We start from the raw sequence: 124,469 nt of genomic DNA, 5'->3' as shown, positions 1-124,469 counted from the left end.
GTTCTGGTTAATTAAAATAAAGGACAATAACCTGTTATGTTATGTTTTTCTGCTTGAGCTGCTGCTAATTCTACACATGTACAATGTTATGAAGCTGTTCTGTCATTTATGATTCATTATTACATTTATTATCATATTACCCTGGTCAGTTAACCACATGTATGGGAAATGAGTGCCTAAGTTAGGAATGGGTGCTTTAACAGGGTCACATTTGGCTGTGAGTTATGTTTAATTCTGTTTTTCATTTGAGGTCTGCCATTCCTTCTTTATCAACACTTTCCTTTCTTTCTTGTCCTATTTTCAGTTCATCACAAAAAGAGTTTTTTGATCGTCTAAGGTTTTTTGTTAAACTTTCTGTCTTTAATGAACAAACGCATGGATTTGTCCTTTGACTTTATTTGTAACTATGCTGAAAAGGCTTTTTCTACTTGCACTTTCTGTGTGTTTACCAAATGTCTACCAACATTTCTTTGATTACACACAATAAATGTGGTTCCAAGTTTTGTGTGCCATAATAAAATCTAATATGTTTTGTATTTTTTTTTTATTGTCTTTTGTGTGATTTGTATTTGCGCAAAATCCTTTTTTTTTTTGTTTAACGTGACTTTTTTCTATATATGTATATGTATATATATATGTATGTATATGTATATATATATGTATGTATATGTATATATATATGTATGTATATGTATATATGTATGTATGTATATATATATATGTATGTGTGTATATATATATGTATATATATATATATACATATATGTATGTGTGTATATATATATATATATATTTAGAAGCCGCATATTCAATAAAAAGTAGATTGCCTCACCCTAACCCCAGATACCCCCGTACCCTACTCCTCCCCAAACCCCTCCTGCACATCCCGGTATAAGCATTTTATTTTTTATATCCATATTTTAAATATTCTCTACAGATTCTCTCCTCTGTTATTGAGTCCTGGACCTGTTTTAGGTTTAGGTTTGTTTTTTTTCTTAACTTTGTTCCTTTAATTCCTGTTTTTTTAATTTTCTCTTTTATTTTGATTGTACTATTTTAAATGTTATTGGGAGGGGGAAGAAGTTCCTGTAGCCCATGCCTTTAAACATGTCTCTATGTAACTCTAACCCTACTAGATCCCTCCACCTAACCCCAAAAATGCCAACATAGCTCCAAAGATGTCATATTATTGAACGACACCTAATGACATGACATCTTATTCATGCTAATGACAGATAATGGCAGCTTAATGTCAGCTTTATGTATAAAACTTTTTTTAATTTTTGTCTTAATATTGACATATACAATGAATTGTTGGGTAGAGCTCTTGTTTGCTCTGACGATCTATACTGAAACCCAAGTTGCTGCACACTCATGCTTTGTGTGACCACCATCCTAGTGTTAGGTCTTTAACATAATGCACAAGTTATAAGGCAATGCCACCGTTTTCTGGTGCTTCACACTAAGAGTTTCCAATGGAAAATCTACAACTAGCTTATCTTGTATTTTTCTGTTTCCAGAAAAAAGTACATGGATAAAAATGAATTTAGACTGCAGCTTTATTGTATTCACTTTGATCTTTTTTATTTTTTTTAAATAGCACTAAAAAAAATCACCATAATCAAGCCAGCTGCTCACCAAGTACTATTTCATAATACGATATCCAGTATGTTTTGACTCACACGTTACGTAATCGTTACACTTTCAAAGTTACAGCTAAGTAATAATTTCTTGGTTCTCGACTAATGAACTTTTCCTTCCTTGTGAGAGTGCAGCCGCTAACTGGGTAAAGGTCATTACACTGAGGGATTCTGTTAGTTATGGATGTGTTGAGGAAACTGCAAGGTTTCCATCTCACTTCCTCCCTCGGAGTCAAACTTCATAAACATTGGTCCGTTACAAACCAAGATATGAATTTAAGAAACGTTACTAATGATGAATGATAGGGATTTTTATCATTTTGATCATCTGGGTCATTTCCAAAACCTAATCTTCCATTGTCAAAGGTCTATCTGTGGTTGAAATTCTGTCAAAATCAGTTAAGAACTAAAAGCACATAATACTGCTACCAGAAAAATAAACAAATGAAAATATGAGCGTCTTGTGGAGGTATTGACACAATAATTACTCCTTAAGAGAAGTTTTCTTTTAGCTTTTCTATAGATTTGTGTTGTTAATCATCTTGTGTACTTTTGGATTTTGTGTGTTTTTACTGTCCTTTTGTGTATTTTTGTTGACGATTTGCATATTTCTTAAATAGTTTTATGCATTTTTTGTCATTTTGTGTGTTTTTGTTGTCATTTGGTGTATTTTTAAAGTCATTTTATGTATTTTGTCATTTTGTATATTTTTGGATTCCTTTTTGTGTCAATGCTGTATAAAATCACTTTAGAAATACACCAAATGACAACAAAAACACACAAAATGACAAAAAAATACATAAAACTACTTAAGAAATATGCAAATTGTCAACAAAAATACATTTTGTGTCAATGCTGTCCTTTTGTGTATTTTTGTTGTCGATTCTCATAGTTCTAAATTATGTAATTTTATAGATTTGTTTTTGTCATTTTGTGTATTTTTGTGGTCCTTTTGCGTGTTTTTTTTTTTTGTGTGTGTGTGTTTTTGGAGTAATTTTATGTATTTTTGGAGTTATTCTTTTTTTGTAATTTTTTGGTGTCAATTTGGATTCCTTTTGTGTGTTAATTCTTGTGTATTTTTGTTGGCAATTTGCATATTTTTCATCATTTCATGGATTTGTTGTCTTTTTGAGTATTTTTGTTGTCTTTTTGTGTGTTTTGGTTGTTTTTTTTGTATGTTTTTATGTGTGTAATAGTGCATGTTTTTTGGAGTCATGTTGTGTATTTCTGGGTTCCTTTGGTGTGTTTTAGTTTTCGAATTTTGTATTTTTTGGCTCTTTTTTTTGTCATTTTCTGCGTTAACTTTGGGGATTGCACAAAATTAGACTATTAGCTATTTTGGTGCTCTTTGTCCTTTAGAGAAAATAGGCCTCGAAAAAGTTGACCTGAATGTAATTTACTGTGGGTAAATAGTAAATAGGAAATGAATATTTAGAATACACTGTAAAATTATATAGTACGTTAAAAAAATAAAGCATGAATAATAGTTCACATCAACACTATATTAAGAGCTATTTTGATTTAGTGCTGTAATCTCTGTGGGTTTTAGGTCAGGATGGGGGAATGTAGTACAACAAGTGGAGCTATGTTTCCTGCAGACCACCCCCCAAACCCCCCCTGGATCCCTCAGATCTTTTATTTAGCTGCTTAACAATAGAGCAGATTCTCTTTTTTTTTCTGTCTATCCCACACACACACACACACACACACACACACACACACACACACACACACACACACACACACCACGCACACACACACACACACACACACACAGTCTTCCACCTACAGCTTTCACTTTGTCTAACAAAGAGCTTTAATGTGAATCTGCCCCTGGAGTTTTACAGAGAGGGGGGGTTTGATGATGATGATGATGATGATGATGGTGATGGAGGAGGTTGAGGAGTAAAACAAGGAGGCGGGGCTTTCATTCAGGACATTCATGTGTGGTGCTCCACATCCACAGAGAGTGAGGACCAGCAGAGAGGTGCAGACGTAGGATGAGCAGCAGTGTGTCGTTGGGACTGGAACTGTTGTTGTTGTTGTTGCCATGGGTGGATCTCTCAGCCAGAACAGGAGAGGATCCTGCAGCCATCCTGGGAAGAAGAGCAGCATGTAAGAATATATCATCATCTGTGTGAGATGGTTTAAACACATATGAAAAGGACAGGAATGCTTTCTTAGTTTTCTCTCATGTGATACCATTAATGCCATTAATGATGCAGCTGTGACCCTGATGTGATGATGTGTGAGTAATTAATACAAACAAAGATCCCTCAGTGTTTAGACTTTAAAGTGAGCTTCTGCTTTCTGCTGTTTTTACAATTTTGGCCAAAAATCTTTGAAATATAGCTATTAGAAGATCTATGCCTAACAAAACACATTATTTAGCATCATATTCCTTTTATTAACTTTTAAAGATGGGACTACTTTACAGTTTTAAAGCCTGTGTTCCACCATCTTGAAATCATGTCACTGATGATGTCACAAGCCCCATTTGCCTTTGTCAGTGCCCAATCCTTTCATGGGCTTAATAGTTTTGGATCCTTTCAATCCATGCACGAAACACGTCTACATCCGGTCGGCCTATTTTACGGTAGTTTGTGCACTATTTAAAATGTTAAATCCCTGCTATGTAAAAATAATTAGAAATTTATGTTTTGAGTGAATCCCGATTTATTTAGTTTTTTAAATTTTATTTTCTGTTTTTGATTGTCAATTATGTATTGTGTTTTTTTCCGTTTTTTTTTTTTTTTTTTTTTTTTAATCAACAATTAAAAACACCACAAAACAGTCACATATTTACATGTGTACTATTAAAATATTTAACAAACGTTGTCTGGTCTGTTTACATTCAAATATCCCATCCTAGCAGCTCTGCTATAAGGACTGTGAGTGAAGGAAGTGATTTGAAAAGATCAAGCCTGCGAAAGAATTGACAGCATGTAAACACTGATCTCCCTTAGGAGAGCTCTTCTCCTCTGCTTTCTTTGTCTACTACGAAACCGCAGAGTTGGAACTGTCGCTTTTCGTTGGGTCACAACTGTTTTTATCCTCTTTTGGTAAACAAAAGTGGTAAACATCAACATATTTCACTTTTCCTGATTATTTAGAGCAACCAAAAGCAGCACAAGTTGTCATTTTCAGAGAAAAAGCTGCTAAATTATCTAAAAAACAGGCTGAATGTTTCATTCCAATAGAAAACAATGGGATGTTTACAGATAGTGGGGCCGTGTGACATCATCAATCACGTGATTTGAAGATGGCGGAGCACAGGCTCTAAAACTGTAAAGTAGTCTAATCTTAAAAGGCAATAATATGAATATGGTTCAAAATAATGTGTTTAGTTAGGCATAAATCTAATAATAATATTTTTGATGCATTTTCATGTGGTTCTGTTGGTTTTTTTCTGAAGATTTTTATATTTTGATAGCACTTTGAGATGACTCTTGTTGTAATTTGCGCTAGACATATAAAGTTGAATTGAATTGATTTGAATTAACAAGTACATTTCAAAGATTTTAAGCCACATTTGTAAAAACAGTGAAGGAACCCTTTAAAGTCATTCAGGACAATCTCTAATCCTTTACAACACTTTGTCCCCCCCAGCCGTGCTTTTCTTCTGCGTTTTGAAAAGCTTTCCTCAGCTCTCTGTTGCATGTGCTCACAGTGTTCTACTTGTTTCTTAAACTGACTGTCGTCATAAATCACAGAAGTCATTGAAGTGTGTGATTTTAGGGGGAGTTACTGAAGAATAAATCTATGTAGAGTAGCCATTTTTCCTTTGGTTGAAAAAGTCATGCTCTGGTTTTTGACATCCATTGGGTTTACAGATGGATGTAGAAGGTGGGGGTTGGACTGGAGTTGTTCCCGTGGGAGAACAGACAAACCAATCAGTGTCTGAGGACTGCTGCTTCCTTCTTCTGAAGTCTAATTTTAGTTTAGCCTAATGATCTGTGTAAGAACCCAGTCTGAGATGCACAATGAACTCTCCTGTTTGTACAGCCTGTGGTCGTCTCTGTCTGTACGGAAGCGGATCGGGGCTAATTTAGATGGAGAAAATTTTTTTTGGCAAATCAAGAATACAGTCAAAATGTCAAGAACAAAGTCAAAATGATGAGATTAAAGTTGAAATTTTTAGAATAAAATTGAAATATAATGTTGAGATTAAAGTCAACATTATTTAAAAGTTGAAGGTTTACCATTAAAGTCAAATTTACAGAAGCAGACGAGGGCCAATTCACCATATACGCAACAGTCTCCATCAAAACTGGCCCTAACCTGTTTCCGTACAGCACACTGGTTTTTTTCTTCTGAACAGATTCAGTTTTTAGCAATATCTCTTAAAGAGATTACAACGCTGTGTTTATAAGATAAAAGAGAGAATCTCTGTTATTTACCACAACTTCTAAGTATAGTTTCAGCATTTTGTAGACGGCCATGATCTGCTGTTTGTTGTCATATGGAGAATTGGCCCTCGTCAGCTTCTGTAGATTTGACTTTATTTGCAAACCTTCAACTTTTATCACAATATTGTATCTTGAGTTCATTTTAAAATTTCAACGATAATCCCAACATTTGATAACAACTTTATTATTATCAACATTTCAACTTTATTTTTGATTTGCTCAAAATGATTAAAATCCATTAAAATTGGCCCTGATCTGTCTCCACAATTTTGAAGCTGTTTTAAAACTCGAGGAGACCAATCGTTCAAAGCTACCGCGCCCCAACTTTGGAACGAACTTCCTTTAGAATGCGTTCTCTGGACTCAGTGGATGCTTTCAAAAAGCACCTAAAAACTAAGGATGCACCGATCAATCGGCTGGCCAATCGGTGCCAATTTCCCTTTTTTGGGGGGATTGGCGATCGTTGCATATGAAACCGATCTTTTCCGCCAATCTTTTTTTACCTCTGCAAACATCTTAAGGTGGGTCACAAAGTCAGCCACTGTCCTGTTCTGCTGTGTGATGACTGACTGGCCCGCCTACCAGGTCATGTGTGCATGTGCTTGCTGCGCATGCCTCTGCTACACAGGATAACAACAACATCAGTCACAGAGGCACGGTTAGTGGCAGTTCGGCAGTAGTACCCTAAAAAAAAAGAAACAGAGCAAAGGATCGCAATTTGTAATTCCTGTAACGCGGAAATAAGTCCTGGTAGAGCTGCGAACAAAACGCTACCTCATTCACTATAAGAAACCTCAGTGTGGAGCATTTGAAGCTACAAATCAAGCTAATGCTAAAGCTAAAGCTAACGGAGCAAACAGCCAGTGGTCTGCTGCGGCTATAAGGAAAATGGAGCTCGTGGCTTTGTACATGAATAAAAACCTTCCACTAATGTATAAATGACTGTAATTGTGAGAACAAATAACCTGTGTCATATTAATTCTGTCATTACACGTTGACTTATGAAATAGTTACACATGATGCACTTTATTATTATTTAGAATGTTTGACTTTTAGGAGCTTTTATCTTGTAAACTGTTGCAAATTATTTTTCGAATAATATTTTTAAATTTAAAAATCCACAAAGCTGCTACATTTGGACATTTTTTTAATTTCTGCACTACAAGGAAACCTAAAAGTCAGGACACTTTACTGGTGGTTTAAAATGTTTTGATAGTTTGTCCTGTAGATTATTATTTTATCATCGACCCCAAGCCCTGTGATTTTCTTTATTTGTAAAACTTATTTCTGCTGTGCACTTTATTTTAGGGCAAAGAGCTGAAAACAGGTCTGCAGTGGAACCTGATGGACAAGTTTAGTTTGTTTTTAAAATGTGAAAAATGAAAGATTAAAAAAACATGATGTAATTTAGTATTTTGGCCAGCAATGTTCTAAACTTTTAATATATATTTCAGTTAACTACCTCATGTGCAGTTTAAACAACACGTTTGTATTGTTTCGTGGATATTGTTCAATGTTTTACAATAAAATAAGATTTATGGTTAAAAAAAAAAAAAAAAAAAAAAAATCGTGATCTTCAAAAATTGGAATAGGCAGGTCAGGCTTTTTAAAAAATCGGCGATCGCTAAACAGTCAGAAAATTGCAATCAGTGCACCCCTACTAAAAACATATTTGTTTTGGCAAGTATTCTAGTCCATTCTGACCTAGCGCTGTGTTTGATTGTACTTCATAGTACTTATTTGATAGCATGATCTTTTATTTATTTTTACTGCTGTGAAGCACTTTGTGACGACCGTCTGTGAAAAACGCTATACAAATAAAGTTGACTTACGTATGTCAGACATTTCTATTGGATCGACAAAGAATCAGTGGAAACGAAAACCTATACCTCAGCTCTAAATTTGTATAAAAGTGAAATCAATGGCGACACCGACAGAGTAACACAGTAGTGGGTGTGTCACCTCCCTCCCACATGTGTGCAGAGTACATGCAGTATTGTCTGGGTATTGTGCACGTTTCTGTCCTCATCAGAGACACAAACAAAGCTCTGCTGGGGTTTAAAGATGACTCATGTGTGTGTGCTAAACACACCTCTCTTTCTTTCCTCTGTATCTTTTATCTGATGCCACTCCCAGATGTTTTGATGTACAGTGGCTCGTTCAGTCTTTTCACTGAAACAGTATAATATGAACATACAATACAATCAATTGGAATCTTATTATTACATTCTATTATAATATTGACAATATGAACTATGCTGTGAGTTTCAAAGACACTTTTTTGTTCATTCTAGTCAGCAGCGGACATTGTCTTAATAAAAAGCTCACAGTGCATGTGACACACTGTTAATTTTGTTCAGAGATTATGCAGCACTGATTTTGACCACCAGGTGGAGCCCCATTATTATGGAATGACTCAGCCTGGCTGTTCTGGTTTTTTCTATGGCCGTCATAGTTCAGGGTGAATATGGTCACTTGTATCTGATGATGAGCCGATCGTTATCAAGACTTCAACAGAATGTGATGTTTGAACTGATAAATGTCTAAGTCATACAGAACAGTGAGTCTCCAGCACCAGGGGGGTATTTTATCAAAGTGTTCTTAGTAGAGCTAGGCCTACAGTTTAAACCTGGTTTAGTCAAGCCGTCCGTGACCACGCTAGCTTTTCCTGTTCCATCAAACTCTTCTCAGCTTGGAGCTCCCCAGCTGAGCCAAGCCAGCTGACAGTGCTTAGCTTAAAAGTACGTCTTCATAAGATCCACAAGATCGATCACAGATTAAATGATTAGAGACATGAGGCTGAAGCTTTTACAATGAATAAGCAGCCAATAGAAACCAACAGGACATCATCTGTTACTGAGCAGTGGGAATAAAGGACGAACACATTTAAGAAGTTCCTGTGGTTTGAACATTTTAAAAGTAGTAAAGCCTTTAAGATGGTGTTATTTAGTCAATTTATCACAGAGAACAACTGAAGCATGTGATCACACACTGATCATGTGAGTTTGATAAGTTGTTTTTTTAACACCTGTCAGTGTTTAATTAAAAATGATCTGTAACTCACAATTAAATAATATGTAATTCATGAGACTTGTGAGTGTTTGTTGAACTCAGCACTAAACACACGCACATCCCAAAAAGCGATTGTGTATTTTTGTCATTGGGGAGCCTTCCCTTTGCCCTGTGACTGTCCCTGAACAGCCCCTCCCTCTCTGTATATTCACAGCTTTCTCATTATTAACCTCTGATCAATGATCAATGCCATTTGGTAAACGAAGGCGATGGATACACACATATAGACATATTATTACTGCTGGTTTGAATACATGTAAACATCTCATCACAAAGTACAGGACACATTATACACATCATAAGACAATTATTCTATCATCATTTGTATTGATTTAAAATCATGTTTAAACATTTAACCTGATATTGTGTTTAATTTCCTTTTAAAATACCGTATTAAAGCAGTATTTTAAAAAAAAGTATAACAACTCTTTTTGACTTCTTTTTCCTTTATTGAGTGTTTTAACGCATCACTAAATGACTTCTGTAATAATGATGGTTTCATGAGAGTGAGTCTGCAGTTTAAGCCAAGTCTGCTGTTTAAACCTGGTCAGGAGCAGGTTTGACCCACGGACTGTTACTATGGTAACCAAGGTGTTTTCTAGTAGATGAATGGAATATATGGATTCAGTGAGAATGGCATCGGTTTAAAGGTGAGCAGTGCTGGCTTGTTCATGTCGCCATTTTTCTTTCCAAGTTTGACAAAATAATTGACTGTGTTTGCTGTGATGGTTGTGTCTTAAAAATGGACGATCCTAAGCTTTCAAACAGTCTGTGACACTTGTGATATGCTGCTGTATTTGAGAAGCATTTAATCTATTAAGTGCGTAAATGATTGAGAACATGCATTTTAACCCGTATTCGGGACGGTGGACGTTACGACGCGTCAACGCAAATTTTTGTAGTCAACATTATCAATTATGTTACTAATTTTTTGATATTATTCTATAGAGGGTTTTCACTGCTCATCATCAACCGCGTCATCAACCCGGAAGTCGCCATTTTGGAGATAAGCAGCATGTTTACAGACAGCACACACACAAGTAAATCCCGAATTTTGAGAGGAATTGGTGAACTATTGCCGTGTTTTTGGTTGTACTAATCGGTCAGAATGTGAAAAATATGTGGAGTTTAATAGACTGTCAAAAGTTCTAACAGATCAGGGAAGAACAATGTCTGTATTTTATAGAGGGTTTTCACAGTGCTTCATCCACTCGGAAGTCGCCATTTTGGAGATAAGCAGCAGCATGTTAACAAACAGCAAGTTTTGAGAAGAAATGGTGAACGTACATCAGAAGAGCAGTGACGTGAGACTAGCTCATCGTTGTTGCACCAGTTGTTATTGATGTATATGCAAACACCACCGCCCTCATCTCCCGTCTTGCATTTAAATCCAGCTTCAGGAAGTCCAGTTTGTTCTCCAGGAAGCAGACATTAGAACGTAGGATGGAAGGAAATGGCGTCCTCTGCTTCCAATCACACCGCTTACGTTTCCTCCGCTGGCGGACACCGCTGGTACGAGGCTCAGCTACTTCCTAGGCCGCTGGATGTAGTCGGCGTAGCAATCCGAGGCTGGAGTTCCAGAGTAGTCACATCTATAACTATAACTGTTTTACCTAAATCTAAGATTACCTGGTGGTCGTAAACTATTTTAGAGTAACTACGCTGCAGGTTCACTGACTGAGTTATCTGCCAATATACAGTATATCCGTTGCTAACGCTAGCCTCTACAGCTATAAGATTTAAGGTCTTCCGTTGTGTAGGGCTTGGTGAAATCCAGGTATTGACGATATCAGGAAACATAATAGACGGAAGACTCTCCGGGTCGTCATTGACCCAAGACGAGGAAACTGACTCGTATGGATCTGCACCACCAATGAATCATATTTTTTCCAAATATGGTGCCCGTTACTGCAGACCAAGTCCTTCTCTGTATGTCTTTGCATCATTGCAGAGTGGGCCATATGAGATGTTTCAAAGGGTTGGATTTGGCCCCCGGGCCTTGAGTTTGACACATGTTTTTCACGATGTATAAACAAAGTAAATACACAGTAAGTTTGAGCTTTTAGCTGCTTCTGTTTATAACTGGTTGGTCCAGGCTGTGGTCACTTTATTCTGCAGGGAATGAAAGCAGAGATAAAGAACCAGAGATGGTTCACATGCCTCGCTAATTTTCTCCCAGTAAACATCTCTGTTGTCGACCTGTGACATATTTCATCATGGCTGATGTATTCTTAGCTCAGACGTGCACATGCTGCTATCAGTCAAGTGTTAATATGAAAGAATAATAATGAGCTGTGCAGTCTGTGTGTGGCTATTTGTGAGTTTTCAGGCGTTACATAAGAGCAGACTGTTTCCCTCTGAATTCTCCATCCTTTACCGTGTTTGTGGTGAGAATTCTGCTGTTTAACATGTCCAGTTTACAGCCTGAAGGTGTGGCAGGACAAACAGTGCAGCACTAGATGTCTGCTACAAACCTAATATAGTGACTTAGAATGGTTTGTTCTCGTTGGGGATTTCACCTTTGTCCTCTCAGCTGTTCACACAGTCAGATAAAGAAACAAAGCAAAGGACGGAGAATGTGAGACGAATGGTAAAAGAGACACAATCATCATTGTTTCTCTTTATTGGATCGACAGCCTTGCTTTTCCAACACTATTATTACAACTGGTTTCTATGTTTTTAATGTGCTGCTGTGTATATCTCTCCATGTTAATCAATGTGTCGCGTTATGTGAGTGTAGTGGTGCGTGTCATTGTGATAACACAGTAGAACCTTTGCCTTCTTTCCCATGAGGGTTATATAATCAAAGTTAACTGAAAGCAAAAAAAACAAACAAATGTATTCTTATCAATTAGCGCTACATCTCATACTGTATATGAGAGAAGGGAAAGTTTGATCACAGCGAGAGCAACAATAAGATGATTGTGTGATCTGAGCCACGTCAGCATCAGAATAAAACCAACAACAAAGGGTTTCTGTGGTTGTGTTGTATGTTTTTGTGTCATCTTTGTAATTTTTATTTTGAAAAGAGGTTTTTTGTCCTTTTGTGTGTTTTTGTTTTCATCTTGTGTATTTTTTTTAGTTATTTTATGTAATTTGTGCTTTTTATCATCTTGGATTCCTTTTGTGCATTTTTGTGCAATTTTATGGATTTTTTGCTTTCTTTTGCGTGTTTTTGGTGTCTTTATGTGTAATTTTTTTAGTAATTTAATGTATTTTTGGAATTATTTTGTGTTTTTTTATCATCTACTGTATTCTTGGATTCTTTTTGTGTATTTCTGTTGTCGATTTGCATATTTCCCATCCAATTTTTTAGAATTTTTGTCATTTTGTGCATTTTTGTCATGTGTTTTGTCATTTTTTGTGTGTTTCTGGAGTCATTGTTGGGACTTCTGTGGAATTGTGCTTGTTTTTTTGGAGTCATGTTATGTTCTTTCATCATTATGTATTTGTTTTTGTTGTCATCTTGTGTTTTTTTGGCTATTTTTCTCTCATTTTGTGCATTTACCTTGGGGGTTGCCCCCCTGTCTCCCTTAGATACAGAGGATGTTATTGGGTTAGTTATGGTTGAGGTTTTCTCAAAGAATTCTTCTCTGCTGGCCTAGATACGCTGACAGAGAGAGAGAGAGGGTGTGTGTGTGTGTGTGTGTGTGCGTGTGTGTGTGTGTGTGTGTGTGTGTGTGTGTGTGTGTGTGTGTGTGTGTGTGTGTGTGTGTGTGTGTGATGTGAAATGTGGATGCACGCACATGGTTACATAAGCTGTGCATGTGCAGCTTCACATGTGTGAGCTGCTCTGCCAGTGTGACAGGAGCTGCTTTTTTATTTGATCACGGCTGAATCTGGGAGAGTGTCTGTATTGATGTGTCTGACCTGGATGTGTTTGGTGAACAATAGGCCCTCAGTGTGCACGGTTTCACATTCACACCCTCGACTGTTGAAATCATGTTGTGTATTTGTGTGTGTGTGTGTGTGTGTTTATTCTGTCCTTTTGTGTATTTTTGTTGCTGATTTGCAGATTTCTGAAGTAATTGAATTGTTTTTGTTGTTGTTTTGTGTATTTTCATTGTCCTTTTGTGTATTTTTGAAGTTATTCTATGTAGTTTTTTTGTCCTTTTGTGTATTTTTGGAGTCATTTTTTTTGGTTCCTTTTATGTATTTTTGTGGTCAATTTGCATATTTCTGATGTAATTTTGTGCATTTTTTGTCATTTTTTATATTTTTGTTGTCCTTTTGTGTGTGTTTTGATGAAATGTGTCACTGTTTGTGTATATTTTGGAGTCATTTTGTGTATTTCTGGATTCCTTCTGTGTGTTCACGCTGTCCTTTTGTGTATTTTTGTCGTTGATTTGAATATTTCTGATCTAATTTCACGGATTTTTTTTGTCATTTTGTTTATTTTTGTTATCCTTTGTGTGTTTTTGTGGTCATTTTGTGTTTTTCTTCAGCAAATTGTATGTATTTTTGAAGTTATTCTATGTATTTTTTGTCTTTTTGTGTATTTTTGGGAGTCATTTTGTGTTTTTTTTATCATCTTGTGTATTTTTGGATTGGATTGGATTGACGTCTGAGTTCTATATAGTGTGCTCTCTGCCCCTGTTTGGAATCATTTCTCTCTTATATTGACTCTGAGTCTCATCGCCTCCTTAAAACAGGAAGTTCTTGCGTGGCTTCACCTCCCTCACAAATGTCAACAGATCAAAGACTCGAGGAGGGGAGAAACCAACGTCAAAGAAGCGCCTGCTGGGAGCAGCAAACGTCTGCAAACCAGCTGATGGTCCACTGTGACGAAGGAGGAGGAGGAGGAGGAGGAGGAGGAGGAGTGACTGTTGATGCTCCAGTAATCTGCTGTGTGTGAGTCAGTGTGTGTGCAGAACAGAACAGAGCAGCAGCAGAAGCAACTGCAACCACAGACACGTTTCTATTTTCTAAAGCGTCAACTCTGCTAAGCAGAGGAATGGGAAAGCCCTGCAGCTGAGTGAGACGAGGAAGTCACACAGCCATACAGGAAGTAAGAAGAAACAGAAAAGATCCTGAAAGGGAGCTCGACTGGTTGGACTGTAAGGAGACTGCTAGCCAAGTTTGAAAAACATCAGACACCAGCTGATCATCAATCCATCGCCCTGATGTCCTGGTTGTCTCCTGTCCAGTGGGCCAAATGGACGTGGTCAGCAGTGACTGGAGAAGGAGGAGAGGATGGACAGGCAGGAGCAAAGGATGACAGAGAGGACAAGTAAGATTAAAGCTTTCCTGATTAGATCAGCTTCAGAACGACCAAGGAACAAGAAATATATGCCATCAGGAGTGTGTGAGTGTGTGTGATGCTTCCCCTGAGTCATACTGACACACACACACACACACACACACACACACACACACACACACACACACACACACACACACACACACACACACACACACACACACACACTGACTGATGCAGTTCACTTTGATCTGTTTTTAGATCTGAACATGTGTGAAGGATTTCAGCTGCTATAGGAAACATAATGTGGAAGAAAGCAAAAGGCTACACTTTGCATATTTCTGATGTAATTTTATGGATTTTTCTCTTCATTTTGTTTATTTTTATAGTAATTTTATATATTTTTGTCATTTCGTGTGTTTATGTTCTGGATTTGCATATATCTAATGTTATTTTATGAATTTTTTTGTCATTTTGTGCATTTCTAGAGTAATTTTATGGATTTTTGTCATATTGTGTATTTTTGGAATCATTTTGTGTTTTTTACAATCTTGTGTTTTTTTTAAAAATTTTTTTATTGATTTTGAGTGTTTATGCTGTCCTTTGGTGTATTTTTGTTGTCGACTTGCATTTTTCTGATGTAATTTTATGGATTTATTCACCATTTCCTATATTCTTATTATCCTTTTTAGGTGTTTTTGTTGTCATTTTGTGTATTGTTTGAGTAATTTTATGGATTGTTTTTGTCACTTTGTATATTCTCATTGTCCTTTTGTGTGTTTATGCTGTCCTTCAGTGCATTTTTGTTGTCGATTTCTGATGTCATTTTGTGGATTTTTTGTCATTTGCTGTATTCTCATTGTCCTTTTGTGTGTTGTTTGAGTCACTTTTTTACGTCATTTGGTGTATTTTTGACAGAAGGATGACAGAGATGACAAGTAAGATTAAAGCTTTCCTGAATAGATCAGCTTGAGAATGTCTTTGTAACAAGAAACACCATCAGGAGTGTGGGAGTGTGTGTGATGGCTTCCCCTGAGTCATACTGACACACACACACACACACACACACACACACACACACACTGATGCAGTTCACTTAGATCTGTTTTTAGATCAGAACATGTTTGCGTGTGAAGGATTTCAGCTGCTATAGGAAACATTTTATGGAAGAAAGCAAAAAGCCACAGTTTCCAAAGTCTTTCATTCTTTCCTTTCTGTTCATCACGTCTCTAAGTTACCAGTGAAGACTGCGGCTGTTGGACCCACAACTGGGACGTGTGTGTGTGTGTGTGTGTGTGTGTGTGTGTGTGTGTGTGTGTGTGTGTGTGTGTGTGTGTGTGTGTGTGTGTGTGTGGTGGGGGGGGATTAGATCTGGATGCCAGTGCTGGTGCTGTTTAGAGGCCTCCGACTCAGAGTGTGTGTGTGTGTGTGTGGGTGTGTGTGTGTGTGTGTGTGTGCGTGTGCGTGTGCGTGTGCGTGTGCGTGTACATGTGCGTGTGCGTGTCAAAGGATGCAGGTGTGTGTCCTTGCGTAGCTGCACTTCCTCTTCTCTCCCATTCTTCAGTTTCCTTGAAAATAAAAGCAGCTCTGATTGTTTCGAACACTTCAAACTTCGAAACCGTTTCTTTTTGAGTCACTTCAGGAAAACAGAGTCCAGTCATTGTATAATTATTATTATTATTATTAGAATGTTTTTAACTGCAGGACACAGCAGTGAACACAGTGTGTGTGTGTGTGTGCGCGTGTCTGATCCATTACAGTAAACTACTGCTGTTTATCACGAGTTATTTCCCTCTCTTTACATTTCTAGCTCAGCTTCTCTCATTGGTAAAATACATGGTATTTTTTATAATCATGAATCCACTGCTTTGTGTCTTGCACAGCTCAGACTCTGAGGGGACCTTCGAGACTCCTGAGGCCGAGTCACCAAGCATTGGAAAGATGCTCGACCAGCTCCACAGCTCCAACGACACAGGTGCAGAAACACATAATATATGCAGCTCTTTATCACACAGTTTCACTTTCATATAGAAAACTCTGTCTGTCCACTGGTGTTTGGACCTTAAATATTATAACACATCTCAGTCCAGGGGGATTCTACTTCAAATGAGGATGTAGTGCATTCACATTAGATCAAATGTGTCAAACTCAAGCTTGGGGGCCAAATCCGGCCCTTTAAATCATCTAATTCGGCCCACAGAACACAGTGAAAATGATAGATAAAACATTTTTTATTGAGTAAATTACCACATAATTCAGTAGTAGACATCTCAAATTCACAAATTCAATGAAACTCCACAATATTTTTAGGAGCTTGAAGTTTTCCCATGCTTATATCACATGAATGCAGTCATTTTTTATCTCAAATTATAGGAAGAAATCAAAATTTTTCAGAAATCTGGCAATTTTTCAAAAAATCTTGCAATTTCTCGATAATCATTCCACAAATTCGCACAAAATTTGGTGACAAAATCAATAATTTTTAAAGTGAAAATCCTGCAGTGACTGAAAACCAGAGCACAATAATGTTAAAATTGGTCTTTCTTTGCTCGCCTAAAGTCTGCGTTTCCACTTAAGATCAAACTGGTCCATATTTAAAATGAGTTTGACACCCCTGCTATATATGAAAAGATTGAATATGTGAGAAATACCGGGATGTATACTATATGGGGACATATTTTAAGTATGCACGGTGTGCCCACTAGTCGTACTCAACAACCGCCCCATGATGCATTGCGAGCGAATCGTAAAATGGCCCTGGGACCAGCTTCAAGCTAAAAATCAAACATCTCATTTTCAAAACAAAAGCTTATTTTCTGTCCATTAGTTTTTCAACACTTTTGTAAATAACACTCTTGTTTTGAAGTTAACAGGAAGTTTTGTTAGTAGCACAATAGCAGGTCTCCGAAATGTCAGAATGAAACGTGTATACGTGAGTTTTCTGGATCAAATGACCACATGTTGATATTCTACTTCATATGTGTAAAACTCATGGTCGGGGGGCCAAAACCATCCCATTGAAGCATCCAATCCGGCCCCCAGGAGAAAGTAAAAATGACAGAGAAAACATGAATCATTGTGTAAATGAAACTCAACAATATTTGCCGGTGCTCACATTTTTCCCTGTGCTTATATTGCATGATTGCTGTCATTTTTACATCATTGCATAATATTTCCTTTAATTAAATAGAAATCGGTCACAAAATCTAGGAAATGTATAGTGAAGATCCTTTTGGGACTGATATCTGTCACTCATTGCTTGGACATGGTTGGTTTCTTCCATATTTAGTATTTTGTATAAGCGTAGAAGTGTAAACTATGGCCCAATAATGTTGAAATTACTCATTTTCCCATGGCACACTAGTTATACTCAATAATCGCCCCATGATGCATTGCGAGTGGAATGTGAAATGGTCCTGGGACCGCCTTCAAGCTGAAAATCAAACATCCCCTTTTCAAAATAAAAGTACATTTTTTTGTCTTCTATTAGTTTTTTTTTTACACTTTTGTAAATATGGCTCTTGTTTTGAAGTTAACTGGACGTTTTGTCAGTAGCACAATGGAGGGTCTCCCAAAATCGCTGAAATATTGGAATAAAATGTGTATACGTGAATTTTATGAATCAAATGAGCACATGTTGATATTCTACTTGGTCACTTTCTCACTTAAATGTTTTCAGAACTTTCAAAGGTGGAGAATCAACAGAGATATTTAGCCTTTCCAAATGTATCATGGGAAACTTGGAAGTATACTTCAATGGGAACGCTCATCATTCTAATCATACTGTAGAATACAGTAGACAGTATATACTCTTCGAGTTTGTAGTGTATAGTACAAAACAGCCATGGTGTCATAGATGAATTAATCAAAGATATTTCTTTAAAAAAAACAACAGGAACATTTACTCAAAAACAAATGAGGAAGGTTAAAATTGCTGCTCACAAGATTGTTTTTGATTCTATCACAAGAAACTGGTTTGTTGACAAATGGTCATGTGACTTACTTGAACTTCAGGAACATTTTGTGCATTTAATCCCATAGAAAACAGGTAGAAGTGGGAAAAATTCATTAAAAAAAGTGTTTTTACTTCATTGTCACCACGCCTTGCATTTACAGATGAACATAATGACGCGGTCTTCACAATGCAAAAAGATTAAGACTTAAGAGACACGCCCATAGATATTTTTCACTGAACAAAAGACTGTTAAACAAAGGAAGAACTAAAAAAAACTGTGACATTATGTAAAAAGGAAATTGCCAAATCATGTTGTCATTCACTGTTCCCTGCGCTCTATAGTTGCTGCTCTGAAAATATAAAAATCCATTTCTTTTTGCTTCATTTTGTTTTCCAGCATGTTGGATATGAATAGAGACGGGCAACTTTTATTGCAGTGTGGCCACAAAAATGTGAAAACATTCACGTTAGCATTTAGAATAATGTTGTAACTTTTGGTACTTTTCTGTCATTTCATGTATTGTCGGAAACTTTTTATTTATTTTAGTTTTCATATTGTGTGTTTTTGGTGTCCTTTTGTTTTTTTTTCCTTTTTTTGGACTCTTCTGTATTTCTTTTTTAATTTTTAATTTTTGTTTCTTTTGCATGATTTTGTAGTGATTAGCGTATTTTCTGCAAGCCTTTTGTGTTTGTGGAATTATTTTGTGTATTTTTATCCCCAATTTTTTTTTTTTTTTTGTGATTTTGTGTATTTGTGTTTTTGTTTGTTTTGTATTATTTTGCAGTGATTCTGTGTAATTTCTCTTTTTTTTTAATCATCTTTTTTGTGTTTGTGTGTTTTTAGAATCTTTGTGTATATTTTTATCCCCATTTTGTTGATTTTAGTGTTTTTTTGTAGCCTTTTTGTGCTTTTTCAAAGTTATTTTATGTTTTAGTGTATTTTTTGTTCCTTTGTGTGCTTTGGAAGTCATTTTGTGTATGTTGTAATTTTTTTGTTTATTTTTCTGTAAAATTGTGCATTTTGTTGTCCTTTTTGTGTGTTTTCATAAAATGATGTTGTGTGTTTTTGTTGTCCTTCAGTGTTTAGCATTGGGGCCCTCCTATATTTAGGCCGAGGGCCACATGTGGCAGGTTTATGTAAACACATTAGATCAAACACATTATAAATGACAAATGATTTTCTGCTGTATCATGGACTGCATTTTCTGTTGGAATTTATAGAATCTAACACTAAAGTAGCTGCAATTACACTAATGAGTCACAAATAAGGATGAAGTGAAACTTTGTTTATGCTGGATAACTCCAGACTGAAAACATTGGGCTGTTCACTCCGTATACAACCACCCCTTGATCAAATCCTGGATAATTTGTTTGTGGAGGATAATTACAAATGCAGATGAGTTTCTCTTCAGCTCTGCAAAGGCTAGTGAACACAAACCTGCCTTTCTGCGCTGCGCTGCTTTCACCCACAGAAACACAAGCACAGAACCATGGAAACGCATCCCTCTGCTCACATATTTGTGGAGGAACAAACTAAATAATCTATAGTTTCTGCCTTGTTTGGGGTAAACTTGCTGTTTAAGCTACAGGATACACAGGAACATTTTCCCATTGGACTACTTTCTCCTTTGTTCATGGTGAATTTGTCTCTCCATGAAGCTTATTGCTCACATTATACATGGATTTAATTATTTAAGTCATATGGGAAACTGCAAATACATGCAGTTCACATGTCAAATTTTCTGTGGCACCCAAAGTAAATGTACAAATTGACAGAAAAATACACAAAAAATAGTTAAAAATATGCAAAAATAAAATACTATAAAAAACACACAGGACTACTACAAAATAGACGAAATGACAACAAAGGTAAATAAAAATAGAACACAACAAAAAACATACAAGATTACAGAAAAATATGCAGGAAAATCTACAGAGATGACTCTAAAAACACAAACCAAACTACGAAAAAAACCACTCCCAAAAACATATATTATACATAAAAAATACACAAAAAAAAAGCAAAAATAATCAAAGGGAATCTAAAAAATACATACAATGTTACAGAAAAATACACAATAAGACAACAAACATAAGCAGAAAAGTTCAGAAAAAAAACAAAAAAACTACTGCAAAAGCAAAAAACTACTACAAAAAGAAACAAAACAATAACAGAAAGAGACAAAAATGACTCCAAAAACACAAAATGACAACAAAGATTCACAAAATGGCTCCATGACACACACATTATGCAGAAAAATACATAAAAGGACAGCAAAAATACAAGAAAACCACAAAATGACACTCCAAAGAGACAGAAAACTACTACACAAAACAATTAAAACATACCCAGAATGACAGAAAAACTTTCAATTTAGTCTTAAAACACACAAGCCATTTCTTTCTTGTTCTTCCCTGTATTGTTGCTCAGATTGGTCATGATTGTAAATGCTGACATGAATGTTGATGTTTTTGGCAGTTGTCCACCTCTGCATTAAGCCTCATCTGTGTGTAACCCATGTGAACTAGAAACCCACTTCCTGTCATAGTTTTATTGTGACGGGCCCGCTCTGCCTTTAAGATCCTTTGCCCCTCCCCCTCACTCTTGATTGCTCAGCTGCTGCTGCTGCTGCTGCTATGGCTGCTCTCACTGTGGTGTCGGCATTATTGGCTTTCTGATTAAAAATAATCTGTTAAACAAACCATCCATCAAAAATAACCGCATGGATATCTTCACCTATAACCCCAACACCTCCCCACTCATCGGTCAGGTTTTTAGTTAGTTCTAGATCACCTACCACTCTCAACCACAAGATGGCGAGCCACCACCCAACCACTGCTGCGTCGCGGTAGGAATATCTGATCTTTTTGTTTCCTCGGACACTCGGACCTAATACTTGGATTATACCCTGGGGATTTTTTTTTGTTTTCTATTTCTTTCCCCAATGCGAAAGAACTTTGTGGAACCCTTTGCATTCCAACTCTGCGACATAAAACAAACTGATCTGAGACACACCAAAGGAAATGCACTTTAAACTGAACTTTGACAACTGAGTTCTGAAATAAGAAAATAATGTCTTTGTGTTTTGTAATTGTATTTTGGTTTTTTGTTAATTGCCTATATCTCATTATTATTAGCAACTAAATAATATATACAGTATACAATATATACTGACTCCAAATATCTTTAATATAAATACTAAAACAAATTTCTTTTGTCTGTGTGTCTGTGCCGAACCTATCACTGTTTACCCTCTTTCGAATCAGTTCCTGAGCCCCTAGTGCATTACATGTGCAAAACAAGAAGATGTTTTCAGCTCTAGTTAACATATTGGGCCTGTACTAAGACGTTGGATAAGTATATCCTGATATCTCTCTGTTAGCTTCACCGAACCACACATTCACCGTAACAGAGCTAGCTGTACTACGAAGCAGGATATCAACACGTACGCTTATCTCAGGTGATTTCAGCCTGGCTAGGTGTGCGCTCACATAAAAGGGGTGGAGATTGCAGTGACAGACCAATCACAAACACAAAGAAACTTGGCAGAGGAACTTACGTCAAAATAAGGAATAATTCTTTGAAAGTGTCTATTTGTACGGTTGCCGTACGGACAACCCCCGATGCTATTGGTATGGTTACCGAAGTACAAGTACGTAGTGTCTTAGGGTTAGGATTAGGGTTAATTTATAACCCTACATCGCAACAGTTTTAAGGGTTAGGGTTAGGTTTACAGCAGTGTTGGGCGGTAACGCGTTACAGCCCCAACATCACTTTTGACAGTAACTAGTACTGTAACGCAATATTTTTCTCAAGAAATAACGCCGTTACCGTTACAATATGGTGCGTTTGTCTGTTACTTTGCTAGCTGCAGTGTACTTCCTGTTTACAGTGGCACTACATATTTTTGCGGGATGCCGTACCAAACACGGTAAAACAGTAGAAGAAGAAGCATTGTCAGCGCGTTTCTGTTTACATCACGTGCGGCAATCACGGCGAGTCAATGCGAGAACAGGACGAGCTTCTCAGAGTGGAAATACGCGCATTATTTTTGTCTCCAAAAGATGCATCAGTGAAGCTAAGCTAACGCTGCAGCTGGATTTTCACGGACTGTGACTGTTATCCAGGGCCAGATCAGCCAAACTATTGCACGGTATGTTGTTGTAAATATGAAGCCTGTCACTGCTGCTGAGTCACTGCTAACAGCAGCTCATTAGCCTGATATTTTTAGCATTGTGTAGCTGAGAAAAATGCTGTGAACTAGTTTTTCCACATTCATTTTCAACAGCAGAATGTGCACCTGGAATATGCACAGCTTACTTTACATTACTGTGTTAAGGCTGAAAAATTACAGTTTTAATTTTGGAGCAGCTGTTTTGTGCTTTATATGCACATCATTTATGGTTGTTTTATAGCAGTTGATCAACAGTGGATTATTATATTATTACAGCACTGATATGAAGCTGTATGGACACAAATGACCCAAAATACACAATACATTCTTTAATTCTAAGTAACTCAAAAGTGACTTTTTCCAGTAATGCATTACTTTTTGGTGTAAGTAATCAAAATAGTAACTGAGTTACTTTGTGAATGAAGTAACTAGTAACGGTAACTAGTTACTTTTTGTCAGTAACTAGCACAACACTGTTTTACAGTTAAGTTTAGTCTTAGTCACGTGACCTAAACTGGCCAAATAGGGGTGCTGCGTACAGATAGAATGTCGGTATATTGATATGGCAATTGTACAGATAGCCACTGCCTAATTGTTTAAAAATATGAAAAAATAAAATTCATAATTCAGACCAAAAGCAACACTGTTGCTGCAGAAAAGGCAGGAAGGAATGAATGCATGCAGGAATTAATGACTGTTAATACGTAATTATTGAGATTACAAAATATGAATTAATGGGAGAATAAACACTGATCAGTTTGACTTTATTGCACATCTGAACAGGAAGTCCCCGTTCTCCCAGAGTGACTGTAAGGATTCATGGTCTGATAACAACCATGATCACAAATGCTTCCAAAACCATTTTATAGATTAACATTGACTCGCACTGTTTGGTCTTTTTGTGAATTGTTTGATAATCAAGAGGAAAAAAACAACATCTGAACCGTGTGTCAAATACAAAGACGATAAGAGAAGCTTCATTATTTCACCCAGTTCGTTTTTCCTGTCAGCTCCGTGTGAGTCAGATACTGACGCTATAATTAGAAAGCAAACATTGAATGCTTGAGGGAAGCTGCTGCATGTTAACGTGCTGAAATCTAAAAGTACTATACAGTACGTCCTGATGAAGACTGACAATGATGAAACCTTAGATCTCATACCCTGCTCTTCATTTCCTCTTTTTTATTGAGTGGTGAAACTTAGCCTGCTGTTGTTTTTGTTACGAGGCCACGTGGTTACACAGAGTCTGCATGACTGGGTGTGGTTCCTTTACATCTGCTGCTGTGGTCTCTGAATGGCGACTGCGTCAGACATACTTTCATTGGTACAGGCCTCGAAAAACACAATTTGACTCCAAAAACACACAAAACATTAATGAAATACGAAAAAATAACAGAAACATATCTAGAATCGCAACAAAAATACTCAAAAATGATTTTAAAAAGGCAAAATCACAACAAAATTACAAAGATTTATTCCAAAAACCCACAAAACAACGATGAAACACTAACAAATAAATACAAAATCACAACAAAACTAGTCCTCCATGTCGGCACTAATGACTCCCGACGTCGTCAGTCTGAAGCAACCAAAGTGAACATTGAATCAGTTTGTGCTTATGCTAAAACAATGTCGGACTCCGTAATTTTCTCTGGTCCCTTACCAAATCTGACCAGTGATGACATGTATAGCCGCATGTCATCATTTAACCGCTGGCTATCGAGGTGGTGTCCAGAAAACGAGGTGGGCTTCATTGATAATTGGAGATCCTTCTGGGGAAAACCAAACCTGATAGGAAGAGATGGAATCCATCCTACTTTGGAGGGAGCATCTCTACTATCAGAAAACATGGCACAGTCACTGTTATGACATCTCATGAATGAGACCATGTTACAGAGGCGGAGTCCTCCACGCCCCTCTGCGCTTGCCTTAGGACAGTTTCCCTCCCATTGCTATCAGGATAGCTGTGTTCATCGCCATGACAACTGTTGTGATGGTGATGAATATTATTTTATGGAGACGGTGTCTGTCCCCCGACCCAAATTTCACAATGATTTTAACATAAAAGCAAATAAAAGAGCTATCATTTATAAAAATCTGAAAAAAATTAAAATCTCAAATCTAGAAACACCAAAACATAAAACCATTAGATGTGCTCTATTAAATATTAGATCACTGAGATCCAAATCTCTACTAGTAAATGACCTTATCTCAGAAAATAACTTTGATTTATTCTGTTTAACTGAAACATGGCTGTATCAAGATGAATATGTTAGTTTAAATGAAGCCACTCCTCCCAGTCATTTAAATACTCATATGCCACGAGACATAGGCCGTGGAGGTGGTGTAGCAGCTATTTATCATTCCTCTCTCCTAATCGATCCTAAACCAAAGGCCAGTTACACTTGCTTTGAAAGCCTGGTTCTAAATTTATCTCATACCGAATCAAAAACCTGCCAGCCAGTCTTATTTGCGATAATTTACCGTCCTCCAGGCCCTTATTCTGAATTTCTATCGAATTCTCTGAGTTTATATCAAACTTAGTCCTCAGTTCTGATAAAATACTGATAGTAGGAGATTTTAATATCCATGTGGACAAAGATAGTGATAGCCTGAGCTCAGCCTTTATGTCCCTAATAGACTCAGTTGGCTTTTTTCAAACTATTAATGAAGCTACTCATCGTTTAAATCATACTCTTGATCTTGTTCTAACATATGGCCTTGATATTAATGAACTAAAAGTCTACCCTGAAAATCCTCTGCTATCAGATCACTTTTTAATATCTTTTAACATTATCCTAGAGGATCTCGCACTGTGCAATAAAATATTTATGAGTAGAAATCTGTCCAATAGTGCTGTGGCTAAATTTAAAGAGGCCATTCCTGCTGCCTTAAACTCAGTGCACCATCCAATAAATAACTATGATATTAATTATAACCCCTCTCAACTGGATCTGCTTGTCGATAGCTCTGCTAGTCTACTAAAATCCACCTTGGACTCAATTGCCCCATTGAGGGAAAAAACTATTAAACGTCAGAGGAAAGCTCCGTGGTTTAGCTCTGAAACTCACACACTCAAACAGACAACCCGTAAATTAGAGAGAATGTGGCGCTCCAATAAAACAGAGGAGTCACGAATACTCTGGCAAGAAAGCCATAGTAAATACATGACAGCCTTACGACATAGTCGATCTACATACTACTCCTCACTAATTGAAGAAAATAAAAATAATCCGAGGTACCTTTTCAGCACTGTAGCCAGGCTAACACAAAGTCAGAGCTCTATTGAGCCCATGATTCCACTAGCCCTCAGCTGTGAGGACTTTATGACATTTTTTAACGATAAAATTCATAAGATTAGAGATAAAATTAGCCACTCCCTGCCTTCACCTGGGCCTGCTGTACCATTAAATGTAAATAGGCCTAACCTAAACTGTTTCACACATATAGGACTTCAGGAACTTAACTCTATTATTTCAACCTCCAAACCATCGACCTACCTTTCAGATCCGATCCCAACTAAGCTGTTTAAAGAAGTTGTTCCCCTGGTCTGCCCATCTTTGTTGGAGACAATAAATATATCCCTATCAATAGGCTACGTGCCACAGTCCTTTAAAGTAGCTGTAATCAAACCCCTTCTCAAAAAACCTACTCTTGATTCCAGCACTTTAGCAAACTACAGGCCTATATCTAATCTTCCTTTTATTTCAAAGATTCTTGAGAAAGTTGTGGCGGCTCAGCTCTGTGACTTCTTTCAAAACATTCAAAACAACAACCTGTTCGAGGACTTCCAGTCAGGTTTTAGAGCTCAACACAGCACAGAGACTGCTTTAGTTAAAGTAACTAATGATCTACTCTGGGCTTCAGATGAAGGACGACTCTCAGTGCTGGTTTTATTAGATCTTAGTGCAGCTTTTGACACTATAGATCACTATATTCTACTAGAGAGATTAGAGGAATTACTTGGAATCACAGGGACTGCCCTAAACTGGTTTAAGTCCTACCTATCTGATAGGTACCAGTTTGTACACGTGAATAATAGGTCTTCTGTGTACACTAAAGTAAGCTACGGGGTTCCTCAGGGCTCTGTGCTAGGTCCAATCCTCTTCTGTATCTGTATGATCCCCCTTGGTAATGTTATGAGAAAATACTCTGTTAACTTCCACTGCTATGCTGATGATACCCAACTGTATGTATCAATGAAGCCAGGTGAGACAAATCAGCTATCTAAACTTGAGGCCTGTCTAAAGGACATTAGGGCCTGGATGGACCAAAATTTTCTTCTTCTCAACTCAGACAAGACTGAGGTCATTGTACTGGGCCCACGACACCTTAGAGAAACCTATGCTAGCCTAACTGCCCTAGATGGCATTACTCTGGCACGAAGCACAACTGTTTGAAACCTTGGGGTTCTATTTGATCAGGATTTATCCTTCAACTCTCACATAAAACAAACTTCAAGAACTGCCTTCTTTCATCTCCGTAACATTGCTAAAATCAGATCTATCCTGTCTCAGGGCGACGCCGAAAAACTAGTCCATGCTTTTGTTACCTCTCGACTGGATTATTGTAATTCTCTTTTAGCAGGCTGCCCGAGCAAGTCGCTTAAGACACTTCAGCTGGTTCAAAATGCTGCAGCACGTGTACTGACTAAAACTAGGAGAAGAGATCACATTACTCCTGTATTAGCCTCTCTGCATTGGCTTCCCATAAAATATAGAATAGAATTCAAGATTCTTCTTCTCACTTATAAAGCCCTAAATGGACAGGCACCAGTCTATCTCAAGGAGCTTGTAGTGCCATACAATCCCCCCAGAACACTACGCTCTCAAAATGCTGGACTACTCGTTGTTCCATTTGTCTCTAGAAGTAGTATAGGAGGAAGAGCTTTCAGTTATCAGGCCCCACTTCTCTGGAACCATCTACCAACCACGGTTCGGGGGGCAGACACCCTCTCTACCTTTAAGGTTAGGCTCAAAACATTCCTCTTTGGTAAAGCTTTTAGTTAGGAACCAGCTCATAGCTCATAGTTAAGATGCAATAGGCATAGACTGCCGGTGGGGGGGTCTGGCATGCTCAGTTGGAGAGAGGTTGGAGAGGGCGTTAAGAGAGAGGTCATTTAGGTTAGAGAGAGACCGCAGAGGGTCCCATTCCTCTCTCAAACACTCCCTCTATGTCTGCTTACTCCCTTGTGTGTTTGCTCCTGTACTCCTTCTGGCTTTTGTCTTGCAGGTCCGTGGGATCCTCAGTGTGGAGTTACAGAGTCTCAACAACTCTGTCTCCACCCTCTCCTCTGCACACACCCAACACAGCATAACGTGGATGGCTGTTCATCATAGGAATGGGATCCACACAAGGTTCCTGCTGCTTAACAGAAGGTTTTCCTTGCCGCCATGATGAATTCATGTTGGGTGTGGGATACATATGTATGTGTATATATGTATATATGCATATGTGTGTATCCATAAAATGAAGAGTCCGTCCTTAAGACTGCTCTACTGTAAAGTGTCTTGCGATACCATTGGTTATGATTTGGCGCTATACAAATAAAGATTGATTGATTGATTGAAGATGTATTCCAAAAACACTTAAAACAAAAATGAAACACTAACAACAGAGAAAAGAAATGCAAAATCACAACAAAAAATACACAAAAAGACTCCAAAAACAACAGAAATACACTCAATAGCTGTGTGAGATGAGAGAGAACAACATAACAGAAATACACAAAATGACTCAACACAAACTCACTTGTGTACACCCTCTCCTAAATTTCACAATACACGCCTGTATTCACTAATGAAAGTCATTTTGATGAGGCATCATGGGAATTCATATTGTACAGCCCTAAACTGTTTTAAAATCCCATTTTTTATATTCAGATGTTGTTCTTGTGACAAACGTGAATGATTCATCACTTCTTCCTTTCAGAACACAAAGGCTAAACATTTTCACTTCATCTTCTCTCAGTTCTACAGGACGTTACAAACCAGTTCCTGGACAGAAACTCAAACCCAGGTGTCAGAACGGTTTCATCCCAGGACTTCAGTGTCGATCAGAATCTCAATTTAACACCGAGCAACCAGGTTTCCCATCATGCACCTGTCCGCCCTCCATCGCTGCCAGTCGTCTCCTCTGTAAACAAACCAGATCCTACGGAGGTGGATGATAAAGCTCCAAGCTCCACCCAGGTGCTCAGTCCAGACATTAAAGTCGATCCAGATCTATTGAATGGAAACGTGAGCGCTGAAGATGTGTTGTCAACCTCCAAATCATCCTGTGACATCATGTGAGTATAGACTTATGCACTGAAGTATAGACTTGTACACTGAAGTATAGACTTATGCACTGAAGTATAGACTTATACACTGAAGTATAGACTTATGCACTGAAGTATACACTTATGCACTGAAGTATAGACTTATACACTGAAGTATAGACTTATACACTGAAGTATAGACGTATGCACTGAAGTATATAATTATGCACTGAAGTATAGATTTATGCACTGAAATATAGACTTATACACTGAAGTCTATAATTATGCACTGAAGTACAGACTTATACACTGAAGTATAGACCCATGCACTGAACTATAAACTTATGCACTGATGTATAGACATACACTGAAGTATACACTTATACACTGAAGTATACACTGAAGTATAGACTTATGCACTGAAGTATAGACTTATGCACTGAAGTATAGACGTATATGCACTGAAGTATACACTTATACACTGAAGTATAGACTTATGCACTGAAGTATAGACATACACTGAAGTATACACTTATACACTGAAGTATAGACTTATGCACTGAAGTATAGACATACACTGAAGTATACACTTATACACTGAATTATAGACGTATATGCACTGAAGTATAGACTTATGCACTGAAGTATAGCCGTATATGCACTGAAGTATAGCCGTATATGCACTGAAGTATAGACGTATATGCACTGAAGTATGGACGTATATGCACTGAAATATAGACTTATGCACTGAAGTTTAGACTCATGCACTGAAGTATAGACTTATGCACTGTAGTATAGACTTATGCACTGAAGTATAGACTTATGCATTGAAGTATAGGCTTATACGTTTAAGTATAAACTTATACACTGAAGTATACTCCAAAATCACAACAAAAATGCATAATTTGACACCAAAAACACACAAAACAACACCATAAACACAAGAAAATCTACAAAAATCCACCAAATGACTCCTAGCTCCTAACATAAAATCACAAAAACACAGAACAACAACAAAAAGAGACAAAATGAGATTAAAAAAAAAAAAAAACCAAACCCTTTGTTGTTTTCTGTATTAATGCTGAAATTGGTAATTATTCTAAATGTGGCCCTCAGATTACATACAATCACATTTCCTGGCCCTCTCTGTGACAAATGTTTCCCATCTCTAAGTTAAATCTTAAACTGTTACACAGCGCCCTCTAACGGTTTTACTTCGTATTAAAAAGATTAAGCACCTTAATCCTAATATTACATAATTTTTACACACACGTGATTCAAAACAAAATATTGAAGTAATTTTTTCATATGGCATGTTGTTTGTCCTTTTGTGTGATTTTGCAGTCATTTTGAGTATTTGTGTTGTCCTTTCTTGTGTTTTCTGGAGTCATTTTGTGTGCTTTTTTGTTTTTTGTTTTTAATATTATGGGTTTTTTCTCTCTCTCTGTGAGTTTTTTGAGTAATTTCTGCTTTTTTGCTGTCCTCGTGCATGTTTTTGGAGTCATTTTCTGCTTTTTCTTGTTAATTGTTCTCATTTTATGCACCTATGTTGTTCCTTTGTGCATTTTTGGAGAGTTTTGTGTATTTTTGTTGTCCTTTTTTGTGTTTTTTCAGTTATTTTGTGTGTTTTTGTTGTCCTTTTTTGTGTTTTTTCAGTTATTTTGTGTGTTTTTGTTGTCCTTTTTTGTGTTTTTTTCAGTTATTTTGTGTGTTTTTGTTGTCCTTAGCACATTTGTTTTGGAGCAGCACAAAGTTAGACCAAGGTCACTAAACCATCCAACACATGTCTGGGTTCATTCAGTCCTAATGTTAATTTGTGATCTTCACTTCATCACACACACACACACACACACACACACACACACACACACACACACACACACACACACACACACACACACACATATGACTTTATTAATGCTATCACTGATGTTGTTTCAAACTTTCCTCCTCAGGAGCTCCTGTTTGGTGCAACAGGAGCGTTCACGTTCAGTGCAGAAGGAGCTCAGTGCAAAGGTGAGTAATGTAATTAATGTCAGTGTTGGGGATGGTTTGAGCTTTAGTGTTTAAGTGATAAACCTGTCCATCACTGTTGAAGGATGAGCATCATGAAGGCCATGCTACAGATGAGGAGAAGTTAGCCAGCAGTGTCACAGGCAAACCAGAAAAGGACAAAAGCTGTGAGTTCCCAAGCACATGCACATACATATATACTGTATATTATTATATAACACACAATGATACACAACATCAGGGATGGACAACTGTTAATTATCACAGCGGAGCCACAAAAGTGTAATCTGAAGGCCACATTATTAACATTGATGTCAGCATTAGAATAATGACTAATGTGAGCATTAACACATTTTTTGGTGTTCTTTTGTGTTGTCATTTTGTGTATTTTTTTCTGTTTTTGTTCATTTACTTAGTTTATTTTGTTGTTGGCGTCTCTTTGTTTTCATCGTGTGTATCTTTGTTCGCTGTTTGTGTTTTGAGGTTTTCTGTGTTTTTGGAGTCGTTTTGTGTGATTTTGTTGTTGTTTTCACTTTTTGTTGTAATTTAGTGGATTTTTGGAATTAATTTATATAATTTTTATGCAGATTTGTGTATTTTTTGAGTCATTTTGTTTATTTTTCCCTCTGTATGTATTTTTGCTTTATTTTTGAAATTATTTTGTTTAATTCTGTTGTTGTTTTGGCATCTCTTTGCTTTCATTTTGTTCACATTTTGTATAGTTTTTTTGTTTTGTGTAATTTTGTTTTTGTTTTCTCTCTTTGTTGTCATTTAGTGGGTTTTTGGAAATAATTTATGTAACTTTTATATAGATTTGTGTATTTTTTGTAGTCAATTTCTTCATTTTTCCTTCTTTATATATTTTTTTATTATATTTTATGCACATTATTATTTTGTGTGCCATTTTTATTGTGCCTTTGTTGGTATTTCATATTATTTTATTGTGTGTATTCATTGTGTACTTTTCTAGTCATTTTGTCAGTTTTTTAAAGTGTTTTTTATGTTGCATTGCAGTCGTTTTGTGCATTTTCTGTGTAACCTTTTTATTGCTGAAATCTTCTGTTGTGTGTTTTTCTGTCATATTTTGAGCCTTTTAGCCATTGACTTTTGTCAATGGCAACAGCTTTCCTATTCCTGCAACTTTGAAAAAACAAATCTTGGGAATCTTTGTTTTGGGGGCCGCACAAAATTGGACTGTGGGCTGCATGTGGCCCCCGTGCCACCAGTTGCCTATCACTACACTGTACGATGTTTTTACTACACAGCCTTGACACACTTAAACTCTCTGGGAATGACTAGAGTGTACATAGACCTGCTGTAAAGTAAGACAAACACTCAGCCAATCAATAAATGAACAAAGATAACACACACACACACACACACACACATTATTCATTAACCTGCACTGATCTGTCGAAACTTGTGTGAAAAAAAAGCAGTTGCGTTGTTTTAAAGAGACTAAAACTTTTCTTTTACACAATTTTCAGTTTACTTTAAATATTTTTGTTAAAAGTCATGTCTCATTGAAACCTTTTCAGATTATAATTTTAAATAAAATCCATGCAGCAAATGATTTCTATACAGTCAGTACTCTGGACCTTTATAACATATTTTATTTACAAAGTTATACATTTAAAACCTGTCACTTGTTTTAAATGCATAATGATGAATTGTAAATCAAATTAAAACAAAAATATTAAATATTTCACAGTCAATCAACAATCACCTACTGAAATGTTTTTCTGAACAATGTTGTTACTGTCTGTGACCATCAGACTTTAAAGGAAATGACTGTAACTGTGATTAACATTGAGTTTAAACCCCTTATTATAGTGGTTTCCAACCTTTTTTGGGTCATGACCCCAATTTGATATCATAAATTTCTTATTTTTTTTCATAAAATTACTTTTTTTTATTAATCGTTTTTGTTTTTTTTGTTTGTTTGTTTTTTTACTTGTCTGCTCATGCTGTCAAAGGTCATCACTACAAGAAGTGCAATCGTTATGAGACAGCAATGCATGTTTTGTTATTGCAATGAAATAAAAAAATTTATTTTATTGCTTAATTGTGACCATCACCAGCCCTCCCTAAGGAAGGGTAAGAAACATTTTATTATAGGGAGGATATAAAAAGGGAGAGCAGTGTTTCACCTAGGTGAGGGGGTGGTGGGGAGGGGGAGGGGAGCAGGAAGGAGAGACTCAAGGCAGGAAAATACGAAGGGTGGGTAAGAATTGATTATTTTAAAGTGAGAATGGGATGTGAAGTTGTTGTAGAACATATTGTGCTTATTATGTTGTGTAATCAAGCCAGTCTGGTGACAAGTGTGAAGCTTAGGTATAATGGTGGTGGCTGTGAACAGAAGGAGTGAGTGGTAATACCTAAAGTAGCTATCTGGGATAAAGTTAAGCCCAGTACGAGTTTTATCCCACATCCCAATGTGTGCCATTGCATCGTAGACCAGTGTAGGTTCAAAAACCGCTACTGCAAACCCAGGCACCCAGGCATATATAATAATTATTTATTTATTTATATATATGTATATATATATTATTATTATTATTATTTTTAATTACATTTATATTTGAGAAAGTGAAAGTATAGAATACAGTTGTTTGATATTGTTTTTTAAAAATATAATAATTTGAAAAAATTACAAAAATATCATTGTATTTTTTATTATTATTCCATCCATCCATTTTCAGATCCCTTTGTTCTATTTCAGTGTCGCTGGGTTTTTATTATTCAATCAATCATTATTTAATTTTTATACTGTATTTTCTTTAACTGGATTTATATTTGAGGAAGTGAAAGTATAGAATACAGTTGTTGGAGATGTGTGTAGTTTTAAGTAGAAAAAATATTATAATCTAGAAAATTAAAAAAAATCTATAATTTTAATCAGATAAAAAAAAGGAAAAACTAGACATTTCAAGCGACCCCATTTAACTTCCGGGCGATCCCATATGGGGTTACGACCCCAAGGTTGAAAAACCCTGCTTTATTAGCTCATCTGGAATTAGCAATGTGATAACAACTTGCTTGTGTGAAGCTACAATCAGACAAAAATAGCAAACTTTTTGTAATATATATATTTTTAATGATGATTGTATTTCTTATTTTTACCCAAGGTGAACAGGTGATTTCTAAGCTGCAGGAGGTGGACTGCTGCACAGCGGTGAGGACTTTAAATCCAACATTTCACTCCAACTTTTTCAACATTAATTATTACAAAAACTGATACAATCATCACAGGTATCTGAAAACTTTACTTTTGTATCATTTCCCTCCATTTATTCACCCTCTGAGTCTGATTTCACGTGTTGTTAGTTTGTGTTCCACTGACAGTCTGATCAATGACCACTAGGTGATGCACTACTGCCTTTTGTTGGTCAAAATCCCTATATGACAACAACCACAGGCTTATATCTATAAAAGACCATAGTCAATAATAACCAGTGTTGGGGTCATTTCTAAAAAATAAAAAAAAAATCAAAGTAATTCATTACTAAGTACTTGTTATAAAAAAATATGCAAACCTAGGGAATAATGTTACAGTTCTATAGCTTACACATACCGTACATTGTTAACAATTATTAAAATATGTTTCAGATCAACCTTTCCCATTGTTGGTTCTCTTGATAATCTTTTTACCATTTAAATGAAATAAAAATTAAAATCTAGAAGTATACTGAAACAAAAACAGCTCAGACGCCCACACCAAGATATTAAAACCAAGATTTTCATTGATTAGGAAGCCTAACAACAAAAACAAGAGATGAAAAACAAATTGGATCATAGATAATATTTTAGTGTAATTTACAGCTGATATAGAGGTCTAGTAACCCATCTCCATTTGTTCTTAGTACACCAACAACATAGTATGTGAGGTTTATTTTCTCAAACTCTGAAAAGTCACTTTCACAACGCTTTAAAAACAGGCTGTTTTGGGGGCTTCATGCATATTCCTGAGTGGGCGTGTCTATAGACGCAGACTTCATGCTTCGCTCTGCGAGGGAGATCAGTGATCACCAAAGCGATTTTCTTTTGTGATTCACACACTGTTGTTATTGTTTTTAGTCAAAAAACTGCACATTACAGTAAAACACATGGCTATTTAGGTGGCTATTGTGATTGTGAGTCAGTTTCAGCGCTGCTTCAGGCTGTGTTTATCACAGCAGCAGCAGCAGCAGCAGCAGAGTCAGTCATCTGTTTCAAACACTCACCAAAGTGTTAAGCTGCTAAGTCACTTTCTTCTCCTCCTCATCTCTATTAACTACAGGAATAGTGCCTTTAAAGTGATAACCATTTGTTTTGTCCAACCGCTGAGTCACATTGTTTCACAAACATGTCAGATCATGTCAAAGGTGATACAATTACAATTATTACATTTAATTTGATTGGTGATGTGATGCATATGATTGTTGTCTGGTCATTTCATTTTTTGTAGTTTCACAATGTCCGTTGATCATTTTAAAACAAAAACATTATAATTGACGGTTGGGTGTAGAAATGTAACAAATGACTTTACTTCTTTTAAAACCTACTTAAGTGCAAGTAAAATGGCTGATGTAGAAATATACTCAAAAAGCTACAAGTACCCATAAACCCATGAGTACTTGTAATCCATTACTTTCACCTCTGCCATTAATACCGCTCCGCTGTGAGAACGGACTACGTGGGAAAATAGGGTAATGCAGGAAAGAGTGTTCCTACTGTATCATAAAGTAGTTTTGTTACCAATATTTTAAGCGTAGTGCGTTACTTTTCTTTGTTACCAAAAAAGTGATATTATTACTGTAATGCAGTACGTTATAGCGCGTTACCCCAACACTTGTTAATAACATCAACTTTTTTGTTACTGTAAGAAAATAGCATTCTTCATAGCATTAATCTACTACTAAGAAACTAATCAGAATCATGTTAAATCACATTGTTGTGATTTTAAAATGTCCTTAAACTGATTGTCCTCTCTGCACTGCACTGTAGGAGAGCAGGAGGTGCTTGTTGTTCTTATCCATTCTAGTGACAGATGGATTTAGATTATCATTAATGAGATTACAGTATGACTGTGTTAATCCAGGGAAGGGCAAAGTGAGGGAGAATGTACAATGCAAGTGTCAAACTCAAGGCCCGGGGGCCAAATCTGGCCCTTTGAAGCAGTAGTTCTCAAACTTTTTGGATTCAGGACCTCCTTACAGGGAAAAAAAATATTCAAAGACCCCCTCATAATAATTACGTCAATTAAACACAATTTATTGCCATTTGTAGCCACGAATGCCGTAGAAATTATCTATATTTTAAAAGGTTTGGACATTGAAAACATGAATCAACCCCCTCAAACCCCCTTATGGATCAATATTAATAAGAAAACACATCAGGAAACTATAAACCAGTGATAAGTGAACCTTTGCCAGGTGACTTTTTATACTTCAAAACTGCAAAAAACACTACAATACGCTACAATAACCAACAAAATAATGCTAATGTGACCTTGTAATCTTTTTAACAAAATATGACATTTTTAGAATGTTTTGTGTGGATTTACTGTATTTACACACATTTGAACTGCAGTCACATAATAAGTTAGCAGGTTGTGTAATGAGAGTGAATATGAGTGACGTCTTCTGCCATCTGCAGTATGAGGACACGTGCACATTGAAGAAGCAGTCGGAGGGAAGTGAAATGCAGAAAACAGGAAGTCAGTTGCTGGACTCTATTTGCATCAGTGAGGCCGAAAAACAGGCTGTTCTGACTCTGATTAGAGAGGAGGTAAACATGCACGCAGCACAGGAAGTGGTGATCAATAACTGCAGTGGGTTTTAATCAACATTTCTCCTCAGGTCGTCACTAAAGAGGTGGAAGTAAAGGAGTGGAGGAAAAAATATGAAGAGTGCAGACAAGAAGTGATGGAGATGAGGTACGAAAACAGTCATCTCATCACCATGACAACCACCATCCACTCCACCCTGTTATAGACGTTTAGATTATTTACTGCTAACGTTGGCAATGGCGGCACAGGGGGCCACAAGCCCTTGGTTTATGTTTGTGTGGCAGCCAACACAAAGCAACAGCAAAAGAACAAAATTACTCCCAAAACACAGAAAACAACAGCACAGAAATAACAGAACAATATACAAAACGATAACCAAAAATTACTTCAAAAACATACAAAATGACAGAAAAAAACACAAGAGATTACCAAATAATTTGTAAATAACAAAAAAACTTACAAAACGATAACCAGAATATAGAAAAGCTACATACAAATACTTAATGTGACTACAAAAAGCATGCAAGATTACAGAAAAACACACAAAATGGTCACAAAATGACTACAAAAATTCACAAAATGACAGGAAAACACAAGTGATAACCAAATAAATAGTAGTAACAAAAAACATACATAGCCATAATATTACAAAGTACATAAAAATAATTAAAGTGACTCCAAAAAGCATACTAAATTACAGAAAAACATATAGCAAGTACAAAACACATGAAAATAATAGAACAATATACAGAATGATAACCAAAAATTACTTGCAAAACATACAAAAGAGAAATACTGCAGTCACTACAGTGACTGCAAAAAGCATACATTTGTTTAACCAAAAAAAACATACAAAACTGTGACCAAAATATACAAAATATTACTTAAAAAATATACAGACAAAAATATACAGACAAATACTCAAAATGATCTCAACAAATACACAAAACGACCACTATATCTGTATATTCCATGTTAGTTGTGCTAACTTTTTTTCTTTTTTCCCCCCTAATTCTTCCTAATTTTTCTTTTAACATGGGGTTGAATGATGAAGGTCTTTTCCATACGTTCTCTGTTACTATATATATATACTGTATATACTGTATACACACACACATACATATACAAAATTACAAAACGTCTGCCAATATGAAATGACAGAAAACTATATTAAATGAATGAATGTTAATAATGTGACCCTCGGATCAGTCAATCACACTTTTTTGGCCCCTGTTGTGACGGATGATGTTCATCTGTGATGCATTGTAATGGTGGCAGTTTTGATGTCGTGTCTGCTTACAGAAAGATTGTTGCAGAATATGAGAAGACCATTGCACAGATGATTGGTGAGTAGTTACATATCAGCCTGTTCAACTGGATATTTTCATCAATCTATGAGTCAGTTTTTTCCTCCTGCACATTACCTTCCTGGTGTAGTTTGAGCTAAGCATCCTGATCATAGAGGTGAATGATGAATGAATGAATGATGAATGAATCACTAACTTCCCACTGCTCTGCTGAAAACCTGATAATGAGCCACTCGTAATAATCTGGTAATTCACTCTGGAGATGTTCTTTAGGTGGTAGAAGCTGTTTTTTTGATAGATTTGATCTGACTGCTGAATGTAAGATCTGAGTCAATCAGAACACCAAGGTTTTTGACTTGGTCTTTAGCTTTTAAAGATTGAGACTCGTGATAATTGCTGACAGCAGTCCTCTTTTCCTTGTTACCAAAGACAATCACCTCCATCTTGTCATGGTTTAGTTGAAGGAAGTTTTCACTCATCCAGCAGTTTACTTTTTCTAAGCAGTCACAGAACACCTCAATGTGACCATAGTCATCTGGGTTCAGTGATAGATATAGTTGTGTGTCATCTGCGTAGCTCTAATAATCAACCTTACAGTTGTGTAAAATTTCTCCTAGAGGAAACACAAAGGCTAAACAGAAGAGGTCCAAGAACAGAGCCCTGAGGAACCCCACAGGACATTTGTAATCTGTCAGATTCAAAGTTTCCAATGCTTACAAAATAACTTGGCTCCTCCAAGTAGGACTTAAACCATTGCATTACTTTTACATTTAGTCCAACCCATGTTTGTAATCTGTGCAACAAAATGTTATGGTCTACAGGGTCAAATGCAGCACTTACATCCAATCGAATGAGAACAGATACTTTTGCTGGACCAGTGTTCAACCTTATGTCATTGATCACTTTGATAAGAGCAGAACAGCTAGTCATTTCTTGTTTTTCTTTTGTTTAAAATGCTGTTGACATTTGATCATTTCTCATTTTTTATTAGAGGACGAGCAGCGAAACACGATGAGCTCCCAGAAGGCTTTGCGTGCAGTAACTTCAGAGAAGGAGGCTGCCCTGGCAGACCTGAACTCCGTGGAGCGCTCGCTAGCTGACGTGTTTCGGCGTTATGAAAATCTGAAGAGCACCCTGGATGGCTTCAAGAAAGTAAGATCATGTTTTAGTGATGATGACATTTATTAGAGCACGGCTCCGCAGCGCTGCAGTAATCTACTGAATGTCTCATGAAGAAGTTTGGTTGGAGGAGGATTAAGGTCAGGAGGACGACTGGAAGGTGTTCAGTGATTAGGGACATTGTGGTCAGAACAGGAACATGACTTCATACATCTGCAGCCCTCACAACATGTGCATTCACAGGGAGAATGTGTACAACTTCATGTATCAAGACCAATGCACAGAACCTCCATTCAGACCTGTGGTTAAACTCAACTTATTCAGAAGACTAACAAGTTTAACAGCAGAAACACACTCAACATTTGTGGAAAAATAAGTTTAACAACATTAAAATGTACTGATTTTTTTGGAAAACAACCCAGGTAATAATGTTGTGACTCAAGACTAAGGGTGTAAGAAAAAAATTGATTCGGCAATAAAGTATATCGCAATATTTTACAGCGCGATTATCTTGTCAATCCAAAAAAATGTCCTCATCATATTTTTTAACAAAGCAACCACTTAATTGCACTAACATACTGGGCACTTTTCTAGATGTACTGTATGTGGTTACTGTGGTCAGTGAACCTCATCAGACCTTATTAAACTACCTCACTCCTCCTAGCTGGAAGCTGATTGCACTTTATTTTCAAAAAACATACTGGACACTTTTATAGATGCATGTGGTTACTTTAAAAAACACCAAAAAAAAGATAATTTAACAACTTAACAGAATCAGAATCTGTTGTAGAAGCAAAAGTTAAAATTTTTTGAAAATTGTATTATGACAGTGTGATAAACATACCACTTATTTTTGATATTGGTGCCTGAATCACAGTTAGTTACCATTTATTTGTTGTCGCAAATTTAAAAAAAATGAAATAAATTGTATTTCATACCATTTTGTACTTGTAGAGGGGAAATTTATAATATTGATATCATTATATATCGGGACCGGCGACCCCTACTGTACCCACTGACATGAACATTGAAGAACATTTATGTGGAAACAGGGCCATCTATATGGGGTCCATCCATAAAGTCAGAAACATGATGATCCATTGTTCTATGAATCTGTGATAACCACATTTATTTATTGATCTGAATAACATCAACTGTTATACAGGACGTTTATTATTATTTGCGCCCATAGTATATAGTCATTGTAAAGACATAAATCATTGTTTTAATCATAAATAAAATGTGTTAAAACTTAGTGTCCAAAAACCGACACAAAAAGTGGTAAAAAGGCTTCAAAGTGTCAATATTGGCTTAAAAGTGGCATAAAAGGGGGAAGGAGGTTTGGGGTCATGTAATTTAAAAAGTAGGAACAATTATTTTAAACTTGCAAATAATGGGCATGATAAATCACAAATGTGGTTAATGACAGAAAAAAAAATGCATGAAATATGGTGAAAAGAGGTCAAAAGTGACAATAATTGCTGAAAATGTCTTTAAAGCGTCAGAAATGGGAGTAATGTAGCAAAAAAATGCATTAAAAGGAGCAAAAATATGGCAAGAAAAAGTGATGAAAATAGGTTAAAATATGATGAGTTTGGGTAAAAAATAAGCAAAAATTGACTCAATTTGTTAAAAAAAAAAAAAAAAATTCTTAGTTTCTTGAAGGCATCTGGTGACCCCCTCTCAGTGTCTCCCAGGGTTGAGAACTCTTGGTCTAGAGTAGAACGCTACAGTGAATCAATCTTCTCTGATCCCTAATGCAGAACGAAGAGGCGCTGAAAAAGTGTGCCCATGAGTATCTGGCCAGAGTCAAGCAGGAGGAGCAGAGATACCAGACACTGAAGGTCCACGCGGAGGAGAAGCTCGACAAGTACGAAGACAGAAAACGTGCCTCCAATTATGTGGAGATGACTGGTTATTCTTCATGATTATATTTGTCCTCTCAGGGCCAATGAGGAGATCGCTCAGGTGCGTGCGAAAGCGAGCTCTGAGAGCACAGCGTTGACGGCCACTTTAAGGAAGGAGCAGATGAAGAACGACTCCCTGGAACAAGCTCTGCAGCAGAAGGTAACAGACATCCAGCTAAAGGCTGGGCTCAGTTACATTTTTCAATTACAATCAATTATCCATGTTCAATTACAACTCAATTATGATTAGCATTGTTTCCCAATTACAACTAAAATTAAAATTATTATTACATATCAATTACATTCTCAATTACCAAAGTTAAATTACTATTAATCACAATTACTGTGCCTTTAATAAATAAGCCCATAAAGCTTAACCTTCCTCATGTGTTAGCTTTCGGTTAGCATCTTTTATGATAGCGGTTCAGTTTTGACCCATGTCTTAAATCAGCTGTAAAATACACAAAAATACAATTTATCATCTAATGTGTTTCTAATCTCTTGGTTACATTGTTAGCGTTCCTTATCCATGAAAATATTGGTATCCATATATTTAGTCTGGGCTTCAGAGCCTTTTTACTGTCAATATTCCCATATATTTATATATTTTTTATAATGGTATACAATGATCCTCAAGAGAAGTGACAGGTATGTGTAAACTATAGAAGTGTAACATGGTTCCCCAGTTTTGCATTTAATTAAATTGTAAAATGACAGTTTTTATAGAATTTTAATGCTTATTACAATGACAATGTCAATTATCTGAACTCAATTACAATTCAATTATGATTACATCAACAGGTTTTTAAAGTTATGATTTTAATTATCATGTTGGCATAATTGTAATTAATGATCAATTACACCACACGTAGGCAACTGGCGGCCCAGGGGTCACATGTGGCCCTCGGCCTAATTTTGCGCGGCCGCCAAAACAAATCCCCAAAAGTTGTATTGCAAGAAGTTGGAAGCCCAACATAATACACAAAATAACTCTCAACACACACAAATTGACAGCAAAATGCACAAAGTACACAAAAACACACAACAAATTTCAAAAATACACAAAATGACTCATAAAACACAAAATGACTCATAAAACACAAAATGACTCATTAAACACAAAATGACTCATAAAACACTAAATGACACCAAAGAACAACACATAGCTCCAAAGACACACAAACTGTCAACAAAATTACGCAAAATGACAGGAAAATACAGAAATCAACAACAAAAATACAGAGAGTGACCCCAAAAATGCGCAAATCAACAACAAAAATGCAAAAAATGAAAATAAAATACCAAAAACACACATACTGACAAAACCACAGACAAAAACCTGTATTATGCTCATATCTGTCATTATTGTAATCTAAATGCTGATAAAAATGTTGATGATGTGGCTCTCCGATCAGATACAACCACATTTTTGTGGCCCCCGTTGAATTACACTATTACAATTATAATTGACCCCCAACCATGACTCAGCGCATTCCTTTGTCATGTTACAGAACCAGGAGATTGAGGAACTCACAAAGATTTGTGATGAGCTGATCGCCAAAATGGGACGAATCGACTGAGAGTCACTTGATGGAATCATCTCTTCTGCATGTCGACGCCCCCCCCCCCCCCCCCCCCCCCTCCCCCCCCCCCCCCCCAGCATTGACCTGAGGGGGAGCTGACCACTGTGCACTGTCTGCATTCAGGGCCCAATAAGTGGCCACCTGATGCCTATTTCAGCTTTTTTCATTGCACCAGTGAGCAAAGACCTGCTTGTGACTCAATTTAAGATCCCAGCATAAGTTCAACGACTCAAATCCCAACCAGTCCCCCCGCTGCATGACATCAGCCTTAACAGACGGGGGCCAAATCGTGAAGCCACAGACGGGCATGTGCAGATGTTACAGAGGAAAGGTTATTTTATAAACAGCAAGAATCTAGAAAGAGTATTTTTCTAATAAGAAATAGAGATTGTATTGTGAAAGAGCTGGAGCTCGAAGAAGTGAGGCCTTAATAAACTGCTAATCACTGAGAGTAGATTAACACTCAAAACTTGACAATCATAGTTTGGTGAGAGACAAATCAGCCCTTCTTTAGTTTAAAACAATCCCCAAACAGCATCAAAGCCTGATATGTAAGATTTAAGTAAAGATAAATATCGTTTGATTGTACACAAGTGTCAGAGGTGTAAAGACTACTGATACTTTATTGAAATTGTACTCAAGTACAAGTACAAGTAAGTCATACATAAAATATTCAAGTGCAAGTAAAAAGTACTGTAAAGGCATATTTCAACTGTCCTTTGATTTAGACCCACAACAGTTGCTCTGCATTGACGAAGTCCCACTGAGATGGGAATGTATATAAAAAAAAAACATATTTAATAAAGAAAAGAGCAAAGGATAAATACAACGACCCTCTTCCGGTGGAGGGGTGACGTGTCTGAACCCTGAAAGATTAAAGCAATATATTTTATAGCTGATGAAGAGGAAAGGGGGGGGGTGGGGGGGTGAAGGGAGGAAAATGACTGCTTCTACAGGGCTCTGCTTATCAGAGTTTAGTTGAGACCTTGAGTAGAGACACGTTTTTGAATACTAATCTTGAATAATCTGTCTGTACTGCCGCCAGTACGTAATCTAATTTAACATGACTCAGCAAAGGAACAACATTTCTGTTCAAAAGTACAATGAATAATGCAGTCATAGTGTATAAACACATGAAAAATTGTACACATGAACACTCATTTGATGATTTGATGATTAATATAATAATGTGACGCATTTGATTGTTGTTTTTGTAGTTTCACAATGTCCGTTGATCTTTTTAAAAGAAAAAATAATAAATTACTCAGTAACGGCTGAGTGTAGAATTATAACTAATTACGTTACTTTTTTTTTTTTAAACGTACTTAAGTACGAGTCAAATTACTGATTTAAAAATATACTCAAAAAAGTACAAGGCAAGTGCCCATTAAAGCAACTCAATTACATTACAGTAATATGAGTACTTGTAATCCATTACTTTCACATGTGTGTTTATATTGTAGACATTAGCATTTAGGTGACCTGTGCTCACATGTAGCCTACTGCCAAAATTGACCCTAAGATACATGTGAAAACAAATCAATGTAATTGTAATTAACTGTAATTAATGACAGCTTCAAAAACTACATCCAAAAAAAGATTTAAAAATCTTTCAATAAAAAACTTCAATTTTGGGATTAAAGCCTTATTTCCCCCAAGTTTGGTTCAGTATGTGAAGTTAACGTGTAAGTGAGAGCCTGCAACGTCCACAGTGGATCTATTAAGAACATTAACACCCAGCCCTAAGTCTAATTTTAATATTTTCTATAACAATATAGAAAATGAAAACTCCAAAAACACAAAATAAGAAGAAAAATACACAAAATGACTGAAAAAGACCACACAAACAAACATATACAGAATAACACAAAAAGATGTTTTAAAAACAAGAAAAATACAGAGAATGACAGTAAAACATAACATAAATGCAATTACCAACTTTTACTGACATTTTTTGTTTTTTATTTTGGTGAAACTTTATTGCATTATATATTAATTAAAAATATGACTTTTAGTGGCAGGCTTTAAATCACTGATCTTTATCACGTGAAAGTTTTCCACACTCATGAGTTTCTCAGTAAATGATAATGGAAATTATCAGACAGTGACATGATGATGTGTGTGACTGATATTCGACGCATTTGACTTTGTGAGGATTTAGATTGTCACTTTTAATTATTTATTTGATGTCAAACTCCTTTTCTTCACATTCACACGTTGTTTTTGTGTCACTTGATCTATAGGTTTATCACTAACCACTGTTTTTTGCCAGTACGATATAGAAAATATGAAGGAAGAATTATAGCGTGTTGATTGTAGGGTTATATTTATTCAAAATAAATGAAAATAAAAGTATTTTGTTGCAATAGTGATTCAGATTTGTGTTCATAATTGCTGCTGTTGTTGTTTTTTTTTTTTTTTTTACTTTATTATCATCAAGTTAATCTAATATGTTAAGGTTTTTCTTTTATTCAGACAACTTTTTACAGGATATTTACTTTGATCTTCTGACATGTTTCAACTGTCGACTGCCAGTCTTCCTCAGAGGTGAGCTTGGATGTGCTACAGACGCCTCTGAGGAAGACTGCAGAGACCGTTTGGATTTAGAACTGTTTTTTTTTTTTTTTCTTATCCCTGACAGTTGCTTTTTTTTTCTTTTCTTTAACCTCTGAACAAAGTGAGGCACAAGCAGTCTAGAGGATGTCCTGACTTTGATCTTCTGACATGTTCCGACAGTCAAGCGCCAGTCTTCCTCAGAGGCATAGGTGGAGTTTGAGATTCTTGCCATAGGGGGCAAAAGTAAAAATAGAACTGAATATATAGAACGTCTCGAGATTCATGCTAACCACAATGTGTGTAAACATATACAATAACGCAAAAAATATTGTGTGTGTGTGTGTGTAGTTTTGTCCATTTTTGTATCTTTTTCTTTTGGTGTTTATGTGTACATTTGTAGTTGTTTTGTATGTTTTTAGGCTAGTTTTATTTATTTTTTTGTCCTTTTTTATGTTTTTTCTGAATCTGGCTGAGGCGTCTGCTGCACATCAAAGCGATCAGCAGATGCCTCTGAAAAAGACTGGCAGTTGACAGTCGAAACATGTCAGGAGATCAAAGTAAATTTCCTGAAAAAAGTTTCTGTATAAAATAAAAACCTTAATATTCAAAAAGAAGACAAAATGAATTTGCTAGAATTAAGTCAATCTGACCCAAACTCAAATCTGTCCCACTTCCTGTTCCTGTGCTGGAATAAGAAATGTCACCACTTTGAGCGTTTGTCTGAATAAAGGTCGTAATTGTTCTGTTACTGCATGTGTCAGTGCTTGTGTCCTCTCCACTGTCAGGTAGCAGAAAAATCTGTGTTTGCAATTCCCAAAAAAAGTCCAAGTGGACAAAGTTTCCTTAAATTCTGCAGAGGAGTGAATTAAAAGCAGTGAAGTGTGGGAAGTGTCCGTGTTAAAGCTCGCTTGGATAAGTCCATTAATGCGGGCTGCTGGCTGTGCAGCATAGATGGAGATTACAGGGATTAGACTTTAATGCCCTCAGACACATTCCCATGTCTCCTCCTCCACCTCCTCCACCTCTCCATCACAGACTCACCTCAGCTCATCCACTCCTCCTCTAAGCAGCCATGAAGACAGCTCTCGCCCTGGGACTCCTCGTCTCTCTGCTCTGCCACTGTAAGTCTCTATATACAGTATATATAGCACCAGGATTATTAAATTATACGTACTATAGAAAAAAGTTTGATTTAACTTGAAATTCTGCATTACAAGACTGTTTAAATCTGCATATCTATTATATATTCTAACCGTTGTGATGGGGTATAGGTTGAGTTCATGAGATTGCATCGATAATAGTTTTTGAACCGGTCACACTGAGAGCCAATGCAAAACATGCTACTTATAGATCAGAAATAGGGAATTTATCAATGGTTTTTTATATATAGTTTTAAAAAAATGAACTTCTTCTTCTTCTTCTTCTTTCTTCCGTAAGCTGCAAGAACAAGCTAATTGTTCTGGAGCTACAGCACGGCTCAGAATTTTGAAAATTCACAACAAATCAACCATAAGTGCTACAGATTCTTAACTTTCACTAACATGTATAGATATCAACACTTAATAAACCTATATCTCCTCGTGTAATTTCCACACAACTGACACCAAACTTCAGACTATCTGACACACACAGGTTTTTGGATTTTTTTGATCATAAATTGAGCCTACAGTGCATCAGAATGTTTGACTGTAATAAACATTAATGTGTAAACATAGACTTGCAAAAATATATTTTCAATGTTTATCAAACAAAAAGACAAAGTTTCGCAGTCATGTTAGAAGATAATTGGATAATATCAGATTTTCATCTAAAAAACTGATTTTTTTTTTTTTCACAACATTTTTTGATGTCACTCTCATCTGAACAATTGGACCCAGTGTAAAAATGGCATTTTTTAAATACATTTTTCCACTTATGGAGCCAATAAATCATTGTTTAAAACATCTCCATTCTGTCAAGATGCAATATGTGTTCATTTTTTTTCATTGTTGTCTTAATTACTGAATTTTTTGAAAGCCCTTTGAAATCTGCCTTTAGACGCTAACGGCTGCTAACTTCTTTAGCCTATAATGTCTGCCCCAACCCCACAGTTTGTCTACAGTACTATTAATGTCCACCAGGGGGCTACAGTTTATGCCTTGAGAATCTCCTAGGAGATATTGCAGGATTTTTCAATCTTCAGGTCGTGACCCCATGGGATGCCACCTGGAAATAAAATGGGGTCACCTGAAATGTCTAGTAATTATAAAATGTAAAAACAAAAAAAATACTAATTAAAATGTATTTTTATTTTTTCAAATTTATTTATTTGTTAATTTGCACCGCTAAAAAATAATACATAATTTAAGGATTCAAGGCTTTTTATTTGTCAATAACATGTACATAATGAAATAACAAGTTTCCCATTAAACTCCTATAAGAATAAACAGAGTAAAAGATAGTATAAAATAATATATATAGAAAAAAAAATACAATAGAAACACTAGTATTGTTTTTTTTTTTTTTTTTTAATTAAATCACCACTTATTGTGTAGTGCAACTTTTCCTTTCTCAAATATAAATCTAGTTAAAAAAAATAAAAAGCAAATATGAAAATATCTGAACTGGTGCATATTGTCACAAAAAACTAATTTTAGAGAAAGAAAGTCTCTGGGGTCGCCAACAATTTGTGGTATAACAATGAATGGGGTCACGATCCAGAAAAGTTTGGGAACCACTGAGTTAGTGGATCAGGTGAACACATGTGTTTGGTCTCAGTACAGTCACTCTCTCTGTTGTTCTGTCCATGAAGGCCAGGCTCTCAAATGTCACACGTGCGTGGCCTCCAATGAGGATGAGTGCAACCGTCAGGGCTCCATGTTGTGTCCCCAGTACGCCGACGCCTGCTCTACCATCACTGGGCCCAGTGAGTAAAGCACAAACACACTAAGCATTGGTCCAGGGCGCTTTATTAAAAGTCATAAATCAAATAGTCTGTGATGAAACCAGCATGTTTTCATGAGTTCATCATATTTCTACCATCTCCATCTTTGTTAAAGGGACTCTCCACTGTTTTTAAATATGTGGCATAAAACCTTTGAAATGTACTTATTAGAAGAAAAAAAAATGCATTATTATACACCATATTAATTTTATTAACTTTCAAAAATAGGTCTACTTTACGGTTTTAGAGCCTGTGCTCCGCCTTCTTGAAATCCTGTGATTGATGATGTCACACGGCCCCACTGCCTGTAAACATCTCATTGTTTTCTATTGGAGTGAAACATTTAGCCTGTATACTATTTAAATCATTTAGTAGCTTTTTCGGTCAAAAGGACAACTTGTGCTGCTTTTGGTTGCTCTAAATCAGGAGTCACCAACTTTTGTTTAAGTTTCAACATGCAACATACATACATCATCTTCCTATTTTACTAGCTACTAACAAACAACTTTTAACTAATAGTATAACATATAACATTTGTAAAATGTTACAATTGTGTCATGTTTTACAAAAATCCACCTTATATTTTTAAAAATATAACATATATCATACTATATATAACATATAGTATGATATATACTATATATCATATAGTATATACACCAAATCGGTGTATACACCAAATCGGTGTATACACCAAATCGGCAACACAGTAAAATAAAAAAATTAAAGATGGTTAATTTAAAACTAAAATGTTATCATTTGCAGCAGTATTTAACTCTATTTAACTCTACTAAGTAATAACTACATCTGTCATATGTATGTATCTTTGTTAGTTTGAATCTTGCAAAGTAAATTAGATTTTAGATGGAGCCCATTGGTGACTAGAGCCCCTGGGGGCCCCTCACATGGTCCATGCGGGCTACCAGGTGCCCGCGGGTACAGTGTTGGTGACCCCTGCTCTAAATAATGAGGAAAAATTAAAGATGTCGTTCACCGAAAGAGGATAAAAACAGTTGTGACTCAAAGAATAATCTGTGACCCCAGGGGTCGACAGTTTTAACTCTGTGGTTTGGTAGTAGACAATGAAGCATTCTCCTTTACACCCCCTTAAACAGTGTGCAGCTGACGCTCTGATGCCTGAAGTTAGTGAGTAATCACGGACTGTTGAAGACAAACCGAATAGAAGTCCTTTTGGGTGGGAGTCCTTCAACAGAATTCTCAATCGACAAACAAAAGAGCTTTACATCGACATCTTTGACTTTTCCTGATTATTTAGATCAACCAAAAGCAGCAGAAATGGGCAGTTTGCCTGAAAAAGCATCTGAATGATCTAAAAATCAGGCTGAATGTTTCACTCCATTAGAAAACAATGGGATGTTTACAGGCAGTGGGGCCGTGTGACATCATCAATCATGTGATTTCAAGATGGTGGAGCGCAGGCTCTAAAACAGTAAAGTAGTAATAAAATAAATATGGTGTAAAATAAGGTTTGTTAGGCATAAATCTTCTAATAAGAACATTTCAAAGACCAAACATGTAAAAACAGTGAAGGATCCCTTTAATGTGTTGCTGAACTGACATTTGTTGTTGCACAGCCACTGTTACCACTGTTGATGGTATCGCATCAATACATTTGTGTGTAGTTATATATCCAGCCTCCTCATCCCCTCATCCTTTAGTACATGTTCTCCCAGCACTTACTGGTAACCACAGGCCTCTGTTTGTGCCAGTAAGTGTGTGGCAGTAAGTTTGTCTTTTGGGGAGTTCATGGAGTTCATAACCAGAGGTGAAAGTGACAGATTACAAATAGTCATGTTACTGTAATAGAGTTGCATTAAAGGGTAATTGTACTTTTTGGAGTATATTTCTACATCAGTAATTTTACTTGTACTTGAGTACATTTTAAAAGAAGCAAAATAATTGATTACATTTCAACACCCAAACGTTACTAAATAAAATATTATTATTATGATTTTTTTTTTTTTAAATGATCAACGGACATTGTGAAACTACAAAAAATGACCAGACAACAATCAAATGCATCACATCATAACCAGAGGTGATAGTAATGGATTACAAGTACTCACATTACTGTAATTGAGTTGGTTTTATGGGTACTTGTACTTTTTTGAGTTTATTTCTAAATCAGTAATTTCACTTGTACTTAAATAAGTTTTACAGGAAGTAAAGTAATTCATTATATTCCTACCCCCAACCGTTCGTGAGTAAATTATTATTTTTTCGTCATATGTTCTTAGCTGTGCCATTTTTGATCAACACCCAGACTCTTTCTTGTGTTCAGGTTGGGATTTCTACCTATTATGTTGTTACACACATGGCATATTTGGCCTGGCACTGTTTCAGAGCCTGATAATTTGTTTCATTTTTTAATTTTGACATGTTTGACAAACCTTTTGTGATATACAAATACCTTTGCAGAAAAGAAATGAAGTTCCAGATGTGCAAGATTTGATCTCTTCCTTTATACATGAGATGTTTACTGTATGCAAGGGAACCGTGGCAAGATTTATTACCAAAAATAAATGTGGGGAATGAAAGTAACTATTGTAACTTTTACTTTGAGTACTATTTAATTGAGCCACGTTTTACTTGTACTTGACTATTTGTGTATGACTTACTTGTACTTTTGCTTTCAATCAAGTAAAAGTACTTCTACTTGAGTAGAATATATCAGTACTCTGTACACCTCAGGTCATAACTCCAGTCCTCGATCTTTCCCCACAGACACAGTCATGAAGTCGTGCTCCTACAAGTCTTTCTGTGACAAAGCTCACGGCGGGAGCACGGGAGCCAAGATGGAGTGTTGCTACGGCGACGACTGCAACGGGCCACACAAGGGCCACAGCCACGGGAGTCACCATAGCAACGGTGCAGGGGCGGTGGCCTCCAGCCCTGTGCTGCTGATGATCACGTCCCTGTTGCTGCGTATGGCCTCCAGTCAGGTCTGAGCGGCTGCTCCTGGTTCACCTGCTGTCAAGTCTTCACATCCCCTTTAAAGCAGTGTTTTTCAACCTAGGGGTCGTGACCCCATCCATCCATCCATCCATTTTCATTCCCACTGTTATGTTTATTGGAGTCTCTAGGTCTGAAAATGGATGGATGGAAGGAAAATCTTTATGTATTTTGCATTTGATTTAATGATCTTTATTGTATTTAATTATTATTATTATTTAATCTAATATTTATATGTATTTTTAATTCATTATTATTATTATTATTATTATTATTAGAGAGAGTGTGTGTGTGTGTGTGTGTGTGTGTGTGTGTGTGTGTGTGTGTGTGTGTGTGTGTGTGTGTGTGTGTGTGTGTGTGTGTGTGTGTGTGTGTGTGTGTGTGTGTGTGTGTGTGTGTGTAAACAGAAGTATAGAAAGTATGTTTCCGCCACTATGGAAAAAAAATCACCATGCACGGCAAGTCATGAGAGATAGAAAGTCATAATTATGAGATAGAAAGTCATAATTATGAGATAGAAAGTCATATTTATGAGCTAGAAAGTCATAATTGAGAAGGAGAGTCATATGTATTAGAAAGAAAGTCAAAATTATGAGAAAGAAAATCAAAATTGTGAAAAAAGGTCATAATTATGAAATAGAATGACATATTTATGAGAGAGAAAGTCATAATCACGAGAAAGAAAGTTATAATTATGAGAAAGAAAGTCATAATTATGAGATAGAATGTCATGAATATGAGAAAGAAAGTCATGATTATGAAGAGAGAAAGTCATATTTATGAGCTAGAAAGTCATAATTTTGAGAAAGCCATATGTGTTGGAAAAACTTAAAAAAGTCAAAATTATGAGAAAGTAATAATTATGATAAATTATGTGAGAGTCATAATTATGAGAGAGAAAGTCCTATTTATGAGATACAAACGGAGGATTCTACAGACACTGACTGTCACCATTCACAATTACACTTTAAACAATAATTCATTCAAATCATATTTTGGCTGTTTATTCAGTTCTTAGAATTCAACACATGTATTCATTTGTAGTGTAGAAAATAGTACATGAATAAGTCTTTATTGCAAAATGATTCTGTCACATTTTTGTATGTTTCTCATAATTATGACTTTCTACCTCAATGATGACTTCCTAATTCATAATCATGACTTGTCATAGTGATTCTTCATGTACTTTTAGTGGCAGAAACATGTTTACAGACGTGTGTAACTGATCCCACAAAAATGAGCTTTTGTTTTGTTTAGGTCAGTTTCAGGTGATGCATGTATTTGCTGTACATCACTGTGACGAACACCTACACACTGCTCTGGTTTATCTGCAGGAGTTTGGTTAGTGTCAGAGCGCTGCTGTAGAGCACACAACCACAGCTCAATGGAATACTTTAAAAACTGTTGTAATTGTCTGAAATAAAATGTCAAGAGCCTGATCTATTTTGTGTGCATGCATGCATAATCCTTCAATTGAAGATTCACCCTAATGTGACTCCGGCTACGTTACAAAGAAGAAGCATGAGTTCAGGAAGAAAGAAATTTAAAAAAAAATATTCAAATGATCTTCAAGCTCATATTAGAGTCAGTGGAAACTTCAAGACTTCCTCTGCTAAGGCTTGTCACCACAAGCGAGGAAATCTGAGAGGTAGGGCTTTTCGTCCTCCAGCAGGTCATATGACGTGCAACCACTTCCTCTTCACAGGAGGGCGTGAATAGCAGCCAAAGGGAGATAATAAAACACTCATTCATGCTGCAATCACAGATTCATAGAACAATGGACCATCATTTTGCTGGTTTTATGGATGGGCCCCAAAAATCTCTCCCCTTTATTCCCCCTTATGGCCCTGTCTCCACATGACTGTCAGGGGTCGCCGGCTGAAAAGGTTGTAAACCTCGCTCTACGGTAGCGTGTGATCTAATCAGCGGTTGGAGGTTTTTATCCTGCTGGTGATTTACATTGTTTGACGCCTTTATTATGAAAATATCAAGGAAAATTCATACACAGTTACAGACACACTGTTACACAGTTACAGACACATACAGTTACAGAAACACACACACACAGTTACAGACACACACAGTTACAGAAACACACACAGTTACAGAAACACACACAGTTACAGACACACTGTTACACAGTTACAGACACACACAGTTACAGACACACACAGTTACAGAAACACACAGTTACAGAAACACACTCACAGTTACAGAAACACACACACAGTTACAGACACACTGTTACACAGTTACAGACACACACAGTTACAGACACACACAGTTACAGAAACACACACAGTTACAGAAACACACTCACAGTTACAGAAACACACACACAGTTACAGACACACTGTTACACAGTTACAGACACACACAGTTACAGAAACACACAGCTACAGAAACACACACAGTTACAGAAACACACACACATTTACAGACACACTGTTACACAGTTACAGACACACACAGTTACAGAAACACACACACAGTTACAGACACACACAGTTACAGAAACACACACAGTTACAGAAACACACACACAGTTACAGACACACTGTTACACAGTTACAGACACACACAGCTACAGAAACACACACACACAGTTACAGTTTGACCGTGTGTGACACAGTAGGAGGGGGCGGGGCAGACTCAGCACATCCGGGGCCGCGGCGCTCTCACGAGCCAACGGCTAAACCCGGAAAAAAAAGGCAAGTCGTGTGTTTCCAGACGGCTGTGACACACCGTCAGGCGTGTGTCCTCCTTTCCTGCTGCCGCAGCGCTCTGTGTAACAGGTGGTGGAGAAGTTTATCGGCCATGTTGGAGTTTAAACTGTGTCTACTGTGCTCGTTGTAGCGCTGCGGGGCGCGGGCTGTGGCCACGGGTGAGTCCTGCAGCGTGTGTGTGTGTGTGTGTGTGTGTGTGTGTGTGTGTGTCAGGTGCTGCTGAAGAAATAACCTGTTGCTCTTCATTATTAAAAAACTGTCTAAAAATACTTTTTAATCTGAAAATACTATAAAAATACAATATCTCGTGTAAACAAGTGGTGTGAGAGCATCTGTGCACACTAATAGTAAAGTGTCAACTGTCAGCTACTGACACGGTGAGTTCACAGACAATTAATGCCACTGTTTAATAATGGCCTTTCAAATGCTGATTCATGTATATATTATTATAGTGAAATATGTATTTTCAGACTGGTGGAAGGTACTGTGATGTGATCGTAGGTACAACTTCCGGTGTCTAGCTGGCTAATCATTGCAGCAGTGGTTTCTTCTAACTTCATTAACTTGTTTGTGATGGAAAGTTTTTAAGGCTACAGCAGTTGAATATTAAAGTAATGCAGTGTTTTATTGATTTTGAGTACAACTAATACAGTATACTTTTGTTTAATTAAAGCTCAATTTTAAAAACAAGTCTGATCTCCTAATAATAGTAACCTATTTCGTTTTTCTTTTTTTTTTAAGAAAAAAAATACATTTATTTATTTATTTATTTATTTGACATCTGTTAAATGAAGTAGAACAAGAAAGAAAGCGGGGAGAACATGCAAACTCCACACAGAAATAACCCAAGTGTCCACCTCTGGGGTTGAACCCAGGACCTTCTTGCTTTGACGTGAACGTGGTAATGCTAAACCACTAATCCACCGTGTGCCTGATAATGAGGAGATGTGATCTATGGAAAATATGATGTGATCCCAAAAGATAAATTATGTCATAGAAAAATAGTTAATATGGTCAATTACATTATCGCAATTGTTTTTAATAATATGTTATTACTTTAATAATATGTTATTAGAATTGTAATAATAATAATAATAATAATAATAATATCCATTGGTGTTTGGGTCACGGAGGTAGCATCCTTAACAGGGAGGCCCAGACTTCCCTCTCCCATGTCACTTTGTCCAGCTCTTCCCGGGGGATCCCGACTCATGAGTCGGTTACTGTGTTGTAAATGTCAAACTATCGTACGGCTCATACTAAGTTTAACGTCAAAATGAGTTTGTAGTGCGTTCACATTAGATGGTATGGAAAGATATGATAAGATCACCTTTATTAGTCCTATAAGGGGAAATGTGCACAGTTTCAGCAGCAGGTTAATAAAATAAAAACAGAAAGATTGAGTACGTGAGAAATACCCAGATGTATACTACATGGGGACATTTTTTAAGTATGCACGGTGGGCCAGGTCACAATACTCACACTACACCCTACGCTCCTCTACGAAGTGTGCACTTATTAGAAGCGCACAAAGGGTTTGCGTGCGCAGGTTACAAGTGTGCAAAAATTGCAGAATTGGGACAATGCGGTTTACGTCATCGACTTCCGGCTGCCCAGGTTTCTGCTCCACTACTTTACAAGCACATCTCTCTGAACATGATTACAATTAGTTTAATGATTAAAATGTATTTGTTATGCAGTTCGAGTGTGAACTTTGAATATAGTGACAACTCATAGATCTATTTCAAGAGTAAAATACAAATGAAATAGGGATGCATATTCTGTTCAGTTTCTTTAATGGATTAAATGGTGATCATACTGAACAATTATTGATAAAGGAGTGGTTCACAGTTTATCTTATTGTACATATAATTTTATAGTTTCTACAGGTAGCAGCAAGTCAGATTTAAGGTTTTAATGCCCAATTTTTAATGTCACAAACAAAGATAGATTTGCATATTTGATTTAAGATTTGTCAACATTCCATCAAGCAGAGGAATGAGGAAAATTTCAATATTCAAAAGAAAATTGTACACAACAGGAAAATTTGGAGCAAACAAAAGTGTACGAATTCAGCCAAAAACTGCAGCTTAAACGTCATAAAAAGATACACTTCATGCACTCATCATTTGAAAAAATAGAAAAAAGCCTTTATTACAGTCAGAAATATTTAAAAGTACACTAAATAAAATTGAAGGTCATTTCATCAGGCCCTGTGGGGAAAAAAGTAGTTGTTAATATGAGTTGATCCACAGTCGTTAAAAGAAATGTATATTAGTAATTTATTTGAGGTAGCTGTGTAATTTTAATTTTAAATGTAGAGTGGGTAACTAACTGGTATCTGGTAAGTTTTATGTTTTTATAGTTTAGTTTATTGTACAAGTGTAAAGTTTAAATTGGATGTTATATGAATGATTGCACAAAAAAAGTTAGGAAATTGTTTGCATAGAATGTCCGTAAATACTGGTGCATAAATCACTGTAATCAGATCATCAGATATTTATGCTTCTTTCTAAGTATCATAGCAAACCTTGATTGTATTTACACATATACAGCGTAAGAAAAGTTAAAATATTTCAATACTTACACTTAAAAGCAATTTTTTTTGGCACAGGACTCGCAGACGGATAAACAAAACCCACGTGATATCATTGACGTCGATGCAAAATCTCTACATCACAAAGAATTATGGATAACATGCTTCGGCAAAGTCTGCTTGGATGCAGGCTTCGCCGAAGTGTGGATCGGGGCGCATAGGGGGCGGTGCGAATGACCACTCTGGAAAATTGGGACACCCAAAGCACTTGCACCCTCATCGGGAACACGAAAATGAGGGGCGCGCGGGTGCAAATGCCAGTATTGGCACGGGGCCATACTCAACCGTCCCATGATGCAATGCGAGCGGAATGTAAAATCGTCCTGAGACCTGCCTCAAGCTAAAAATCATTTAAGCTAAACATCCCCTTTTCTTCCATTAGTTTTTGTTAACACTTTGCAAATAAGGCTCTTGTTTTCACCAAAGGTTTTGTAAATATTAATAAAAAAGAAAACCATAATTTAAAGCAGAACTAAGTAACTTGTGCTTAGTGCTCCCCCTAAAGGGCCCTTTTGGTTATGTCATTGTCATAAAAACTCTGCTCCACCCCACAGCTACATGACAGTCTTGCTCTTCCAAGATGGTAGCAACCGATCGCTGAAAAATCCTAATACAACAGTTACATTAAGGATGCTTTCACACATATAGTCCCATGTGAACAGTTTGAGGAAGAGAGACAAGTACAATACTTGAATGATGTGGGAGTAATACGGGAGGGAGTGTGAAAATTTGTGTGATGTGTTTGTTTGGGTGCTGACAAAGTGGCTCTGAAAATGGATGGATGGATATTTGTGTGTGTGCTGCCTGATGGAGCGCTGGGTTGCGAGTGTTTGTGCGTGCCCTTCGCCATGACGACAGTGCGTGTGACTGCTGTGTGCTGCTGCTGAGCTGTCACTGCATGGAGTTGCTCCGTTCCTCGGACAAAGGTCTTCTCTGCCTTTTTTTTTTTTGCTGGCTCCGCCATGATATAAGTTTGAGAAAAGTGAATTTGTAGGCAACCGTGAGCAGTCATGGGGCTGGTCATAATCTAGCATTAGTTTGTATTGGGCTGCTGTAAAGCAGTAAGTCTTGCCACCGGGTCGGAGGCAGGAAAGTTGCATGTGCTGTTTTCCGGCTAGAGACAGCAGGGAGAGATGAAAGACCCCCCAATCACCCCATAAACACTTGTATTAGGGACTACAAGAAGGATTTATTAAGGTGAAACAGTTACTTAAAGGCACACCGCAGACTTTCTGACCTGAAGAGTTGACCCATGTGAGTTAGTTTAAATGATTCCTCAGTGCTTGACAGTATCAATGCTCCGAGCATGGCTTCCCTCTTGAAATACCGACCATGTAAGTTTGGAGAGATGGACCGTCTTTGGCCAGGTCATGTGACCTGGAGAATGTATTACTTTCGGCAGTCACGTGACCACAGGCTTGGATATACTCATTGGGCTAATGCTTTTGCTAGTATTTTTCCGCCTGATTGACTTCTGGTCATGGCCCAGGCATGCAAAACATTTAAAACTGCTTCTCAGGAGGCTAAATTGATGCCGTCAAGACCCGGCTGACCCGCACGCCAGGTCGCCTGTCCCCCATCTACCCCAACCTCGGCCGCCGCGCCGACCCCCAGCGAAGGGGGCCGATGACGGCGGCGAGGCCAGGGAGTGGGGGGGAACGCCACCAACATGTTGAGGAGGGCCGAGCGCCGGGCCTCCGTTGGTGGGGAGTGGAGGGCGGCGGCTGCTCCTGCTCCTCCAGCCGCGGCGCGAGCCCAGCTGAGAGAGAGTCTGTCCTGCGTGTCCTGGGTCTCCCACGGGGTCTCTGGTGGTGATATCACATTTAATTTTTATTGGTACATCTGGAAAAGTAAAACACTTATATTAAGTGAACATTAGGAACACATTAATCAACCTTATACCCGAACCCACCCAACGACTAAACCTCGGGCATTAACAAACCATCAGACTGTGAGTCTCATCAGTATTATAGGCATCAGTCAGCAGGTCAGTGATTCACATGCATGCCATGTTTTTATGAATGTGCGTGTGTGTGTGGGGGTGCGTGTGTAATGTTTTGGATGTGGAGGCCTGAGCTCAGCCTCAGGCTTCAGGGGCTGTGGCTCGGCTTCAATCACGTCACATGAAAAAGCTGTTTAATCGTTTGGTTCCTTTCCTTCCTTTCGTGTGTGTGAGAACACTAAATGAAATCAGTCTTCCTGTGATGTTTCATGTGTGTCTCAGTGATATGTGACGGTGACAGCATGCCGTACGTGGACCGGCTGAACCGTGTGTGTGGATTCTTGGACATCGAGGAGAAGGAGAACAGCTGCCGCTTCCAGAGGCGATACTTTATACTGGACACGAAGGAGAACGCTCTGCTGTGGTACATGGATAACCCCCAGGTGGGTCACACACAGACACCAAACACACACACACACTAAAATCACACACGCTCCAAAAACACACAAACACCAAATACACGCACACAAAAATCACACACGCTCCAAAAACACACAAACACCAAATATACACACACCAAAACATGCACGCATGCGCACACACACCAAAAAACATACACACACACCAAAAATGCACACACACACAAACACCAAAAACACACACGCTCCAAAAACACACACACACACACAAACACCAAAAACACACACACACACACACACACACACCAAAAACACGCATGCATGCGCCACAGACCAAAAACACACAAACACCAAAAAACATACACAAACACACACGCACGTATACACACACCAAATTCACACATACGCTCCAAACACACAAACACCAAAAACACACACACACAAAAAAAAACACAGAGTTGACCAGCAGGAGCCACTTAACCCTGGACTCTGATCCAGTGACGTGTTTGTGTTTGCGTGTGTTTGTGTGTGTGTTTGCATGCAGAACCTTGCTAGTGGAGCAAGCTTCGTGGGCCGGCTGCGATTAACCTACATCTCTAAGGTAAACCGCCCACTCTCCTCCCAGCTCATTTCCTTCATTGTGAGAATGATTCAGGACTTTACAGTCACACGCTCCATCTGAGCGTTATCTGCAGCTCAGAACTCAGACTGAGAAGTTTTCCAGATGTTGGAGTTGTGCTGAGCTGACTGAAGATAATAACATTTGGCTTTAGAGCATTGTAGATCTCACGGCTCCTCCCCTGTTAGAGAGAAAGATCTCCTCAAGTTTTTCTCTTTTACTTGTCTTTGTTTTTCTGCTAACATTTTGTTTGCTTTTCTTCTTTTGTTTGCAAACTCAACTTATTATTTGCTGTCAGTGACAGGCTTTATGTTTGGAGAGTTAAATGTCATTGTTGTATTACATATAAGACATTTTTAACATAATCTTCTTCAGGATTCTCGCCAGCGTCGCGGCCTCCTACGGTGAAGGAGTTTTTTTCCTTTTTTAATAGGTACCGTTGTAATAATTGTCGCACACTTTGACTTCCAGGTGTACCCGTGTTGTTTTAACATCTTTTTAATCTGCATAACCCAGAAACACATACATTAGCTGCTCCGTCTATTTAATACAGGCGATTTGCTCAGATGCTCCCATCTTTACCTGAGGACCCCTGCAACCACTTAGCTGCCCCTGATGTTGCCTGTGTGCATCCTCTTGCAGCTTGGCGTAGCGGCTTATGAAGCTTCTCGTCATGTTTATAACTCACAACAGATCATGCGACATGCACACACCTGGATATGAATACCATCGGGTTGAAACATGTTCGGGCTTAGAAAGGCATCGGCTTCATTCAGGTTTGACGGGTTCGGGTCGTGTTCTGTCGGGCTTTGGTCTTCTTTTTTTGGCCCGATTAAAGCTCTACTGTGTGCATCCTCTGCTTTGTAACCCATAATCACCGCCCAATATAAACGGTGTGATTCATAATCTCAAAATGAATGAGTTGGAGGGTGTGTCCATAACATTCACAATGTTTCCCACATAGTACCCAATTTAAATTTGAAAAGCGCATCTTCAAAGGAGTCTTTTGAATAAAATATAGTGTCTCTGAGTATTTACAGGGTTTCCGCGGATCCTTAAAAAGTCTTAAAAGGCATTAAATTCATGAATCTAAAAATAATGCCTTAATTGTCATTAAAATGTCTTAATTCAGTCTTTCAAAAGTCTTACATTTTAATTAGGGATGTAACAATTAATCGTAAGGCAGTTAAAATCGATTCATAGGTATCACGGTTGATATCGATTTTCTGAAAATTGAATCGCAGTACTTTTTTTAATCCACAAGTGTAGGCGGCGGGCGGAGTCTGCTAATAATTTCTTTCTGGCCGCCTTCTACTCTTAAATATGTTAATAAAGGATTCATTACCCCTTTAGCACCGAAAGAATATCTGTAATATTACTTGAATATCTGTAAAAGTCACGTTTTTCTATTAGCTCTGTCTGCTAGCATAGCTTCTCTTCTTCACTGCAAGATATCTGCATGCCAACCGACCACTGGGTTACCAGCGCCCTCTGCTGGTCCAAACAAATGTGACGTAAATCAGTGTAATCACGTTTTGTTTTTTTTTTAAAGTCCAATTGTTAAGGCACAAAATACATTTTCAGTTGCACTTTTAAAAGAAAAAGAACTATTATGCAGTTTTGCATTGTTTATTATAGAACCAGAATTTAAATTAATAGGCTTCATTTTCATTTGTATTATTCCTTTATTTATTTCAGTCAAGATTTATTTTTAGTTAAATTGCATTGCTTTGAATTGTTTATCAAGGAATTCTTTTGACAATGAAAAATAAAAGGAAAATAGTACAGTATTTTCTAAAAAAAAATTTGTCTACAGTCCTATTTTGTAAAATAAATCGTGAGAGAATCGTATCGTGAACCCAGTATCGTGAATCGAATCGTATCGGGAGTTGAGTGAATCGTTACATCCCTAATTTTAATACATCAGTATGATTTTTATGATTGCAATTAGTCTCACATTTTCAAAATAAAATTTATAAGAAAATTGCCTGTCCAACAAAGATTTTTCTTAATGGTGTTTCTTTATGGTTTTAATTTTTTTATTGTTGTTGTGGTTTTATAGATTTCTGGCTATTTCTGTAGTCATGTTTTGTTCATGGAGTGATTTTGGTTATTTTAGTCTTATTTTTACCCTAACTCTGTCATTGATATGGCTTTTTTTCCTGTAATTAAGTTTACTGTGAAGTTGATCTTAAATTTAAATTCAAATGGCAATAAAAGTCTTGAATTGAATTGACTAAATCTGTAGGAACGCTGATTTATTAGTGGAGGACCTATACCAAGCATGAGTAATTCTCTAACTACATTCACCCTCCTACAACACTCGCACCGACTGCGCTCGCTCATGCACCTCACACGTTCTCCCTACGCTGTGAAAAATTCCTAGTAGGAACCCTGATATCAGACATTTTAATGCATCTTCTTAATAATTAACAATTACTTAATCCATAATGGTGGGTTTCCTAAAATTTTAGGGATTTTTTAAAAACTGATTCAGATTCGCAAAATCTAATCACATGTTCCTTATTCTATTTCGGATATTTCCTGAAAATTTTATCAAAATCTATCCATTCGTTTTTCAGTTAGTGTTCACAGACAAATAAATAAACGCTGGCAAAATTATAACCTCCTTCACAGAGGTAAAAAAAATAATTTTAATGCACAATTTTCTTCATGTCTGATTCTATATGTTATGAAACCAAAATCAGTCAACTGAATCCAAGCATCTAAAAAAAACCAAACAGCTCTTATTCATTCTGTGTATATTATGAGTAGTGGTGGGACTGATTTTTAAAAAATTGTCTAATTAATTAGAGACTTTATAATTAATTAATCTAAATTAATCGCCTAATGGCGCGTTCACACCAAACGCGTCAAAAGCGGCAGGTGTACATTCACAATATATGAGGGACGTGTTTCTAGGGAGCGTCGGAGGTCCCACTGCGCGTCTCGCGCCTCCTAACGACAATCCCAACGTGGCTGGAGTTGGGATTGTTGAAACTTTTGGGGCATATCGCAACGCGTCGACCAATCAGGAGCCTTCACCAACCATGACATATTCAGGATAATGAAGAAAAAAAAACACTAACCAGAAACAGATGGACAGGCGCTCTTCTGCTGCAATACAGCGCCTGTAGTTAGTGTCCTGGTAGGAGATGCGAACGCCGATGCTAGTCGGCAGGTCGTCAAACTGGGCGAGCATTTTCGATGCTGGTGACAAGCGTCAGTATTCAATGAGCACAAGCGTCCAACTACGCACGTGAGGCACGTTTGGTCTGAATGTACCATTAGAATATTTGACACGAGAAGCAACGTTTTCATCAATGAAAACAATAAATGAGCATAAACAACAACACAATTGTGTTTATTATTTTCATCACTGAAACCAAAATTAAAGCCCACGAAGCTTTTCCTGAGGTTCTCCTGTTTCTTGTGTTGTGGTCTGTGCATTAGTATTATGGGTGTACCGGGAACTCTGGAAATGAGAATGGTTCCGTGTTGTTTGTAGTGCAAAAAAACACTTTTAGTGTGTTATTTTTGTGTGAAGTCCCAGCACTAGTAATGAGTAATTTTAGTTTCTGTTGTTTTCTATATATTTTGGATATTTATTTATAATTGTCTTGTTTGTTTTTGGATTAGCTGTGTATTATTGTTGTCTTTTTTCTGCATTTGTAATTTTGTATGTTCTTGGGAGTTTTTTGTGTATTTTTGGGTTTTTGTATGTTTTTTGGAGTCATTATGCAATTTTCTGTCATTTTGTAAGTTTTTATTGTTTTGTGTGTTTTCAGTCATTTATGTGTTTTTGTTGTCATTTATTCTTTGGAGTCATTTTGTGTAATTTTGTTGTTTTGTATATTTTTCATTTTTTTTCTCCTAGTTTTCTTGTCTGTTTTTAGACTAGTTTGTGTATTTCACGAGTCATTTGTTTCTATTTTTGTTGTTTTGTAAAATTTTAAAATGATTTATTTGTAGTAGTGTGTTTTTAGAGTAATTATCTGTATTTTTGCTGATATTTTTGTGTATTTGTAATTTTGTGTGTTTTTGCTGTTTTTTGTGTCATTTTCTGCTATTTTGTGTGTGCTTGAGTCATTTTGTGCATTTTATCTTGAGGGCCCCTGGGCCATTAGTTACCCATATGTGCATATAGCTGTGTAGGGTTATTCTCTTGCCATTTCACTGTTGCACATGGACAATGTTCATTTCACCAAACAAATGGCCTTTGATTAGATGGGCTTATCTACCCAGAGCCCACGCTGTCATTTGTCTGCACCAGTCCTTCCTTGTGCGTTCTCACATTTTTTCCATGGTGGAACTTCACCTTGGTAGCAGTTTTGTCGTTCTTCAGTCGGTGGTCTCGCACACCAGCATTCACCCTGCCTGCCCTCAGCCTTTGCACTGTAATACTCCTTTAAATCTACATCTATACAGGTATGATCGACTCACATCTTGTTGCATTAAACGATGCGACAGGATGTGGGCCGCAGGCCTCGATGTTGACATGTGTGTTCATGACAGATTTTTCTTCTGCTCTGCTGCAACTGAGGCCAAAAGTTTGTGTTGATTCAGAGTTGACTGCTTTTGGGGGAGGGAGAACAAAAATATTCAGGATATATAAAATATAAAAGCCATTTTATTAAATGTAGGATCAATTTGAGAGGTTGCTGCAAAGTGATGGAATAGGCTTGAAACGGTCTGACTTTGTGTCAAGTACACATTATATAACCAACTTTTTTTCCTCCCTTGTGCTCTTTTTGCTCAGCTGTTTTTCCATTTATAGATATTAGTTTTATTCCATTACATGATAAAATAGGATATCCTCTCCTTGCAGGTGAGTGAAGCTACAACAAAGCAAAAACCCAAGACGGAGTTCTGCTTTGGTGAGTTTTTATATGGTTTGCACACGTTCATTCACACACAGTGAGATTCCGTTTGTTTGGATGTGTGTTTAAACTGTTATTCCTGCAGTCATCAACGCTGTCTCCAGACGCTACTTTCTCCAGGCCGATGATGAAATTGACCTGAGGGACTGGGTGGCTGCGCTAAATCAGGCCAGCAAGATCACAGTAAGTGCAGCACACACACACACACACACACAGTTGCTAAGGAGCGGAACATTTCTGGGAAATTTCCACAGGAACTTAAGCTCGGGAATATTTTCATTGGAATTTTTTTTTGGAACTAATTTCATGATGCTGAAATATCTTTTTTCTCTTGTTAATTCTTATGGAAAGTTCCCTACTTTGAAAATGTAGTTGAAATGTTATGTTTTTTTAATTGCATTATTTTGCATGGATGCTAATATTTATGTGTAAATATGATACCATTTTTTTCAATTACTCACAAGTTCTGGGTTATGTATAATAAATGAATCCCATGAAAAGTTTATATTTTTGAATGATACCAAGTTTTTGTTTCCTTGGAGATTTCCCGCCCCTTTGTGACTATTCACACATGAGCACAGGGAGCTGCAGCCACTAATGTCTGCACACATACTGTAATATAATTCTACATGATAAAGCTGTTGTCCTTTTTCACGTAGATCATAAAATACAAAATCTTAATGAATTTCTTGGTAATTGATAGTTTCACAAGTGGGAAATATTATTCCATGTGAAGTTACTAGTACATGCATTCGATCTGTGATGGAGGATTAACATCTTCTTTCTGCTCTGATTTACCTGCTCAGTGAAACATTGATGGGATAAGTTTTAAATGGCGAGCAGGATGTCCAATATTTTTTATGGTTTGAATGAAAAAGTGAAGTAAAAAGTATTCATATGATTACCAGGGACTAGGGGGTGTTGGAAAAAAATGATTTGGCGATATATCGTGATATTACGTTGCACGATTCTCGGATCAGTTCTCAATGCATCCATATCAATTTTTAATTGTTAATTGTTAATCATGCAGATATGTTTCAGTGCCAGACATCATTCTTCAGAGGACTACTAAGAGACCAAGCGCCCATACTACTGCTATACTATAAGTTGGTAGATTTTTAACTGGAAAGAGGTAAACTGATAATAATGCTCAATTCTTTGTCATCATTATCATGGATACCAGATTTCAACTTGTAAATGCATCCTTCAAACAAAAACTAGGTGAGAAAATACATCAAGCTAAGAAAAGTGCTACAAAATAGACAGAAAAAAAGCCACAATTACACTAATATAATGCAGCAAAAGCCACCATCTAGCATCAATTATGCAAAATTTTCTGGGGGGGGGCATGCTCCCCGACCCCCCTAGGTGTCGCGCGTCATCGGCATGCAGTGGCAGCAACTCGCCGCGAGTTTTAGCCTTCTACTATTTTTTTTAAGCCTACTACTTTTTTCTCTGGACATCTCTGCCCTTCAAACATTTAACCTGCCATTACCACCTACTCCTGCACACTTAAACTATTATGTAGTGTCTAATACAATGTAGCCCTACAGTGAAAATTGTATCTATCCTGTTGAGGAATAATACAACCCCTCGCAAAAAAGATGGAATCACGCGTCTTGGAGGATGTTCATTCAGTAGATCACAGACATGCCACAAAACTAAAGCCATACAAAATTGCAACATTCTGGCTTTAAGAAACACTAAAAGAAATCATGAAAAAAAATTGTGGTAGTCAATGACAATTGCTTTCTTAGATCAAACATAGGGAAAAAATTATAGAATCACTCAATTCTGAGGAAAAAATGATGGAATCACCCTGTAAATTTCCATTTCCAAAACTAAAACCTGCATCAGATTAAATATGCTCATTTGTCTGCAGTTAAAAAGGAGCGCTCACACTTTAGAGAGCTGTTGCACAAAGCAGATTGACATGAATCATGGCTCCAACACGAGAGATGTCAGTTGAAACAAAGGAGAGGATTATAAGGATTATCAAACTTCCTAAAGAAGGTAAATCATCACAGATGTTGCAAAAGATCTTTGGTTGTTCACAGTCAGCTGTGTCTAAAATGTGGGCCAAGTACAAACAACATAGGAAGGTTGTAAAAGGCAAGCATACTGGTAGACCAAGGAAGACATCAAAGCATCAAGACAGAAAACTTAAAGCAATATGTCTTGAAAACAGAAAATGCACAGCAAAACAAATGAGGAACAAATGGGCGAAAACTGGAGGCAGCGTCTGTGACCAAAGTGTAAGAAACCACCTAAAGGGAATGGGATTCACATACAGAAAAGCTAAATGAAAGCCATCATTAGCACCTAAACAGAAAAGAACAAGGTTACAATGGGTTCAGGAAAAGCAATCGTAGACTGTGGATGAAAGTCATTCAGTGATGAATTGTGAATCTGCATTGGGCGAGGTGATGATGCTGGAACTTTTGTTTGGTGCCGTTCCAATGAGATTTAAGAAGATGTCTGCCTGAAGAAAACATGTGCATTTCCAGTCATTGATGATATGGGGCTGCATGTCAGGTAACGGCACTGGGTAGATGGCAGTCATTACATCTTCAATAAATGTTTGTTTGTTTTTCATGATTCCATAATTTTTTCCTCAGAATTGAGTGATTCCGTAGTTTTTTTTCCTCCCTCTGTTTGATCTAAGAAAGCAAATGTTATTGACTACCACCATTTTTTGTTCTTGATTTCTTTTAGTGTTGCTTAAAACCGGAAAGTTGCCATTTTAAATGACTTCATGTCTGTGATCTACTTTTTTTTCTACAAAATTAAACGACTGAATGTACACCCTTCAAGACTGGTGATTCCATAATTTTTGCCAGTGGTTGTATATAACTAGAATAATTGCATTTCCTGAAGAAAATGCAAGTGAGGATTCATGTGCTGGCCCGTGTCATTGAAAACTGCATTAGCATTAGCCTAGCTTTACCATTCGCATTAGTAAGCATTAGCCTAACATTAGCATTACCTAGCATTAGTTAACATTAGCATTAGCACTTGCTAGGATTAGCATTAACATAGCATTAGCCCAGCATTAGCATCAACGTAGCATTAGCCTAGCATTATCTTAATATTAACATTAGTTAGTATTAATTAAAATTAACCTTAGCCTAGCATTAACATTAACATTTGCTAGCATTAATTTTAGCCTAACAGTAACATTAGCATTAGCATTATCATAACATTAGCCTAGCATTAGCATCAACATGGTATTAGCCTAACTTTAGCATTAATTCAAATGAACCTTCAGGGATAACTCTCTTGTTTCACAGCAGTAATTGAGTATAACATGGGACGTTTATTTTTGCCAATCACTCAAAAACAGCATATAGCTTATAATCCATCTGCCTCGGTCAAACACGCTCCCTCACTCCGCACACTGGTCGAGCAAGCAGCGCATTCATTTGCAGTTAAAGGGCCAAACACACACACACACACACACGCACTCTGACAACAAATGTTATGAAAATTATTCAACTCTTCCACTCCCTCACAGTCACAAGGCTGCGTTTAGGTCCTGAAACATGGTACCGTTTGGTTTTTCGTGAATCTGTATCAGGTAGTACCAAAGGAATTTGGTCGGTACCTAAAAAAACAACTTGAATTCATATGATCGGTTTTTTTAAACTCACTGATCATGTAAAGCCTTTTAGAATTGTCCCAAAACATGCTTGTGAAGAATGTCTGTGTGATAGTACAGCCTGCTTTTAAATAAAGAGAGAGGGAAAAAGGTTTAGATTGCTTTTTCTGTTATCAGAACGGGAATTCCGGGTTTTCCATTATCAAGTACAATCAGAGGCTTGTAGTTTACTTTATACAGCAGAGCTCCATGAATGTTTTTGTTTTAAATTTTATTTAACTTTAGTTTATTATTATCTTTTTCTAATTTATGTCTGTCCCACAGTCATATATTTGCACTAATATCCTATGTTGGTATTTATTTTTGTTCTTTCCCCTATCGGGATCAATAAATGTCTATTCTATTTTATTCTATTCTAATATGACTATTAGCAAGTGAATGTCATTGAGGATGTGTTCATCATGGAAGCCCTTGTTGGTTATTGGTGCTCTGCAGTGCTCAGTATCAATCAAGTGTGATAGAGGGATGGAAAAGTGGTGAACCAGGGCCAAAGTCTGCCAAGCCTGAATGACGCATGTGGGCTGTAAAAGGCTGGCACATGTGGTCTGAGATCATTGATTTTTCCTTTGTGTGGGTGGAAGCTTGAAGAAGCTTGAAAACACATGACATTGAGTAAAGAGTGAACGAGTCAACAGAGTCATTGTGCTGATGTTTGGTCAAGTTTCTACCAGTTCATCTGAATAAATATCCATCATGTAGCAAATATATAATCCAGAGATTATAGCGGAGCGTAAAAAGACATGATGATCAACATTTATAATAATGACCAATCTGATCATTGCTATTGTCATTTTTGTCATTGTCGTGAGTGTTTTTACTGTAATTGTTTTTCTCTCATTTAGATGTTTTTATGTCATTTTGTTGTTTGTGTGTTTTTGGTATTATTTGGTATATTTTCCTTTCATTTTGTGTGTGTTTTAGTGACATCTTACAGCATGTGTTTTGACTGTCATTTTGAATATTATTTTCTCTTATTTTTGTGTATTTTGGTTTTCATCTTGTGTGTTTCTCATTCTCAGTTTTTGATCTCATTTGGATTTTTGTGTGTTATTGGGTATCACTTAGTATATTTTCCTTCCTAATTTATTTTTGTCATGTTTTTACTATCATTTAGTATATTTTTCTCTCATCTTATGTGTTTTGCTGTCATTTTTGTGTATTTTGGGTGTCATATTTTGTATTTTCCCCCATTTTGTGTGTTTCTGTTGTTTAGTGTGTATCTGGTGTTTTTTTTTTTTTTTTTCCAGTTTTTTTGTCATTTGGTGTATTTTTGTTATGTTTTTAGTGTCATTCTTTGTGTATTTTGTTCTCGTTTTTTGTGTTTTGTTTTGTGTTGTTACTTTCATATAGTTTATTGTAGTTCATTTTGAGTTTTTGGTGTCATTTTGTATATTTTTTCTGTCAGTTTGTGCATTTATTTTGGGGGCTACACAAAGTCAAACTGAGGGCCCACATGTGGCCCCCGGGCCACCAGTTTCCCATGTCCAAACTAGTTGATATAGAAAATTATGACCAAAGCAGTTAAGTATTTATTTGCTCTCAAATTAGAAAAAAAAAAATTTAAATTGTTACTCCCTAAATGTGTTCTAACATTTCCAAACAGAACAACCAGCTCTACACTTACAGTATGTCTTTGCTGCACTCTGGTGATATAACTTCAACTGTTTTGTGATCAACTCGAAATCAGAAACCATAACCCAAATAAATCTCCATTGGTTTACTTTGTAGAGGTGCATTGTGGGAATTACATTCCTATATGACGTTGTCCCTCCTGCAAACAGGTGCCCAAGTCCTACAGTGCGTCTCAGCGGCCCCATGTGAGCGCAGAGATCAGTGATGGTCCCGGAGGAAGGAGGCAGCAGGCTTACAAGACTGAAATAATCGGCGGCGTGGTCGTGCATACGACTATACCGGTACGTTTACATTTGAAAGGTTAAAGAACAAGCGTTGGTGGATGAAGATGATGAAATGTTTCAGAACGACATTGAGGAGACAGAGGGCAGAGAGAGGAGGGGCCACCACAGGCCGGGCGTGCTGAGATGTGGTTATTGCGTTAAGCAAGGAAATGTGGTGAGCAACCGCTGACATGCAACAGATTAGCTGCATGTGTTCAGGCTGTGTGTGTTTGTGTGTATGTGTGAGAATCTAATGTGCTGTGTGCTGCAGAGGAAGAGCTGGAAGAGGCGCTTTTTCACATTGGACGACAGCGCAGTCAGTTACTTCAAAACGGAGATGGTGAGGAGCTGGATCAGGGGTGTCAAACTCATTTTAGTTCAGGGGCCAAATACCAAGTCGTTTGAATTTAAGTAGGCCTCGGATTTTAGGCAGGAAAATGAGCAATTTCAACATCAATGTCTTCAAGTTTGTTCTTTACACAGCGTATAAATTGTACATAAATTATGTAAGGCACCAACAATATTCAAGCAATAAATGACAGATATCAGTCCCTGCTGGATTTTCTCTTTTAAATTTCATTGATTTTGTGACCAATTTTTATTTAATTTTTTGAAATTATGTGATATAATTTCAGGGAAGTTGAGTTATTTGAACAATTTGAGGTTTAAAATGACTGCAGTCATGAGAAAAAAGCATGGAGCTTCATTGATGGATTTAGATATATGAGCTGATTTATAGAACTTTCTCCTGTGGGCCGAATTTGATGGTCCAAAGGGCCAGATTTGGCCCCCGGACCTTGAGTTTGACACGTGTGCTCGACCATCAAAGTGGCTGCTGTTTTGTGTCTAACGTCTGGGTGTCTCTTAAAATGTCCCAGGAAAAGGATCCACTTCGAACCATTCCACTGAGGGACATTCAGAAGGTCCATGAATGTCTGGTTAAATCAGGGTGAGTCAAACAGCATCACAATAAACAACTCTAGTGATATGAAGCTGGATTAGCCTCAGTGGACACTCTCCATGTTTGCAGCCAAACGTTGTAAACTGTTTTGTGTATTAAAATACATTTCAGCACTTAGTCCAGAATATTCCAGAGAAGTGGAAACAGTGCAAAATAGTTATAATATCTGTGGCACGAAATAAACAGAGCAACTGATGAAGCTGATGAATATAGTTTGAAATAGTCTTTATACATAGCAGTATCATAAGTTGGGTCAGACAATTCTATCTGTAGCCCCGCCCACATCCTCTACCACAGAGAGTGGTAGAGTGGTTATCCACTGACTTTGTTCATTTGTCACTCATGAACCCTGAACCCTGTCATCTCGAGTGTGGGAGTAAAACTTCCTGCTCGGAGCGTGTTGCAGCTAGCACTGTCTGACTGTCCGTGCTAGCTGCTACATGTTTAGCATTAAAGTGATGGCAGAGGCTGCAAAGCTCCAGTGAGTTGCAAACTATTTTTTGCACAATTTGCACAGAACTGGGCTTTTTTTTTCCATCTGGTGTTATTATTCAAACTAAAATGAATGCCCACGAAACACAGCAACGACTGGATGCTACATGCCCAGGACTTGTAGCATTTTTTTCATGTATACTTCAGATGTTCATGCCTACTCCACCAGGCATTGCAGAGATTTGCATCTGCCCTTCTGTAGAACTTCAGCCAGACAAAATACTCTCAAATATAGAGGACCTTCACTCTGGAATCATTTATCTCTTGTTTTAAAGACTATATCTACTTTTGACTCATTTAAAATACAGCTAAAAAAATGTTAATACACAAGTAATCTTTAAATATGTGTATATATTTTTAAAATATTGGCCTACCTGTTCATGCCTGTTTTTGTTTAAACTGACTTTGGGGAGGTGGTCTTATAAGACCTCAAATGATCTTCTCACTCTCTCCTGCACAGTTATGTTCTTTTAACCACTGCATACATTTTGTCTTATTTGTGCAAATAAAATGGAAAGAAATGAAAATGAAATGATTCTAGTTTTTTTAGATATGAAAAAAGGCCATATTGCCCAACCCTACTTCTCACGTCACTGTTGGCCCCGCCCCTCCTATAATCCTGTTACTCTGTGGTGAGTAGGTTTAGGTTAATCGTGAATAGAGTTGTATAGTGAGTATTGAGTAGCTAGTTAGCATCGCATAGATTACTATTTGGAGATTTAAATGTTTAGTATAGAGTGGGCGTGTCTTAACTGCACTTGAGAACCTTTTTGTCGGCTCGTACAAATCTCTAACATGTATTTCCTTCCTGTTTTAGTCGTATTAGAAAGCATGAATGATAGCAGTTTTGGGGTGGCTGTTTTTTTTTTTAGCACAAATATCATGGAAGTTGATCATGTTGGAAAGGTCAAAGGTGACCTCTTGGATTCAGATTAGGTATCTGTGAAAGCCCTAACCTGGAATTCTTTGAAATTTGAAATTTTTTTGTTAATATTTAATGCCTTCCATTGTTCCTTTCAGGGTTTAGCCATTTCCACGTACTTTACACTTTTACAGTTTGTTTTTCTTTTATTGTTGTTCCCTGTTTAGATACTTTACTGGTTGTTAAACTTCTTGAAATCTTAGCAAACATGTTAAATAGGGTTAACAGTCAACTACTGTTGTTAGTTTTACATTTTCCATGCTTCAGATTATTTACGAAAACAGGACATAACTGTGAAATCACATAAGATTACTTTGCGAGAGCGACTTCAACCACAATGCTAACCCTTCAGCCAATCATTGATCAGAAAAAATCCCATGGAAATGTATGACATGCTCCCAAAACATTATTTGTGAAACCTTTAATTACCTCCAACCAGAGAATCATCCTCACAATTTCCACAAAATCCTGCGCCGCCATGTGATTATTCAGTGTTCCCGCGGTGGAGATCCTTAAAAAGTCTTAAAAGGCATTAAATTAATTAATCTAAAATGTATAATTTACCGTAACATTGCACAATCACGACAGCGGAACCAACTGCATAACAGTGGTTGCAGTGGGATTTTCAACAACATGGGAAAAAGTAAATTTAAACAAAAATTGTCTGTTCAAAGATTTTTCTTAATGGTTTTTTATTTTTTGTTATATAGATTTCTGGTTCATTTTGTGTTTTCAGAGTGATTTTGATTATTTTAGTCTGTCTTATTTGTGTAATTTGCTGTCATTTTGTGTATTTTTGGGATTTTATTTTGGGGGCCGCCAGTTGTATGTGTGCAGTAGACATTGGAAAACTTTTACCCTGAACCTAGGGCTTGGCAATTTTGCCTAAAAAAAAAATTTCCGATTTTTTTTAAAGAAAAATTCAAGTTTTGATTCGATTTCTGATTATTATTTTTTTAATGCGCTTAAAAATAACTGCAGACATCAGATATATTGTTAAAAGTGCAACGTTGTTGCTGTGATTGTCCTCGAGAGTTAAAATTCATAGAACAATTCCAAAATAAAAAGTAAATGAGACTCTGTCATTCAACAATTTCAAGCTTTAACTCGAGTTTAAGCAGAAGTGCAACAGCAACTTCACAGTAGCTTCAATTTTCTGATTAAGAAATCAGACAACTATATATTTTATAACATATAACATTACAATTAAAAAATAATAAACTCTTCTCTTAGCATCTCAGCATAGTGCGAATAAAAAATTAAACATGTGGGGCACATATAGCCTACTCATAGGGCAAACACATGTAAACAAAGAGGGGACTGGCTCATATCGCGCTACATAACCCACAAGGATGGAACACGGAAATGTCCGAAAAAACTGTGGTGGGGAAAAAATATATATATATATTATTTTTAAACTCGAATTTGCAAAATATCTACAAATTCAATAAATCAATTAAATCGATTTTTTTGCCCAGCCTTATCTAAACTTATGTAATTGAAGTGTTTTTCTAATTGTGTTTATTGTGAAGTTGATCTTAAATTTAATTTCAAATGGCAATAAAAAGTCTTAAAAAGTCTTGAATTTAATCTGACCGAAGCTGTAGGAACCCTCTATATACTGTAGGTTTTAGATGACTTACAAAAACAGGACATTACTCTTAAATTACGTTGTGAGAGCGACGTCAACCACGCTGCTAATCCTTAGCCACTCGTTAAACAGGAAAAATCACATGGAAATGTAGGACATTGTCTCAAAACGTTTGTGAAACCCTACATTTTCTCCAACCAGAGCATCACCCTCACAATTTCCACAAAATCCTGCGCTGCCATGTCATGATGTGTCACCAGATAAACTCATCACCAGTTCAGCTAATACACCATCAGCTTTGTACCGGAGCCTTTTCACATTTGATTGCAGTCACAATAATCTGAACTGTTCTCTGAATGTGTTCTCATTAAATGTGAATAAACAAGGAGAGCAAAGCTCATGTTTGGTTTCCTTCTGCCTGTCAGGGACCTCCTGCTGAGAGACAATCTGTTTGAGATCATCACAGGCTCCAGAACCTTCTACATTCAGGTAAACTTTCTTTAACACGCCACGTTTTAAAACATTTACTGCAGCACATTTCAAGGCCTGCTCATGTGTTCAGCTCGAAGTTCAGCAGTGAAATCCAGATGTTTGTGCTCATTGCTCTGCTGCTGATGTGCAGCCACAGTATTTAGTTTGGGAAACGGCCGACTCAGAGGAGAGGAAAAAGAGAGACGAGCTGCAAGCAGGCGTGCTTTAATGTTGGTCAGCATCAGAGACGGGCCACTGTTATCACAGCAGAGCCACAAAAAGAGACTAGCACCAGCAACACAGTTGATAGTCACCAGTCTATTTGGATTCTACTTGGATTGTAACAACGCAAAACAAAAGCATGCTTTTTAGAAGCTGGAACGACCACTGACTTCATGAAAACAGGAAAACTGCTGCTAGAAATCACATTGGACACTTAAACAGTCCTTTGTGTGCACCGTCCTAGGTCAGGACACAGAATCTGCTCTGTGTGCGGCGTGCTTCAGTTATCTAAAGATGTCTAAAATTAAAGGGATCCTCCACTGTTTTTTACAAATGTGGCCTAAAAATTTTTGAAATGTACTTGTTGGAAGATCTTTGCCTAACAAAACACATTATTATGCACCCTATTAATTTGATTGCCTTTTAAAAACGGGAGCCTGTGTTCCACCATTTTGAAATCATGCGATTGATGATGTCACACGGCCCCACTGCCTGTAAAACTGCCCATTGTTTTTCATTGGAATGAAGCATTCGACCTGCTTTTTAGATCATTTAGCAGCTTTTTTAGTCAAAATGACAATTTGTACTGCTTTTGGTTGATCTAAAAAACCAGGAAAAGGTAAAGATGCCGATGTAACCCTCTTTTGTTTACCAAGAGGATGAAAACAGTTGTGACCCAAAAAAAATAATCTGTGACGGCCGGCGGCGACAAATTCCAACTCTGCGGTTTTGTAGTAGACAATGAAGCAGAGAAGAAGAGCTTTCCTAAGGACCCTTTACTCCCCCGTTAAACAGTGCATGCTCATGCTCCGATGGCTGAAGTTGAGGATATAGGTTTTTATTGGCATCTTTAACTTTTCCTGCTAAAGTGGTCCATTTTTAAAAGTTAATAAAATGAAAATGATGCATAACAGGCTTGGGGTCAATTATAATTGCAATCCTGCAAATGATAGTTAATTACAATTACGATGTCATTGTAAATAAATTGTAATTGAGTTTAGATAATTGACTTGTAATTGTAAGTTCCATGAAAGTTGTATTACAAAAATAGTTAATTACAATTTAATGCAAAACTGGGGAATCATGTTACAGTTGTATGTACTGTACATTCTACACATATGTGGTTAACAAATATTAAAATATGTTTCATATCAAGCTTTCCCACATTTTACCATTAAGAAAAATGAAATCAAGGAGTATAGTGAGACAAAAAAAGACTCAGATGACCACACCATAGATATTAAAACCTATATTTTTATTGATTAGGAAGCCTAATAGGAAATAGATTAGATGATAGATATGTGTTATTAGTGTATTTTACAGCTGATTTAGGACCCGTTATCATCAGAGATGCTAACAGAAAGCTAACACAAGAGTAAGGTTAATTGAAAAAAATGCTGGTCACTGTAATCGTAACTGAATTGTAATTGAAAATGTAATTGTAACTGAGAAATGTAATTGACCCCAAGCCTGGTGTATAATAATGCGTTTTGTCATATCTTCTAGTAAATAGTCCACATTTGTAAAAACAGTGGAGGATCCATTTAAAGGTTCTGGTCCTTAAACCTCTGTTTAATGTCTTCTTTAGACAGACTCTCCTGAGGAGATGAGAGGTTGGATCAGGGACATCGAGGTGAAGATCCAGGACTTCAGGGGCCCTCCTAAGGTAAACATCTTCATCTGTAGCTTCTTTTGTGTCCAAACTGTGGATTCTGACTCTTGTCCCCACTTTCAGGGCGGTTCCTTCAAGCGTTCCTCTCCTCTCTATCGAAGCCACAACGCTCTGTCTGCGTCGCGAGGTCAGAGCCGTGATGAGAGGAGACCAGGTCTGGTCAAGTCCTGCTCCGTGGCTCCGAGCTGGCAGCCCTGGAGCGCGGGGGCCCCGGGGCCATCGTGCGATCCCTCTTTGGATGTGGAGGATGACGACGTGTTTAGTTCCGTTCCCGCTCAACCCTCTCTGTCCTCCTCCTCCACCTCTTCCTCCACCTCCTCCTCCTCTAACTCCCTGTCCAACCCTCCTCTTCCTCCTCCGCCCAGTAGCGGACTGGGCCTCCTCGCTGCCTCGGCGGAGGCGGCGAGCGGCCGTCGGAGGCACCGCTCCCAGCCTCAGCCTCCCTCAGGCTCTACATTCCCCTTTAGCCTGGACGACGACGGCATCCGAACCACCGACGTCTAGTTCACCTCCTCGCTCCAATAACGTTGCAGAGAGAATGTGACTCGTTTAGCTAGAATTACATAATAGGTGAACAGCGCCCCCTGCTGCTGATGCAGCGCTTTTGCACACAAAGGGTTGATATTCAACAGACTGTGAAACGAGGAAGTGTGTTTGGAACTTTTTCTCAAAACTTGAATACCCGTTGATTGTTTCTGCGATTTAAAAAACTAAAGATGGCACATGTTATCACCTCGATGCACTCGGCTCCAAATGAACTTTGTCCCCGTCACCTCTCACTGATAGTATTCACAACACAAGTGGCATTTGATTTCATAGACACAGATTTTCATTCATTTAGTTATTTCACCGTCAAAAATGAGTATGAGGTTTTTCTTCCATCAGAGCAGTGTTTTTAACATGTTGATTTTACATTCATTTAGAGGTAAAACTAATAACAAGCATTCTAAAGTGGAGTTTGCATTGAACGTGAGCCTTTATAGGAATCCTCCACTGTTACTACAAATCTGGCCTTTTTAGAAGATCTATGCCTAACAAAACACATTATTTCGCACCATATTTGTTTTATTAACTTTTTAAAAATGGGACTACTTAACAGTTTTAGAGCCTATGTTCCACCAGCTTGAAATCACGTGATTGATGATGTCACACGGCCCCACTGCCTGTAAACATCCCATTGTTTACCTATTTGAGTGAAACATTCAGCCTGTTTTCGTAAATCACTGACTGTTGAAGAAACAAAAACCCTGAGGATTGAAGTCCTTCAAGATCCTCATATACTCGCTAACTTCAGCCACCAGAGCGTGTCAGCGCACTGTTTAAGGGAGAATAAAGGAGAGTGCCTCTTCTCTGCTTCATTGTCTACTACCAAACCACAGAGTTGGAACTGTCGCCCCTAATGCTCATAGATTATTTTTCGGGTCACAACTTTTTTTTTAATCTTCTTCTGGTAAACAAAAGGTTTACAATGACATATTTAACTTTATTAATTATTTAGATGTTGTTAGTTTGACTGAAAAAGCTGCTAAATGATCTAAAAATCAGGCTGAATGCTTCACTCCAATAGGAGACAATGGGATGTTTACATGCAGTGGGGCCTTGTGACATCATCCATCACGTGATTTCAAGATGGCGGAGCACAGGCTCTAAAACGGTAATGTAGTCCCATTTTTAAAAGTTAACAAAACAAATATGGTGCAAAATAATGCCAGTTGTTAGGCATAGATTTTCTAATGAGGACACTTAAAACAGTGGAGGATCCCCTTAATATTAGCTTGAGTGAGCTGTGAGTTCTTTTGGCTTTATTGCAGTGTGTTACTGGTACTGACATCACTGTTACAGTTGATTGGTGGGTCAACAGCTCTGATGAATTGTGATTTTAACATTGTAGCATTACGTGGGACAGTGTACCACTACGTTTGGTAATTCAACTGTAATTTAGCACTTTGTCTTTCCTTGTTTTTACTCGTGGTTTTTATACTCTTTCCTAGCGGTACTATGGTGTTGTTACACTGCTTTGTCCTAAACATTCTCGCGCTCACACACAAATGGCTTCATTTCGTTCCACGTTCCTGAAGCTGTATGCACTCGTCTGAAACATTCTTTGTCATTAAAATGTTTTTATAAAAAGACTATGTTGAAAGTTTTGATTGAATACAAACCAACAGTTGGGTTATTGGAGTGTGAGTCACATGGTTAGCAGCTGGGAAAGGATGAGCTTTCAATGGGTAAAGGTTAGCTCAAATTAGCTTTGCTCGATGATAAGTATCTGAACTGAGGGTCACATGATCAACATTGATGTGGGTATTTAGAATATTGACCAATCTGAGCATTAGCACAGGAAACAACTAAGGTTTTGCGTGTAAACTTTGTGTTTTTATGTTGTTTTGTACATTGTTTCTAATTTTGTGTTTGTTATTGTCTTGTGTGAATTTTGAGTCATTTTGTAAATTTTTTTGTTGCATTTTTTTTCTGTTTTTTATTTTTGTATGTTTTTCTGTCATTGTTGTCATTTTGTGTGTTGGGAGTAAGGGTGTAAGAGAAAAACGATTCAGCGATATATTGCGATATTTCGCAGCACGAGTATCGTATCGATCCAAAAAAAAAAATTCCAAATTGATTGTTTTAATCATGTTTTTTTCAACGACAAAATGAAATAAAATGATGCTAAAATATCTATAGCACGTAAACGCCTGCTCACTAGGTGTCAGTGAACCATATCAGACCTTGTTAAACTACCTCACTTAGTCCTCAGTGCATTTTAGCTGGAAGTTGATTGCACTTTATTTGTAGTATGTATTTAGTTATTTTAAGAATTTAAGAACTTACACAATCAGAATCACATTTTTGAAAATTTGAATAATTTGTCAGTATAATAAATATTCTTGTTTTTGATGTTGGTACTTGAATTGCAGTTAATTATCATTTACTTGTTCTTGCAAGTTTAAAAAAAAAAGTGAAATTAATTGTATTTAATACCATTTTGTAGTTGTAGTTGAAATTTGTAATTATTTATATCGCAATATATTGCATCTTTTAGTGGGGCTGAACGATTTTGGAAAATAATCTAACTGCGATTTTTTTTTTCCTCAATATTGCAATTGTGATTTAATAAGTGATTATTTTTTCAAGGTCATCTTGTCATGTATTTTTTAATGATCACAAGCAATAAATCAATCTGTTTCATAATAAACATTTTCAGATTTTTTTAAACATTAACATTACCTCTTCAACATCTCTTACTTCACGTTTCATGAAACATGTAAACATGTGGACCGCACTTCTTAAACACTTAACAGGACAGTACCAGAGGACAAGAAAAATAAAATAAAATTGCAGCCTTCGCGATTAGAAAATCGTGTTTTATGATCTTGCGATAATATTGCAAATGCATTGTTCAGCCCTATCGTTTAGTATCGTGATATATCGTATTGTGACGTTGAAATCGTGAATCATATCGTCAGATTCATGACAATGCACACCCCAACTAAGGAGTCATTTTGATTCTTTTTGTTGTTTCATGTATTTTTCATATCGTTTTGTATGTTATTGGCTGTTTTCTGTATGTGCTGATTTGTGTGTTTTTGGAATCATTTTGTGCGTTTACTTTAGAGGCTGCACAAAATCAGATAATATGGCCCCCAGGGCCCCCAGATTCCCCATGTCTGCTCTATGAGTGACGCTGCTTTTCAGTCAAAACACCTGCAAGGTCAAAGGTGGGGAAGATGCATCAGAATCCGTTTGTTACCTTATTATGATGTGTAGTTAAATGCAAATGATTCATTCCACTTCTCTTTCCACATCTGCAGCTAAATAATGAAGAAAAAAAAGTACAATCACCAGATAGGGAAGTAAATGAGTATTAATACTTCATTACTTAAGTAGGTTTCACTGTATTTATCTTGGTGAAGACGTTTTACTTTTACAAATTACATTTTTTTGCTCAAATATCTGTGATTTTAGCTTTTACTCACAATATTATTAAAACTGCTTCATTATTTCTTCAAATTTTACGGAGAAAAAAAGAAAAGAAAGTAAGAGTGAAAAATCAGTGACCATGTTGAATGGATACAATGTTACTTTAATGGTTATCGGCCTAGAAATATAAAAATCCAAGATTTGCTTTGTTAAATGTTTCATTCTTGAAGACATTACACTGTATGCTGTGGATAACTTATCTAAATAAAGCAGAACTTGTGAACTATGACATTCTATACTAAAGGTATTAAATATTTGTAGACACTCCATTTCCCTATTGCTTTTGGGCTTAGTTTTTATTATTGTTCTTTGAACGTCCGTTATGTTTTAATTTTACTTTTACTTAAGTAAAATTAGAGTTTAAGTCATTACTTTTCCTTTTAGCAGAGTACATTTACCACCAGTACTTGTTCACCTTTGTGTTTTCTTCTGCATTCTTATTCTTTTTTAAGTCCATGGTTTGAACATTTAAAGTAAACGTTCCCAGCTGTGAAATCTGAGAGAAACAATACACACCATTATATATATATATATATATATATATATATATATATATATATATATATATATACAGTATATATATATGGTTAGACTGCAGGCAGTGATGGAGATGCTTCCCTAAATATTAATACTCCCACATGAATTATTACTCTGTGCTTCTTCAACTTTTTTTTTTTTTTTGGTTTATAAAGTTATATTACAGTAATTGGATGATAGAGCAGTGGTATAGAAAGTCCACCAGAGGGCGCCATCCACCATAGTGAGCCAGTCACACTATCACTCTCATTCCAGTTTAATTGTCACACACTTTATTTTGATGGTGGTAACATTTTCAGATTGACCAAAAAAATCACGTGCCTAGCAAAATGAAAAGCATGCTAAAGCTTTTTCATGAATGGTTAAATGAGGTTGTGTTTGAAGGTGGGACGTCAGAGACATTTAGGTTTGTTGTGAAGTGTGTAGAGTTTTATAACTGTTGTTTTCATATATTTTGGCTTTTAGCAAGGGTCCAAACAAATCAGACAATGGACACCTTTGAACCAAACAGCAGCCATGTTGAAACTCTCAGCATGATATTTCAGGAACACACAGACAGACAGAGATTCCTTGCTTTTATAGAGAGATGATTTTTTTTTTTTTTTTTTTTGGTCATTTGTTGTGTTTTTTTCTTTGTTGTTATATTACGTAATTTTTTCTTCTTTTTTGGGGGGGTGGGGCATTCTATCCATTTTGTCATGTTTTGTGTATATTTCTGCTTCTTTTTTGTGTTTTTTATTGTTGTTGTTGTTGTTGTTGTTGTTGTTGTTGCTTTGTACGAAAGCATAGAGCTGCCACAGGGGAAAATATATTTTAGATTACTATATTGTACAAACATTATATTATATTGTACAAGCAATACACTTACCGGTATATTGTACAAAAAATATACTTATGTAGATTGTACAAACACGATATTATATTGTACAAACAAGATATTATATTCTACAAACAATATAGTTATTTTTTACAAACAATATATCACTATATTGTTTGTACAATATAGTGATAAAAAAATAAATAAATCCATGTGGCAGCTCTACGCGTCCGTAGCTTTGCGTATTTTTCAGTCAAATTGTGTATTTTTCTGTTGTTACGTATGCTTTTGGAGACATTTTGTTTGTTTCTCCAAAATGTAGTGTTTTTGGAGTCATTGTGTTGGTTTCTGTTGTGGTTTTGTAGATTTCTTGTTGTTGTTCTCATCCTATGTGTTTTTGGAGTCATTTATTTTTGTTGTCAATTTACGTGTTTTTATTGTCATTTTGTCTATTTTTCTGTTGTTTTGTGCATTTTCTTGAGTCATTTTGTTCATTTGTTTTGGGCTGCACAAAATTAGGCCGATGGCTGCATGTAGATCCCGGGTCACCAGTTGCCCATGTTTTATAGCAGTACTCACAGTCACAAAGTAAAAAAAAAAAAAAACTCAAACCAGAAGAAGAGTGATGAAAAAGTTAATAAATAAGAATTAATGTGATCGGGACAACTATAGTAAGCTTGAAATACACAAAGATTGTTTTATGTTCAGATAATTTTACAGTCCAACGGACTTTGAAGATAGTTCTGGTATTAACACATTGATCACTTTAGATCTTGAATGAACACATTGATCATTTTAGATATTATATGGAAACATTGATCACTTTAGATCTTGTATTTAAACATTGATCACTTTAGATCTTGTATGGACACATTGATCACTTTAGATATTATATGGAAACGTTGATCACTTTAGATCTTGTATTGAAACGTTGATCACTTTAGACCTTGTATGGACACATTGATCACTTTAGATCTTGTATTGAAACATTGATCACTTTAGATCTTGTATTGAAACATTGATCACTTTAGATCTTGTATGGACACATTGATCACTTTAGATATTATATGGAAACGTTGATCACTTTAGATCTTGTATTGAAACATTGATCACTTTAGATCTTGTATCGACACATTGATCACTTTAGATATTATATGGAAACATTGATCACTTTAGATCTTGTATGGACACATTGATCACTTTAGATATTATATGGAAACATTGATCACTTTAGATCTTGTATTGAAACATTGATCACTTTAGATCTTGTATGGACGCATTGATCACTTTAGATATTATATGGAAACATTGATCACTTTAGATCTTGTATGGACACATTGATCACTTTAGATCTTGTATTTAAACATTGATCACTTTAGATCTTGTATGGACACATTGATCACTTTAGATATTATATGGAAACATTGATCACTTTAGATCTTGTATGGACACATTGATCACTTTAGATATTATATGGAAACATTGATCACTTTAGATCTTGTATTGAAACATTGATCTCTTTAGATCTTATATGGAAACATTGATCACTTTAGATCTTGTATTGAAACATTGATCTCTTTAGATCTTGTATGGACACATTGATCACTTTAGATATTATATGGAAACATTGATCACTTTAGATCTTGTATGGACACATTGATCACTTTAGATCTTGTATGGACACATTGATCACTTTAGATCTTGTATTTAAACATTGATCACTTTAGATCTTGTATGGACACATTGATCATTTTAGATCTTGTATTGAAACATTGATCACTTTAGATCTTGTATTGAAACATTGATCACTTTAGATCTTGTATGGAAACACTGATCACTTTAGATCTTGTATGGAAACATTGATCACTTTAGATCTTGTATTGAAACATTGATCACTTTAGATCTTGTATGGACACACTGATCACTTTAGATCTTGTATTGAAACATTGATCATTTTAGATCTTGTATGGAAACATTGATCACTTTAGATCTTGTATTGAAAAACTGATCACTTCAGATTTTGTATTGAAACATTGATCACTTTAGATCTTGTATTGAAACATTGATCACTTTAGATCTTGTATTGAAACATTGATCACTTTAGATCTTGTATGGACACATTGATCACTTTAGATCTTGTATTGAAACATTGATCATTTTAGATCTTGTATGGACACATTGATGCTGTTACATGGGGACGTGGGGACATTTTTCTTCAGTTCGGACATTTCAGAGGACTTCCAGCTTTCACTGCAGGCTCCTCCATTCACCATGAAGTCATTCTAATGTGGACCAGGTTTTCTCTTCATCTGGACCAGTGCCAACCCCCCGGCCTCATGTTTCCACATTAGGCCACCTTACAAAGTGCAGGCGGGAGGGGTTGGAATGTCTTTGGCCCTGTGTGATGTGATTGTTTGCAGAGGAATGGCTTGACCTTGCCCTCTGATGCCACACACACTCGCATGTGGCCTGGCTGGAGGTGTGTGAGACGGACCTGCTGAGTGCAGGAGGTCTGGGACCCCTTCACCACTTCCTGCACACACAGAACAGGGGATGCAGTCAGATGAACATTAGAGCCATGCAGCCACAGGCACCTCATTTCACTTTCCCTCTGCACTGAGGGCCAAAGTACTTTGATAAAGAAACAACGCCGACTAAAAAAAAAAAAAAAACATGCATTTGTACCTATATCTAGAGCTATATTGATTAAAGCATGAACCTTATTTTACTTTTTAAAATAAATAATACAATTTTACCATTAAATAAAATGCCAACATTTTTTTAATTAGAAATAAACTTATTGTTTAGTTATTTACTAATTTATGTATTTGTTAGTTATTTTAATGGATAAAGCCTAAATTGTGACTCGTGACTGATTTTTTAAACTCATAAACTGGATTAAATCCATCAAAATTTTGATATAGATGATGTTTAAATTAAAAACTGATAACTGAACTTTCTTTGTTACTTTATTTTTTTGTTACTTTATTTTCTTTTTCCAAAAGTTTAAATACTCTATTATAACTCAATCCATGTGACTTTTTAATAAATGTGTGTTAAAACATTTTGATCATCTTCATTTAAAAAAATAAAAATAAATAAATAAATAAATAAATAAATAATATAATAATAATAATAATAATAATAATAATAATAATAATAATAATAATAATAATAATTATAATAATAATAATAATAATAATAATAATAATAATAATATTTACCTGTTGTGTCTTACAAATATGTGACATCTAAAGGTTTGCAATATGAAGCTGATTTTGAATGTTTTTTTTTTTTTTTTAATTACACATTAGGACAAATAAAATTTTGAATAAAATAATTTTAATTTCCAAAATCCTTTTCAGCACATAAAAGTTTTTAAGATGAGACAACACAGCACCGACACGACTGTCTAAAATAATAAAATGAAACCAATCTTGACAAAAATTCTAATTCAAAGCAACTATAAATGTATTGATATCGTTTTCATTTATTTGTATTTACACTTTTCATAAATTTAGCCTGTAAGTGCATTTTAAATGTCAAAAGACACTTAAAATAGGCTTTACAACCTTTTATAACAAACGAATTAAAACAGCTGAGCGAGATGAGTTAGTTTCAAACACCTTTTTAAAATTTCATTCATCAAAAAAGTCATTCCGCAGGAAAAGTTTGACATTAGCTTTAAAAAGCGGCATTTTGTTACAATACAAGACTTATTTGAAGGTTTAGTGAACTCGCATATATCTATTATTAATTATTTATCAATCTGTACATTAGCTTGTTTATTTATTTTGTTGGTGTATTTAAATGTCAGGAATATTTTTCGATAAACTTTAAATATAACTACAGGAAAATAAAAGTAGAATTTTTTTTTTTTGTTTTTTTTAAACCGTTGGTTGACTTCGGCCGCGTGCACGCTGATTGCAGGGGACGTCGTCGCGCGTGCACGAACACGTGCTCGATGCGAAACGATAACTCGTATCGTTTATTACATTGTTGTTGAACACTTTAGTTTGACATAACGTTGTGGAGAAAAAAACTCAAATAAACGAAAAATACTTTTACTTTTATATTTTTATTGAATTTTATTGCTGATCTTAATCAACCTGCATGTTTGCATCTTTTCTGGCGACCCTAAAACATTTTTTTATAACATTAGTTTTTAATCACGTTTGTTATATTGTGTAACAAATACAGAGTAGAGGATTAGTGCACAAAGTGACAAGCTTTGGTATTTTTATACTGTTTTTTTTAACCTCTTATACTTCTATATCTTCCCTTTTCTCTTTCTCCTTCTCTTTATACTGTATTTTATTTCAACTGGATGTATATTTGAGAAATTTAAAGTATAGAATAAAATCGTTAAAAAGTGAGTTTCATAATTATTTGAAGGCCATGAAGGTAAATGTATTTGTAGCGCATTTCAATGTTTCTTTACGTCATTAAAAAGTGCAACAGAAAACATTCAACAGTTTAAAAATCAATAAGGACATTAAATCAACAATAATATAGTTTTAAAATTCCCTCTCAACAGTGTTTCTCAAACTTTTTTAGCTGAAGTACCTCCTCTCTCTTATTTCTGAAGTGCCCCCTTTGTCCGACTACAACATTTTGCAAACAGCTATAGTATAATGATGGAATAAATGAGTCATAACACATATTTTAAAGAATCTTATTTTGTAAATAAGTGGAAAAAAAACAGTATTTAGTGCCTCCTGAACAGATTCATTATATTGTTTTTTTTTTTAAAATAATTTCTTCACTCTTGTATTTTAAGTTCATGTTCTAATCAAAATCATTTCCATTATCGTTATGATGATTATCATATTTAATTACAAACATTATTAAACCCCACATTCATTTGTTAATTTTCCAATTTCTCTCTCTCAAGTAGCCCCTGTATTGCCAGCATTGCGTACCCCAGTTTGAGAAACAGACTGTTTTAGAAAAAGTGCCTTTAACTTGATTTCAAAATGTTCCCATGATGCTTTGTGTTCCACTTCATTGCAGCATAACAATTAAAATTGAAGAATAATTAAGAACAATTTCAAATATATTTGTGATTAAGTCATTTTTTTTAAACACAGTCCAAGCGACCCCAAAATGGGTCACGGCCCCAAGGTTGAAAAAACACTGTTTTATTGTGTGAAAAACGTGATTCCTCAGGGCGATGCGGAGGGTAAAATGAAGTGGGATGAGATGCATTGTAATATAATTGTCCTGTCATTATTATCCACATGCTGCAGACATGCTTTATTTATATCATCCATCATAAGCCTGATGGTTAATGTTGGATGTATCATCCATCATAGAGGCTGATGGATAATTCATTGACCTTAAAGAGGCTGGGGGGGGGGGGGGGGGGGGGGGCGTCTCTCTGACCTGCTGCTGACCTCTTGGACTCTCCTCTATATAATGCCGCTGGTGATCAGGATCTACTGTAATCCAGTCAAAGTTATGCGTGCGTGCGCGCGTCAGGCCAATAACGCTGAGGGCCTGAATCCATAAAAAGATCCAGAGCAGTGGGTGGTTTGTTATGTTGGAAATTCACCAAATCCACATCACGTTATGATGAGATGAAAACAAAAAAAAAATATCTAAGTGTGTGTGGGTGTGTGTGCGTTTTTTTTACTGCACCAAGCGGCCCCTGGAGCGCACACACTCATGTATCTGTGCGCTGTGTGCTGCATGGAGAGTCCTCAGACAGTAGCTACTTCATATATTTAAATATAAGCAAAAAGTGTCAATAACTTTTAATGATAAGAGCAAGTCCCTGAAAGATCAACATTATTAATAATAATAATAACTCAGTGTGCTTCAAAAAAAAACAAAAGCTACAAAATGAGGAGAAAGCCACAATAATGCTTCGGTTTGTATTGTAGATGCTGCATGTTTGTACATGACAAGATATTTTCACACATGTAGCAGAAGTGATATTTGTTACGTCAAACCCAAGACCCGGGGACCAAATCTGGCCCACAGCATCCAATTCGGCCCGCATGCAGGAGAAAGTAAGAAATGACATGAATTATTGTGTAAATGACCAAATAATCCACATGATGTCTCAAAATCAGCAACTCTACAATATTTTATTTAGGGTCTTGCATCTTTCCTTTGTTTATATCACACGAATGCAGTAGTTTTTATTTGCAAATTGTGGAAAGAACTCAGTTTTTCCACAAATCTTGCAATTTCGTACAAACAATTCCACAAAATTCCTCTAAAATACACAAAAATCAGTGATAAAATCAAGAATTTTTAAAGTGAATTGAACTGATATTGAAAACTAGGGCACAATAATGTTAATGTTGTTCTTTTATTTTCCATCTAAAATATGTGGCCCACTTGAGATCAAACTGGTCTATATTTGGCCCCTGAACTAAAATGACTTTGACACCCCTGAACGTGATGATTAATCAAAGAATAAAAAACAACGTTAAACAAAAACAATAAAATATTCTCTACATCAAACGTGTTGAACCCATGGCCCAGGGGCCAAATCTGGTCCGTTGGAGCATCCAATTTGGCCCGCAGGAAAAAGTAAAAATGACAGAGAAAACATAAACCATTGTGTGAATGAAACTCAATATTTGCAGCTATAGGGACTCACATATAGCTGGTGCTTATATCATGTGATTGCAGTAGATTTTAATGTGAAATTGTTGAGAAAAAACTCAAAATTCTTTTAAAATGATTTTTTTCCCCCTCAAATCATTACAAAATATATTCCTTAGTTAAATAGAAATCGGTCACAAAATCTATAAATTTAAGCAAAGATCCTCGACTGATTACTTATTACTTGGATATTGTCGCTTTTAATATTGGAGTGAAAACTATAACTATATAATGTTGAAATGACTCATTTTCCAACATAAAATCTAATTTGATTTTTACGTTCAGATTACATGGGTGTGTTTACATGCCTTTTATGTGTGCATGCATGCATGCATGCGTGCATGTTCGTGCGTGTGTGTGTGAGGCTCGCACAGACCTATGGGAGCGCAGGGGCGGACCATGTGAGACCATGTGAGACTCGCCTCCATTAGTGATGACGGACCCTGGTGTGCGGGGTTCAGATCGGAGCTGCCACCGATGATAACGCACCGTCTGTGCGCGGAGGGGACGCACACACACACACACACACGCACGCACACGCTCAGGGACGCGTCGCTGCAGCCGTGACCCGGATCGCAGTGCCCGGTGCGCTGGAGGAGGACCGCTCCGGGCTGGAGAGACGGACGCGCGGATACAAGCGCGAGGGTACGAGGCGGAGATGACCGAATGGCTCCGAGGGCGATCCGGAGCTCGAGCCTGTGAGCTGCTGATCGGACTGTGATTTATTCCAGCATCGCTGTGGAAACACGGAGCGGCGCGCGAGGATGAGCGCGCTCCGTGCACGGGGAGCAGAGGAGCGCGTTTGAGGTGATCAGGCCCTTTACAACACACGCACACGCACGATTCATATGTGCACATTGTCTATTATTGTCTCTCGTTCAAAATCAATGCTGAAGTTCAAGTTCATGCTGATTAATTGTTCTTGGATGAATGTATTGATCCGGTGATCAGATCCGTTCAGCGCGCGCATCGATCATCTAAATCTCACTCAGTATTGGCCAGCTTGCACAAATGTGAGGTTTGTGGTTTTATACATGAAGGATCATACAGGGCCCCGTGTGTGCGTGCGCGTGCGTGTAGCCTATTGTTTCCGTATAATAAGAGCAACATTGTTTACAATGCCTAATAATTTGCCCTTTATTCTGAAATAATTAACATTTAACATTTTGCCCGTTTTTCTTTTTTTTAATTCCCGTGTTTAATGCAACAATACATATACACGTGCACATACACACACGCTGACCTGTGTGTCTTCTGTGTGTGTGTCAGTGGGAAATGGCTAACGGAGGAGACCAGTTTGGGCTCGCTGCAGGACGACCAGACTCTGACTGTATGGACTCCTCTAAGGAGAAAGAGAAGAACCCCAGCTTCACCCTGAACGCACCACCAGCATCACCACCGCAGGCTGAGTGCAGTCAACAGGTACCATCACAACTGCACGAAAAACACAATATTATATCATTAACATACAACAAACACGTGTGAACAACATCATCACTAAAATAATCACATTTTATTGTGAAAAACACATTATTATATCATTAAAATACAAACCAACACGAGTGAACAACTTCATCTCTAAAATGACATTTTATTGTGAAAAACACATTATTATATCATTAAAATACAAACCAACACGAGTGAACAACTTCATCTCTAAAATGACATTTTATTCTGAAAAACACATAATTTTATCATAAAAATATGATTAAACTCGAGTGAACAACCTCATCACAAAAATAATCACATTTTATTGTGAAAAACACATCATTTTATCATAAAAACGTGTGAACAACCTCATCACTAAAATAATCTCATTTTAATGTGGAAAAACACAACATTATGTCATAAAAATACAAACAAATATGAGTGAATATATAACCTCGTCACTAAAAAAAATAATCACATTTTATTGTGAAAAACACAACATTGTATCGTAAAAATACAAACTAACAGGAGTGAATAACCTCGTCACTAAAATAATCACATTTTACTATGAAATATAAAACATTGCATCATAAAATGCAAACAAACACAAGTGAATAACTTAATCACTCAAATAATCACATTTTATTGTGAAAAACACATTATATCATAAAATTACAAACAAAAGTGAATAACCATCACTAAAATAATCACATTTTACTTTGAAAAACACATAATTTTATCATAAAAATACAAACACAAGTGAATAATCGCATCCCTAAAATAATCACATTTTGTTATGAAATATAAAACATTGCATCATAAAATACAACCAAACATGAGTGAATAACTTAATCACTAAAATAATTACATTTTATTGTGAAAAACACCACATTATATCATAAAATTACATACAAACACAAGTGAATAACCTCATCACAAAAATAATCACATTTTATTGTGAAAAACACATAATTTTATTGTAAAAATATAATCAAACTCGAGTGAACAACCTTATCACTAAAATAATCACATTTTACTGTGAAAAACACAACAATTATAGCATTAAAATACAAACACAAGTGAATATATAACCTCATCACTAAAATAATCACTTTGTATTATTGTTTTAATGTCTTGAATCAATGTGAAGGATTGTTCTGTTCTCACTATTACAGTATATGAACATTATTGATTTGTGTTTTGCTGCAGGGAATGGAAGGAATCAAGGTTTTCCTTCACGACAGAGAACTTTGGACCAGGTTTGATGAAGTGGGAACTGAGATGATCATCACCAAAGCTGGACGGTATATTACTTTTAAAATCTTTAAACTGTATAAACACAATCTTTGTTTGTCAGTAAAGGTTCTATTATGTGGATTCTATCTAAAAGTTAAATGCAGAGGCTGTAATTTATAGTTTAAAGTCAGTGTTTATTATATTGACTGAAGATTTTCATCATAGTAACTAAAGTAACAATAACCAGATATGACTAATTTAAAAAAAAGCATGTGAATGAAAATTATATCAAAATATATTGATACTTTTGTAATAAAAACTCAAGATTTCATCACATGGAACGAAATCCAATTAGAATTCATGTGATCGTGTGTGTGTGTGTGTGTGTGTGTGTTTACAAACATTATTACCATCCAATATCAGGTTGATCAATGCTAATTTAATCTTTTTTAATTTAATCTGTTTTTTTTTAAACAGAAGCATAAACTGGGTTTATATTTTAGTCGACTATATCTGTCACAGACTGACTAAATCTGGATTAAAAGTAAATTAGATTTTAGTAAAACAAAACAAAAAAAAAAAAAAATCTGTGACCTAAACTAAATAAAAAATATTTATATAACATGTAAAAGTCTCTTTTATTCAGACAATTTTTTTTTTTTCCAGGAAATTTGCTTTTATCTCTGGACATGTTTTGACCGTCAACTGCCAGGCTTCTTCAGAGGCGTCTGCTGATTGCTTTGATGTTCAACATTTTTTTTTTTTTTAAATAATGATAATTCAACATTTTTTGGGAATAATTATACAAAAAAAAAAAAGACAAAAGGAATTTGCCAGAATTAAAATTGTTTAAAGTCTAAGCAGAACTTAAACATATGTATTGATTTGTTGTTTCCTCTGCAGGAGGATGTTCCCCAGCTACAAAGTGAAGGTTTTGGGACTAAACCCCAAAACCAAATACATTCTGTTGATGGACATCGTGCCTGCTGACGACCACCGCTACAAGTTTGCAGATAATAAATGGTTAGTGTGTTTATATCTGAGGTGTATCTGATATATAAGTAGAAATTATTGAAATTGTGCTCAAGTACCTGAAAAAAGTAAGTCATACATAAAATACTCAAGTTCAAGTAAAAAGTATCTTAATTAAATAGTGCTCAAAGTACAAGTTACAAGTTACTTTCACCTCCCATGTTTATTTTTGGTAATAAATCTTGCCATGGTTCCCTTACATACAGTAAACATCTGATGTATAAACTTATAAAGGAAGAGACCAAATCAACCACAATTGGAACATAATTTATTTTCCACAAAGGCATCTGTATAAAATAAAAGGTTTGTCAAAATGTACAATTATTTAAAAAAAAAAAAAAAAACTAAAACTAAAAATAGAAAAAATAGAATAATGCCGATGAATTCAATTAAAAAAATTAAAAAATGATCAGGCTCTAAGTCAAGTTACATTTATGAAATCTAAAACTGAGAAAATAACCAGCATTCAATGCTTTTTTAATTTGGTGCGGTGCATTACGTTTAATCTGATTGGTCGGCTATGATCTGATGCATTTGATTGTTGTCTGGTTATTTATATTTTTTGTAGTTTCACAATGTCTGTTGATCATTTTAAAACTAAAAATAATAATTTACTCAGTAATGGTTGGGTGTAGAAATGTAATAAATTACTTATATTAAAACGTACTTAACAAGTACTGATTTAGAAACATAATCAAAAACGTACAATATAAAAGGAACTCAATTACAGTAACGTGAGTACTTGTAATCCGTTACTTTCACCTCTGTCTACGATCCAATGACAAAATAACACATGTTGCAGCAGGGTACAGCTCTGGTTCACCACTTATAGAATTACTTTCACTGATCGGATCACATTGATTTTTAATAATAAGCCTATAATAATAATAAAAGACTGCGTCACTAATGGGATCAATCTATTCGTAGCATGTTTTTCTTTCCTCCTGATGTGATGCATCCATGGAAGTCGTGGCTGTTATGAATAAAACATGAGGCAAAGGTCGCTCCTCCTCGGCCCGGATGGCCTAGTTACCCCGGGTTTACCGCGGTGTCTGCCCCCCGGTTACATCACAGGGAGACGGGTTCACAGGACGGACAGACCGGATTAGTGTGTGTGTGTGTATGACACTGAATAATGGCCTTTACAAAGAGGATAATAATAATAATAATAATAATAATAATAATAATAATAATAATAATAATAATAATAATAATAATAATAATAATAATAATAATAATAATAAGTCATATATATAGCGCTACAATTTGAAACAAACAAAGATGGGAGAGCTGAAACAGGTGATTTAAATACATTAACATGTGATCATCGTTTCTGTTTACGTTTTATTTTTTCTGTAAAATGAAATTGAAAATACAATTTATCCTACAACGTGTTAGAATCGCAGTTTACAGTTTTAGGGTTGGGGAAATAAAAAATACAATGTATATTCACGACGTCCTGCCATGTTTTCATTTTGATTTAAGACAATAACAGGTTTGTGGTCTTTATTTGGCCTCCAGTAATAAAACAATGCGACCCTAAAGGTGGAAGCAGTGGTTCCTAATGTTTTAACCCTTATTTTAATATCACAAATTAATGGCGACCCCAAATAACGTTTTTTTCTTTACTAATTAATTTTTTATCATGTGTGTTACAAATGTGTAACGATTAGTGCACAGTGACTGATGCTCAAATATTTTTATATTGTTTGTTTCTTTCTTTTTATACTGCATTTTATATAAATAAATGTCAAATAAAATACATTATTATATATTATTATTATTATTATTTGAACTAGATTTATATTTGAGAAAGTAAAAGAAGAATACAGTTTTTAAGATTGTGTTGTGTTTTAATTTTGGGAAGAAAAAAAAAAAACGTAGATTTAATCAGTGATTATATTTGAACACATTCCAGGTGACCCCATTTAAATTTCAGGCGACATGGGGTCATGATCCCGGGGTTGAAAAACACTGGGTTGAAGGATTGAAAGAGAAAGCTATGAAGGTAGATTTGTGTTTTTTATTATTCAATTCAATATTATTCAATTTTATTATACAATAAAAAACACAAAAAAAACCCCAAAAACTTTTCAATCAAGAAAAAAATTAAAAATAAAATCACTAAAATTTTTCAAAGAAAAAAAGTGTTTGATTTATAAAAAAAAAAAAAATCTTCTTTTTATTGAATATTAAAGACACAAATCTACGTCCATAGAAAGCTTGGTTATAGGAACATAATGTAGACAAAAAGTGTTTTAACTCATATTTATTGTGGCCCTGCTCTGCTCTGATGTAGGTCGGTTACCGGGAAGGCAGAGCCCGCTATGCCCGGTAGACTGTACGTCCACCCGGACTCTCCGGCCACCGGGTCGCACTGGAGCCGACAGCTGGTCTCCTTCCAGAAGCTCAAACTCACCAACAACCACCTGGACCCCTTTGGACATGTGAGTGCGTGCGTGTGCATGTGTTTTCTACTCACTCACATCATGTTGTAGACCATGACTTTCTGCCATGCACAAAAACACCAGAACGTTTCCTTCACTTTCAAACCACTTTTTGACCTTTAAATGTCAGGATTGTATTTTTAGACATAAACATTGAGCTCGTTTGGAAGACAAAAAGTCTCCCACACATCACAGTTTAAATTCCCATAGGCCAAAATAAACTGCTTCGTTGGGAAATCATTTTAGAATGAAGTTTAAGAAGTTATCAAACAATGTGGAGAAGTTAATGCTGCCTTTTTCACTTCTTAAAACAGCTCATCGTTTGCTGAACACTGGTGGCACGTTTTAAGTTGGAAAAATATTTTAGATTTTCAGAACATATATTGATAATTGTGTATATCTTCACATTATTATACCCCCAACCAAATTTCTTAAATTGTCATTTGGACATTATTGTGTTTTTTTTCTTCTTATTTATGTCTGTCCTACAATTCGCACTTTTTTTCACTGTAATCCTATGTTGGTATTTATTTATTCTTTATTTACTTTTACTCTTACTGTCTGCTCTTTGTTATTGTATAAAAATGTGTTGCTGCAATGCGTGAAATTCCCTTCTGTGGATCAATAAAGCTATTCTATTCTATTCTATTCTATTCTATTCTATTCTATACTGTTCTATTCTATTCTATTCTATTCTATTCTATTCTATTCTATTCTATTCTATACTGTTCTATTCTATTCTATTCTATACTGTTCTATTCTATTCTATTCTATTCTATTCTATTCTATACTGTTCTATTCTATTCTATTCTATACTGTTCTATTCTATTCTATTCTATTCTATTCTATTCTATACTGTTCTATTCTATTCTATTCTATACTGTTCTATTCTATTCTATTCTATTCTATTCTATACTGTTCTATTTTGCCAACATGAGGGTCCAACGTTTTTTTTTTTGTTTTTTTTAATCTTGATTGTTTTTGTACTTCACAAATCTATCATTTTCATTTATACCCCCCTCACCAATGCAAATGATTGAACTACTGTTTGTTAGAATAATACATTTAGTTATTAACAAATCATTATTAATACTTTGATATTTTTATATTTAATAATAATTTAAAAATATATGTAAGTAGCAATACAGGCAAGAAGCTACTTAGTTTAAAAATAGGCTACATAAAATATTTAGGCTTTTATTCCTGTTTTACTGATTGTATGATTTCTAGTTTTTAAATACAGATTGTGTTTTCTTCTTCTTTTATTTGTATTTTTTATCCTGCAATTTGTTTAACTAAGTGGATGCAATTTAAAATAAGAGCCTAATAGCAGTAGGGATAACATGAATGAATATTAGTTCAATGTTGAAAGACTGCACATATAATAAAAAAAATAATTAAAAAAGCACATGCGCCTTTACGTGCACAGTGTCACGCGGATGCCATCACTCAGTGCTTAATGTGTTTAATGGCTTTAATTCATGAACACAAAGGCCATCAATGCAGGCCTGTTTAATCAGAGGCCATGTTTTTTAATGACTTTATATATGATCCCATTTATCCACGCGCGTCACCAGCTGACACGTCACACACATTCACACAGAACTGGATGAAACAACGTGCGCGATCCCGCGTGTGCGCGTAAAAACACGAAACCAAAACTCTGGATCAGGGACTTGAACTTGTTTCCTGTTCTTTAGAATGAATTTTTCTAAAACTAGGTTTTGATCTGTCAGTGGTCAGGGTCAGACCATTTTAGGCCAAAAGCCACATTTCAAACAGCTGTCAAAAAATTCAGTTATCAAGACAAAAGAAAAATAAATGCATTTTAAAAATACACAAATAATATCTAGACAGCATTAATACATTTTTGACTCCATAAGTGGAAAAAATTTCATTTTTGCATCGACTCAAATTATTCTAAATGCTGGTAAAATCCCAACAATCCTATAAAATGACTAAAATTGTGTAATAAAAAATAAAAATCAACATAAAAATGTATTTAGCAAGAGTTTGCATGTATATGTTTACATTACGGTTCACACTCAAACATTTTAATGCACTGTAGGCTTTTTGATAAACAAAAAAACTATGTGGATTATTTGTGTAGGACAATCTGAAAATGAGCTGTAGCAAGTTTGGTGTCAATTGAGCAAAAATTGTGGAAGGAGATATGGTTTAATACATCTTGCAGTTTGGGATTAATTTGTGATTATTTCATAATCTGCGATAGGTTTAAATGTACAAAGGTTTCTTTAGTGTTGGAACCACAATTTGGTGAAAGCTGCAAATCTGTAGCACATATACTGTAGGTTGATTTATTGTGAATTTTTAAAATTCTGAACTTTAAAGCATGTGTCAAACTCAAGGCCAAATCCGGCCCTTTAAAACTCCCAGTTTGGCTGGCAGGAGAAAGTAAAAATAACAAAAATGAAGAAAAAAACAACTCATTGTGTAAATCACTAATTCATATATCTCGATACTGTAACTCCAATTACACAAATTCAACAAAACTGCACATTTTCCAACCAGGTCCTACAGTTTTCCCACACTTATATCACATGATTGCTGTCATTTTGAATCTTATGTTAATATCCAAAATCCTATAATTTTCCCTCCAAATTATTCCCCAAAATAAAATAAAAAATTGGTCGCAAAATTAATGAAATATAAAGATTAAAAAAAGATTAAGATTTAATTGGCCATGTAATGTTATCACATCAACGGAACTTGTCCTCTGCATTTAACCCATCCCTGAGGAGCAGTGGGGCAGCCATTTTGTGGCACCTGGGGAGCAGTTCGAGGTTAAGGGACTTGCTCAACATCCCACAGTGATGGCCCAGGTGAGGCTTGAACCGGCTACTCCCCAATTGCAAGTCCAGCGTCCTTAACCACTAGGCCATTGGAAGGATAATAGGAGGGTTACATTGTTTTTCCCCCATTTTCATAAAATAGATCTTGTATTTACAGTGCAAGATATATTTTGAATGCAAGAATTCAAATAAATACCAGATGTCCCCCCCCAACCTATAACAGTCTGATTCTGTAATATGTAAACCTTTCCTCTCTGTCCCAAAAGTCAGCTGCAGTAAATCTAGAAATCAAAGTATCAGGCCCTAATCTGCACCTGGACTCAGGAGACCATGCGACCCAGCATCTGGGTTTGTGGAAACATGAGAGTTATGTGTCAGTCTCACCCTCTCAATCTCCCCCCTCGCTGCAGATAATACTCAACTCCATGCACAAATACCAGCCACGTCTCCATATCGTCAAGGCCGACGAGAACAACGGCTTCGGCTCCAAAAACACAGCGTTCTGCACTCACGTCTTCCCCGAGACCGCCTTTATTGGGGTAACGTCCTATCAGAACCACAAGGTAGGCCTCTGCACACACATGACAATAGCACAACAAGGTCACAGAGTATAACAGAGACAACTTTAACAATGTTTGAACATCCTCTGTTGTTGGACATGTGGAGCGTTTTACTACTGTTGAACCTATGGGCGACAATTATTCTAACAATTATGGAAATTAATCTCAAAGTCCAATGTTTGCAAATTAAATCTTTTCTGCTGTCAAATTTGTGACCGATTACTAGATACAAGCAAGTTCTGCCTTTGGTTACACGCCAGAAACACGCACATAAACCGCCACACACACAAACACACATAGACAGAGACACACACACACACACACACACACACACACACAAGCAAACATGACAATAATGTGAACTGTTTGTCTTTTCACATCCAAAAAGTGAATTCATGTCTTTGTTTAAATGAACGTACGTCTCGTGGTTCAGCATGCAATCTTAAAATGTGACCCTTCTGTCTCTCTCGCTCTGTGTGTGTGTGTGTGTGTGTGTGTGTGTGTGTGTGGCCTATGACCTGTTTCTTTCTCTTGATCTTGGCTGATCCAGTTCTCTTTGTAGCCACTAAAAAAGACAAATTGCTGAGCTCTGAGCCCCTCGGCTAATTAGGTTTTCATGAGTAAAGCTTCACTTTAGTTTAAAAGTTTCTCCACAAATCAATACATAAACATGCCCTGAACACTGTGCTTTATATCGCCTTGTGATTAACAGTATTATGTTAGAAATAAAGCAGTGGGCGTTTTCACTAATGTGTATCTTTGCAGCAAAAATGAATTTGTTTAGAAAAAACTTTTAAATTTAGCTAAAAAAAACAATTAATAATGTGGAGTTGTGGAATATGCGTTACTTTGTTTACAGCCAAATAAAACAACGACCACAATAATATTAATAATAATAATAGAACAGGTATTATGTAATGGTTTATTGCCCCTTGAAAAAGAGATTCTTAATCTTAATTATATTTTCCAGTTAAATAAAGGTTTAAATATTTATTTGTTTGTCTGTTAGCAAGATTACACCAAAAGCACTAAACGGATGTTAACCAAAGATAGACCTCATGGAAGATTTTATTACATTTTGGGAGGAAATCTTGATCAATCTAGTGATTCTGGATCAGTTTGAAAAATGGAAAAATCACCATCTCTCATCTTTGGTAAAAAAACAAAAAAAAAAAAAAAAAAAATCTATGATAATCTATCTCAATAATAACATATCTCGGTTCATATTTGATCTTTATTATATTTGACTCTGTTTTATTTGTTTTTTTTTCTTCAATAATTCCACCGTGTGTCATTCGGATCAGATTTGGATTTGATTGCAACATTTCAGAAAACAAAATGAAGGTGCCCAGTGCCATACATTTGGACCTACTGCCTTTAAACTATGAATGATCCCAGTACCACGATCAGGATAACTGATCCATAAAACTGCCAACATCTGGCAAATATTTGGTGCATGGAAGAGGTTTGTGCACTTGTTTTTATTATTATAGAAGTGGCTGTTTTTTAAGATATAATGTAAAGGTTAATTTACTTATATTATTGTGTAAAGCAGCTGGTGGTTCTCAACCTTTTCAGCCTGCGACCCACAAAAAAATGGTGCCAGAGACGTGGACCCCAATGTACCTGAAGGTGGTTGAACATAGACATGAACATTGAATAACAGTCATGTATTTGCACCATAGTATATAGTCATCTTAAAGGTGACCCAAAATGGGATTTCAAAAACCACAGAAATTGGTTCAAAGTTGCAAATTAGAGTGGCCAAAAATGCATAGAAAAAGTGGTAAAAAGGCTCAAAGTGTATTGTATTGAAACAATTAGTTTAAACAGGCAAATAATGGGCATGACAAATCTTAAATGTGATTAAATTGGCAAAAATAGGCATGAAATTTGATGAAAACAGGTTCAAAGATACAATAATGGGTCAACATATGCAACATTAGGTGGAAAAAGTAGTGGAAAGGGTTTATAAGTGCCCAAAATGTCTTGAAAGGGTGAAAAAAATGTGCAGAAAAGGCATTGAAATTAAATGGAGAAGTGGCAGAAATGGGAGTAATGTAGAAAAAATGCATTAAAGGAGCAAAAATATGGCAAGAAAAAATGATGAACTATAGGTTAAAATGTGGCAAGTTTGGTGGAGTTGCAGAAAAAGGCTAAACATAAGCAAAAATGGGCTCAAGTTGTCAAGAAAATATTCTTAGTTTCTTGAAGGCATCTGGCGACCCCCTCCCAGTGTCTCGCAACCCCAAATCAGGTTCTGACCTCAAGGTTGAGAACACCTGGTGTAAACAACGTGTTCTCAACATGAAGATTACAAAGAAATAGTTTAGTTGTTAAGATACAGAATGACCTGAGTTTGTTGTGGTGAAAGCATGCAGCTCTTAAGATGGCCACCTCATGGTTGCAGCTCTCTGTGTTTTCAACACTTCAAAGTTTGTTTGGATCCGTGCTGAGGTGGACGTTCGCTCCACTCGCCTGCTGTTTGGCTGTCTTGGTCCTCAGCCAAATGAAATCGCTCAAATTGGGAAAGTTTATCTCCTGTGACATCACTGAGAAAAGTTGGAGGACTTCAAAGCTCGACAGCTCGGGACCTCTAAAAGCTTTGTCCTGAAATCCTTAAACTTGGCGACTGTTTGGTTAAACAGTTTATTCAGTGTCAGCTGGCTGGAACGCCGTCCGCCCCCCCCATCCCAAACGTCAGCGGCTGAGGAATGTTGGCCGTGCACTGCTGCAGTGATGCAGCTGTAACATCTGCAGCGACTTTGACTATTAGTGAACCATTGAATCAGTCGCTAAAACTTTCCAAAACGAGCGTGCCACCCATGTGTTGTGTTTTCAGGGGGAGTATTTCCCCCCTAGTGTTAACATTTTTTTCATTACAGTTTCCCAAATTGATTTGAAAAAATACAATTCTTAAAGCAGAACTAAGTAACTTTTTTACCTTAATAAATTCATCTCATAGTCCCTGTGAGGGTAACACAAGTGTTTATGGGGTGATTGGGGGGTCTTTCATCTCCCCCTGCTGTCCCTGGCCAGAAAACCACAGTGGACCTTTAGGGGGAGCGCTAAGCGCAAGTTACTTAGTTCTACTTTAATATAATGTAATTAATTAACATTAAAGCTGATGAGAAACTTCTGAGAGTCTTGATGTCCCGCCCTAAACAGCCTCACTTCCTCCTACTGCCTCTGCCAATTTACCAGAAGCCACGCCTCTACTTTTCTGCGCGTGCATCGTATCACATTGATATCGGTCTATGGGTCAGGTTAGAGCCAAAATCATATTTACCTCTTTGCTGTTGGGACGCGCGGCTTTGCGCACAGTTCCGCATTCCCTTTGATTGACAGTATCCACTACAGGAAGTCAAAGCCTATTGGTTGGATGATCACGGCGCTCGTTTCCATTTGTATAGGGGTCTATAGGACGAAGGCGGAAATTATATACATTATACTTACTGTATATACATATACAGAAACTCCAGATATCAGCTTTAATGGTGCAGCATTATGCTATTTTTCACCCATCTCCATTTGTTCTAAGAACCCCAACAACATAGTATTTGAGGAATATTTTCCCAAACTCGCCTGTTTTCTAGAGTTTTAGCCTCTGAAATGTGACATTCTGAGCAGTCGTAGCGGTGTGTGACCACCATGGGCGACCGTGGCTCAGGTGGTAGAGGGTCGTCTTCTGATCGAGAGGTTGGGGGTTCGATCCCAGTACCTGACTATGTGTCGAAGTGTCCTTGGGCAAGACACTGAGCCCTAACTTGCTCCCAGTGGTCGACTAGCGCCTTGCATGGCAGTCCTGTCTATCAATGCATATTAACAGCAATGTGTACACCACGTCAAGGTTATATATTTTGTTCATACAAGAATATATAGTTTCCTCATGTTGATTCTTTGTGAGACCTTTAAAGCCTTAAATTAATTCCAGAGGTGAGGTTTCTTGGATTATTTCTTTCGGGTTAAAAATGAAGCTGACAGATGTTTCTCCCCCCATTCTTCCATATTTATTATACACATGTTAATACAGTAGGAAGTTTGCTCTATAGAGGTAGGTGGTTGGCTCTTAAAATAGTCGTTTTGGGTGTGCTGGTGCAATATGTCTAGCCATGGAACGGCTCCTGCAGAGAAGTACGATGTGAAGACCTCTCATCCATAGCTGTTAGCTGTGGTCCTGAAGGAGTCACCTATGGCCAGATACCTGCACAGTGAACAACACAGAAAAGCTCAGATCATTGATAATCAGATATATATAATGTGGGTGTGTGTACGTGTGCATAAAAGGTGGAGAGATTAGAGAGAGAACGGGCCTTATCTCCCAGAATGTGTTGCCAGATGACTATAATTAACAGTAGTAAATAAATCATGATTTATTAATAAGAGTTAAAAACAATAAATATTAATGAAACAAGCCTCATCTTCCAGAATAGGTCTCCAGAGGACAAAAAATAATTGTAAATAATTTATTATAATGATTAACTTTTATTTTAATAGTAATATATTTATGATAAAGACAAAAATAAAGCAGGCCTTATCTCCCAGAATAGGTATCTCGAGAAAACAATAATTTTAATAATTCTGCTTTTAAATTCCCTTGGGATTAATATAGTATCTATCTTTATTGTGTATTTGAGAGATGTGTCTGATGAATCATGGCATCTTCGGTTTCTTATGAAACTTACCCGAGACAGACAGACAGTCGTTCGGCTGCAGAGACGGAGCTCCGGTAGTTGGTATCCTGCCGGGACATCCGTGGTCCAATCCGACCCAGCAGGTCGTCGAATCGGGCGCTGGTCATCCACAGGTACCGCTGGAAGCAGTCATCATCCAGGTGTAGCTCCTGAAGTAGGTAGTGAAGCTCACCGAGTTGGATGTGGCGCTTGTTAACCTGGTGAAGCAAGGAAAGCCGATGTTTCTTCCCCTTCCGAGGGTAAGGAGCAGTGAATTGACGGAGGTCCTCCATAGTTGATGGTGGAAACAAACAGAGCCTGGTTATCGCCTTTTGGGAGTCTGGTGGGCGGAGCTTCGCTTCAGACGCGAATATGAAGCTAATAGGGAAACATTTTTTGATCCTGTTAATCCTGCGGAAGGTTTCGCGCGACAGACGCGAACGGTCCCGCAGAAACCGCGTTTGGTGTGAACGCAACATTATGCATATTCATGCGTAGGCAGAAGCTGACTCCACACAGTTTGCCATCCACACACTCTTGTTATTGTTTTCAGCCAAAAAACTGCACATTACAGTAAAACAGATGGCTATTTAAGCAGCTATTGTGATTGTGAGTCAGACCAGTGACGTGCCGTGACCACTAGGGCTGGGTAGGCACGTTGCAAATCGAGACCACCAATGACAATTTCATATGTTTCTGCTGTCAAGTGTTAATTCAATTAAAATCAATTTTATTTGTATAAAGCTATTTCCAACAAAGTCATCTCAATGCGCTTATCAAAATATAAAATTCATAATAAGAAAGAAAAAACCCAATAAGATCCACATGAACAAGCATTTAGCCATCTAACAAAACCAACATCATAAACACCATTAAAGAAACATAAACAATTATTTAATATAGCCTCCATACTCTCCAACAACATATATCTCATAACACGACAGCACATCCACTGTTTGTGTTGGAAACACAGAAACACAGAAAAAATGAAAACTTAGAACAGCCTCAGTGAGGAGCATCCACAAAGTCAATCCTTCCTTTTGTTCCATTCACTGTAGAAAGTATGAAACATTTTCTGACCTTATCTTTGCTGAAGGTCTGGTAACTCAGGTGTTGGTCTCCCATCGTTTAAAAGCTGTCGTTTTTCCTCAAAACAAAGTTTCTCTATCATCTCTAGCGCTGTCATCCACACTGTAGTGTTGTCCCGCCCACTAGTTAAAGAACGTAGCAGCAGCAGTCACGTGTCATCTATTCACTAATGTGCTGTGAATTTACGTATAGCATTTAGCATAGCTCAGTTAGCTGCCTTTGCACGTAAATGGATGTCATATTGGGGACCTGACTGCGCATGCGCAAACACGTAAAATCACGCAATGGGAACGGAGGCAGAGGAGCGACGTGCCATTGGGAGGGGGCGTGGCCTCCCTCTGCCTTACAGCGGAGCTAAAAAAAAAAAAAAAAAAGACTGTGCAGCGGTTCCAGGAAATAACGCTGTTTAGTAATTTGGGATATGAAACGCACAACATTCGGACACTTTCAAACTTATAGGTACTGTAGGCAATTGGAAATGGAAAAATAAATAATTTATAATTAAATAATCAAAATATCAATTCACCCTTGGGTAGGCACTGCCTACCTTGCCTACCCTGACGGCACGTCACTGGCGTAGTGACATTTATGTGCAAGGTTTTGAGATATGCATGGGCTCATTTAATAGGCTCAGTAATTGTGATTAATTGTAATTGAACTTTATTAAATTAGAATGTACTTGTAATTTACTTTTAGGGGTAAATAATAATTGCAATTTTATTTGTAATTGGGAAAAAATGCCAGTCATCTTAATCATAATTAGGTTGTAATTGAACATGAATAATTGTAATAAAAAAATGTAATTGACCCCAACCGTGTTTTTTTCCCCTCAGATTACACAGCTGAAGATCGAGAACAATCCTTTTGCCAAGGGCTTCAGAGGGAGCGATGACAATGAACTGCACCGCATGGCTAAGCTACAAGGGTGAGCAGAGAACCCTCCACCTCTGGACGGCCACTTTAGAGAGCCTATGATATGAGGAGACGTGAGCCTCTGTCACCAGGAGGTTGTGATACAAATCCAGAACACACACACTCCACACACAAGCTAATAAATACGTATGGTTAATGGAGCTGTCACTATTGATCAACTAAAGTCCCTGCATGCGTGGTGTCCGTTTGCGTGCAGAACTAGTCTCTGTCCCAGTTAGGCTGTGGTAGGCCGATCACAGATTTAGTGAACCAATGGTAGAGCCTGTTACCAAAGGCAAAACAAATGGATGTTTATTTTTAGAGCGGGGGAATTATCTCACTGCAGCACTGACTGCATATGTGTGTATGTCTGAGAGTGTGTCACTATTTCTGCAGGAGTCATGAACAACATGCAGCTTGCTGTCGTCTACATTGCACACGAGGGTTCAATCTGAGGGCACTGAGTGCAGAGATATCACAGCTGAATGGACAGAGTAGGAAAACTAGAGCAGTGGTTCTCAACCTTTTTAGCCCGCGACCCAGAAAATAAAGGACCCCCACTGTACCTGAAGGTGGTTGAACACAGACCTGAACATTGAAGAGCAGTCATGTGGAGACAGGGTCATCTATAAGGGGGAATCAAGGGGAGAGCTTTTTGGGGCCATTCCACATCAGCAAAATGATGGTCTATTGTTCTATGAATCTGTGATAACCACATTTATTTATTCATCTGAATAATATCCAATGTTATCCAGGAAGTTTAGTATTATGTGCGCCATGGTATACAGTATAGTCATCTTAAAGATGTAAATCTGTTTTTTAATCAGAAATAAAATGGGTTGAAAGTGACCAAAAATGGTGGAAAATGTGGTATTTCAAAAACCACTGAAATTGGTTAAAAGTTACAAATTGAGTGGCCAAAAATGGACAGAAAATGTGGTAAAAGGGTTCAAAGTGTCAATAACAGCCAAAAAATAGGAACAATTTGTTTGAACTGGCAAATAATGGGCATGACAAATCATGGATGTGGTTAAATTGGCCAAAATAAGCATGACATATGGTGAATAGAGGTTAAAAGATACAATAATGGGTCAACATATGTGACATTAGGTGGAAAAGTGGTGGAAAGGGTTTATAAATGCCCAAAATGTCTTGAAAGGGAGAAAAAAAAAATGTGCAGAAAAGGCATTGAATTTGATGGAGAAGTGGCAGAAATGGGAGTAATGTAGCAAAAATGTATTAAAAGGAGCAAAAATATGGCAGGAAAAAGTGATCAAAACTGTTTTGTTTTTGGCCATATGTGCCTGTTTTTGTCTCCCTCTTGTGGCTCTTTGTTTTTCTTTTAGGCTTGGTCCTGGTGGGGCGTGGACTCCGAGCAGGCACACCTGGTTCCAATTACTCATCACTGCAATACAAAAGCCTCAGACTCACCTCCACTCATCGTTGGATTGTTCTGTCTATGCTGCGGTACTTCTGCTCTAGAGAGATCCTGAAGTCTATGCCTTTTGCCAAGTTTTATTTTTGATTCTGGACTTTTATTCCTCTAGTACCTGAGCCTGCTCTGGAGCCACTCCCAGGATCAAGCCAAGCCAAGAGGACACTTTTTGTTAAATAAATTCACGTTGACCCACACTTTGGGTGTTGTGTTTGTTTATGGGTCCAACTTAACAACCCTAACACAAAACAAGTTAAAATACATGGAAAGTTTGGTGTAGATGCAGAAAAAGGGTAAAAATGAGCAAAAATGGGCTCAAATTGTTCAGAAATCTCTTGATGGCATCTGGCGACCCTCTCCTAGTGTTTTGTGACCCCAAGGTTGAGAAACCCTAAACTAGAGCACAATTCATCTGAGTAACGTACCTGAGCACCTGCGGTCCACTGTGAACCCAACTCTCTCTCCTTGTCCTGTTCCAGAAAGGATTACCCGGTGGTTCCTCGAAGCACCGTCCGTCAGAGAACCTGCACCACAGGAAGCCCCTTCACTGGAGAGGGTCGGCGTCTCCGTGGTTCCCCCGAGGCCATCTGCTCACCTTATGACTCTGAGACCAGCTCGAGCAGAAGGAGCCCACAGGAGCTGATGAGTGGCCCATCCTCACACTACACCCTTTCCCACTCAAACCTGCAAGCTGGACAACAGACGCAAGTGTATCACTGCTCCAAGAGAAAAGGTGTGTTCAGTACACCAGATCAATGTTTGTGTTAGGAATGTCATACTAATGTACTACTCATACTAAGTACATGAGAAATACCCAGATGTGTACTTTATGGGGACACTTTTGAAGTATGCAAGGTGGGCACACTAGTCATACTCCATCGTATCATGATGCATTGTGAGCGGAATGTAAAATCATCCTGGGACCGGCTTCAAGCTAAAACAAAAAAACAAATGCATCTTTTCTTTCCTTCCATGAGTCTTTGGGGCGACCGTGGTAGAGGGTCGTCTTCTGATCGAGAGGTTGGGGGTTCGATCCCAGTACCTGACTGTCTCGAAGTGTCCTTGGGCAAGACACTGAACCCTAAGTTGCTCCCAGTGGTCGACTAGCGCCTTGCATGGCAGTCCTGTCCCACTGGTGTGTGAATGTGAGAGTGATTGGGTGAAGGAGCTGATATGTAAAGCGCTTTGAGACTGCTTCAGTGTGGTGATAAAGCGATATATAAATCAAGTCCATTTACCATTTGAACACTTTTGGGAAAAAAGGCTCTTGTTTTGAAGTTAACAGGAAGTATTTTTAGTAGCACAATGGAGGGTCTCATGTCGGAATGAAATGTGTTTTCCATGAGTGTAATGAATCAAATGAGCTCATGATGATATTCGACTTTGTCACTTTCTCACTTAAATGTTTTCAGAACTTTCAAAGGTGGAGAATCGACAGATATTTAGCCTCAGTGTGCTTCAGGTTTTTGTCATTGTAGGTTTCAAATGCATCTTAAGAAAGAAATATACTTTAGTGGGAACGCTCATCATCCTCATCATACTTGTAGTATATAGCAGACAGTATATACTCATTTAATTTGTAGTGTATAGCACAGTGTTACATTTCCAACAAAGCCAATGACTCAAATGTGATTAAAACCATTATTTGTGCAAAACCATGAGGCAGCTTCAATCAGTGTCACATTCATGCTACGTGTGTTAACATGCAGCTTGAGAAAACCAAAAGAATGGCTTAATCCAATAGTAACTGAATTATCAAATGTATGTAAACACGTTACTTTGGCTGGAATCTGTTAACCTGGTAAGAGCCAGATTGAAGTGTAGCCCTCCCTCTAATTTGAGTTCTCAACATCGATCTGGAGAATCCTTTCGGAACCAGGGAGGGACATGAACAGAATGGGTGAAGCACCTGTCCACCATGATTTGTTTTAGCTAATCACACGGTAACAAATGTCATTGGCATGTGACGCAGAGACGCTACAACAACAACAAGGCTTCGCTCGAGAAAAACTTTCTTTTGGGATAGTAATGCTGAGGTCATTGTCATTTAGTGACTTTTGCCATTTTTGCAAGATGAGTATGCGAGTTAAGTGCACGTTGACCATCCTCCTGCGTCGACTTTCTATTTTGGTTCGGAGCTATGCTAATAGCATGGGCCAGTTTTGCTTTGGCGCTTCTGCCTTTGTCACACGCCGATATCCCGCCCTAAACCACAACCCTGCGTCATGATTGGTTCGAACCGTTTTATTTCAAATTCGAAAGGCAAAGGCGGGAATGGTACAAGATGGATTCTGGTGTTTGTGAACACCAGGAGAATCCATCTAGCAGACAAAGTTAACAATCTGTAGCTTCAAAGGAAACCTTCCATTTTATTTGGCTGTATCAAAGATGTGAAAGTACTGCAATACAACAATTCTTTTTTTTTTTTTTTTTTTTTTTATCAGACTCGTAGGGATTTAGATTTTTGGTGTTTAACTTTTTGATCTTTACATATCAAAATGTTTAATTTGCTAGTTTTTAGGTCTTTAGGTTTTAGATCATTAGTGGCTAGGCAACATAAGCTACCAGGAAAATTGTTATTCTGCATGTTCTTTCTTCTTCCAAAGAAATTAATACTTCCCATTCATAAAAAAACACCAAATTTAGCTCAAAGGTCCAGTCCCATACCAGATGACCTAAGCTGCAAAAACAAGACAATAGTCCTAAAGGTGGCGCTACATTAAGCCTCTAAAAATTTGAAAATTCACAACCAATCAACCATATGTTCTACAGATTTGTAACTTTCACCAGGATGTAGCCCCAACACTGAAGAAAGATTTGTACATTTAAACCTCTTGTAAATTATAAAGTCCATCGTTGTGTTTTTTCGAAAACCATAAACGTGTTACAGCTCATCTTCAGACTGTCCAATAGAAAGCATGCACACAGATTATGGATTCATAAATAATGCAACATACAGTGCATTAAAATGTTTGACTGTAAACATACACTGTACTTGCAAATTCTTGCTAAATAGATTTTCAATGTTCATTAAAAAAACAAGACACAATTTTAGAGTCATCGTAGATACTTGGAAAATATCCAAATTTGATCTCAAACTGATTTTTTTTCACCCCTTTTTTACAACACAAATGAAGTCAATGCAAAAATTAGCTTTTTTAAATGTTTTTTTTCTATTTTTTTTTTTTGTTTACCTTATGGAGCCAATGAATCCTTGTTCAAAACAAATCACCATCAACATTTATGCTGTCTAGATACAATTTGTGTTTTTTTGGTAATTTGTATTTATAATTTGAAATCTGCCTTTAAACGCTAACAGCTGCTGCCTTGCACACAGGTGACTGGCTACATTTGTAAATGACACATCACATTTTTAAGTACTAAGTGGCTCAATGAGATGAGAGGATATTTATTGATGTTGAAGATTGTGGTTCATGTAATATTTCGATTCGTGCCTAACATGCCAGACCCAGACCATTACAGCTATACTTTCCATTTTGGATTTCCTGTGTTTTTTCCCTGTATAGTATTTTTTTTTTTCCTTGAGCTTATTGTTGCATTTTTGCTTGTCATGAGTTTGCATTTGGGATTAATGTGAATCTTTGTTTCTATGCAGCAGAGCAGAACTGCTCTCCAGGAAACCACCAGCATCCGTACAAGAAAGCCTTTCAAGCTGGCTCACCAATGGAGGGTGAACTGTACTATCCCACCTCCTCGTACCCCCCTCCTCCTCCTCCACCGCCACCTGGTCCCTCCAACCCTGCTCTGGGTCTCACAGAGTCCACCTTTGTCTCTGACATGGGACAGCGTCAGGCGTGCATGTTTGCAGGCTCCGAGTCTCGTATTGATGAACTCAACTGTCCAACATGGTCGTATAACTGCCCGCTGCCCACGGCTGTAGCCCCCATGGAGCCCTACACACATTACGCCCCCCACCCTCCCTACAGCTCCAGCCCTCAGGGCTCCAGACTCAGCGCCATCAGCCGTCCCAGCTCCCGTATGGATCCGTACCACAGTCAGAGCACCGTGTCACCCCCTGAGAGCTCCCACAGCAGGCACCTCAGCCCCCCTCTCAGAGAGTTTCCATGTTACACCCCCACTCTGTCCCCACCTCTGTACCACACACTAGAGACACACACACTCATCAGGTGTGGTTTACCAGAGTGGAGTGCAGCGTCGTAACCCCACCAGAGGACTGACTACATTCCCACTCTCTGCCCCTTTAAGGCAGTGGTGGTTCTCAACCTTGGGCTCAGGTACCCATTTCTAGTTGTTAGACTCTGGGAGGGGGTCGCCAGATGCTTTCAAGAAACGAGGGATATTTTCAGAACGATTTGAGCCTTTTTTTAAACCTTTTTTCTGCAACTTTACAAAACATGCCATATTTTAACCTTTTAATGTATTTTTGCTACATTACTCCCATTTCTCCCACTTCTCCATTAAATTTCGATGCCTTTTCTGCACATTTGTTTTTAAATTTTCAAGACATTTTAGGCACTTATAAACCCTTTCCACCACTTCTCCCACCTAATGTTGCATATATTGACCCATTATTGTCACTTTTAACCTCTTTTCACCATATTTCGTGCTTGTTTTTTGCCAATTTAACCACATTCACGGTTTGTCATGCCCATTATTTGCCAGTTTAAACTAATTGTTCCTGCCAATGCCCCCTCTCCCCATTTCTGTCACTTTTAAGCCAATATTGACACTTCAAACCCTTTTTACCACTTTTTCTCTAATTTACTACTTTTAACCAATTTGTGGGATTTTTAAAATACCATATCACCACATTTTCCACCATTTTTGGTCACTTTTATCCCATTTTATTTCTTAATAAAACACAGATTTCCATCTTTAAGATGACTATACTGTATACTGTGGCCCAAATAATACTAAACTTCCTGTTTAACAGTGGATATCATTCAGATGAATAAATAAATGTGGTTATCACAGATTCATAGAACAATGGACCATCATTTTGCTGACTTTATGGATGGGCTCCAAAAATCTCTCCCCTTTATTCCCCCTTATAGATGGTCCTGTCTCCACATGACTGTTCTTCAATGTTCATGTCTGTGTTCAACAACCTTCAGCAGTGGGGGTCCCCGGTGTCTGGAGCCTTTATTTTGGGGATCATGTGCTGAAAAGGTTGAGAACCACTGCTTTAAGGGATGCTGGATGGGAAATGGACTACATGTTATATCATTTTGTAATATAATTGTGAAAAGTGTGATTTGTGCAGTTTGAAGAGTTGTCCTGGAATGTTAAAGCTGCTGGGGGCGATAACTAACACTTTTTAAACTCTGTATTTCATTCATTCATCCACTATTGATGCCAGTGTGACCCAAATGATGCACACATGGATGCTGAGGATGTGAATCCAAGGCTGGCTTCTGGAAAATGAATACATTATATTTAAAAAAAAAACCTATAAGAACGGCTCATTCTTGCACTGTGTGAGAGCATAGATTTGAATCATGTCGAGCTGTTACTGGTTCAAGCTTTAAAGAATTACCTTAATTTGGAATCGGACGGGTTAGGACTGTTTTCAAGCCAATTTGACCTCTAATTGACATATATTTTAACCTTAAACGTAAACGGATCTGCACACTTGGATCGTCACGCATGCTTTGAGTCAGACCGAAAGCTTGGACTAAAGTTACTCATTGATCCGAGTGCTGATATTAACTTTTTTTTTAACACAATTTCATATAAGGTTTTCTGGCACATCGGCATGTTTTTGGTCATGATTGCAGTGATTTGAGCCTGATATTTTTTTTCTAACCTTAAACATAAGAAAATTCTACAATTTACAAATACATTTGAAATAAATGTATAGACCTAAATAAATACATTAAAAAACAACAATAACAAATGTAGCAGAGGTTTTAGATGTAGGCCTATGTAATCAGCTACTTATTTTGTTTGCTCATATCAGACTGATATCTGATATTAATATTAGATCAGGAATCTCTTAGGCAATTTCAACCTTTGTGAGTAAATTATCCCTTTTTGTGGAATAAATATTGTCGATTTATTGCCCTATGAGGCCTATATTATGTCTTTATCTGTTTTATTGTCCCCAGCAGCTTTATTCATTGGAACTGGACATGATTGGTTGAAGATGAATCAGGAAAAGCATCCCAATACGTTGGAGCCTGGTTGCACTGGTTTGGGTGGATGTAAGCAGCACTCAGGCTCTTTTCCATCGTTGGACAATCAGTGAGACTTTTTGGCCAAAACAAAAATCAAATTATTCTCATTAGGGCTGGGTTAGTTTTATCTGCAGAGGAGCTGAACTCGCCTCTGTTTTCAGCCTCATTGCTGGAAAAAAACAAAAGTGTGTGTGTGTGTGTCCTATGTCAGCTTAGCTCAAGCATGCTTGGGGTTAATTTCCAGTGAGACGGGAGGCAGTAGCTGTCGGCTCTGAGCCATAGATATAAACTGCCTGTTTAGACCTGGTTGCAGGCTGAAAGATGCATTCTGGGTAAAAGTACGACTTAGCATCACGCGGCTGTCACTGTTGTCCTTTCAGTCACCCCCGTCTGACCAACATTGCAACTCTGATCCTCAGCTGAACAGTCATACAGAGTGCGTGCTAATGCTAATGCCCGTTTTTGTTTGTTTGTGAATAATTCACGAGTCCGTACGACGATTACCCAGCAGCTCAAATTAATTCGTATATTTTAGATCAAGCACAAATTGCTTCTTAAATGTCTTTCATCTTCCAGATGTGCTGATTACTTGATATGCAGTAATTTTTGGTTAAACGCTCAGTCGTGTGTGTGTGTGCGCGTGTGCGCGTGTTATTTTCCCTGCCAATAGTATTTAATGCTTAGATTTGTAATGAAAAGTTCTGTTGTTGACTTGTGAAACAAGACGGTCTTGTTCAGAGGTGTTTGTTCCCACTTCTACACTCCCTGTGGTGATAAATAACTGTAACCAAAAATCTTTTCTTGTTCTTTGAGAATAAATGCAAATTCATAAAAAAGGAAAAGAATAAATCTATCAGTAAAATGAATTCACTGTGCACTGTTCTTTGTAAGGATGTAAGATTCAACCATGTATCGTGATATTTCACCATGCGATATTCGTATCGATCCAAAAAATGTCCAAATACATTTTTTAATCATGTTTTTTAACGGTAAAACTATTTCATTACGCTAACATATGCATGGCTTGTAAACCCCCTGTCACTAGGTGTCAGTGAACCACATCAAACCTTATTAAACTACATCACTCCTCAATGCATTTTAGCTCGGAAATTGATTGTACTTTATTTTCATAAAACATACTGGGCACTTTTGTAGATGTATGTAGTTACTTAGAGAAATAAAGAATAAAAAAGAATTATAACAGGCAGTTAGTTACCATTTACTTATTCATGCAAGTTTAAAAAACATGAAATAAATTGTATTTCATACAATTTTGTATTTGTAAAGGTGAAATTTGTATTATATCGAGATGTGGATCATATTGTTTAGTATTGGGATATATCGTATCGTGACATGCCAACCGTGAATCATATCGTCAGATTCATAGTAATGCACAAACGTAGTTCTTTGTCACTTTGTGAGGAAATAATACAAACCGAGCAGAGATGAAGTCCCAACATTCCCATGGGGTTATTCAAAGTGTCTTTGGCACCTCTGCAGTGGAAACTCTTTCAAGTGCTGTGCAGCTTTATCACTTTCTATGCATGTATGAATATGAAGGAGCTGATAACAGGCCCAGGTCTGCTGTGCCGTGACGGACAAAGTGTTCACTGTTCAAAGTGTAACACTGTTTCCAATCTTGTCTTATCGAGAATAATGGAGCCCGTGCTCTCCAGCTCTTCTGCACAGCAGCAGATGCACTGAGTGCTCTGGGTGCCGAGCATACCTCGTCCACCTCCTCTTATCTCTGACAGCTTGTTTGGCATCTCTAGTCTCCAGCAGCTGGAGCGCCTCACTGACAACCTGTTGCACACAGGGAGGAGGGGTCAGTCCAGATGGGGACAAAGAAAAGCGTCTGCTTGGTCATAGCTTTTTTAGAATCCAAACTCATTTGTCTTCTGTGAAGAATTTAAAGTAACATTTAAAGCACCTCAGTTTTATCTGTAACCAGAGGTAAAGAATACTGATGTATCCTATAAGTAGAAGAATTTTACTCAAGTACAAGTACAAGTAAGTCATACATAAAACACTCAAGTACAAGTATAAAGTAAATTGTACTCAAAGTAAAAGTTACTAGTTGTTTTCACCCTCCACGTTTATTTGTGTTAATAAATCTTGCCACGGTTCCCTTGCATACAGTAAAATTTTTATGAATAAACTTAAAAGGGATTCCAAATCTGGCACAATTGGAACTTAATTTATTTTCCACAAAGGCATCTGTATAAAAAAATGTACAATTATTTTTCAAATAAAATAACGCCAATAAATTCAATTCAAAATATATATATATTTTTTTCAAGTATTGCTACATTTATGAGAAAGTTACCGGCAGTAACCGGCATTTGATGCTGTTTTGGTGTGGTGCATTACGTTTAATCTGGTTGCTCAGCTATGATGTGATGCATTCGATTGTCGTCTGGTCATTTAATATTTTGTAGTTTCACAATGTCTATTGATCGTTTTAAAACAAAAAATTAGAATTGACTCAGTAACGGTTGGGTGTAAAAATGTAATTAATTACTTTACTTCTTTTAAAATGTACTTAAGTACAAGTAATAATACTGATTTAAAATTATACTCAAAAACGTACAAGTAGCCATAAAAGCAACTCAATTATAGTAACGTGAGTACTTGTAATCTATTACTTTCACCTCTGTCGAAAATTTTCCCATGGGCTCTTGAAATGTCTTCAGCATTTGTGTGATTAAATTTAATCAAAGGGTTTTTGTGTGTGAGTGTGTCTGTGTTGTGTGTGTGTGTGTGTGTGTGTGTTGTTGTGAAAGTGACTGATTACATGCACGCCATGCACACAGAGCTCTTCTTCTCTCCTTAATGGTGACTACGAAACAGCAGAGTGTGAACTGTCGCCCCATGTGGCCACAGATTTCTTCGGGTCACAGTTTTAATGCAGAGCTGCCAAGCCTCACACTTTGAGTGTGACAGTCACACAATTTGACACATTCTCACACCACACGCCACACTTGACATTTCTCACGCTTATATTTTCCCATTCAGTACTCTTTTAAATTTTTTCATGATAATGAACCTTGGTCCTCGTGGCTTGCCATAGCTCGAGTAAGTCTGATTGACTGACCGAGATAACCGATCCCAGACCAATCCATGTCTCCTTGTGCCTAAATCTAACCAGCCACGGCAGGCATCACACAATAATGAACCAAACAGAAGCAAGATAAGGCGGGTTTTGACGAGCTGTCTCTAGACACCTACAACATGAGACATGTTCCCAGCTAAATGATGGAGAGTTGGTTGAAATGAAATACTGACAAATAAATGTATTTTGTCAAAATTCTTGTTAGTTTTCATTTCTAATTTCTGGTTGATTAAAACTAGCATTAGGAGACCACAGTGCAGGGAGAGCCACTGGCATGGAGGTGAGGACATCAGTCTTTAGGTAGAAATTAACGTTAAAACAGGCCAAAGCCATGTTCAAAAAGGACACTTTTTTTCATCATGTCACTAAAGTCTCACTCTTATCATTTTCTGAAACTTGGCAGCCCTGTTTAATGTATCATCTCTCAGTAAACAAAAGAGGTTTACATCAACTTTTTTCTAAGGTTTACAAATTTTTACAGCAACCCAAAGCAGCAAAAGTTGTCATTTTTACTAAAAAAGCTGCTAAATGATTCTGAATTCTTAAACTTATTTGGAACTCAATGGACTAAAAGGGACTAATCACATTACAATGACATCATTTCAACATGGCGGCGCACAGGGTAAAGTGGTCCCAGTTTTAAAAGTTGATAAAATGAATATGGTGCAAAATAATGCGCTTTGTTAGGCATAGATCTTCTAATACTTACTGGACTTGGCTTGTTTTAATCTCATGGTACATGTGTACAATGACAATAAAGGCATTCATCATAATAAGGACATTTTAAAGGTTTTAGGCCACATTTGTAAAAACAGTGGAGGATCCCTTTAAATCCGTTCTTTTCTGAAGGGGCTCTGGCTGCTGCGCTCGAGGCTGCAAACAAAGCGTCTTCCAGTCTGTCCGCGCGCTGTGACGTCTCCAGGTGTTTTGGGTGACGTGGCGGTGAATGTCGAGATGTGTAACGTGGCTTTGTGTGTAACACACGTCAACGGATGAGCGGTCAGTCAGCCCAGGTTCAGCGCAGAAGGACAAGTCATGGTTTTTATTTATTTATTTATTTTTTTCCTTGTACCACCCCCTAGAGATTGCCACCCTGGGCGACTGCCCATGTTGCCCATATAAAAAACCGCCACTGACTGTATGCAAGGTAACCATGGCAAGATTTATTACCAAAAATAAATGTGGGGAGTGAAAGTAACTAGTAACTTTTACTTTCAGTACTATTTTATTGAGCTACTTTTTACTTGTACTTTAGTATGTTACGTATGACTTACTTGTACTTGTACTTGAGTACAATTTCAATCAAGTAACAGTACTTCTACTTAGAGGGATATATCAGTACTCTTTACATCTCGCTTTCTCTCAGTCTGTCTCGCTCTCTCTCCATCTCTCTCTCCTCACACACCACGAGGGCAGAGGTTAAGCACGCAGTTCTTCAGAGGGGCTGTTCCTCCTTAACCCTTTGTCTCAGCAAACCAGGGCAGGGAGGAGGTAGACATGGGGGAGGAGGGGGAACACAATCTTTGGGGCCTCTTTAAAAGGAAGATCGCATCACTCCCATTTACTGTACCAGTGAACCTGTGTGTGTGTGTGTGTGTGTGTGTGTGTGTGTGCGTGTGTGCGTGTCTGTGTGTGTGTGTGTGTGTGTGTGTGTGTGTGTGTGTGTGTGCGTGTGTGTGTGTGTGTGTGCGTGTGTGTGTGTGTGTGTGCGCGCACGTGCATGCGTGTGTGTTTAATTCATCAGTGCAAGACTTTCTCAGACAAACTAGCCGGACAGTAGATTGATGAAGCTGAGTGATCAAAGAGCTTAAGTGGTGCTTATCATTAACCCCCCGCCCCCACCCCAACATACGCACACACACGTACATATACACACTCGCACACTGCTCAGTACATGGGTTAATTTTCTCCTCGCACAGCTTTACTTGTCTTTGGTTTACGACAGCCCTAGAGTTTCAAATGTAATAAATGTCCACGTTTAATGACATTTTTAAAAGTCATTCATTTCTCTTGCAGGATTTTCTCTGTTTTGGTGGGAAGAAAGATGTGCAGGGCAAATTTCTTCACAGTTCACAACAGTCCAGTCTATTTGTTTGAATATCGAAATGTGTATTGCAGTGTCCATGAGCAGAACGTCGGAGATGCATCTGCGCGACGTCGAGCATTAATGATTTCGATTTGTGTGGAATTAGTGGTAGGAGATGGAGGGTAATTGGTAAAGCTCATTAGGGTTTGTCTCCGTCCGTCTGATGGTGCTTCGTCTGCACTGGTAGAACAACTGTTACACACAGGGGCTGTACTACAAAGCTGGATTTCCTCTAATCACGCTAACTAATGGTGTGTCCTATACTACTTCTTACCGCGCTAAATCACCACGGTAACTTAAGGCTCAAACATACTCGGGCGGACACCCGCCTAAGAGTTCACCAGGCCAACCGCGCGCTCTTCTCTGCGTAGTTGGTGTCACACAAAACACTGCTCAGCATTGTATTGACCCACATTAAATGTAACACCAACCTGCATTTCACCCATCTGGTGAAAACAGGACAGGATAGATGGAGACAAGCTTAAAGGAGAGACTGGCAGATGAGCTAAGACAGGAGTGACATCTTTAAAACACGTCCCAGGAGTACAAGGACTACAGAGAAGCGCTAAGAATTATGGGACATGTAGGATTTTAATGGAAACTACTACACGGTGGTGCATGCACCCAAGTATGTAAGCTCTGAGAAGAGCGGACAGTTCGCTCTGAGTCCGTTGTGCGCGTGGTCCGCCCGAGTATCTTTGAGCCTTTAGGTTGTATACTTAACCTGGTTGGAAGTAGGTATTGTTCTAGATATTATCTGAGCGAGTACTAAAGTTCCAGCTCCTGACCAATGAGTTCTCTTGGAAAATGACCTGCTCATTGTTAGAAGATCCTGGTTGGTGCAGATCTGACAGCTAGCGTTTAGGAAAGAAAGATTATTAATGGGTAAATGCAATCTTTTAATTTACCGATGACATCCTTTAGGTAACGTATAGATTACATCAGATGGACTGGATTCAGATCTTTTCTTGTAAATCCCAAAATAAACATCCTCCATTGTTTTGCTGCAACTTTCAGTGAAAACACAAGAAATGTGTTGGGAAGTCACTTTTTTGTGGCAAACACAATAACTCACAGTAAGAATGAAGTAAAAAAATATGTTTATGCATCCATCTACAGGACTCCACCTCCCATAATGCAATGTGCCAAACCTTTCCAACAATGTAAATAAAGCGAGTGTGCGAGTGTTTGCTCTGTAAACACTCGCTTTATTGACAGTGAAGATAAAAACAAACTTTCCGGAAATTTAAACCTTTTACATCTTATTTTTTTCAACAAATGATCTTTGATTTATTGATCTATGAGGCATATACACTGTGTCTTTATCTGATAAAAACATCTTTAAGCCCTTCTCTAAACCTTTCCCTTAAATTCAGCTGTAAACTCTATGTACGCGTTAGGGCAGCGCAATAGCATTACAATGATGTTGAACAATGAGTGCTTTATGCGTACATATTTTATATGATGGCGGCGGCTTATTTAAATGCTGCTATCCATCCTTGTTCCTGGTTTAAAAGCCACTGCACGAACGGGGCTAATGCTGTTAAGGACAGAATAGTAAAAAGACTCAGACCTAAGCTAATTTCTCCTAAATGAGAGTTTATGGCAGAAACTGTTCGAAATTACTGAAGTAGATCTTAATATTAGTATAAGGGCTGTCAGGGGTAAGAGGTTGAGTGTGTGTGTGCGCTCCTGTGTGCGTGTGTGTGTGTGTATGTGAGTAAGTTAGGGTTGTCCTGCAATGGAAGTCTAAATGACAAAGAGGAAGGTTAAAGGTCAAACCAACAGCAGACAGACCAATCCAGGGTCAGAGGGCTCAGGCTAACCTGATCACTGATGACTGTTTATCTAAAGACTTCTGCACCATCACCCTGATCACGGTCTTCCTCTCCCTGCTCAGACGTTACTTCCAACAACACACTGGATCCAACTGGAAACAATCAAAGTTCAGAGTCTAAACTTTTTTTAAGAAGCAAACCTTATTTAGAGAGTAGTTTGTGATGTGAGCAGGAGTGATTGTTTTAAATCCAGGTTTAACCTTTTTTTGTACAAAAACATGTATCTTTGGCCAAATGTTTATTATCACCAAACTTGCTGCAGTTGATGTCCATACATTATCTTTTTTTTTTTTCAGCGACCTACAGATTTCTGTATTTAAAACATGATTTATTGTCACTCAGTATCATATATTTTCAAAATTTCACATCATCTGTAACAACTAAAGGTCCTACTTCAATCTGAACAAAATTTGCCATGTAGGTCATGTAGAAGCTTAAAAAAAAAAATGTTATTTGTTATGGGTATGGGATTTTTGGAGAAAAGAGGTTTATAAATAACCTAATGAAACTTAACCTTCCTCTTGTGTTAGCTTTCTGTTAGCATCTCTTACGATAATGGGTCCTAAATCAGCTGTAAAATACACTGAAAACAAATATCCAATCTAATTTCTTTCCTATCTATTGGTTACCTTGTTAAGCTTCCTTTAAACTCCTCCCCTCCGGCAGACGCTACAGATCACTGTACGCCAAAACTTCCCGCCATAAAAACAGTTTCTTCCCCCAGGCTGTCACTCTGATCAACACTAAACAGTCAAAGAGTGTCAGACCTGTTTCTGTTACTGTGAAATAACCTGGAACTAAACATATCAACCCTGGAAAAACCTGTCACTGTGAATGTTCATGGACATAATTTTTTCATTTAAATGTTCACCTATTTGCACTACTCATCAATGCACTACTGCACTATTATCTTATTATTATTATTATTGTATTTTTATTTTATTTTATTTTATTTTATTTTATTTTATTTTATTTTATTTTATTTTATTTTATTTTATTTCATTATTATTATTATTATTATTATTATTATTATTATTATTATTATTATTATTATTATTATTATTATCTTGTTATTTTTATTTAGTTTGCACATATTAGTCTAACTACTCTTATATTTATGTTTATACTTCTTTTTTCATTTATTTTTCTTTATTTTATTTGTTTTTTTCTTTATTCTAGTTGATTGTTATTATTTAATGTTATACTACCTTGAGAGAGCACAGGTCACCAAAAGAAATTCCTCGTGTGTATTCATTCACCCCTGGCCAATAAAGTTGATTCTGATTCTGATTCTGATTCTGATTATCAATGAAAACATAATTTTTAATATTTTTGATGTGGTCGTCTGAGCCTTTTTTTGTGTCAGTATAGCCCTTAATTTTTCAAAATGGTAAAATGTGGGAAAGACTGATAAAAAAACATATTTTGATAGTTGTTTTCATCATATGTGTTGAACTGTACATAGAACTGTAACGTGGTTCCCCAGTTTTGTGTTCAATAATAATTACATTTTTCAAAGAATTTTCATGGCAATTACAACTACAAAGTGAATTATCTAAACTTAATTACAATTTAATTATGATTACGACAGCAACAGATTTTTAAATTACAATTACAATTCTAATTACGCCATAAGTGTAGTTAAATATCAATTACGTGATTACAATTATAAATGACGCCAAGCTGGTACTAAAAGCCTTGGACCAGCAGCCAAACACACATGACAAGGTGAAAGGGGTAGAGGGGCTCTCCCAGTGGGTGGTGGGGGGGTTGTTGGCCGTCATGGAGCCAGTGTCCTGTCTGATTACAGCCAAAGGATTGGAGAGGCATGCTAATCCCTCCCTCCCTCTCTCCCTCCCGACACACACACACACACACACACACACACACACACACACACACACACACACACACACACACGCACACACACACACACACACACACACACACACACACACACACACACACACACACACACACACACACACTAATTCATATGCTATCTTAGAGACAAAGACGGACAAGCAGCGTGACAGACATGCACACACACGCCTATTCAATCAGGTTTCACCCTGACCTCGCCCATGATCCCCCATGCCCACAGCATAATGATATCACTACCAGTCGCTCTGCCACTATGCCTGCTCCATCCCAGTATACAGATGGACCACAGCCTCACGGCTCAGTAGCTACGATTAAAGGGACACGCTCATTACTGAGTTAGTACCCGGGTCGAGGAGTTCCATAATACACACATCATGAGTCCGAGCTCTGACCACACAGATTTAATGATGCTTTAAATCTTCTGAGTTGTCATTCATTCAATTAATTTTCTGCTGAGTCAGACATGAAGATCTGCAAAAAAAAAAAAACACTGAATCTACAGGTTTGATACTTGCTGGAATTTATCATCCCTTTTTCCAAATAAGGTTTAATCAATAACCACAGCAGTAACTATACATATAACAACCAATAAATGTGTGCATAAGTAGGAAAGTGATTTACAAGCAAAGTCCTCCTTAAGCTACAATTGAACCAATCCAATGTAACGTCTTAGAATCTTTCCATCCCAATAGTACCGGTAGTTTTTAAAAAAGTATATTTAATAGCAGAGTATTGCAGTCTGGTTATACCGTAGACCAGTAATGGGAAACTTTTATCACAGCGAGGCCACAAAACTGTGATTGTATCTTGTGCAATGGTAACATGATCAACATTCATGTCAACGTTCAGAATATTGACCAATCTGAGAATCAACACAGGAAACAATATCCTGTTATTCTGTCATTTTTGTTTGCTTGGAGGAAATGTATCTCATTTTTGTCATAATTGTGTTTTTTGAGTAATATTGTGGGTTTCTGTTGCAATTTTTTGTCTTATGGGTCTTGATGGGCCTGTACTATGAAGCTGGATAAGTATATCCTGGATATCTCTTCGTTAGCTTCACCGAACCAAACATTCTCTGTCACAGAGCAGCTGTACTACGAAGCAAGATATCAATACATTCACTTAACCCAGGTCATTTCAGCCTGGCTATGTGTGCGTTCACATGAAAGGAGCGGAGATTTGCAGCGTCAGACCAATCACAATCACGGAGAAACTTTGTAGAGCAACTTACGTCACAATTTGCTGAATAATTCTTTAAAAATATGAAGAATTAAAATCTATAATACAGACCAAAAACAGCACTGTTGCTGCACAATGAGCAGGGAGGAAAGAATGCAGGCAGGAAGCTGCAGACATTGTTAATGTGTAAAAGCCAGAGTCTCGACCAGGTTAGGTGTTTAGCCTAAGTTACCATGGTGATTTACTCTGATAAGAAGTTAACCAGCGTCTTAGTGCAGGACACACCGACTAAATCCCAGAATTTAGCGAGATAAGAGTAAATCTAGCTTCGTAGGCCCTGTGTGTTTTTAGTTATTTTGTGTGGTTTCGGAGTGATTTTGTGTTTCATGTTGTCATTTTGTGTATTTTTCTGTATTTTTGTTTGTTTTTGAAGTCCTTTTTGTTTACTTAGTGTATTTTTCTTTCCTATTCCTTGTAGGATTCATATTATATACAGTATCTTTGTTTTTGTTTTGGGTGTTTTTGGAGTATTTTTGTTCATTTAATTTGAAGGCTGCACAAAATTGGACCACGGGTCACACGTGGCCCATGTTGGCTGTAGATACGTAATTTATTCTGAAAGTGTAAAAAGCTTACAGTACTTCAACAAACCTATCGGAGTGGATCCCACTTTTTTAAACGCTGAGAAACATTTCAGAAAAACAGGTATAGATCACATTACAAGAAATTAATGAGTATACTGTACACATGATTTGATGACACAATGTTGGGTCGACAATAATATATATTTTCCTCTAATGCTCCAATGAAGCCTCATCTTAATCAATGTTGTGGAATACAGTACTGTGGCCAATCCTAGTTCATGCGCACACACATACTAAAAAAAACATGAGTGTAATTGATAATTGAAACATTAATCTAATTGTGAAGCTCCACTATTATGCTAATGTTCCACAGAGAACCCTTTTGGAAAAATTGCTATTTTCAAATATCGATATTCAGCGTTCTAACCACATGCTGCAGAACATTTTGAAATGCATAACTATTTGTGGGCCAAATTTAGTAAAGCTAAAGTTGTTTCTTTAAATCTTTGTTACCGGCATACTTTAAAGCCAAAGGTAAGATCATATATGTTTATACTTCTTCCAACATGTACAGGCTTTCTGTGCAGGATTTTGTAACCATTTATTCTCACTTTGCTTTGTTTGATTTTTTTCAAATTACTATTATATTTTTTTTATTGTGGTAAATACACTGCTGTTGTGTTCATGTTCTAAATAAAATTAAATCAAATCAAATCAATTGGTGAAGGGTCATGATGAAAGTAGTTAAAGAATTACTCATGCCTTGTATAGGTCTTCCACTAATAAATACTCACACTGTATAGACAAGAAATTACATTTTGTCACACATGTATATATATTATACCCGCAATAATAATATGGTAGTGGCTATCCGTACAGTTGCCGTAACAATATACCGGCATTCTATCCATATGCAGCGCCCCTATTTGGCCAATTTAGGTCATGTGACTAAAGCCTGGTTTAAGGTTCTGCGTTTGGACCTGCACTGGGTGCATGCCGTCAACGTGGCCCTTTTACTTCTGCGTGGAGGGAACGCCTCGCTATGCGATTGGCCGCCCTGCCACTAGAGGGGTGTGGCTGTGTGTTGTTGTTACAAATGAGCATTAAAAATCCCTTGTTTATCTTCCGGTCACAGAAAAATATATTTTAAGTCTTTTAAGCATCTTAAAATGTAATTTATTTCTGGATTATTGTACTGTACCTAACCATGTGTGTTTTGTTATACACAAACATTAAAACAACGGTTTCAACGGTGCGCTTTATTTTTCAATACAAACATAGGAAACTCGTAAACAAAGTCTAAAAGCATATCGAGAGGACTGTGGACCGCTCCGGTCAACAGTCATGCCGGGGTTGAGGAGACCCAGACCCCGTAGTAGAGTGGAGAGAGAGCAGCGAGGTAATCTGGTCCACGGCCTCGGGAAGCGAGGAGTTGGAGCAGGACAGAGCTGTAGAGATCACTTTAAACATAACGTCATGTTCCTCTGGCTCCTCCACGGCATGTTGGTTATTGTTTACTGTTAATGAAACACACAAACACACTGTAGGTACAGGGACAAGGTAGTAGTAGCGATAATAACAGTAAACACACACCTTTTGTCTGTGATTGACTTTGTTTGGCAGTGCTTTGCATGTTGCAGCCTTTAAAGTAAATAATAAAACTCTGACACTTTTAGTTTGTCTCTGTTCTCTCTGTGACTTAATCCACTGTAGAAACAACTCTCGTATCGCTACGCTAAAAGGTGAAACATGGCGGTGTGACTGGAAAAGGCAGTGACCGGGGATTTTTGGGAGGTGCACGTAAGGTTACGGGGGAGGGGGTCTGAGCCTACGTGCGTCTACGACGGGGAATTTTACGCAGAACCTTAAATTAGGCTTAAGACTAAACCTTACCCTAAGCCTAACCCTAAACCCTAAAAATTGTTGCAATATTGGGTTATAACCTAACCCTATCTCTAACTCTAACCCTAAGACACTACGTACGTGTACTTTGGTAACCGTACCAATAGCACCGGGGGTTTTCCGTACGGCAACCCCCCACACACACACCTACACTCATTAATTTTCAATTTTTTTAAATTATTTTTATTTAGTTGATTGTCCTTGTTTAGATTATGAGGCAC

At 37.0% G+C, this 124,469-nt stretch overlaps 3 protein-coding genes across 5 annotated transcripts; all 3 read left to right on the top strand.

Moving 5' to 3' along the window:
- The first annotated feature begins 3,608 nt into the window (after positions 1-3,608).
- LOC114470413 (transforming acidic coiled-coil-containing protein 1-like) lies at positions 3,609-42,467 on the top strand. 2 transcript variants are annotated; one of them, XM_028458609.1, is made up of 13 exons: positions 3,609-3,755; positions 16,205-16,296; positions 28,422-28,740; positions 30,666-30,726; positions 30,809-30,890; positions 33,852-33,898; positions 36,361-36,492; positions 36,564-36,640; positions 37,796-37,839; positions 38,792-38,952; positions 40,683-40,789; positions 40,866-40,986; positions 42,338-42,467. In XM_028458609.1, exons 1-13 carry the CDS (start codon positions 3,691-3,693, stop codon positions 42,404-42,406), a joined length of 1,377 nt encoding a protein of 458 aa, XP_028314410.1. In that variant the 5' UTR covers positions 3,609-3,690; the 3' UTR covers positions 42,407-42,467. The 2 variants fall into 2 exon arrangements, with proteins under 2 accessions (XP_028314410.1, XP_028314409.1); XM_028458608.1 differs by lacking the exon at positions 3,609-3,755 and adding an exon at positions 13,958-14,351.
- An 11,043-nt stretch (positions 42,468-53,510) lies between these two features.
- On the top strand, positions 53,511-77,527 carry plekha2 (pleckstrin homology domain containing A2). 2 transcript variants are annotated; one of them, XM_028458389.1, is made up of 12 exons: positions 53,511-53,745; positions 58,408-58,568; positions 59,089-59,145; positions 63,992-64,040; positions 64,129-64,226; positions 69,483-69,614; positions 69,679-69,771; positions 69,868-69,936; positions 70,475-70,545; positions 73,988-74,051; positions 75,844-75,921; positions 75,991-77,527. In XM_028458389.1, the coding sequence occupies exons 2-12, from the start codon at positions 58,428-58,430 to the stop codon at positions 76,429-76,431; spliced, it is 1,293 nt and encodes a 430-aa protein (XP_028314190.1). In that variant the 5' UTR covers positions 53,511-53,745; positions 58,408-58,427; the 3' UTR covers positions 76,432-77,527. The 2 variants fall into 2 exon arrangements, with proteins under 2 accessions (XP_028314190.1, XP_028314191.1); XM_028458390.1 differs by lacking the exon at positions 59,089-59,145.
- A 10,840-nt stretch (positions 77,528-88,367) lies between these two features.
- On the top strand, positions 88,368-109,914 carry LOC114469887 (T-box transcription factor TBX5-like). Its single transcript, XM_028457776.1, has 9 exons — positions 88,368-88,684; positions 89,147-89,299; positions 90,515-90,609; positions 91,445-91,564; positions 93,873-94,020; positions 97,244-97,396; positions 103,989-104,080; positions 105,982-106,235; positions 109,119-109,914. The coding sequence occupies exons 2-9, from the start codon at positions 89,153-89,155 to the stop codon at positions 109,682-109,684; spliced, it is 1,575 nt and encodes a 524-aa protein (XP_028313577.1). The 5' UTR covers positions 88,368-88,684; positions 89,147-89,152; the 3' UTR covers positions 109,685-109,914.
- Positions 109,915-124,469: the final 14,555 nt, after the last annotated feature.

This window comes from Gouania willdenowi, chromosome 9 (assembly GCF_900634775.1).
Source record: "Gouania willdenowi chromosome 9, fGouWil2.1, whole genome shotgun sequence".
Classification (NCBI taxonomy): domain Eukaryota; kingdom Metazoa; phylum Chordata; class Actinopteri; order Blenniiformes; family Gobiesocidae; genus Gouania; species Gouania willdenowi.
Note: the sequence above shows the minus strand (reverse complement) of the source record. Positions and strands in the feature narration are given on the sequence as shown.

Excerpts from the sequence above, each read along its gene's own strand:
- LOC114470413 (XM_028458608.1), top strand. The coding sequence starts at position 14,245 with ATGTCCTGGTTGTCTCCTGTCCAGTGGGCCAAATGGACGTGGTCAGCA. Across the intron at positions 40,790-40,865 it reads GCGGAGGAGAAGCTCGACAA|GGCCAATGAGGAGATCGCTC; the intron begins GTACGAAGACAG and ends TTGTCCTCTCAG. Across the intron at positions 40,987-42,337 it reads AACAAGCTCTGCAGCAGAAG|AACCAGGAGATTGAGGAACT; the intron begins GTAACAGACATC and ends GTCATGTTACAG.
- LOC114469887 (XM_028457776.1), top strand. The coding sequence starts at position 89,153 with ATGGCTAACGGAGGAGACCAGTTTGGGCTCGCTGCAGGACGACCAGAC. Across the intron at positions 97,397-103,988 it reads CGTCCTATCAGAACCACAAG|ATTACACAGCTGAAGATCGA; the intron begins GTAGGCCTCTGC and ends TTTTCCCCTCAG. Across the intron at positions 104,081-105,981 it reads CGCATGGCTAAGCTACAAGG|AAAGGATTACCCGGTGGTTC; the intron begins GTGAGCAGAGAA and ends GTCCTGTTCCAG.
- plekha2 (XM_028458389.1), top strand. The coding sequence starts at position 58,428 with ATGCCGTACGTGGACCGGCTGAACCGTGTGTGTGGATTCTTGGACATC. Across the intron at positions 69,615-69,678 it reads TCGTGCATACGACTATACCG|AACGACATTGAGGAGACAGA; the intron begins GTACGTTTACAT and ends GAAATGTTTCAG. Across the intron at positions 74,052-75,843 it reads CCAGAACCTTCTACATTCAG|ACAGACTCTCCTGAGGAGAT; the intron begins GTAAACTTTCTT and ends TGTCTTCTTTAG.